At 41.3% G+C, this 144,179-nt stretch overlaps 4 protein-coding genes and 2 non-coding genes across 10 annotated transcripts; 3 read left to right on the top strand and 3 right to left on the bottom strand.

The window, feature by feature from the left end:
* Nucleotides 1–61,874: 61,874 nt before the first annotated feature.
* On the bottom strand, nt 61,875–72,250 carry armc1 (armadillo repeat containing 1). Of its 3 annotated transcripts, none has more exons than XM_036522443.1 (7): nt 72,078–72,250; nt 70,571–70,802; nt 69,061–69,152; nt 66,870–67,050; nt 66,356–66,472; nt 66,170–66,244; nt 61,875–64,963 (listed from the first exon to the last, which is right to left on the bottom strand). In XM_036522443.1, exons 2-7 carry the CDS (start codon nt 70,730–70,732, stop codon nt 64,772–64,774), a joined length of 819 nt encoding a protein of 272 aa, XP_036378336.1. In that variant the 5' UTR covers nt 70,733–70,802; nt 72,078–72,250; the 3' UTR covers nt 61,875–64,771. The 3 variants fall into 3 exon arrangements, with proteins under 3 accessions (XP_036378336.1, XP_036378334.1, XP_036378335.1); XM_036522441.1 differs by having other exon boundaries at nt 70,571–70,774; XM_036522442.1 differs by lacking the exon at nt 72,078–72,250 and having other exon boundaries at nt 70,571–72,061.
* A 965-nt stretch (nt 72,251–73,215) lies between these two features.
* Nucleotides 73,216–81,521, top strand: mtfr1 (mitochondrial fission regulator 1). The gene is made up of 8 exons (XM_036554252.1): nt 73,216–73,294; nt 74,632–74,777; nt 75,165–75,263; nt 77,297–77,421; nt 77,518–77,771; nt 78,351–78,609; nt 78,916–79,090; nt 79,230–81,521. Exons 2-8 carry the CDS (start codon nt 74,742–74,744, stop codon nt 79,275–79,277), a joined length of 996 nt encoding a protein of 331 aa, XP_036410145.1. The 5' UTR covers nt 73,216–73,294; nt 74,632–74,741; the 3' UTR covers nt 79,278–81,521.
* Nucleotides 81,522–82,276: 755 nt separating this feature from the next.
* On the bottom strand, nt 82,277–116,379 carry pde7a (phosphodiesterase 7A). Of its 3 annotated transcripts, none has more exons than XM_036521321.1 (13): nt 115,364–116,379; nt 93,941–94,001; nt 90,292–90,381; nt 87,970–88,121; nt 87,719–87,782; nt 86,742–86,837; nt 86,251–86,351; nt 85,886–86,017; nt 85,299–85,390; nt 84,983–85,127; nt 84,758–84,854; nt 84,466–84,546; nt 82,277–84,029 (listed from the first exon to the last, which is right to left on the bottom strand). In XM_036521321.1, exons 1-13 carry the CDS (start codon nt 115,499–115,501, stop codon nt 83,824–83,826), a joined length of 1,455 nt encoding a protein of 484 aa, XP_036377214.1. In that variant the 5' UTR covers nt 115,502–116,379; the 3' UTR covers nt 82,277–83,823. The 3 variants fall into 3 exon arrangements, with proteins under 3 accessions (XP_036377214.1, XP_036377215.1, XP_036377216.1); XM_036521322.1 differs by having other exon boundaries at nt 90,292–90,378; XM_036521323.1 differs by lacking the exon at nt 90,292–90,381.
* An 11,222-nt stretch (nt 116,380–127,601) lies between these two features.
* On the top strand, nt 127,602–133,923 carry dnajc5b (DnaJ (Hsp40) homolog, subfamily C, member 5 beta). The gene is made up of 4 exons (XM_036522463.1): nt 127,602–127,708; nt 130,141–130,354; nt 130,699–130,873; nt 133,838–133,923. The coding sequence occupies exons 1-4, from the start codon at nt 127,602–127,604 to the stop codon at nt 133,921–133,923; spliced, it is 582 nt and encodes a 193-aa protein (XP_036378356.1).
* A 1,281-nt stretch (nt 133,924–135,204) lies between these two features.
* trnay-gua lies at nt 135,205–135,290 on the bottom strand. Its single transcript is given in 2 exon segments — nt 135,205–135,240; nt 135,254–135,290. It is a non-coding gene; the product is annotated as a tRNA-Tyr (tRNA).
* A 269-nt stretch (nt 135,291–135,559) lies between these two features.
* On the top strand, nt 135,560–135,632 carry trnaa-agc. Its single transcript has one exon. It is a non-coding gene; the product is annotated as a tRNA-Ala (tRNA).
* Nucleotides 135,633–144,179: the final 8,547 nt, after the last annotated feature.

The following is a 144,179-nucleotide window of genomic DNA, read 5'->3' as shown; positions in this document are numbered from 1 at the left end:
ATGGGCCCAATGCACATTGTATGAAAACAATGTATGCAGAGGTGACATGAGACATTTTTTTCTATAATAAACCAAGACAAGGTGATATTATGCCAGAATTGTGACTTAAGATCTGGATGATGGCTCCATATGCCCAACTTGTAATATGAAGTCTTCTTAACATATCGAGAAAAGTTATAATGGTGTAGTATCATTATGTCAAATGCAATGAAACATTTTCTAGCACACACAGCATTTCATAAAACATTCATAACCACTTTGTAAGACCTAATCATTGACTTTACTTTATATTGCAAGCATTGTCACATGTGACATTACCACTTATGTTACATGACATAAGCAGACACCATTGACCCAAGCTGATACACAGATGATGCTTTTATGAACAATTCTTCAGCTATTCATAACCTCTTACCTTCACATGCCTGAGGCACCAGTCATGCCGGGAAGTGATGATGATAATTATAACTGTAACAACAAATAACAAATTCATCAATGGTCAAAGTAAGGTCAAAGTTGCCCTTTGTCATGTAACAATAATTTATCATTGTATAGTATTATTATAGTTGTGATTGCCATTATTGGTTTGATCTGTGACAAAGTAACAACAGTAGTGAAGGAATTATTGCTTCAGCATTATTTGCAAAATGCCTGCTGTGTTGTGTGTATTGTGAAGAGCATTGGAGTTTAACTGAGACTTTCTCCAGCTTCATCTATCTCAGTCATTTTTAAAGCTGGAATTATGGTGTGAGCTGACAGGTTTTTTTCTCCATACAGTTATATAAACCCTTCAAGCTGGAATGTGGCCTGTCAAACTCATCAGTAGTCATGGGGATTTGGGTGAGATTCAGCTCTGAGCATACTGTACCATGCATCAACACTTCCTCTTACTCATCTATTGCAAGTAACTGATACATAATATAACATGCATACATGTGTGCGTCTATGTGACAGAACTCACCACTGAATGCCAGAGGAATGCCTCATTTCTGCATTGGCATAATCACTAATTCTGAGCCACAAAGAACATTATTACAGCATATCACACATTTTTAAATGCCTTCTGACAAAAGCACATCACTGTTGTTAACATTTCCTTAATCTTATCCTACAGCTGTGCAGATATTCACTTTCTGACGATTTGCTGATTAATGAGGACCATTTAGCCTCAAGGAAACCACTGAGCAACGCAGATCAAGCCACGCAGAGGATGAAGACAATAATGTGCCTTGTCTGTACAGTCACCAAATGACTGCTGCTTGGTTAGCTGTAAGGCCCATTTTGGGACCTTTTGCTCCCATATTTAATTAAAACATCATTATCACCTTTCTCTGCGTACTGAGCTGTAATACTGCCGATTCAATCCAGATCTGTTTCTTAATTGGACTAAAATGGGTTAATTGCATGGCGTAGAACAAGGCATTTTCTGCATGCAGATAAAGAATGTGACTGTGACAATCCCATAGACTGAAGGTAAAATGATTATCTGAAGGTCTCACCTTCCTTAAAAGGTGGCAGTGCTCACTCACCAAAGGAAAAAATATCTGCTGCGATCCTGAACAAATAATAACAGTGCAGAACAAATTAGGCCTATGTATGTGGAGTAGCTGAAAACAAACAAAACATCTCTGATTTTAGGAGCTGTTTAATCTCTTGGTTCACTTGGTTTAATTCTCTTTCTTCGTTCAGCTAAAATTGTCTAATTATAACGAACAGGAAGCTTGTCAAGTTCTAATTTCACAACTTTTTTCTTTAGGTAAATGAGGAAAATACACATTACAAGGGGGTATTTTCAAAACTTACCGATATTTTTCTTCATATTCATGTTCAAAACCATTATAGATTCATCTCATAAAATGTATACTTCTGAGCATTAAGTCTACAATGTAGTTTGGAAGCTAATCAACATGTTACAAGCCCACTAGCTGTCATGTTTCACTTTTGTTTCAGTTCTAAACCACATTCAATTATATAGAGAAGTTAGGCAATTCCAAGCACCCATTAACTCCTAAATAATTTGGTGGCTGTGGGTTCTGATGGCTAACAAATCATGTTAATGGAGAATGTAGATTGAAATTAGTTTTTAGCTTGTGAATCAGTTAACAGTGATAACAATGATGATGATGATGATGATGAAGACTTTAGATACAGACCAGGAGATTAATCAGCATGAAGTTCGATAACAGTGATAAAAGGGCAGTAAATGTTTTAACCTACACACAGTGCCTGGCAATTATGCTGAATAGCAGAAGACCCACATCTCACTAACAGGTACATAGAGTCTAGTAAAAACTTGAAAGGGTTACATTCACATATAAAATTGTGTTGTGCCAGAAAAATTCCTAAAGAGCAATGTTGCCTTGCACAGACATTATGGAGGGAGTGGATGGTCTGATGATGAATTGAAGGCCGGAAGGAAATTTGCCCTTGACTGTCAAGTAGGTTAGCACCGGGGTCTTGAATATGATTCGAGCAGTGATCAGAGGCCGATGAAGGCAGACAGGGAAACACAAGACATTGGTATATTTTGGGAGGTGGAATCCCAATACAACCTAGCAACACCATTCTGAATGAACTGAAGAGGTCAGTTGATACAGGGAGGTGGGAGGGGTGGTGGCTAACCAGCAGAGAGTTTCTTCTGTAAGGCCTAGTAGGATATTAGATGTATCTAGAGTAGGAACAGGTCTAGAGTATGCGGTGAGAAACAACAAAAAAAATCTTCTTTTGTCATCACAAAATAACTTGCAGGACTGGGTCAGGTCCCGAAGGCAACATTTTCTTGCAGTCTGACTGGAGAATAGTGTAGATCCATTGAGAGTAATTTAGTGGTCTTAGGAGACTTGAGAATTTTGCCAGTTCGTAGATTGGGTCTGCCTTGGAGAGACTGAGTTATTGATGATCTCTGCTAGGCATACGTGTGCAACGACCTGTGAATCATCTGGAGGAAGAGTTTGGCATCATCAGCATAGCATCAGCATAGTATGAAAAATTATACACAGACATAACACATCCAAGTGATTTGGTGTTAAGGTGAAATACAGGGGGGCTGAGCATGGGCCCCTGGAGGACTCCTGGAGGGAGAGAAGTGAAGATAGAGTCTCTCCTAAACACAATCTCTGAGGTTGTAAGTTAGAGGTAGGTAGACACTTTTGAGCAATGGAAGGGTCAAATGTGACTTTTTTCATGTTGTGTAATTTATGCCTGTGAGACAGAAGATGCCAGGGGAGTTCAGAGTCTGCAGAAAAGTTGGTGAAGGAAAGAAGACCAGATAATATAGTGGGAGGCCAGTAGGAAATATAACTGATTGAAGAGCCACCTGTTAGCAAGAAAAACCCTGGTGTTCTGAGGACTGCAAAGTCATCAGCACGAATGGAGAGAGAAGGAGGAGGCTGAAAACAGAAGAAAGTCGACAACACCTTGTGTCGGTCAGTGGCTGTGGCTTGGAAGTTCACCGGGAGTAAGGTTATTATGCTAAAATTTTTAGCATAAGAAAGATAAGTTGGAGAGAAGAGGATAAAAGAGGGTCAGGTTAGCAACATTACTGGATTCCAGGATTACTTATCGGTTTGAATTTTCCAGGATTACTTATCGGTTTGAATTTTCCAGGATTACTTATCGGTTTGATACTTATATGTCTTACATTTCAAACATCTAGTAAACTGCATTGTCATTCTGCTCAAAAACAGGGCTCATCTTTAACCATTTACAAAATCTGCAAAGGTCTTTAAAGAACGAGCTTGAAAAACTTTAAGCTTGATTGCATTTTGAATATATCACTACTGAATTATATATATTTTTAATTACATATCATATTTTAGTTTGTGGCAATATTTGTGCTTACAGCATATAAGATATTGGTCAAAAGCCGTGACATGAGTACCCACAAAAAGAAAAACAAGCTGTTTAAATGCAACAGACCAACAAGCTCTGTGATTTATCTTTGGTGGTACATCCAGAATGATCAAACTTTTTCCAATGAAAAAGGTCACAGCAAGGGGAAAGAAAAGGTGACTGGTAATTTATTCAAAGTGGAAATCAATCATAATTTTGATCACATTGAATTTCCCCCCAGTATAATGAATATGATGAGGTACCTGATGAGGTACAGCACATCCTAATACGTAATGACTAATAAATAGCGGGCTTGCCGTGTAGAGAAACTGTTGTTTAGCGGCATTAATATTCAAAGGCCCTTGCAGCTCATTGCCCTCTACCTTGAGCAGATGTACTCTGGGGCAGCGCTGATGGTCTGGCTGAGCAGCACACTGTGTCATGTGAGGCTCCAGTCATATTTCGGCTCCCCTCTCTTTCATTGTTACATCAACTAGTGCGAATCTGGCTCCCAAGGCATAAACTAAGTGGCTTGCTGGCATATGGTGTAACCTCCATTTGAGTGCTAAAAGCTGGATATTGTTTTTGAGGAGCAGATGTTGATGAGCACAAAAATGCACAGCTGACTCCATGGAACAGCTGGGAACGGTGTGTGACCCAAATACAGGGAAGTAACAGTCTGCGTGTTCTTGCCAAATGGGGACACAGTTTTAAGTTTGCTCCTCTTTGTTTCTTATTATAGATAATTGCTCTCGCCATTTTTTTTTTCGCAAGCACGTCTCTGGTCTGAGGGCATGTTTAAAAAAGCAACATATTTTGTGTAGACAGTCAACAGGACATTCAGGTTTTCACAAAAAGAGGGGGAATAAACTGGCAACTCACAGTATGAAATAGCAATTGTCATTCTGCGCTGTGTTATGCACTGTTGTAACATGCTGTTTTTATGTCTGCTGCTGCTGCATGTCTTTTGTGTAAAAATGGAACTCTTTTCTCTCTTAAATGATTTCCCAGAGGTGATAGTGCCGCATGGCCAAAAATGGACAAATGAAGACTATTTGGAGATTTTAATAAGGATGCCAAAGCCATTATCCACTCCACTTTGACAAATGCTGTGGCATTCTCAAAGCAGATGGGACCTTGTGTTTGGATTGGGAATGTGGGAGGGCATCCATCACAGTTTCGGTGCGCATATGAGATGGTAGACAAAAAAATATTACAGTATTAGGTATTAAGATCAAGATTAGCTTATTTTACGATATTCGACAGAGAAACTTTATTGGGTTACATTGAAATGAAATTAAATAGAAAATACTTAACACTACACAATAAGTGAACGTTTCTCAGTTGTGACATTTCAAAACTTTTAGCGATCATTATTTTACAACTGAAGAAAGCTAGCAGCACATTTTCTATCTGGCAAAACATCAGTGGAGAAAAAATAAAAAAATAACCATTTCAACATTTTTATCAACCTAAGAACAGGCATGTCTCACAAAATAGCTATTCTGATTTCAGCTTTCATTGTTACATTTAAAGAAATTCAGTTCCTCCCTCTATCACCTGATTGGTTGAGTGGGACAATGATGACAGAGTGTGAAAGTGCTAGCCAAATTGTATGAGATATCATTTTTATTTATTAGTTTGGTTTCTGTTTAGTTGTTTTTCTTCTTGTATCCATCACATTGTTAGCTATCTGAGATTTTATGCTTTATTTTATCTGTAAAGCATGAAATAACTTATGTGGAGCTCAATAATTATATTAATTATATAAAAAAAAATATTTGATGAAATTGATGTTCACCATGTTCTTTATAAATCTTGATTTGTTTAACATTTTGTCCATGCAGGCAAAAACAGGCAACAACCTCAACTGAGACTTTACAATTTACTTATGGTGAAAATGTATGTGATCCATAAATCATTACGGTCATGATTTCTGGTCATTGTACACTGTATTGAATACAACAAAATAATGTAGAATTTTGGTTTCTGTTGTTTTGCATTAAGCTGAAATAGTTTTTTCTGAGTACTGGACTGACATGACAAGCTTTACAGTGAATATAAGATTACTGGTCATTTCAGAGGAAATGAAAATCTCTTCTTGCTTGTTTAAAAGCCAAGATTATCTTAGCACTAACTGTGGCAAAATTAGCTTATTTTTAAGAAAAGACATTGACTATAGGATAACTGAAATGTGAACCACAACCACAAGTGACTAGAGCAACCTGTCAGGGAGGAAAAGTTCTCCTGTCAAGCTACAGAGAAGGGAATCCCACCAATGGAGCACACCATGAAAGAACAGAGGAAGTGCAGGCAGCTACATGGCTCGAGCAAATTAATTTCCTTACAATGGACCTGTGCAGCACTGCCCTTCAGATTAACGCTGATCAAGCCATCAAACACATGAGCCCATGAACATGCTATTGAATTCCATCCCACACTGTGAAAGGATTCTCACAGCTACGGTGCTTAATAACCTCTGCTTAAGCAATCCACACGAGGATAAAGAAGGAGAACTGGGATCCTTCAAGTGTCAAAACAGGCCCCCTGATACAGTCTGAATCATTACCAGACTGTTGTATCACATTGTGTCCCCCGCCATCCGATAATCACTCACCAAACCTTTGATTCACAGTGTTGTTCAAATTAACATGCATTTAAAGAAAAATACTGGCATGTCTTGCTCCAAAAAAAAGAAGTTTTGTGAATAAAAGATTTTTTTTTTTTATTTAATGGTGATCATTGCCATAGAAAATAGTCTGGCTTAAAGTTGTATTTAATTATAATACATAGATGTGTCAGATACTTGTGTCTTTCTGCTACGTGACAAATTTCAATTTGCTCACTGATCCAAAGAGTTGTATTAAGAAACATGTTAAATCCCTTAACTTTGACTAGCAGACTCTTCAATTTCCACACAGCCATGGGGGATTTCAATACCTTGTAGACCTTCTCTTTTCATGTTGCCTGTCTATTCATACAAAATATTTAAATGGGAAAGAGTTCCGTAATTGTAAGAACTTAATTATAATAGTGTTAAATGTCATGCCACTGGCAGTAACAGAAAAACAGGGACAAACGCTCCCTTTTAAAAATATTCCTCCTGTGAATATGATTAGAAAAGACCTGCCTCTCAGCACGTTAGTGGCGTGAAGAAACAGTATTTAAAAAGTAATTTAGAAAATTAGGAGACTCCCAGCAGAGCGCAGGAGCAGGACAAACCGGCAGGAAAACAACCAGCGTGAGACAACCCTCAGAGTCGCCTCTCTCCAACCAGCAGTAACTTTTAGTGTTGCTGGTCTAGAGGCAAAAAAGCAGTCAGCATTGTTTAAAAGCGCTCCCTTATGGTGCGCTCATTAATTAACTGCAGTGTTTGTTGACTCTAGATTGATGCACGGAGATCTCCGGAGAGAGTCACGGGACGCCGGCGATGCCTTGATGCAAAATCTCATCAGCAGGTCCTCAATTCCCAAGACGGGGCTTTAGCATCGCACACAGAAGATGGAGCGGCGAGGTTTTGTCACATAAAAATGATAATCAAAATATTTAAAATGCAGATGTAATTTTTTTGAGGTTTCTCCCCAAAGAGCTGGAAGAGAAATCACCTGCAGCAATTTATGATCGACAGGCAGCCCATAGCAGCCGGAATGAAATAAAAGCAAATCACATGGAGGGCAATCGTTCAAAAGGTCCCCGCTAATTACTCAAGAATGCATGTTTTTATCCTTACAGTTAATGCCACAATGTACTCCTGATAGATCCCTAAGAAATGGCAAAAAAAAAAAATACCCCTCTTCAAATGAATCGTTTAAAAGAATACATGACGCTCTGGTGATAAAGGCCACAAAATCTCTAGTGTGTTATGTTATATTTTTCAAAAAAATCCCTCTGGAAAACAGACTTTCTGCATTTCATGTCTAAAACCAGATTATGTCTCATTCAGTTGGAATCTTAAAGAAACATTTACTTTTTTGTTGTGCATCAAATTTACGGCAACAAAATAAAATCTGTAATGTACACAGTTAATCTCATGTGTTATCCACTCTGTTGATCTTATTCAGGATGGCATACACATTTATATAATCTGTACACCTTCTATATAGGTTGACTCACACATTTAAGTTGAGTATGCCTTGATCAAGGCCACAATAGCAATGCACAACACAGAATACGAACACTAATTAATTTAGTATGCAAAGGACAAGTGCCCTAAGACTACTCCACCCTGGTAACATAAATTAAAAATAAAATAAAAACAGAAACGCAAAAGGGAAACAATTCTCACAGACATATTTCATAGCATTAATGCTCCCTGTGTATTAAACATTCAGAACATATAATTATGAGTGATGATACAGTTTCTGCATGAAAGCTCACAGAGCCAGACAATGCACTGGAGTCATGGTGGTAACTAAATACTCTATTAGCTTCACTTGGTTAAACTTAAGCAATGGGTCTAATGCAAGAAACTGAAATGGATTATTTCAGAGGGGATAAAAAATTACGAAAATAGTCTCATAAGTAGTTACAATAAGCTGCATTTTGCTTTAATTAATTGCCTTATATGCTTGTATGATATTATTATTAGTAGTAGGAGCAGTAGTAGTATTAGCAACAATAATAAAAATAACAGTAATATTCTTAAATGTTTTTATTACTCAGTCCCCCCACAAGATCACAAAGTTTGGAGCCAGCTGTGAGTAAGTTAACATGACGTACCCACAGAGGTACATGGTTTGAAGCAGCTCTTTGCAATTCAGCAACCTATATAAATGCATCACCCTTCGCCCACTGTCTCCGTTTATTCATCCCTCTAGTTCAAATATCTCTGTTGAAACTGGCCTCAGACCAATACACACAAATCTCAGGCCAAACCACACAGTACTCACACTGACCCACAGCCAGTCATACTGCAGATGCATGCCCCCACTCCACGGACAAGCACTTAGGCATCATGTAGGAGGTGATGGAGCATGCAGGTAATCTCCGGTGGCCTAAGCGCTGTAGTCTCCGTGGCACAAGACCCAACCCGTATATCAGCAGGAGAAACGGTACCCCAGTAAAAGTGCCTCATTTTCCCCTCATCCATGCCTGAGCTCCACTGAAGGCCCACCTTCAGCTAGAGGTCATTAGGATTGCACATGCTCTCGCTCTGACAAAGCCGAGAAGCAGTGGCAGATGCGCAGTGCCTCTGGAGCTGTGTCGTAACAGTAAGAGGCAGGGAAGGCTGAACTGTCACATGACACAGCGGAGGGCCCGGCCGCCCAGCTGTCAACATGACCAGGTGAGCATCAGCTGGCCTGGAATCCTCTGGTGAAGAGAAACCTGGTGGCATCATGTGCTCTTCCTCGCTCAGAAAAAGAAGAGTCAAAGGATGACATGATGAGCAATGACCTCGGACTGTCATTTTCATTTTCATTTTATTAAACCTTGTTTTTACACAGAAGGTCCCATTGAGACAAAGAATCTCTTTTGGCGGCGCAATTAAAGGCATGTACAACACAAAAACAATACAAATAAAACATCAGTATCATAACACCCCCAAACTATAGCATTGTGGTATAGCATCAGAAATGTAAAATGACAAAAGTATGCCCTAGGCTGGAGCAGCTTACAGAGAGAATGCCAATTAACTTTCATTTGAAATCAGCCAATGACTGGCTTGTAGCTCATTCCATGTCAAAAAACATAGTACACTCTTAGACAAGCACAACTTACAGTGCACTGTCTGATGAACCAAAAACATAAAATACAACCTACTACCTCCTTTATACCCTATGTATGTTGTACTGCCCTCAGTCGTGTCTGGAATGTCTCTACAAATTTAGTCGTAACCCACAAACCTGCATAAGGACATTCCCAATAGTAAGACAGCTGAGCAATAAGAGTAGAGATAGGACAGGACTACAGTAAGTCTTCAGACAACAGAGATTTGGTCTGAAAGATGCGTAAATAACAAGACAGGCTCTGTGCCGTGTTGCTGCTGCGGTTGTCTTTAATATGCTGTATCATATTTGTTCTAGTTTTGTTTCTTCAAGTTATTTACTGTTTCCTTAGGCGTATGTGTGTATAACACAGCAGAGATGTTGGGATTTCACCCTGTGTGTCACGTCAGTTTGAGCTCTGCGGTATGAGTCACTGGGGTTTACACCTTCCAGTCAGACCTCGTCCCCTTTGCTTGATATCACCCTGACTTTGATGGACACATGGCCCCCGAAACTTGTCAGGGCGTTCTTCTAAGGAAACAGAACAAAAACAGCATCAGAAGACACGGGGCGGGCGACGCGCCTCTTGCCTCATTCCGTGACGTCCCTCATGTTGCCATGATGAGCTTGGAGGAGATGTGTGCACCGAGAGTCTCTTGCTTTTCCCATCAATCCCAGGATTAATGTTCAGACAGTTGGACCCAACCGTCAAATCTGTTGGTGCCGTCTGGAAAAATAGGATCCAACATACTGAGTCAGACAGACTTCACTGCAGACTCAGGAGAAGTCCTGTTGTAGTTTGAGACGATGTGATATATTTAGTGGGTTACACTGACTTACCTTGAGATGAAAAGTAACTTGAGAATAATTATTTTTTTAATTGATTGAAAATATTATAGTCCTGTGATGCAAGCGATTAATTACAAAAGGGGTGTCATATCATCTTTAATATATATTTTACGATGTAAACAGCAGATGACAATTTACATAACAGTAAGATCCAGAGTAATTTTGTAAAATTTTACAAGCACAGGAATGAGAGAAAGCTTTGACTAAAACAATGTCTACTTTTCACCTAGACAAACAGAGTCATATTCCAAGCTGATGCCTAAACATTCTATTATATCCACTCTGCTGCCTCTTGTCTTCAAGATAGCAAAGCCCTCACCTGAAATGACAGGTGACTGCCTTCAAGCAGCCTAGACCCAACACGGCCACGTCAACCTGCCAAATATCTGTCGCTCACTCAGCTCCTGAGTACCAGCTCCATCCTGTCCCCTTGTCTTTGGTGAATCACTGTGACACATCCAGTCTATGTCAGAAAGCAGCACTAGGACAGAATCTAATAAAAAGTAGCTGTCAGCTATGGAAACTATGCAATTATTAGGGACACAAATTATAATCTAATGTTGTCACTGTTAATGTAAATAATTATAAATGATTTCTGCATAATTATTATACGCTCAACTAAATTAGGAGTGAATATGTTCCAGAGGCAAATGTTGAACAAAGCAATACTTCAGACATACTACAAGCAAGAATATATATATATATATATAGACCTCAATTACATCACCAATCTCTTTCTTTCTTCCAGTAACACAAATCATCAACACATCACCCTTATCATACAAAATGCAAAATATAGTCTCAGGCAAAATCAGCAATATCAGTTGTTGTGTCCATATTTTTCTCTTCCTGGATATGCTGTGATTCATGTGTATGGTGGTAAAGGTTGAGCTGACCTAGCCTTAGTAATCTCCACTTATTTGAATGTAAGGAGGGAAAAGCAGTTGGTGCCATATGGCTAACGATTACATTAATCAATCAAGTTCAAAGTATCCTATTATAATTTATATAGGAATTATGCATCATTTAATTCAAAGACGGAAGAGTTGTTATGACATTTCAGGACCTCATTTTCTACACACTCGGTAATCCGCACTAGCATTTTATGTCACTGCTGGGCTTTCATACATAGCTCACATGTTGCTGATTGATTGAAGGAAAGCAATTATTGGTTGTGCTTTTTCAGAATGTAAATGAATAACCTTTAGGAGGCCTGCGTACTGCAGCAGCAGCAGATGGGCACTAATGGTGATGGGGTTCAGATTGGCTAGAATAAATCTCACACGGTCTGGACCCTGGTTTACAGCACATAGCCAGGCCTAACATCAAAGCGTTCATAACAAAGAAGTCTGGGGACCAAAAAAGAGGGGCATTGATATTGGTTTAAGTATACCACGGAGCCAAAACCAAACAACGGTTTGTCTGATTGCTCAAACTGTGTATGTACTGTGAATATGTTAACTGTTGAGAAATAAAGAATAGGTTACATTTTGATGAAAATGTGCATTATTTCAAATGCAAAAAATAATGTAAAGATTAGCCAGAAAACTAATGTAATTTTCCTGGCTAACCCAAGTGTTTTTTTTTTAAATACAGTAAACATAAAGGTTTTTACATTTTTCAATACACTAAACACAAAATACTGTATGCTGACAGATCATAATAGTTAAACAGCCCTAGTGCCTCGATGCATTGAATGATATGAACACTTTTGGCTGCCATGATCTGTCAACTTGATCCAACTGATTAGATTTTAATACCATTCCCTGTAGTTCTACTCCTGTATGCCATCCAAAGGATTTAGATAGACAGATAGATAGATAGATAGACAGATAGATAGATAGATAGATAGATAATACTTTATTGATCCAAAAAGGAAATTCTACATTTCTGTAGGTTTATTTAAATGATTTTCTAAATCCATATGCTGACATTGGTTGTGTTAATAGTGCAATACATTTGCATAATGGTTCTATATTAAATTTGATTTTGGGATTCAGTGGCTCAGTCGGCAAGGTGCCCATCCTACAAACCATTGGCCTGGGTTCGAAATCCAACCGTTTTGTCTACTGATAACGACTAGGTGTCCATAACGGCAGAATCAGCTTTGCTCTGCCGGGGATGGGGGTGCTTAAGTTGGCCAGGATCTCCTCAGCTGCTCTGAGTCACCCTGCACCCTGCACATGCTTATTGCTCAGATGATGTCAGTGAAGCCTATCCTCCAGTTGCTGCCTGTTCCACTGTTGTGCACAATGGAACTGGTATGGAGAAAAACTGCTCTTGACCTGCATGGGAGTGCATCAGAAGACTACATCCATCCTGCTTCAGAGCTCTTGAGTGACGACAGAGGTTGTCTGGTCTATCTGGTGTTGGTCGCTGATGCGACCAACACCAGATAGACCAGACAAGTATATATATATACTTGTTTGGTTTTTCCTCTCCAACCACAGGGAGACTGCATCCGTTAACACATAGCTACAAAACTGCTCTATTTTGAGGAAAAGAACCCCCAAAAAACATCTACTTGAGGTGGCAGTATGCAAACCAACAAACAATGAACCAAATTACAAAGTTTAGGTTATTACAGAATTAAAAGCCCACTTTATTTTAGCAGTATAGTGTAATTTTGCTATAACCCAGAGAAATGGAGCAGTGTTATTCAAACCTTGGCGGAAGTGCATGTGGGATGTGATATGTAATGCATAATACAGATAAATTTACATTCCGCATGAATTTTAATACATTCAGAAAATAATGTCAAAGATATTAAACATCAAAGAATTTTCTATTGCTTTTTTTTCAGCACCTCTTGTTATGGGGATGGGTGGGTGTACAATGCTTGATTGTACGTCATAGATTTTCATGCCGAAATTATCGTATGTCTGGCCATGCTGTTTGTACCATGGCTAGCTAATATCTACTCCCAACAACCAGGAAAAGGCTAACGTAGTTACATTATAGCTAAAATAGCTTGAGAATGAAGACATTGTGCCTAGCAATTTCCTAACTGATGCCTTGCAAACATCGCATTTTTTGTTTGCTGAGTTCTCCTCAAAGCTTTCCTTCGCAAACTTCCCAGTGGCTGGCTCCAACATTTTCAGCTGGACAGCGAACTGAGACTTGGGCAGGCTAGTCAGATGTGAGTGATTTGCAGTATTCCCCTCAGCTTGCATATTAAGCAAGGAAGAAAAGGTTGCATATGTAGACTAGTAACACTTTACAATAGATATGTATAAATATTAGTATCCTACTAACATAGATGTTTCATCATTAGTCCTATTGCAATAATGACATTTCAAGTCCCAGACTCACAATGTTAGCAGCTTGTTAGCTTTGTTGACAAGAATTTTTAGTTGTAATTCTGAGTGTTGCTAGACTCTAATTCATGTAATTGTCTGCGGTTAAAGAGGACCAACAGGTAGAACCACTGCAGTGGATTGTTATCTTTGGCCACAATGAAGTAGAGCCACTTCGACAAACGAAACAAAAATGCAAATGCAAACAAAAACGGCGCTGACTAGCAGTGGAAGAAGGCTATGACCATACGCCATAATACAGACCAATCAAGATAAAGACCTATACAAGACGTTTCTAATCTTGACAGTAATACCACCAAAACTAGACTCCCCGTTTGCTGCTGACAGCAGATGTTTACTTGAACAGGCTATCGTATGGGAAGGCATGAGTGAAATTTGATGCAAAATGGGGTCCCCTTTTCTGTAGAATGACACAGTAATGGAGGAGAAGTAGGCAAGGACAAATAGGGGTTTCATTAACAACGTCCATGTTATATCCATGTTATACCTGCTGACCTGCTGAGTGGTAAACACATTTGGTCTCAAATTAAGCCACTTACAGCACAGTACAATTTTGAAAATCAGTGTGTGTTGGAGACCAATGTCACAAACTAGGTCGCGGCAATCTTGAAATTCCATTCCTTTCCAGCACTGTCGACTCTTGTTTGTTACTTTTTGTCTGGAAAGCTAATTGTCACAGTGAATTTGAAAGCAGTCGTGACATACAGAGATTGTGTTCAATTTGTATTTGGTAAAAAAAAACTCCAACACATTCTATTGTAATGATATAATGTAGTATTTTCTGACTAATTTGTGAAAATTCTATCTTGAGGAATGTTGGCGAAGTATTGTGGCGTGGACTCCTGCCACTGTGGTGAGACAGAAAGAGCCGAACCAGAACAATGTGATGATGAATACTTTTCCGAAAATTAAAAAAAAAAAGAAAACCTTACGTGAGCGCAAAGGGAAAGGTGGCCTCTTTGACAAGATAGTCAAGGTCTTTGCATTTTTTGTCCAACATTATGCCAACAAAGGCATTGTTATTAGAATTTGATATGTGGGCTGAAGTTCAGTAATGATTTACAGTGATATTCTCAGCCTAACCAACTGATAAGCTGGCAACTGACTTACCATGCTCAGTGATCACCACCAATTAAGTGGTCAGACTGCTTCATAATGCAAAGTTGACATAATACAAAATTGACACTGTTCTATTTTGCTTTAATTTTATTTAAACAACTTTATAATCACTTTAAATTGTGTAGGTTTTGACATATTGTGCTATACTAATTTTAATTAGGCTGGATAATTGTGCTACTAATTGAGAAGTGGTACTCTGCTACTGTAAATGCTGGAAAGTAATTTTCTTTATCTATAACTAATGTAAAAATAGATCAACTTATTCATCCTGAATCAGCATCACGTGTATAAAAGCATATACAGCAGCATAAGCAGCCTCTTATCTTTTTAATCACTGATTTATTTATTTTTAAATTATGAATTAACGTTATTTCATTTTGGTCATATAAATTATAAAAACAGTATACTGTACGTTTATAAGGTTATTTTCTTTTTTTATAAAAGTGAGATTTAAAATGTAGTTAACACTTTACTTTTGTTTGGTTCAGTCTCTCTCTTTGCTTAGAATATGAATATTACATCAAAACCCCACTTCCTTTTTTACTGATCCCAACTGATACATTTTGTACTGAAGAAATACACTTTGAAATGCTTAACACACATTACACATGAAACTTTACCAAATACACTGATGTATAATTTATCCACAGTCAAAAAATATATGCATTTTTAAATGGCCAACATCTGAAATGTTGATAGTGCCAAAATATATTCAGCTGAATCAGAGAGGGGTTTCAGAAGATCAGTGCGGAGGCTCTTTTTTTTTTGTCTCAAGACCTGAGCGTATGCCTTCAGGGACCGCAGAGAAACGGAGCTGTCGGCCATGGCTAATTGAAACCCGTGTGATAGACAATATCCCAGACAAATAAATACACTGCACACAGACACAAAGCCTGGTAGGAGGCAGGGCAGGAAGAGCCTGCGCTTCCCACTTGTGCTAAATCCACATGACAGCCAGTAGCTTCTCTGTACTGCAAAGTGAGTGATTAGTATTATCATTTAAATTGTAATAAGGCAGTTAATTAAAGTGACCTTGGTTGTTACTAGTGCATCTGAAAGCCCGACAGGAGCTCTCTCTACGAGCCTTCTGCGTGTCTGCTTCCAGTGGGCCCGTTACAGGATTAAGTCACCTCGGTGACAACAATAAATTAAGCAGCTGTCACCCTCTACCTGCGGTCCTCCGCATAGATCAATTTATGATCAGTTAGGGACGGGCTTTTTTTTTCATCATTATTATTGTGCGATTTATGATGAGTTTTAATGCTTTTTTGAGAGTGTCATTAAATGGGAGATGTAAAAAGCGGGGTGCATGAAATCATTGGAACTGTGCATTAATGTTTAATGAAAAGTCTGTGACAACATCTTTAAAACCCAATGGAGTGTGTTTAACAATTAGCCACACGAATTCAGGAAATGGAAATTCTCAGCCGCGTTTTCCGCAACTTATTTTGGAGCTCAGGTACACAATGAATTATTAAACGCAATAGCTAATGCTTTATCATTATATGTACATAATGCTGTCTACATACTCCTGCTCTGAAAAAATATCAAACCTGACAAACCAATTCTTGAAATAACCTTCTCAAGGCACAAGGAGAAATTGCATGGCCTCCATATACTTATGCTGGGTAGTGGCGTTATAATAATCACTGCAATGTGGGAATTTTTATGAGGGTATGACAAATAAAAAGAGAATAGATGCCTATATGAGGAACACATGAGTTACATATGAGAAACATGCATGTTTGGCCCCTGGGATTTGATAGAAAATAGAACGCATTCCCTCATGTCAGTGTTTTACATATGATCTACATCAAGAGAGAGATTTTATGATATCATCCCGGTAGAGTCCATGAAATCAACTAACAACTGCAGAGATTTCCTGAAACACTTAGGAACCACAGAGTTACTGACTTATAATTAAGCCCAAACATAGTTTGTTTCCCCTAACCTTGTGATACACAAAAACAATGAAAGCAAGTCACAGATGCAAACTCCTGCAGATTGTTAAGGACCCTCAAATTACAAATATGGTTTTATCTTTAAATAAGAGGTAAATGTTTACCCTCTAAAGAGGCATATACTTCTGACAGTTGTTTTTGCCCTACTCAAATTCTAGTTAATTGTAGTTTTGCCGAATTAAATAACGTTATTAGCAGGGTGCGAAATATGGGGGGTCTCGGGGGTCCGGCACCCATTACTCTTGTTTGTATTACCCATGAATTCGTCCTTGCATAGATATGGAACACATATCACAAGAAAGAGCGGAACCGGAGCTTAGTAATGATTCTAGTCACATATTTGTACATACCGAAGTAAACCAGTTATGAAGACAGATCAAACTTCTGCAAAATAATATCTTTACTTTGCAGAAGTTGTCTTATCTTTATCTTTTCTTCACCCATTCTCACACTCCTGCTTCTCGGTTGAATAAGTCACAACGTCCCTATTGCTTCACAATGTACCGCATATCAAAATAATCATCATACTCAGATCCATAAGTTTTGTATGTTTGTCTGACATTACCCAAGTTGCAAGATTGTCTATGAAACACAATCTATACACACAATCCACACACTACATACAATTATATATTTACTTATTTATGTACTACACAACCCCCCCCCCCCCCCACCCCGGGCAAAAAACCTCCCATATTTTGAAAGGTAAATGTTGGCAGGTATGGGTATGAGGGGGGCCCCCTGACTGCCACCAGGTATTTCGCACACTGGTTATTAGATAATATGCTTATTTGAAATGCATCAGCCATCAGCTGGCTAGCTAGCTCGATTATGTGGTTAGATCTAATTCTCTGAGTGTCCACTGTTACATTTTTAAATAATACTACTGATTAAGAAGAGAAACTTCCTTTCAACATGGGCATAAACATATATGATTACTTTCAAACATATATCATGACCAATCATATGCATTATTATTATATACAATTATGAAAAAAATAATATATGTTTGCCTACTTTGTTGGTCATGATTGCGCACATTGGTGACCACATGTACACCCCCTTACAGACCCTGGGCATGAGGAAGGCCTCCTAGTTTGGAAACCCTGCTTTAATAAATGACGTTTCCCTGACCAAATGCAAATGCACAGCACTTGGGCACGCTATTCAACCACACCAGTTCAGTTATCCACACATAGACCACCCGGCAGCATATTTGTAACTGCTTAAATAAGCAGGGCTGCCTGTGCAAGTACACGTAGTTAAGGAGTGCTGTGCGTTCTCACACAGTTTGGGAAACAACACTCATTACAAGTCTGGAACAACTGAGAAGCAGGTAATGATTGAATTTGTATATCCTACCTTTTTGTAATATTTCACACAATTATACAAAAAGTAAAGATCTCTTTGTTAGATTGATATTTCTCTATGGGATACCTAAATGAAATCATCCTAATTCTTCATTCCATGTTCAGTATCCCATCAGGAAATGAGACTTTTTTATTGCTTGAACTGAGGTATACTGTACCAGGAACTAATCTAAATATGAGCAAAAACCGAGCTGTGTATAGCTAAATACAGACTAGCGTAAATAAAGTAACAGACTAAACAGACTCTTGTGGTTATGCAGGTGCTGTGGTGTAAAACCTAAAGTCCACCCACTTCAGATGTATCGAATGATTTAACCAAATATATTCATTTATGGCTTGTCTTGATTTTGATGTAGGGCTCTTGGACAAAAGAGGTTTGGACAGGAATTCTTCCAAACGGGGAACAAAAATAAATTGAGTCTTTGGCTTGACAAGCAGCAATTGTTCAATCTCTGAATGGAGATGGGGGTGGGAGGGGTGAGCAGCAGAACATCTATAATAATTTCATGCATAATACACTTCCAGCCGTCACTTCGGTGTCAGCCCAGGCCTGCGGTCGGGCACTGTGTCGGGCATCAACGTGGACACCAGTGCTCTGTTACAATGACTGGCAACTGAGCCTCGCCAGAGGCCCCCAGAACCCACCTCCGTCGTCCCGCGGATGACAACGCGCTCCACGGTTAAGTGGCACTCGCCGTACCTGACACGCTTTTTTCTTCCCGTCTGGGATTGCCTTTAATCTCTCCTCCTAATCTGCGGTCATGTGTGCCTTTGAGAGGGGCGATCACAACAGGTACCCATAATGATGAGCACATGCGGAGTGACAGAAGGCAAATTGCTTGTCAGGAGGTCTGCATTTCAATTCTTGCATATTCGGAACGCATTTTGATACAAAGGCTCCCACAACAGAGCGACTCACCGCTAACTGTTTTTGAATCAAATGTCAATAAAGCTCTTGGCCCTTTCATTTTGGGAGGCCGGAGCTGTCCATCTTTTCTGGGATCAGCCTGCCATGCTAAGCACCATTTATCTACTCTGAGGAGCATGTCGTGTAATAATGATGCTCTCCGGAGACCATTTAGAGAGATAGAAATAGCTGATTGGGACAATAGGCTGCTGCATCTCATTTCAGCTGCGCAGTGACAGGTGACTGCTGCGGTAAACATGCATTTCTCATGGGACCAGAAGCTGTTTTTTTTATTTAAAATCTGCCTGACAGCTGCTGGTAAAGTTTTGTTCTATTTTAGAAGAAAAAAGCAATACCCTGAGGTACTGTTTGTAGCCATCATTACACCGCATTTGGAAAACTTTAATCTTCTACGTTCTTGGAGGAAGTGCAAATTCGGTGCCTCGGTGTTCCGCCTCCCGCAGTGCAAAGCACTTAGAAAGAGGCAAACGTAGCAGCATGTTCATCTTATGATGTCTGCACCAGCGCTGAAGTGCCCACAGTAACAGTTAGGAGAGGAGACGAGCAGAGGGCATTCTGGCGGAACTGCCCTGGTAACACTCTGGGTGTGCAGTGCAAAAGCACTTTTTTTAATTTCGTCAATAATATTTCATTGCAAAAAAACGAGTTGCATTTACAAAATAAATATACATTCTCTCTGTGCACCCTCACTGGGCTTCCATGGCAGCTGTTGAGGCTCTGCGCTCTTGGAGGCGAGCAAACACAAGCGGTGCGGCAGAATGGGTGGACCTCACGGCAGCTGTATCTGCAGATGCTCACATAAAAACATCCTTATTCACACATTTCTCCATGCTCGTCTGTTTGCCTGTAATTTAGCCCGCCAGCACTGGAAAAAAAAAAATACTGCTTTGTTTTCATACTAACAAGGCAATTAGCAATCATTATGAGGTTTTTTTTTCAGTTTAGATGGTTTGATGAACATAATGCTACAGGCAGCTACCGACGCTTGCTTAACCCTTTCATCCTCCATCTTGTTTGAGGGGAGGTTGTAGAATTGGAGCAATAGAACAGGACTCTTGCAGCTCAGGAGACTTTGCTATACTGTCGGCCTCAGCAAACTGAAGGGCAGCTGAAGAGCCCCCAGCAGGCTTACGGATATAAAATCACAGCAGGGTCTTAGATTAGGACGTACAGCATACAACCAAACAAGAATGCTAGAATTGTGGGTATTTTTTTTCAGTGGTGAATCTGGCAGATAAATCTGCTCGGCAGGAAATAGGAGCAGACAGCAGGCATTAACACCAAAAGAGCTGTAAACGGTGCTCAGGGCTCCCTGAAGACCGGCTGTCAGCTTCTGATCACCGGCAACACGGGCCTCGCACGAGCGGGATGGCATGTAGGAGAGGCTGAAAGATTACCGCGCTTTTAATCAAGCGTGTGCAACTTTCACCGTATATCTCAGGGGTACCATCCAGTACAGGGGCCTCTCAGAGGCAGGTGAACACGTGCGAGTGTGTTATATTACAATATTCTATTAAAATGTAAAATGCCACAGGCATGGATTCTCCCTTCAAGTTATTAATGCCTAAAACTTTACCATAGCGTAGAGCTCTCCGTATTTTTCTTTCTTTTTTTTTATGGTGTGGACATTAGATTGTTTTTGAAGCTGCTCACTTCACAGTGTTCAACACAGCAAACCTAATCCAATTATGCACAGCTTTCCTTTTGTGTCTCCTGTCTTCACGATATTTATTTTTCAGCATGGCCCATTACTGATGTTATAATATTACTTCATCAAGCTTAATCGAGCTTCACCATCGCTCGCAATTTTTAAAAAAAAAAACGTTTTATGCTGTTAATGAGGAAAAAAAAGAGGCAGCAGCGAAAAAGGCTTCAGGAGAGATAATTCAAGCTAATGTCCCTGACTGACTGTGTACACAAAGAAAATAGGAGTGAGAGGCAGAACAGTCGGCCAGGCCAACGAGGCAGAGTCGCAGCTTCTCACGACAACCAGAACAAAAGGGGGGCAGCCATCCACGAGCACTTTTTTTTTTTTTGTGGATGTGGAGCGTAGACACTGTGCCCTCATTTCCTATGCAGGTTCATCTGTCCTGGGCCAGAGTGGCCCTCAGAGCAGACCAGCCCAGCAGTCTCCCCTGAGTGCAACGCTCTGCTCGGGGACCCCATCGCATGGGCTACCTGCTTCAGCTCATCTGAGCAACAATGATAGCCATATGTGAAGCTGCAGGAAAACAGATGCTGTTTTTCCATTTGTGAAATCAAGTTGTTGGAAAAAAGTCAGGTTTACGGACAGCTACCAAAAAAAAAAAAAAAAAAACAAGGGGAAAAAAACTTTAAAGTGACAGTGTTATTTACATGCATATCCTCTATTAGTCTGTCAGCTTAACACAATTTATAAGTGAAACTGTTATATGGACTGAAACTGCTGTTGTAACACTGCATGCAGGGGGAAGTATACATGTGCATACCTCTTTAAAAGACTCAAATTAGGAATCATATTAGGACATATTTTGACTGCTGTTATTACCAAATGAGCATCTCCAGTCTGAAATTACTCTCTGGTGGTAAGTAATTTCCTAGTCATTAAAATGTAATGTTTACACATGAGTGTAATATTTCCTGTCTGAGGTAATAGTAAATGATGTATGTTCTGGCTAAGTTGTTTTAAACGATCAGGGAATTGACTCTGCTTACTACTGTACCGAGACAATAATGGCCACACTGAAGCACTGGCAACATGCAATGCTCACAGTGTGGATAAATAAAACCCGCAGTAGGATTTGCTGTCAAAATAAAGCACATAAGCTTCATAGAGTCTCCACACAGGATCTTAGAAACTGAATTACTGTTAGTGTTAAACTGACGTCTTGTTGCCTCTTTGGATTTCTATCAGTTTAGATCAGTGTTTCAGTGTGTACAGTAAGTGTTGGTATTTTCCCCCCCTTGACAACTTCAGACATTTGTGCAGAACTCTGTGCTTTTATGCATTTTTAGTGCTAGTTTTACCTATGTCACCTTGTAGCTGTAATAGTAATACAAACCTGCGTGTACTCACCTGTGTAAAAATACAATTAACTCACCTGAAGCTCTCATGAACCCAGTTTCCCCCTAATATCAACACAACAGGGTCAAACATTGGCACACATGCACGGCACAAGAGCTAGCTGTTGGCTATGCATCCGCTCACAGTTGCTGATTCAAGCTGTGCTCCTCGTATTGTTTGCAGCAAAGTAGCTCTTTTGTCTGTCAGTCACCAGTGCTGACTGACACAAAGGCATTGCGCTGTCGGGTGAAGCACGGCCAAAAGTGAGGGGAGAACTTCATCTTCCTCACTGTCTCCCGGAATGTTTCTCAGGGAGATGGAGGTTCGCGTCACGGGGCAGACACCTGTCACTCAGATAAAGTCAGGCGGAGGCAGTGACGAGACGGACAGCTGAAGACACTCCTCCGGTGAGGACTCACGTTTTTCATACGCCTGCTGCACTCGCACAACCGCGATTCAAGAGACTGCCTTTTCCTGTTCCGACAAGTTAGTTGCAACCCACAGTGTTTGTCTAATGTGTGAACATTCCATTAAATATGAGTGCAACTGAATAATTCAAAATAAAATGCCGCTTGTGAAACACTTTCTTGGACTCACGGTCTCACCTGGGCGGGGTGGGTTCAAACAACCAACAGAAAATCTGCTACATCTGTGATGTCACTGCACAGGGCATCTCAATCCAGAGGCCCAAGCAACCAACTGCCTCCTGGTGACAAATTTCATTAACAAACCTGATGTATACAGCACAGTGTTACCATTCTAATGATGGACATACACTTCAGATCATGTGTGCCTGTGGCCATATTACAACCAATTACTGGTCGTTTTTCCTTACTGTGTTTCCAGAACACTCTCCCCTATATAGGATGGGGTATAAAAGGAAAAAATATGATGCTTTATTTCTAATCAGCATAAATTACATGCATCAATCAGTGGAGGCTCAAATTAAAATCCTCATTTGACAAAGCAATACGAACAGTGTGATCTCATTCATGAATCAAAATGATTTAATACCATCTCTGACCCCCCAAAGCCAACATTACCAGTCAGGATAATCTGAATTCCCCTTCCTCTTTTTAATATCTATCATATCTCAGAAAAATAGTGTCTTTTCATTAAGATTTTGCACTAAATTCAGTTGTGTAATATCTTCTTCCAACTCCATATGTGTAGCAACTTACAGAATCTTAAATCACTGGCCTGCATACATTTTTATAACTTTCATTTACTTATATATTGCAGATACACATAATGCAAAATGAAGTGTTGAGAGGCATTTGATGTTATGTTTTCTGCATATTCCGCAGGAATTACCCTCAGAACATTTAACACCAGTTAGCAGCCCTGTTTGGAATGGTATAAATGAACTGCAGTCCTGAATATCTAATCAACAGCTTGTTTTTGCCTCAGGATACCTGTAAAATGCAACAAAAAATCAGTTATACTGAAGAATGTATTTTAGTCCAGAAGTGGTTGGCTATATACCACCATATGTATATTTCAAAACGCAATCCATTGACAGGAAGGTAAATTGTATAAGCATTTTTTTTCTTCGTCCTGACAAGTTTCAGCATTAGGCCTCCTGGCCTACTGGCATTCACCAACTTGATCTCCTACTTGAATGTCCATGACATGCCTCAAACTCCAGACACGACACCCACACATGTCACTCTGTGTTCACAAGAATGCCTAAAGTGAGCATTTAATTGGCGAAAGTATCTCCTTTTATAACATATACTTAACAAATTTTCTAATGTACAATTTGCAAACATAGCATTTTTTTAAGATTCTATGGTCTGTTCACAAACCTACAAAATACCCCTGTTTTCCATGTAATAATGAGACATGATGTTTATTCGTGAAGGAGCTATAAACCCCCTGACATCAAAATCTTATGTTGTCGATCAGTGGGACTTAATTAGCACGATGGTGAAACTCAGAGCAGGAACACTATGGCAGACAGATCACTGTTTATGTCATGTTCATAGGGAGGACCTACTGAAACTGATGGCGACATTGACACATAGACTCCTTGTGTGCAAATCTTAATAGTCCTCTCCTTTGAGTCTTTAACAGGAAAAAAGTCATGTTGTAGTTTCATGCAGTTTAGATAAAAGAAAAATATAGGACCTTTCCAAGGAAAGTAAAGCCCAAATTATGCCCAAATTCATAAAATACTGTGTTTTGACACTGTGTTGGCAAAGAAGCATGGAATTACTTAAAACCCGTGGTAAATGATAACATCTTGGCAGCATTATGTACAGTTAAGTAATAAGAATAAGCTACATAAAAGAGTAGCTCTTTGTTCGCTATTTAAAATGACCGACTGCTTGCATTGCTGTAATGCAGAGGATTATTGCAGCCCTACATTTTAACAAATGGCGAGGATAGCATTTTACGGCCAGAGTCACCACTATGACAAGGTTCTGGCCGTGCAAGGGCTGCTAAATAAGAGCCCTTGACAAAGGTCTTGTACTTTTCATTCCATCTGAAGATCTCAATTAGCTTAATTGAACTAATTATTAGCTCAAGTGCACATATTTAACATTTCTGAAAAAAAGGGTTTAAAAGTGGGGGATTTAGAAGTCAAATTGATTAAAGGTGCAACCATGATAAAACATTCAAGGTTTGGAGAGAACAATGACATTTGTCCAATTAATCAAACAAGTACAGCAATTAACTAAGTGAGATCTCTGAGCGACCCAGAAGCCAAAGGACATTGATTTTCCCCTTAAGCATGTAAAGTGCGGCACTTTATATTTCCAATATAAGATGTCAGTGCAGGTACAAAGGCTTAGATTAGAAGGGCAGGAGACAAAGTTAAGTGGATGTTTTAGGAAGCAACAAAATGTTAACAGACAAGAGCATTGTTTAAAGTATAGTCATGTACTACAGCTTAAATATTTAAATGTAGAAATGACTTGTTCTGGACAAGATACTCAGTTATGCACAAAAACGTTTATTTGTTTATGGACATAATAAATAGATTCTGTGAAGCCTCATACTATCTGATACTGTTTTATTCAAAAAGGATGGATGGAAAACATCTTACATGCCGCTGGATCTACCCTACTACATATATACACTAATTCAAGTATACCCTCATATATTTGTCATGACCAAAAAAATGTTTAAATGTGTTTGTTACCAAAATCCAAAACAAAGCACATGGCGGTTTGACTGACAGAGGCCTTAATATGAAAACTTGATCATACTTGCGTCCCATCATGAGTACGCATGTTCACAAATTTATATTCCATAAAAAAGTAATAATTATAATACCAAGCCTGCTACTCAGCTATATGCAGTCAGTTCCCAACAACATTGGATTTTTTTGCCTCATTTCCCTGTCATATTTAACAGATGGCATTGCCAATATAAACTTTTGCACTAGGGCAAAAAGCTCTGAAAGCTTGCTTGTTATGCTCACATCAGTGACACGAGTTCAGTCTCACGTGAAGAAAAAGTGTGAAATCTGAATCAACGGAAGCTACGCTGGCAAAGCTAGAGACAGAAATGATGCTCAGCCCATTGTCAAAAATATGTCCGGGGTGCTGTGCAACCAATGAGATTGGATCTTTGCAATGCAACATTCACTGCAGTCCTTGCAATGGATATTTATTTGTGGAATCATTAGACTGACATTTGTTTCCAGTGCATTTTTTTTTTTGTTTGCAAAACCTTAAAATTACGGAAACAAAAAAGGGAGGTATTCAACACATTTTGCAATCCCTCCCACTTCAAATGTGACCAGGTTTTGTGTGTGTGTGTGTGTGTGTGTGTGTGTGTGTGTGTGTGTGCATGTGTGTGCCCGTGTGCCTAAGAGAATGCAAAGGTTTCAGGGTTCTTCAGTATCCACTTGGGTGTCCCAGCCACCACCAGCTGTTTGTACCCTATATTAGCAACATCATGTTCCCAATTTTCTCCAATAATACAATGATTCTGGCAATTTGCTGGCCTGCAACAACAGGAACAGAAAGGACAACTGGAGAAAGATCACAGTTCAGGCTCAGTCAGATGGAAAATATTGAAAACAGAGAGCTGGCCGCTATGTTTCCCCCATGCAGCAAGCTGCCACAGTTTGACTGACAAACTGACTTTTTGAGGGGCTCGTGCCCATTCCAGTCAGAGTTTATTGAAGGTGATTTTGATCTTCTCCATGAGGCCACAGCAGTGGCCATGCCATCTGTCACCTTGATTGCATGGCGGACTCTCTGGAGAGAGCGCTATGGCTCCTGATCGTTTACAGATTGTGCTGCTTTCGCCTCCATAAGGACCACATGCACAGAGCCAGATGGTGAGCATACACGCTTATTATGAGTCTTTATCTCTGTGCAGGAAGGAGTGGAACCATTAGGTCTCCCTCAGGAACTCCGCTCCTCTCTACGACCATGCTGTTCTTTCACAAATACAGACTTCTTCAGCTGTCACTGTCCTGCTCGCAGGATTATTAAAAAACAAACAACATTCCGCTCAGATTATTTAAAATCGTACCAACATAAACACACACTTTGTTGTAAATGTAAATAACTATAAAAGGCACATCCTTCTACGATAGCAGTGCTTGTTAGGAACAACATTCTCATTTGAATGCTAAACAAAACCCGCTATGACATCAAAGGTCGACGTAGCCATGCATCAGTCCGTCTGTTGCCTGCATTAATACTTTAGCTATTCCAACACGCTGCATTGCAGGCTTTGGAGCTGTATAAGGTCACTCAGAATCATCTGGGTGCCTCTTTTGCATCAACAAATAGACAGAAAATAGTAGGTTTTTAGTGTATGAATTGGCTTATCTACTGACACACTAGGTAATGCCAGATCCCACTTTCTCAAGAGTGATTGTTAAAAATAGATGATTCATGAAGCAATGAAAAAAAAGATCAATATGCAATACATGCATACATAAATGACAATGCCAGCAAAATGGGCACCTGCAAAAAGAACAATAATTCAGCCAAGCAGGTAAACAATGAGTTTGCATGATGCGTAGCTGATGAATTTGAGATTTGAACATATGGCAAATAATCTTGTTTAAAATAATGTAAAAAGATGTATGCAAACAGTATGAATGCAGAGTTTACAAACAGACAAAAGGGGGCCTGAGGGGTTATTCTATCCATGACAAAGGTTTAAACTGTGGTTAGACCTAAAATTAAAATAAATAATGAACTGATTTATTGTTATTATTTCTGTCCCCAGCAATAGAATCATTTTTCCTAGACAAAAATGAAAAGAAAAAAGGCTGTGTATTATTGCCTCTATTCCAAGAACAAGTAATGTAACAAAATGTTTGTTCCACTGTTATTTTGGTTGTTATATTCAATAAAAATGAAACATGACAATGACTATGTTATTGATAAAGTTTGTGGTATTAATAAAGTCTATGTTATTACTGTTAATGACCATTTGTAATAATGAATTTTTTTCAGTTATTTTTTCATTAGTAGTTTGACCCCTCCCCAACACACACACACGCAAACACACACACACACATACACAACAGTCCTTCTCAACAGGTGTTCCACAAGGTTCAGTCCTTAAGCCACTGCTGTTTTCCCTCTACACCAGATCCCTGGGAACACCCTCATAGCCCCACACAGATTTTCATATTATTGTTGTGCCAATATTACGTTTACAGATAGCAGCTTGTTTTGCTAACATCATCTCCTTTGTGAACTCCAGCAGCTGTGAAAAGTGGTTCACAGATGCAAGATTATTGAGAGAAAAGGAGTATTTTTATTCAAAACCCATTGTTTTCTCATCCTTATACACACACAGGACAAAATATGACTGCTGGTGCATATTCTTTAACAACATTTATATGATAAAAGCTACACTTTCTGCTTTCAACTCCTGTCAGCATATTTTATAATTATTGCACCAAGAATATCATATTTACTCAAAATAATTTCTAATGTCATATTGTAAATGAAACATTATTTGGCATTAATTCATTATATCCCACAATGAGGAAGGGCTACTGTTGGCTATGAAGCGTGTATGCACACAGGTCAAATGAACCGTGATTGATTAGAAACAAGACAGATGAAATATGAAATATTGGCAGTCTGTGTTTTTTTATCATACTAGACATATGTAGACAATGACCAGAAGGTTAAAGAGTATGTTCAGAAAAACAAGACATGTGTACTGTCACTGAATATTTTCATGCTATTTTAGAACTTGCTGTTCATCTGCAAAACCCTCCATCGGGCCCAATTATAACATTTCAGTTGGCACAGTAAGCAATCCGCTGCTTCTCAGAACAACCTCTAAAGCCAACAGAGTGTGTACTCTCAGTAGAACTCTAGTGCAGTTTTCTATATGTTTAAAGATATGATATGTATTACTTTACACAGTATTTGGTTTCAAAATAAATGAGCCTTTCATGTTGTAACACCGTTGCGGAAAAAAAGAGAAAACTGGGGGCACAAGGCTCTGATATTATACATTTCCACATAATATTCCTTAATAATATTCCTTAATATTCTTTAATTAACTACGTAATCAATTAACTGATATATAATGGCAATCATAATGCTACTAATAATAATGCATACCAACATACATACTTACATACATATGCACTGTGTTTCTTATTTTGAGGTCACACTTTTTTAACACCTTTAACACTTAACAACAGCGAGGGTATTTGGAGTGCCAGGAATGTGCCTGTGGAGATGGAGGGGAAAAAAGAAATGTCATCTTCATTGGTGCGTGAGACAATCCTTCCTTGGTTCTACTCTAAAGCATGTTTCATGATTTCAGTCATCACTTTACTAGTTATATTTACTAGTTATGTGTTTAAACCATGTATTATTTGATTTTTTTTTTTTTTATGTCCAGCTTTATTTTTCATCATGTCTTAAATTCAAGTCTTGAATTAAAAGCTTTGTTTCCAGTCCAATTACATATGGAACCCTATCAGGATCTACACCTTCTTACTAGTCATTGTGGCACACTATTACATAGGACAAACCCAGATAACAAAAGAAGTGAATCTTTGGTCTTAAAATTGTCACAGATTTCATATTTGGAAACAGCAAATAACTACATAACAAGAAGAGTAAATTGTACTTGTCAGCCATAAATCCAACAAAAAAGGTAGGCAGACCACATCTAGCCTTGCTTGCTGGACCTGCATCTCTGAATTCATATCTGGTGACCCAACTAAGAGTAAAACAATGATGCGGAGTATTTGACAACTGGAAAAAAAACACCACCTAACCCAATCAGGCCATAGTGGGCTTTTCTCCAGAATTAAAAGATTTAAAATGATGATGAGGACACGAAAAACACCGCTATGTAAACTTCTCGCTTTGCTCCTGGGGGTCCCTCTTTATTTTTCACCAGCAGTTGTAAAATGGAGATGCTGACAGATTTGTTTAAGCCTATTCTACACATTTACTAGAATGCATTCCATTCCTCACATCTCTCTTAAATTTCCTATTAATAAAGTAAAAGATCTTTGCTGGCAGTTTGCTTATTTTGGGTAAAAATGCACAAAATGTGTGGCCTGAAAATTTTAGTAGCAACAATTATTTAGTTTCTACGCAACATGATAATTTAGTTTAGTAAATGAATTCAATAATTCAGTTACCGTACAGCATTAAAATGGAACTTACGCTATATACACAAGAGGAAAAAAGACAAAATACATGTAAAAATTGAGATTCAACTGGTGTTTATGGAATTCAAGAAACTTTCATCAACAACAACTGGATCAAGCCAGCTGTGTAGCCAAGGAAACTGTAAGTCTGTTGCTACCTTTTTAGATAAATAATCAATCATGATATCATTTTGATGTACAGTAGCATTTTTAGTTGCCATCTAACTAGCTAAATGTCATCGCTAGCTAAGTATCATAGCTGCTTAGCCAGCCACACTTTATAGCTGTACATCTCCAGCTCTGATTAGATGGAACACTGCCCTGACCTTCTGGGCTGAATTTGCACCTTGACTTGAAGCCACACCTTTATGTAATCCTATTAGTTAGGAACATAACTGACAAGTGGAAAATTAAATGGCAAATGGCTGCCATACCTGCCAATTACCTTTGTAATGAGCATGGATGTCACCAGTTGTATGAGCAGGCGTAACATACACCTGGTGACCAAACTTAGGTAGTATCAACACATGGTGCAGAACTGCAAAAGGCTTAAGTAAACACACATGCCATTTCCATTAGCTTAGTGTCCCAATCACTATTAACGGCTCCAGAGTCAAACTACAGGAGCCGCAACACATGTAATAAATAATGGTTATTATGTTTGATTGCTATCTGGAGGGAATTTAATTAGTTCAACATCCAGCTAATTTATTTGGAACACATCTACAGCCCGCAGAATCTTCTCACATGCTGTAGCTTCCAGCTATGAACACGGGAAGGTCTCAGAGTACCCAATGCCTAAGAGCCCCCCCCCCCCCCAATCCATCAGAGAAACCTCTCACCTATAGCCGCCTGAATGCAGTATATATGTTCATTGCAAGGAGCATAGACAATTGAATAGCCCATGAATGGTAACTGTAGTCTGTACTGCATTGGTGAAGAAATGGATGTTCACACATCATTTTATATCATGTATATTACAATATCATTTGTACCAAGTTTTCTGTGTTGCATTTGTTCAACACAGGAGGTGGAATACCACAAGGTCAGCAGCCATGCACCACATACAAGCAAAACAGAAAAAGTAAATGTGGTTCTTCTATCAAAGCTTTATAAGTAGTTCATAAGTCAGTAATAACTGCATTCAATCAATCTGACTTATCTCTATTCTGGAAATGTCACCACTTATGCTCCAGAGCATGTGTTTTGCCATCAGTTAAATCTGCCTGCATTTTAATAAACAAGCCTAATGATATTTATGGGGAAAATATGGGTATTCCTCTAGTAACCTTATCATTTTTTAAATGACCAGACAGTTATTGCTGTTGAAATACAATGTATTTATTCCCTAATTTACAGCCAAACCAATGTATAGATGAGCCAGTGCTTGCTTGCATGGTTGCTGCCTGCAGGTATTCAGAACATAGAGCCATGTTGACAAGAAATAACAAACATAATACACAGCATACACATTTAAAAATCTGTTGTTCTTAATTCTTCATCATGACCATGAGTTAAAAGGAGGGAGGCTGTGATTTTGGATCCCAGTTTAATGCAGCTGAAGGGGACTCAGGAGCTCAGCGGTGGGGGACCCTGCCTGTGCCATCGTCCTTTACCGCTCCTGATCCCCTGTCCTGAGGCGACGAGCTGCATTTTTAGGACAACAGCCGGCTATCTGCGAAGACGAGGCCTCTCCTCAGGCACTGCTGTGACGTGGACGCCGGCAAAAGAGAGCCCGTGGTCACAACTGTGCTTATGGCATGTGGAAAACCCATTACATCTCACTGCCACACAACTGTGCGACCGAACGGAGTGACCAGCCTGCCATTACGCACAGCCACAAGTCTGCCAGGCCATTTACGCCACACAGTAACCCAGCGTTGTTTTCCTTAATGGAGTGCATGCTACCTTTGGCAGGTTGACGTTGTCAGGAGCTGGAACCTGGGGCTAAGATTAAACGAATTAAACCTACCTGATTCCACTGCGTGTCTGTCGGTGTAATAATGCATCCATCTCTGCCTTTTTCCTCTCAACATGATTGCTTGGTTATCAGCTGCTTCTTCTTTGTGCTCTGTGGGCGTGTGTTATGCAACTCATTGCTGAAAAGTCCTTGGTGTCCTCAAACCACATGAATATTGTAGCAAAAACAAAATTTGCATATAACAGGAGGACAGAGTAAGTCCCTGAAAGCCAAGTACAGTATGAACAATTCTCTGCAATTCTTGTAAAGAATCGTAAACACATCACCCAGATATCTAGTTCAGATGGGTTCTTTTGGTTCCAACTGTAGAGCAGAGTAAGAATCGTTAACCAAACATAAATATATTACATCATGTCATTTATTTTATTATACCTGAATCTTTTGCTGAAGATGACATGTACTGTATACTTATTTATCAGATGAAATTTAAAATGCATTCATCTTAATAGTGGGAAGAGCAATTTCTAACACATGAGTTAAGACCAGTTATCATCATCACTAGCATCATCATTAATTTTCATTTTTACATTCTTTATCATTTTAATAACTATCATCCTCATCATCACAATTGGTAGTGCTTACAATTGAAATAGAGAAAAGAATGCAATGCCTCTTATATTGTTATAAACACATGCAGTGGTACCAATATTCAATGATGACATATCTATTTATACATTATTCATAAAACAGTTTTTACTGATATGAAAAATTGCATACAGTAACTGTCAAACTGTTAAATGGGTGCTACGGCATTAATGTATGTGTGTCGACCTTTGATAAAAAAATTGGTCCACTTATTTTTCTCAGTATGTAATGGTCAGTTGTTAATCATTACACACCATTTCCTTCACACACAAACCATTTTTCATAAAAGAAGGTCAACAGGCCCTTTAGGGTGTTTTACTCACCTGAACTTGGACCAACTGCAAATCTGTGGGATACCACAGAAAGCGCCACAAGCATACAGCACTCACAGAACCAGCACAGACTGAAAGTGTCACCTTACAGCGAGCAACTAAATGAACTTTACTTCCAAATGCACTTGGAAAAACAATTAGCAGACAATGACTGCTATGGTTTAACCCAATTATTATGATTTCCATCTATCTTTATGATGTCCTGACAATGGGAATAAGGGAGGTTCTCCAAAAAATTCTCTTTTTTTAATCAGTTGTTAACATAATCCTTTGTGCAAACAGTGAAATGATGCTCAAACCCAAACAAACAGTGCTGACGCTTAGAGTTGCACAAATGCAATAATCACCTGAGCATGTGTGATCCCAGTGATTTACTAGCCGAACCAAACCAAGCTGGTTCTGACTTATTAATGCCAAAAAGACCCAGAATTCCCCTCGGAGGCCTGACAGAAGTGAAACCATGAGGACAGCACTGTATAGAGGAGATGAGTTGCTTAACGAAGAGCTTTTCTCCATATCTGTTCTGGAATCAGCTTATAGAGCACAAATTCTGAGCTTTTTTCACCCTTCTGCAACAATCTGTTCCCAAGCTGTCCCCAGATTTTGGTGAATTTCCCAGGCTAATTCTTTGGCACAGGGAGAGCAGAGAGGCTGATTACTTTAGTATGAACCCCAGAAATCTCTCCAAGCCCGCTGAAATGTGCACCACGTACACAATCTTGTGTCCTCATTTTGGTCTGAGCCGTTCAAAAGAAATATATAGTATCATTTATTGTCAGAGCAGGGCCTATTATTTTTGGTTGTGGTCACATCTAATGTCATACAGTGCATCACACTGCTGTGAAATTAATTAATTAAAGGAAAAATTCTATATTTTCTGACATGTCATACAATACAACTGAAAATTCCCTCCTCCATGAACCATCATGTTCACTAAGACCATGGCTGCAATACTGTGCATAGCAAGAGGTAGCAACAGTGCATTGGAGTTTTGATAATTAAAAAAAAATCCCCAAAAAATTCTTCATGGACATTTACATACCCTACCCTATTGTTACATACAGAGATTCTTGCTAAGGACAAGCTGAAAAGTGCCCAGTAAGTTGATCCACCTGTGAGGGTTGCTTTACGTGAGAGGAATAAAACTATGGTTGAAGATTACGGTGGCCCTATAAAATGTGCACTTCCACACTAAACAGATGTGCCATCTGCTGGCTACAACATAGAGCTAAGAGCACATCCTCTTCCACCAGCATTGTCAATTTGTCACTATGGCAAAATATTTTAAAATATTTTTTAAGACTTATAAAAATGAGTGTCCATACTTTGATGCAACAGTATGTTCTCTTTATTGAAAAAAATGGCAGAGGTATATATATATATATATATATATATATACAGTACAGTATACAGTATACATATATATACTGTATATACTATTTTGTCCTTCACCTTGAGGGATACATTTTTTGAAGTGGTACTTTTGTATTTTCCCCAAAACAACTTTAGTTAATTTGTGTAACTGCGCACCCCGTAGCCCTTTGCAAAGGGAAAAAAAAAGCAACAGTTGCTCTCATTCATTAGTCAGAATAAGGACAAAGTGCATTATGGTTAGACTGAATGGAGGCCTTAATCTCTGCCTCTCATTCCAGGACTGGAAATCACAAAGGGCACTCCTGATTAGGCAGGGAGACAAACTATACCACCTCTTACATGAAAATAGAATGGTTGGCATTACTTTCTTTACGTGTAATGCAGGGTTACAAATAAATGCCAACCATTTTGAGATATTTACGAGTTCAAGAGCAGGCACATTAATCTTTTATAAAGAGAAACTGGCTATGCATCCAAACCTCATTAAAGTATATGAATCCTAAATCTACTCTGGCACGCAAGTCACTGCACATTTTTTTCTCTTTTTTATCATAAATTACAGTTCTGGTGCACTGTGCAAATATTACCAAGCTGTAAGACAGCTGTGCCCCATTAAAATGTGTTATGGTTGCTGATTTCTTACAGCACATGGTCATCAGGCCAAATCTACAGCCAGTAATTAGGAAGATGAAATGTTTAATTGTGCTTTAATTTTGATAAAATTTATCTGTCACACATCCTGTAATCAGGCATTTCACTCACAAATCAATGTCAGCATATTTAAACAGGGGGAGAAGCATCAGATCCACCGCCCCGACAGACACGTCTGAATGTCATCTCATTGCCAGCAAATAGCTTTGGCTTTGGAGTGAATGAGTCTCCCGCAATATTTTACTTCTGCTTTATGCCCCATGGCAAGCATTCTCTTTGGTTGGAAGCTTGCTGCCGCTTCTAATCTATAACGGCGGACATGTTGTAGAGTCAGGAATTTAATGCTCCCACTTAGGGCCAGGCTGAATATTAAGGCACAAACTCAGCGGACCATACATTTAGCCAGAAATGTTCATAATATTATCTCACAGCAGCTTCAGAGTGAGTACACGCCAGGGGAATTTGCAAGTTCACCTTGTCATGAATTTCAGGGTGAATTTGCAGTTTGCTATGTTGGGGGCATTAAATTTTACATTTAATACCTTTTCGTTTGTGGAGTCATGGTCTAAAGCACAGTGAGGTAGAGGCAAGGTTTCCAGCATTACATTTCCATTGACAAACACACCCAAAGCACCATTAGTCATTATTATAAATGGGGTCAGTGACACAGAGCGTGTTTTGAACTCTGTGGACGAAGATCTGCAAGTTGGATTAGGAGGCAAACACTTCTATCACGGGAGGGCGCTTTTCAAAAGGACAGGAAATGCCGCTCTCCATCCTTTCTGCTGCAGCGACAGATGGAGGCGGGAGACAGGCAAGTGCGAGAAGGTCAAGAAGAGAACAAAAAAGCTTTTTATGCGGCGTGATCGAGTGGCACATCTCCAGAGATGCAAGCAATGCTGACACAGCCCTGCCATGCTAGGTGGGGTTATCAAAGCCATGGTGCACATGGGGAGCAGACACCCACAGAGCAAAAGAAGAGCCCGTTACCTCGTCAACTTTGATCCGAAAATGAACGTGCAGTTTAAAGCAATGGGCCATTTTGTGTCGTCTGGGGAAAATAATTACTGTATCACATGAGGCATCAGCAAAAGTAATCATTTGAATCATCAGTTGATGTACAGCTCTTGTCTTCTTGCTGTCATGGCCAACGCTGTAACACGGCTGGTCATTTAATGACAGACTTTTCATTTATACAAACCTGAGTGGTAAACAAAAAAAAGTATATTTCAATATTTATTGTCGAAATTGATTTTTTTAAAAACCTATTGTGTTGCTGCATGGCTTTCAAATAAATAATAAGAGAAAGTTGCCATTACTGCTTCACACTTCTTGTTTACCTAGATCCACATCTGTAATCAGCACTAAACAAACATTTCTTGATTCATTTTTACCATACATTTGGGACATTAGTAACATGTAAGAAATGATGTGCAAACATTCACAGCACTTACACATATTCTGTGTTTGATGAAGGCCCAATTACTGATGACACTGGCCTAGAAGGACAGAGGTACTTTCTAAATGGAGTACAATCATTTTAATCAAACTAGCAAAGACATTTATTGCACAGACTCAGAAAGTTTTCCACATTAATGTAAACCCCCCTGTGGGAGAGGTGTCATCATCCCTTGTGCATTAGGGGTGATTATTGTCATTTCAGTCCTGCTGCTTACAAACAAACATGCACAGTAACACACAAATAATTACTATAGGTAATACAGAAAATCAGATTTGGGGCAGCGTTCCAACAGAAGGGGTTTATAGTCACCGTCTCCAACTGTTCCTCTCCGTAATTACTCTGGTGCAATCAGCTGCAAGAATTTAAAAAACTTTTAAGTAGATCTGCAATGGTAGAACATTCTGCTTAACATGTGGCACCCATTGTAATTAACGTAATATTAACACACGCACAATTTTATGGCCCTTCTGCCACTGAGCATCATGCCAAGTAAAGGCCCCTTGTTTGCACATCATACTGAGCTTCATTACACCTCCATTCTTTCACACTTCTTAAAGTAACAACTGTTAAGCCAATTGTCATTCAGATGTATCTTAACTATGTTGATTTTAGAGTATTGGGAAGTCAGTAAGAACAATGATCTCAGTCAGCCACTGCGGTAGGAATTCACAGTCATTGCCCAGGCTAGTGAACTAGACACAGCAAAGTAAATGACTCACCATTAAAGGGAATCCAGTTATTCCAGTGACTTATTTAAAGGTTCTCTGTTCCCTGTTTTGACTTTGTGGTCACTGCTGTGTTCATTAAGTTAACCCCGTGTCCACCCCTCTGAACTGCATGGATTGAGGTTCAATTGTATTGTTAGGTACACGCTAACAACGCCTGAAATGCTCATTGGCAAAGTTGTTACTATTGTGAAAATGTGTACAACAAGAAAGTGGGGCACAAAAATGGCAGGAATTTTTTCATTATATCTGAAGGACACATTTATGGTTACATTCAGCCATGCTGTGGTTTACTTTGTGTGAAAGTATCTTTTCAACAGATAGGTGTTTTGTGCAAACGTGTGTAATTATCCTCTTGCAAAATCATTTTACATGATGTAAACACTATGCAATCTCTGTAATCTAATTTCACACAATTGCTTCCACAGTCAGTGTACTATGAAATCCAACACAACATTGAAGCAAGCACACCACATTCATAGGTCCAATTTTACATACCCATCCTGTAAACCTCTCATTCAACAGGATGTAGGCTCGGATAAATAGCTGTTTAATCGGTGTTGTCTTTTTTGAAAATTTTCTGGAATGGTGCGTCAATCGTGCAAAAAACAACAATAGCTGCTGCAATGTAAAATCCAGCCAATTTAAAATCCTGCCCGTGATCCCTTGCATAATTAGCAGTGGGTAGCCTTTTTGTAGATCACAGAACGCAGGGGTGAGTGAACAATGATGGTTGGGCACGTCAAAGCGTTGTCTCATCTACGCGGGCACTCCTTAGACAGATGACACAAGTAGGGAGGGTAGTGGAATAAAGGAGCCACATATCCACCCTGTCCTTGATTTCTCTCACTTTGATTAAAGAAGAACATTTGTGATTTGCATTTTAAAACAGTGTGATCAAAAACCATTACCCTCCTCTCTGTGTTTCTTACAACAAATGAATTAGATTACAGGCCTTTATGAGAACTGGCTTCTTATATTCTTGTTGCACTGACAGTATTTGAAGTTTCCTGCGGTAACTTCATTACCCGTATTTTGTCCAGAATTAGTGGAGCGTGCTGAAAATTGCTAATGACAGATGTTTCTCCACTCTGTCACACTTCTTGTATCATTTGATTTGGAAAGCAACATACGGTGTTCTGCTCTATCAGTATGTCACAGACTGTCTGCAAACAGCTGGTCATAACTCAGTTCACTGAAAACCATTACTTTCCAATGAAGTGCTGGACGTACTCCAAATTTGGTTTTGGCATGGCCCAGGTCCCATAATGCAGTTTGCCTGATGTTTAAGGTAGAGAGGAGTGCAGATTCGAGAGCCAGCCTCTGCAGTCAAACAAAGCACACGGCTTGAAATAAGATGTATTTTGTGTTTTGTGGTCATGCACAAAAACATCTTGCAAAAGGAGTGCTTTCATAAGAACATTGTGAATAAATCGTGAGAGATTGCTGGGGATATTATTCTGTATTTAGGAATACGTGCACGGATTATATGAAAACCATTTTATTCTGAATTAAAAACAAGCAAAATATAGGCGATTATCATAACACAGGAAGATATGCAATAAGAAGGACTGACCCCTCCACAAATAAAAGAAATTCATTCACTATGGCCATACAAACAAGAATTCATTCATCTTCTACTAGGGTTCTCCATTCTTGTTCTTTGCTCAATGTGGGAAATAGTAGTACCTGATTGAACAATTATATTAAATTCATTGTATTTTAAAAAACATTTTAATGATGACTTTGTAACACCCTGTTTCCTAGTTGAAAGTATACTTGTATATGCTAGTATAGTTGTATATGTGGTTAGAATATTGGGGTCATTCACCATTTAACACATAACCTGTGTCTATGTTTTTTGTTTGTTTGTTTTTCCACAAAGAATGTTATTAATCACAATAATATTTCATGTATATTCAGGGTGGAGACTGGTTTTACAGTACTGTGCGATGAGAGAGGTCAGATTGTTTAGTTGTAGTATTTTCTCCATTGCCACCTCTCTTTTGTAAATCCACCTTAAATGGAAACAGGCAACTCTGTTCAAGTCTACAAAAGCCCACTGGCCTCCTGAGTACCAGACCTGGTTTTAAAATAGCCTCTGCATCTTTTCTCTTCGGCTTCATGCAACCCTGGCTCTCCACACATAACCCATTGTGAGTTACTGTGAAATCACGCCATTGTCGAAAGCCAATAATCTTTCACTGCATTTCACAGCGACCTTTCGAAATATGATTGGCGATTAATGTTCCCAGTTGTATAGTGACCCTGAAATGCAAAATGAGTTTAAAGAACCATTTCGTTAATGTAACTAGTGTTAAATAACAGTGAAGCCTGGACAGAGACGTTAAAAATGCAAGCTCAGAGGGAGCAGCTGAACAAAGAACGCTGTTCTCCAGATGGCAAATCTACACTGAATGGATTTAATTTCATCGCCACCCTCCCCTTTTCCTTTTCGTATTGTGCCTCATAACAATATTCAAAACCTTTGATGTAGGGTTTATTGAGATCATTGCTATGATTTCACTGATGATATCATTTACGTGAGTACAGTATTGAAAATGTTTGTGTACATCACTGCATTTTTGCTTTCACAATGAATCTGAGGTTGTTTACTCGTCAGTGTTGCTGAGGTGGCATGCGGGTGGCCTGACAAAGAGCAATTAATCAAAGAGCAAAGCAGCTTATCTGTACCTTTTAATAGGTTTATGGCAGGGTCACTGTTACCTTTTCCTATTACTTAGTTACTGCGTTATCTTAGTTACCACGTCTTTACTCACCACTGAACATGTATTGTAAAAGCTGGAAGCCAATGATCAGCTCCAACAGCCTGCTTATGACCCCTTAAGGTACAGGACTGAGTTAAATTAATGGACTTTGACCCATATTCCATATTTTTAATTAACGCAACACAGACAATGTGAGGTTTTAAGGAAGGAATTTGAGGGGATTTGTGCAATCACCATGTGTTTGTGTGTACAGTAAATGTGATAATGTTGTTTTTCTTTTTTTATTATTATTTCGGCCGCTAGTTTCCCCCAGTTACATGGTAGGTTAGAAAGCTGACAAAAGTAGATGTGAATTGAATTAACGAAGGGCCAGCCCTTTAAATGTGTTAATCCAGTTGTGTGCACGTTGACCCTTTTTTCCCTTTGGCTGCCATCGAGAGGAAGGAGTCAGCGCTCTCAATCACTGTAATAAGCATGCGTCCACTCAGCGCTGTGACAGCTCAACCTCCTGCTCTCAGAGCCCGGCCTGAGCGCTGAGCAGGCCTGCCACCACCAACAGCTACACCCACTTCAGAAATGAAGAACCTCAAGTGAGGACCATGACACGGCTATGCACTTTTTAATGTAAATACACATTTCTCCTCTTCTGCGTAACCCCAGAGACTGTTACATGCAAGCTCAACAGTTACGCTAGTTTAATTTTTTACAGTGGCATCTATCTTCAGGCTTTATGAGACCAAGACCATTCATTGACACGAACAGCAAAAATGCATGCAATAAATAAAGCTTCCTTTTATTAACCACTTGTTAAAGCTGTTTTATTTTTCACTCCTTTTCTTCGGCAAGAAATCCCTCAAACTAAAAAAATGTGCAAATAAATAACCAAACGGCAATACTTTTGTGAAGATTATTTCTAACAAAAATCTGCAAATCCAGATCCCTTTTGCATAAATACAATACACAATGTATTCACAATAATGAATACTTTGCCAATTATGAATTCATAATGCTGCATATGCAGAGGCAGTGGTGTCTCTTCTATTTTCTGCTTTCTGTTAGGGAACTGTGGTGTCCACTTACCCTGCCAATGTGGTTATAAATCTAAATACATTTTTATCTTTCATTAAGGGCAAATAAGTGTATTCTTTGTAATAATCAAAACAGAACAGAGCTGGAACTTCTGTGTTGAATTTAAATGATACTTTGCTATGCTTCTTACTATTAGAAATTCATTAGCATAAATAAATTCATGAAGAGTCTTGAAGATAAGAACACAAGTCTTTGTTGGTTCTATAGGGACAACAATATCTGAAGATCATAGTGAATATAAAGACAAACTTCTGATTGATACTCCCGATTATAACAGAATTTATCATTGGAATGCCTATGTGGTATCACTATGGCAATACAGTACTGTACCACATTGTAATGATTTAAGATTTCTTTATATGTTTGCTTTTTTAGATTTCTTTGATAGTTGATCCCAACATAACTCTCCAAATACATGTCAGGTTACCCCTGAAATCTGACAAAATTATTCAAATTTAAGTTTATAATTTGCTGTTGACATATATCCTCCAGATGTGATGAAGCTGAATGGTACAATCAATTATTTAGATAACATCGTAATAAAATCCTTTGATCAGCCATTACTTGCAATAGCTACAGCACTTGTACTTAGGTTGGGAGAAGCTGAGCACAGCTTATTATTTGTAGTTTATGTTGATGTTTGTTAGTTTATGATGATGATAATGAAGATTATTATTATTATGTTGTTATTTTTGTAAATGGATTTGCTAAGTAAGCAAGCTAGCTAGGTAAATTGTTAATGACTGGTAGTAAGGAATGACTGGTAGAAAATTTAGTGGTAGGGAATGTAGCCAGCAAGTTAATCCCAAAAAGGCCCAAAACACATTGTAGGAAAAGTATATTTTACATCTTAAAAAAATAATAATTCATGTTGTTGAGCACATAAAGATTCCAGAGTGATAAGCTATTGACACTAAGGGGGGTATTCAATCTAACCGCTTTGGTGCTTATCTTTAACTTACAGGGAAAATGTACACATTGAAACTGTAGTCACTGAAACTGACAGTAAAGCTTCTTTCAGCTTCACTTCTATTGCCATTGTATCCATCTTAGTAATATTTTATTCAGTGTTGTCACAGTGCTATATCCCAGCATTGAATGGCTTTTTGTGCTTTGTGTGTATGAAGCAAAGGTATGCATGTACGCATTTTCATAAAAGTTTCCAACATTTGTTCTCTGAGACGTTCTTCTCTGAGAAATTTGTGTCATTCAACAGGAGTTAATAAACAATTGTCATAATCTCTCTCAATATGAATTAAGACAATGTAGAAAGAAATGAGCCCGCCTGCCTGGCTAGTCTCAGAAAAGTGCAGCATGTTGAGGAGACCCAATAAGGACGGTCCAGGAGCATGTGCTACATCAGAGATTCATTTTGCACCAGCACTTGGGCGGCAGCTTTTGTTTTATTCATACATAGTTCTACATAACCCACAGTTTCTTTCTCCAGGGCAAATTCAGAGCCGCATCCAATTTAAGAAAGGCAATGATGATGGGTTCATATTGTTCCGTTATCTCTTTATCTGCTACCACAGTGTCATATTTGACCATAAGCAGTTCCAGAACAGCAAATCGTGATTACTAAACATAGCAGTGCAATGGTACGGCTTCTTGTTAATCCTCTTATTTTCTTCTCCACAGACAGATCCCCCTTATTAACATTAAAATATTTCCCTGGTTATATACTGAACGTCATATTAGGGTAAATAAGCCCGAGCACTGAAGTCAAGTGAAAAAAATGAAACATTGGTTGTATTTACATGGACGCATAAGCATGTGCACAATATTCATGAAGCATATCGTGAAATAGCTGTGGATGTAGTGGGTTTTTATTCACGGAAATGTGCGGTATCACTCATGGTTGAGTTGTCTGAGGCACGGCTTTTTGCCACATGAGGGCATGGAAAATATTTTGGGGTCCCACAGACATTTTATTTTTGAAGTACTGGATAATGTACTTTATTTTCTTTATTTTAAGCAATTGTGATTCCTATTTTAATCATTATGTTACAGCTCATTAAGAGAGAACAAAGATTTGCATGAGGCAGAACACATAAACATTTCAGAGAGTGTAAAATATCAAAATTACAATGCACACTGAAATGGTGTGTTTCAAAGATAATTTAAAAAGTTGAGCTCTTAACAAAATTCAGCATGACAAAATGTAAAATGTGCAGGCGATGCCTCCCATTTGAACTCTTGAGCTGAATTGAATCAGATATCAATTACATGTGATTAAGTATGTCCTTATGGTTGCTATATCACACTATTTCATAATTCTAAGATTCGTATATTTGTAAACCTCTGGAAAAATGCTCTTCATGTTCCACCTACATCATACACCAACATCCACTCCACGGTGGTAAAATGGTGGTGCTGATTACTGATACATACATTTGATTGATGAAGCTCAAGCCAGGTTGGAAAAGTCTAGGACAACATATTACACTATAGCATTTAAATACTGTTATACAGTAGTGCAAATTATTTCATGATGATGAAAAATACAAAGTTAGTTTGGATGTGTTAAATCTAGGAGTGTAACCTGTAGGCTTATTGTTGACAGAAGGCAGTATTGAGACAGTAGGCCCATTCACGAGCCTGATCTGTGTTTTTTTTCTGTACATGCACACTAATCCATAATTTTGCTCACTTGAAGCAGGCAGCACCATGACCCAAAACTGACTATTGCGTTAATTAAATTTGATGAGGTTAGTTAACGTAAATTTGTATTTAACTACATTAAAAGAAAGGGAGAAGCCTTGCTCCTCCAGCACATTAGCTCCATAAACATTAATGACACTTAAGTGTGCCTTAATATTTAACAGTGTTAAGAACCGGAGCTCCGCATTGATATGCGCGTCACATTGCAGAGCAGGGCGGTAGTTAAAGCACATTGTAGCATTGTGTCAGTTTGTTCTGTGGCGTAGTGTCGTAACGCAGCGTTTCCCTGTTTCTGTGTGACCTTCATAGTGTTGCCGCGCTTGATTCCTCGGCCTGCACAGATACGCAGGGCGCGCGGCTCTGAGAAGTGATCGGATTTTCACGCATTGCAGGGCCGCCTCCGTCTCGACGATCACCACCCCAGCATGCTCCGAGTGTTTCCCCTTATCCCTCCCCGCAAAAAAAAAAAAAGATCCTCCACAAAACAGAGTCGATAAGAAACAAAAGTCAAATTTATTTTCAGTAATTGCACTCAGCGGCAAAGTGGATAATGTGGTTATTACGTTCCTTTGGCTGGGGTTTTTTAGCAGTGCTCTGTGGGCTTTTTTTTCTGAAACTGTTGAGCTGGTAAGTTCAATGCAGAGGCACGTATGGGCTCTGGAAAGGTAATTTAAAAGCGAGTTGAGCCATGACAAACAGGGACAGCTGGCCTAATTGAATCATTTGAGCTAAGACAGCTCAACTTGGTTATCCTCAGCGCAGCCCACAGTGATATTAGTGTGGGAATCATTAGCCATGAAATCATGTCTGCGCTCTCTGACTGCATCCTTTATGACATGACAGCCAGCAAGGCCTGCCTTTCATTTTAACACCAATAAGTTCTTTTTTTTATCATAAACAGGTCACGTGGTCTTGGGGCAGACCCATTCTGCATCAGCACTGACGACCTTATTTCATTCAAGTGATTGCCAGTACTTCCTCATTCATTACCAACAGCAGTGTGGCTTGTTTAACTACTTTTACTTAATAGAGAATAATAGTGAATATATTTATGCTACGTGTAATACCATCCATGTTTTCTGGTAAAGCCTACAGGAATTATACATATGGTTCTTCAAGAGGCAAGGTGTTCAAAGTGATAGAGTTGAATTGATCTGAAAATATTAGAAAATATTAACAAATGCAAAGATGCTTTACAATAGTTTTAGCTCTTTAGTTCAATTACACTACAGCAAAAAAGCAAAAATGGCATCTATATGATCCAATCCATTTGCTTCCCTGATTTGTAAAACAGCCCCAGAAGAGCATTCAAAGGAGTCCACAAGTGGTGGTTATTTTCATCAGATTCAAATAGACACTGTTTAAGGAAGAAAAATAACCCAAATTTATAAAATGGTCATCGAAGTGTTACTCCCAGTCTACATATTGAACGTGTTTGTGGTTGGCAAATGCTGGAAATGATGCATGTCTTTTTGGCATGAGCCTGGAGGCACTGGAGACAAGGGTGTTGAGCCCGCCACGCGTGTCCGAAAGCCCTACCGGATGCCACCTTCCTGCCGGTCCACCTCAGCGTTGCGCCCCCCCGAAACCTCCCCCGGTCCTCCTCGACCGCGATGAGCCCCGATGGCGGTAATTCCTGAGGACCGCGTGCCAGCGATGCAATCAGGTGCGCTCACCGCACACGCCAGGGCCTCTCTGTTGCGCTGCGGTGGCTCAGCTGGGCGCAAGAGGGGTGCCACATGTTCAGAGACTCCTCGGGTCTCTGTGCCTGTTTCCCCCCGCTTCGTCTCGGCAGGCTCTCTGCCACGAGGAGCCCGTCGGTGGCGGCCTTCCCTGCGCCACCCTCTGTTCCGCATGCTGGAGTGTTTGGAGAGAAAATGGCGGGCGGGCACGCGCCTCAGCCGGTGGTAATCTAGGGACGTTTCGCGTTGCCCACCCCGTCTGCAGCGTCTGCCGCAGCGGGGTGATTTAATGCCACCCGGGCTGGAGTGCAGCGCAATCTTCGCTGAGGTCAGCTCCATTGGCGCCTGTTCTAAAGGGGTGTTTTGACCTCGGCGAGACCCCTGCCTTGCCTAAAGAGCAGTGAACAGGGTCCCCATAGATCACCATCCGCCACAGTCACTGATCGGGGAGCCATGGAGACCAGTCCTTCAGACTGCGCCGTCCCAAAAGGGAAAAAAAAAAAAAACGCACCCGGCTGATGCAAACACGCGCAGACCCTGAGGCTCCGGCCCGCTTTCAAGGAAAATTTGACATGAGCAATTATTTGTAGCTTAGAAATGACAGGTCTATTCCAGGTTCAAACGCACGCGGCGGAGAGAGGCAGGCTGACAATCGTCTGGAAAGATGGAATTACTGTCCTGACTAAGCATGGCGGTCCGAGCTGCCTCTGCCCCGGTCCCCTGGGGGGGTTTTCAGATGCGCGCGTCTAGGACGTTTACAGATCATTAATGGTCTTCCCCCATTCTATTCCTTAAAGAGTATGGATGTACATCTCGGAGAAAAATAGACAGTCCCTGCCAAGCATGAAGGAGCATGGAGCTAGTGCTGTAACATTTGATTATTTGAAAAGGATAAGCTCCCTGAGACAGCAAGACTACAGGGCATTCAATGTCACAGGTAGCTCGGTGCTGGAGTCACCACACCGTTTTAATGCCTGCTCGGAAGCCCACTTTTTAAAGAGCATTTGTCTTTACGGTCATATTAGGTCCAGGGTAATTTACTGATGAATTCACCCCACATGTAGTCAAAGCTGCATTTGTAACACAAAGATATATATTTGTGTTAAATCTGCTTTTGTGAATCTGTATCTTGCTTCTCTAACTGAGAGGATTCAAGGCATTTTTCCCTGTACTATTAATGATACTTATGAATTCACCCTGATCATCAGAGCATTTAGTTTTTCCTTTATTGACATATGTCAGAAGAACATTGTCATCCTGTTCACCCAATGACCAAGTCCAATGATATATAAACAATGAAAAAAAAATTACATTATTCCCAAGTGTTCCCATCGAGCAGCAGTATTCCAGAAACCTCGTTCATTTCTTTATCCCATTAAAATGTTTTACTCGCTTAAAAAAAAAAAAAGAGAGAGGAAGAGAAAGTCTGGTGTGCAGCAGACACGTTACACAACACTGGTAATGAAGCATTGGCAGAAAGTGATAATTATTTTAATTAATGATAATGGTTTTAATGATTCAACATTTCGGCTAATTGATTATGATTGATTGCACACTACTAAACAAGGAAAGTGAATCAGGGAGGTAATCAGGGAGATGACAGCACGGGTCAACACTGCAGCGTGGCTGAACGTACAGTACACATGCAAATCAAGCCCACGGAGACGGCCGGAGAGGAGCCACCATGTTTCCACCACCCCCCCCCGTCTGTCAGCTCGCGTGAGACGGGGGCCGGCCCACCGCCATGATGGCCACCTCGGGTGACCTTGTACTGGGGGTTGCATAAAAGTCTCGAGATCAAAGGTTGCCGGAAAGCAAGATTTGAGTTAAGGTGGGAAGTAAACATGATGAGAAAAGGCACAAGGCAAAAAATATAAAACAAAAAAGCGTAACCTTTTTTGTAAATTACACAGATGTATCCTCAAAGCCCTACCAGATGCCACCTTCCGGTATTTACATGTTTTTTTGTATTTTTTTATTATTTTTAATGGCTTGATATTACCGATAGCCCTCTCGGACAGATCAGTTTACACAAAGTATTTTTTGTATTATACGTTTATTCACATGCAATGTAAAATGACTGAATTCCCTCCTCTGTCAAGGAGCCACTCCAGTGCAAAGAGATGACCTGTGTGGATCTGTCACTCTAGAGCAAAGCTCCAATTGAGAAGTAGTATTGTACAGAGGTCTCTATTGATATATACACCCACTCGACTCCTTTCAGCAATTATGTAAATACCCTCTCTGCACATTGACCCTTTTGTGAGCAGCCTCGCGTTCCCTCTTTGTGGCATTCATTAACTTTGTCATTTTTTTATCATGCCCCCCTTCCCCCCCCACCAGCGTCTATCAGAAGCCTTGAATGCCCACCTGAAGTGTCATCCGTACATGATAATTACGGCTCTGCACTCTCAGGAGATTGCGACCCGGCGCCGCTGTACCCAATCCGGCGTGGAGGGGGCTTGCGGCACATAAGTGGAGCCATTAAGGGGGCTCCGCTCCCCACAGAAATGCACTTTTAAGATCCGTCGCGGCGGTGTCCGTGACATTCCCGGCTCCCGCGTGTGGGCGCCCCGTGCTTGCCCGCGTGGCGAGGGGTAAGCAGGCAAGTTGCCCCCATTGTTGTTGCCCCCCCTGACACACCTGACTAGTGGCGTAATTGCACCACCACCCCTTTTGGGAGGTTCAGGGATGTCGTCCCGGGGCCTTGCCACCACAAGAACCCTTGTCAAGACAGATATGCCTCTGAGCTAACCTGACAGCATCGCCTCGCCGAGCCCCAAAAGGCTCCTGACACGCAAATCGCTCCCTTCTATTTCACTTTTGAGAGACTGTCACTGGAGTGCTCCTGCCCTTTGTCCCCCACCCCCCCCCCCCCCCTTTCACATTTCTTCCCCTTTGGATGTGACGCTCCTCGGAGTAGATTGGCTGGGTTAGGCTTTAATTAATGAAATGTATGATAATGTGATTTCTTTAATAGAATGACATATAGTCTAATGGTGTTGTGTGATTATGATTAATATAGTGCTTTACAACATGAAAACCCCAGCCAAAGGGCTAGATTAAGCCCTCCACTCTTTGAAACCCAAGCCCTGATAAATTTCAGCCGGGCTCTGGATCGCAGCAGGCAGCCCTGACCTGCCCCTTTCTGCAGACTCGATCATGCAGCGTAGGGTGTGCACATCACCGCATTCTCCCCCCACACAACTCCGTGCCACATACCATCTTCACACACGCACCTTTCTACTAGTACCTTCTTTTCCTGAATTGAGGGTACCTCAAAAGTCTCCCACATCATAAAGAGGAGGTTTGACTGTTTGACTGTTAAATGAAATTGCAGAAAAACCTTTTCAAAGTCACAAAACATAAATTAATTTATCATTAAATTATCATAAGAAAGCCATTGTATACCAAAAAGTGATGTCCTTGTACAAGATTCCTGTGTGGCTTGTGCACTAGAGGTGGGAGCAAAATGTTAACCCAGCACTGCTGCAACATGAGACATGAATAGGCCTGACATTAAGAAACCATGGCGTAATACTGAATGCATTATAGTTACATGTGATGTCACTCTGAGGCATAGTGAGGCCATAGTGCAGTAGGTAACCCTAACCCTAACCCTAACCCTAACCCATACTTCTAGCACATGTTAAAAGGGTTTTCACTGACTACTAAGAAGTGAAGCAGAGTAGTTCTTGTTCTACAAGCCTTCACATTATTGTCCTGAATCCTCCTCTTCAGCAGCCCTAGTGTAGTTATCCCCTGCATCAGGCATTTTAAAGAATTACTTTAGTAATTCTTTAAAATTAATAAAGAATTTAATTACTCATTTGCCTAAAAGACTGTTTCCTGACAAAGTATCAGTTACAGAGGAGGATCAGAGGCGTTCAGCCCAGCTACAATATAATTGCAATGCACTCCGTCTTAAAATTGAGTGATACATGTTTTGTGCTTTGCAAATGCATTGTTCTTCCAAATGCGCTGTCAAATAGGACATTCAAGGAGTGTTCAATAGAGGACATGACCGAAGAATCGCATACAAAACCTTCCGAAATTCATCACTCAAAGTTGAGGAAGCATAGCATTATTGTTGGAACAAGTCGTGTGGGAAGCACGGCCAATCAGGCCTCGAGGAGCAGAATACACTAGAGAACATCTCAAGCCCCATGCTGGTTCATGTTCATGCTCTCATGATGAGCATGATAGCAATAGAATGTATTCCAGTCAGTTCATTTCTAGGTAAGATCCATTTTTCTCCTTCACACAGATCTGACAAGGCTTTAGCTCTGTCTTTGCTAATATGTGACTCAAACAGGTTTGGAGCTCCAAGCTTTCCAGCCCCACGAGATCTGAAGGTCATGTCAAGGACCAGAGTTAAGTATCCTCTGAAAGAACAGGAGGTTCAGGTATGGAGTTCCACAGAGCCGTTAGTCACTCTGATACCTTGTAAATTTGATAATTAATACCGTAATTTAACTAAATCCACTCTGCAAGAGCTGTAATGAAAACTGATGTACCTACTTAGTGCACTGAGCATCACAGGTGGGCCCAAATTAATGTGCAAATAGAGCTAAATTGCCTGCGCTTAGTGTTTTCGTCAACGTCATTCAGTTTGGGGGAAACATCAGTAATTAATTCTGATATTACAAAGTCATAAATTTTGGGCTGAACGCATACATTACACACAGACATTCTGACAAGGGGAGACCTCACCTGCCAGCAGTCCCAGCTGAGCCCCAAGTCTTTAAGAATCGTGGCTGAGCCCAGTCTGCAGGCCTTAGTAGGACACGAACTGCTTGCCACATTCATGGGAAGGAACACCACTGCAACAGTGTCATCCCCCAGAAAATAATGCATTATGCATAGCAAACAGTCTTACTATGTGCAAACGGTAACTGAAACATGGCACTTAGGATTTAGCGAGGGAAATGGGAGCGCTTCATGTTTACGGTGGGAAGCCCCTCTTCTTGATTTGACAGCAGTGATAAACACAGTGATAAACAGAGAATGACGGCGCAAGCTGAAAACACGTTTTTTAAAGGCGTGAGAAATGGCCCAAGTGTTTATTGTCCTGGAAAGCTGACCTCTGCACACGTTTCCCCTGTCCATCACTAAACTGTGGGCATGAATGGCAGCAAATGTCTGCTTTCAATGCGAAAATGATGCGTCCATATGGATAAGGTCAGGAGAGGCTAGCAACGGTTCTTTTTAATTATATCTCCTTTCAGTTTCAAAGTGAGTCAAGTGCTCTCAGCAAAATCACACCTCCATCGTTCTCTCTGAAACACATGAAGAATGAACTTCAATGGCCGTGAGTTGTTTTATTTTTTAATTCTTTCTGCCGTTAAGTGATTAAATCGAGTAAATTTCGATACACGTCTCATTCCAGATGAACAATGAGCCACGGATTATGGTATAAATCAAAATATTTTCTGTTCAGCGCTGGTTGCCTCTGTCTGTGTTTCGTTCTGTGCATAATTCTGCAGCTCTCCGCTCCTATTGAACAAAAATATTGTGTAAATCCACACCCCAGTCAAATCAAAGAAATAATCACACATTTATGAATATTTAATGTCATAGTCATGGCAAATAAGGCGAGTAATTAGTGGTTTCCATAAATTTGCAAATTGTTATTTTATGTTAATGAAAGTTCTTCAGTTTTTTTTCATGAATAATTCATAATTCAACAAAAACTTAAGGGAAACTAGTTGATACAAAGTGTATAAATCGGTTTCATGCGTGCAAACATGTGTGCACGCGTGAAAGCACACATAGAAACAAACAAACACGCACAAAGGCATCAACATAAACACAGGAAATTCAGACCTTTCAATTAAAAAAATTTCATACTTTTTTTTTTGTTGCAATACACTTCCGTCAGAATGATGTGACATGCCGTAACAATCCAATCCCTTGATTGCACCTGCTTCAGTTTCATATTACATCCGCTTTCATATTCTCAATGACATCACATTCTTTCTTTTACCCAAACAATGGGTTTTTTTGGGCGTTGAAACAATATATGTACATTTAATGTAGTAGATTATCAAAAGCTTGTTCGATGGCAGCAGGTTTCTGGCAGTGTTAGTACTTTAGCAGGAGTACTGCTCTCCCTTCAGTTGAGTGCTGCTAACAAAGGCACAGGACAAGGTGACTGACGCTGAGGTGAGGCCGTGACTCACGTTTATTCTCATTATACCCTGATCTGCCCTCACCTCCGCGGGAAAGCTAATTCATCTATAAATTCAGGATGTTACCAAAAAGACACTGTCTCGGAGTAGCTGGTGGTGGAGGGGGGGGTGGCACACGCAAGGCCTGGTGTAAGGGTTAATGTGATGGCGGGGAGAGGCAGTGAGTCAGAAAACAAGACAAAAACAAATCTGTGATCTGGAACTTTCTAAGCACCCACTCAGGAGGGATTAATGAGGAGTACACGACTGTGAAATTACGTGCCCTTTCAGTCAGGAAAATGGTCCTAGTGGTGCATGACCTTGAAATGAGGTGAAACAAACTTCACCTGATCCACAATTATCAGGCCCTTAATGACGGCAGCGTCTCAGGGGGGGTGGGGGGAGGGCGCGGGGGTGTCGAAAAAAATTCAGAATACTGGGGAGAAAAAGGAGACAAATGAATAGGAAACGAGCAACTGTTAGGAAGGGGAACCATCACAATATTTTGTTTAAGTTGCAGCAAACAAGAACCAAGTGAATAAAACTGATGCATTGGAGAGATACGCGTGACCTGGTCGTATTCTCGAGGGCCCCCCTCTCGTGATGACGCGTTGCGACGGCAGTCTTAGTGAGAATGCCTTGGCCATCTCGCAGCTGCCTTTATCTTTGTGTAATTCTCTGTCAGATGAAATGTTTTTAAAGAGATGAATTGGGATCGGAGCAGCCTTCCTGACATGATTATGAAGGATTCATCGGGAGCCATCTGCCATCACGAAAGGGGGCGAGGATGGGTTAGCAGAGAGGGAGTGAGCAGCAACGGCAGACCTTCTGTGCGTAAGCCTGCCACAAACACACACAATAGAGAGGCCTGCGATGCTTGGACATCCTCCTTCCTTTTGCCATATCTGGAAGTGAGAAAAAATTTCTGATACAACACGTGCTCATTTACATGTGCCGTTTTATGCGTGTGACAGAATCGATAGTCCAATGCGGTATTTTATAGCGGATCTCATCGTATCTTCCAGGTAGTATTGGGGCACAAATTGAATATCCCTCGTGTTCACACAACAGTTGGAGTAATGTGTATACCAGATGGGTTTCATTGCTCATCACAATGTCCGGTAGCTGTTTGAAAAGAAGGCAGACGCTGCAGCCAACATGCTTGCTCAGTTGTGTAACAGTCCTGTGTGAACAATATTAGTTCCTCCATTTACTGTATATTCTCACAGTACTTACATACACCATGTAGGTAATAAAAGCCTTGAATAACTTACATTGTCTATCTATCCAATTTTATCTATCTATCCACTGTGTACTTTGCCGTCAACTTTGAGCAAAGAATTTAAGCTTTAACTGTTAGCTAATTAAGCTGTGGAAGTATTATTAGATATTTCATGGAAAGTCAATCATTTGGTTACCAAATGATTTTCTGGAGGGCTTTACAATGTTACAATGTTAACACCTCTCTACCAGCATAAGTATGATGGTATGGTGTAATTTACCAGTTTACGTGTGCATGTCTAAAATATCTGTGTGCTCCTGGGATGAAAGTATTTGATGGGTGATTTGTAATTTATCTCTTGTCACATAAAATGAGAATAAATACAGTAGTTCCTAAAGGTTTTTTTCCATTAAAATTGTTCAATTAAGCACAAGGTCATAATTTTCCATTGTGGTCCATTTTTCCATTAACATTATGCTTGGGGCCTGGTTTTTTGACATTATCCTATTAATAAAATGAAAACTATATGCTGAAAAATAAAAGTGGATAACAGCATCCTCCAACATTCCACTCAACAAGACAAAATTCCACTTGACAGACATGTTGCATCAACATCTATAATGTAATCATGACTGTTGGGTCAGGATGAGTTGACTTGGGTTCAACTGTTTTAGGGTCTACTCTCTTCGCAGTAGTAGCTGAGTAGAGGACATTTAACACCCATTAATGGGGCTAAACAGCATTGCAATTTCCTTGGCATTTATTCTAACAAAAGAAAAAGAAATGATAAAGTCATTTGCAGCCAAATGTCAAAATGTAGTCCTTTCTTTGAGAAGATTTGCTATACTGGTTCATTATTTTTTACCATGAGCTCCAGTGTGTGCATATCATTCAGACAACTGCCTAACCATTTCCACCGTGCTAAAACGAAAAAAAAAGTCAGCACTAAAATCTCAATATCCAACTGACAAGCCATTACAAAGATAAACCCCGGAAATGTCACCATAAAATGGGCTCTTGTGATCTGAGAGTTCTCCTCGCCTCCCTGTGTTTTAACAGAGTGCCTTTCTTCACTCCTTCCATTACAATATTGCCATCACTTCACATTACAGGTCAAAGTTATGGTGCTTAATTATGTGCTGCCTGCTCTCCACTTCTAATAACCTGTCATTCGGGGGGAATTTGAATGTCACACCATATTGCTTAGCGGTAATAGTGTCCAGCAGATCCACTGATGGGACGTTTTGGAACGATAAGGACAGATATCCTGGTTTCAAACCGCAGGTGACCCGATTCCCTCACCACCTGCACACACACACACACACGCACACACGCACACATATACACAGACGCACACATACACACGTGCATACAGGCATACACACGTACAAACACGCACACACATATACACACGTGCATACAGGCATACACACATGCAAACATGCACACACACACACACACACACACACACACACAACCACATACGGCTCTTCATGTCCTGACCCTTTAATGCAGCGTGCCTGACGTTGATAAAACGAATGCCTCTGCTGCTGAAATAGTTTAACTGTAGCCTGATCACTTTTATTATCCAACTAATCCAGATATCAGCTATTTCATCAGGGCGGAAGATATGCATATCATGAATTATTTTGACATTGAGACCTTTTAATTTTCGCCGGCAATATTTCACCCCACCAATCAGTGCCTGAAGTCAGTGATGCTGCACGGCCGCGGCGGTGTCAGAGGACAGCGCTCCCCCGACAGCTCCAAATCATCTGGGAGCTGTAATGAGCTATCACCGCAATTATTATCATCTCCTGTGATCACGCATTTCATCAGGCCTCAACCTCCGCGGGCCCTGACACTGACACAGCCACGGCTGCAGGGTGCATTTTAAGTATCGGCCAGCGCCTCACACACATACACGCACACACACACACGCACACACACGCACGCATGCACGTACGTGCACATCACGCAACGCGCCAGCCCACGCATATACACAAAACACACGCGCGCACCGGCACAAGCACGAAAAGGCAAGGCGTGCACGGATGAGCACACGCACACACGTAACACGTGTGTACAGACACACATGCAGGTGCGCATGTACACATTCAATCATACACGTGCACTAACACACAAGCACATGCCACAGAGACATACAAATGCTCACATATACATAAACATGCAGATATGCCTACTGTACATACTGCACATACTCGCTAACATATACACATATACATACACATATAGTCACAAGCTTAAAAAAAGAAATAGATACTGATGCTCTTAAGTCTTGTTGTCTTGTTTTGTTTCTGTCTTGTCGCCAACAACCTCTCACTAGACATTAGACCCATCATCATTTTTGCAACCATTTCCTATCTAACCAGGAAAAATAGAGAACTTGGCAGAAGTGATAGGCAGTGTGTAATTGTACCATTAAAACTCCACTTTCACTTTATTCATTTGTACGTGTTTCAGGAAATAAATCACACTGATCTCGTTTGTCTTTTGGTTTTGAAATATTTGTAAATGCGCGACAGAATGCCATTCAAATACGTCATAATCCTCATGTTTTTGCTCTCTCTACCTTGAAGCACAGGGAACGAACATGAACACTATGTGTTCATCATTACAGGGGTTTATGACTGTGCTTTACCTAGCATAACCTTGGAACATGTGTGGCCTCTACTGCCAGAACACAGCAGCGGTACAGAATCAGAAGGTAATGGCTGTACAGTAAGCGCTTGCTATGCGCATCAAGGCCGCCTTCCTTTGGATTGGCTACTGTAAATTTACACGCAATCACAATTTGTTGTGATGGACGAGAGGCGAAAAGAAAATCATGCCATCAATGGGTAGGATTCACGCTTCTGCCACCCATGTGCTATCACGCTGTCTGAACCTACAATAGGATTAAATCCCATTAATCCTATAAGAAAATCAGCGCTCTGGCGTCGGAATTAAAACCTTGCTCAGATATGCATGCAGTGATGCTCACGATATCACAGAACACAGCGTCAAGTAAGTGCTGATACATTCAAAATCTCTGCAGCGATATCGTTTTGATTGAGCAGATAGAAATTTCAATTCAATTTCCCCCCCAAAAAAACCGACACTGCAGCATACCCAGTGGGAGAGCAAAGGGATGGGCCGTCTGTGGCCTGGTGCAGGCTCTGTTTGTTTTGGACACACACTAACATTGTCTGAATACATATTGCTCTGAATCAGCTACATCCTGACCAAGCCTGACACAGGCATTTGTACTTTGCACACAGAGGGAAATCCAAAAGCTCTGGAAACAGTAGGGGCAAGGAGGGACAGATCGGCGTCTCCTTTGAACCACCACATTTAGCCTCACAGTGAGCATGCCCCATCTGAGATGAGGGCTGTTTTCCTTAGAGAAACATACCAGGTGAGAGAAAGCCAGTTTGAAAACCATTAGCAAAGTTCTCAGGAAAAAAGGCCACTTTACTAAGGCTAATATAATCTATTTGTCACATCCTGAGTTGTAATAATCAACATTTCAGTCTAGTTCCCTCTATGTGGTCAGTCACAATAAAGTTACTTCAGGCCAGTCTTGAGGATATTTTAACTATATTTTGATCTGTTGGAAAATTGCTGTGTTTTATAAAATACTACAAAGGTATTATTTTGGGTGACTCAAGAATTACAGTCCATTTGGCATGTTGATTGTACATAGGGTCAATTTCATGGTGACACTGATTCAATGGGAATATCTGGAAAGAGAAAAAAGTGCAAAAAAAGTGTTTGTTCTGACGTTTTGCACGTTCTATGAATTAGGAATTCATGTGACTGAGGTTCTGTTTGCCCTCAGTATGTGCTGCCTACTTCTCACTGGAGGGCCAAGTAACTCACAGGCCAATTCCATATGGAGTCCATATTGAAGCCCTGTAATATTATAACCTGCAATGTTGACCTCCACGCTTGCAGTGGAACTTAACATCACATTTGCACAGCCCCATAGCACTACACACAGTACTATCCCATTCTGTCAATATTTAAGGTGAAAAATGTCTAAATTAAATCTCCAGCACCAGCCTTTACGGAAGACTTATCGCATCCACAGAGTGGCGGTCTCCACACTTGCATCGTCGGAAGTCATTTGACATAAATTACAGGTGTCATATTATTTTCCAGCACAGAGAAAGTAATTTACTGCTGATCCCATTGACTGGGAGTTGAACCTCAAATAAAATTGTCAGACTGTCTCAGCATGGAGATGTGCCCTTTTCCCTTATCACCGAGGAATCGTTTCTATTTCTGCGAGCTCAGATTAACAATGCAAATATTGCCAGTGACCGGCACATTTATACGCAAATATGCAACTATGCAGCTATCTCCAAGGAACAGAGCGGGTGTTAAAGGAACACTGATTAGTTTTTATCGGAGCAGATTATCACACTGTGATCTGGCTGGAAGTAAAGAGAGGATTTACCAGCCCTTAGATTAAAAGCTTCATTTAAATGGCATAAACTGAAAAGATATTTCTCAACTGCAAGGGAGGAAAACAATAACATTGTGATATCACTGGTATATTTCCTCGCACATTTAGAGCATTTATACTTCTGCAGGTAGTGTAATGGTGTACACGCAGTGTTTTCTGGCATAATGGAGTGCTAGCTGCTCAGTCTTGAGCTGATAAGTAAGACAAGTGTTTTAAGAGAGAGTCACATATATTTTGTCCTTATTGTAACCACATCTTCGTGTGCTGCGGGTGCTCTATGAAAGGGTGTAGATTGAACGTCTAACATTTCAAAGCTGACTAGCGCCCTCTAGTGGACCATGCTGAAAGGAAAAGAACGCTTCCCCTAGTGAGTAATTATTTCAGATGGAGGAAGAAGATGACTGTTTCATCTCTGTTCAAGCAAAAAGGAATTTCACCTCATGGGAATGGATAATGTAAGGTACTACTGCATGCTTCCACTATCTGCTAAGCCTCCTCAGGCTTTTCTTGTTTCCTCATTCTGAATGAATGACATAAAAATATCATCTTCTACTGTACACGTAAAGCTCTACACGTACTGTATGTGCATTTTGCAAAGACAACTACATTGCTGAACTTCATTTTACACCTTCTTGCGCTGACATTTCATTTTCTTTTCTGGAGGTCAAGAAACAATCTCAAGACGTGAAGACATGGGAGGCAACAGTGCCTTTTTTCACTGGACGGACTGCATAATTACAAAGTGCCAAGATTATATGATTAATTATTCATCTGGTACTCTTCATGAAAGTGACTCAGGGCTATCTACCTGAAGTTGAGTGATGTTTTTCCCATTAATATACTCACATGAAGTCCCCGTTCACAAAGATTACCGATGGGAGTCGATTGTAAGGAGGAAAGAGAGGTGACCCCTGGACTTATTTTGTGATTGCAATATGTATCGTGAAATTGTTTACTATAACTGTTAACTGTAGAGCACATGTGTATGTATTCCATTTTTTCCAAGTCATATGCCACATGTCAGCTAGAATACACATGTTACCGTGAGTAAAGACTATAGCATATAGTTCCACCACAATGTGAGGCTGGTGACCACAGAAGCTGGCAACCCCACCCATGGTGCAGCAACTTTGGACGTTGTCTCTGAAAAGGATCTTGATTTGCCCTGTCTGCATTTGCTTAAAACAAAAACCACTGCCACCAGTGGCAATACCCCAAACCCCCCTCCCCCGCCCACTCAATATGAACACGGTACTCCACACATTGGCACCTCTTTGTGTCTAGCTGAAGGCTATGACCTAGTTACCTGTCCAATGGTTGTTATGGCTCAGGTCCTCAGGCGTAAAGGAGCTCTATTTCCACCATGTAGATGTGTGCGTGCTATACTTCACTGCATCATGAAGATTGATGGTGTGGCCTGCAGCACTCACTTTCCCCCATAGTCTTCCAAAGCTGCGAGTGGACCCTGCTTCAGGAGGAGGAAAGTCCTTTCCTCTGGACACCTCTTCATATGTGCTACAGGGATGGAAACCTTCCAACAGAGATTAAGGACCCCATTCCTTTTAAAGGGCTACGAGCCCCAGAACCAGTTTGTGCATAATGAAGATTTACAGCTTTAACAAGAGGCTTTAAAATTAAACCATGATCATATAGAATGTGTTACTACTCCAATCTACATATTAATGTTTTACTGAACCATTCTGATGACCTCTGACCATTATGAATTATATCAAGATCCAAACACTGGTTGCGGGTAGGCTTTACTTAGCCCTGTTCTGACCAGCCAAAAACACATTTGGCCAAACACTGTCAGATACTCTCATTTGAGTCCCATATGAGTTGTAACACATAGTATTTGTGTCTTGTTGAGTTGTTTTTGCTGATGAAAAACACTTTAGGTCCCTTTCTGAGGGGACACAGTTTACGTTATGTGCATGCCTGAATGCTCTTTGATTGTTCCCGACAGCTTCAGAATCTGACTGGGTCTCAAATGTGTCAGGTCTCTTCTGCATTCACCCCAAACCAGGTGATGGACTGTCATCGCTCAACACTTTAACAGGAACGTTTTTAAGTTGCTCAGAAATAAATGTCATCATGACACTTCAGCAGGTCTCCTTCCCATGTGGATGTAGGACCACATTTACAGTAGGAGCTGTATCAGTAATCCTCCACCATTGCTAATATGTTTGTCATTTTTGCCAAGTCAATGTCTATTAACATGAGTGAGGGAATTGTTCATTTATTCTATTCTACCGTTTTAGCACTTACATGTCTTAAACACATCATATATTTTCATTATTCTGAGAGAAGCTGGCTGATCCACACTCATTTTGAAAGGAATTCTGCAACAAAACCAGATGAGCAACCAGATGAGCAGATGAGATTTTTGTTATATGCAATTCCCACTGGTTACATCAATACACAAACAATGTAGGAACAATAAATCAGGAACAATAACCTACAGAACTAATCATATCAATTTGCAAAATTACTACCTATCACATCTATGGAATACTCAGCTCAAACTAATATGGGTATTTATTTAATTTTACCACATTGCAGTCCTCAGCTGAAGAGCTGAATTCGGGCCCCCGTAGAAATTATGAAGGGAGGACACAGTATTACTTTTGCAGGGTTTTTTTCAGCAATGTGTTTATAGTTGATCACATGATAGCTAGCATTTAGATCACCTCTTGTGCTGGCATTTGTCTTGGTTTGTTTGTTTGTTTGTATGCTTGTATGCTTGGTTGTTTTGTCGGCACACAGACATGGAACTTGCAGTTCTAAAAATTCTGCTTGTTTTCAGATTTTAAATTAGGAAAGTGTTCAGACGAAAATGCAAACTTTTAACGCAGACCAGTTCACTCCATATAACACTGACATCACCTGGCCATTTGATATATTGCATTTTGATCAAAACCTTTGTAATGTTTCAACTAAAAAGCTTCAGATACTAGCACACCATTTGGTAGAGTGCATACTTCCGTGACTGTTGTCATAGCAGCCCTAAAATGACTAATTTCTCCCTTGATTAAAAGTAAGCTTCACCATTTCCATGCACAACTGTTTAAGCTATTCACTCAGACAAACAGAGACCAGCACACAAGTTCTGCTTGAGTAGGGCAGGTAGTTCCTGAAACTTACTTCAAAAAATGGAAAAAAAAAAAAAATACTATCTTCTAAGTCACATAAACGGTTTATGTATATGCATATTTGCAAGATGAGCACAACCGGACGTATCTAAAATTTGTGAGATTCATTTTTTCAAAGTATATTTAATGTAATTAACTAATTAAACTAAAATTGTCTCTGAATGAATGAGTCTGACAAATTCTAAAATGCTATGTTTATTAAAACCACGTTCAATGTCCAACTGTTCCAGCAGATAACCCCCAAAGAAAGACAATTACAAGGGCAGTCCGTCAGTGTCGATAGGGACGAAAATGAACAACGAGCTGCGACCGATGATAGCACGCTTGTTGAGGGTTTCCGCTGGCCGGGCAGCAGCAGTCACTGGGGGTGGGTGGGTGGGGGGGCGGGCCACGTGGTGGCCGCGCTGATCTAACCACTGCTGCCACATGGGGCCTGCGGCCAGGACGCGGCCGCTCCGCGCACGCGGCGAGACGGCAGAGGGTGACCCCGGGCTGTTTACGGACGCACTTGCAGGGGAAACAGATTTCCTCTCTCTCCGCGTGTACGGCTGCTGTCCTCAGCACTTTGATCTCCGTGGCAACGCGAGCTGCGCTGCGGCTCCCGGGCTCCCTGCAGCAGATGCCCGTGTCCCTGGGCCAGGCGCGCAGACCCTGACGTGACGGGCCAGGACTGGTGGGGCCTGTGGGCTGGCCCCCCAGCAGCCAGGGTCTGTCAGAACCAGGGATGGCGGGTCAACAGTGAGGGCTTGGGCGGGGTTGGCGTACCAGTCGTGCGCGCTCTCTGGATCTCCTCCACTGCACCCCAGAGGCAGCGGCGATTACTCTCATTAGCAAGAGGGTAGACTCCCTGCCTGATGGAATCAGGGTCCGCGAGCGCCGCTCATTTCAGCTCCGCCAAGCACGCTAAGCACTGTGGGAATCTAGTCTGAGAGGAGACGACACGCCCTCGTCCACGTAGGACACAAAGCCTCCCTCCATTACCGTCCATAAGCCGCTGCAGTAGCGATTTACACACACAACAGCAACAGGCCCTGGTGTATTGAACTGATGCTAACACTGTATGCATTTTATACTGTGCAAACATGTGCTACTCACAGCACCACTGTGACAGATATTTAAAACCCCTTCCATTAGCCATATATGGTAACTATTTCTAAAAGGGTTTCTCATGTCACTGGCAATTGCATGGATGGACAGTGATATTAATACACTGATAAGCTGTACCACAAGCTGACCTATTCACTTGCAGAATAGTATTCCTTCCTTGCTCTGGAGCCAGTCACATGATCATGTTTTGTTTATATCAGACCATAACCTTTTCCAATTACCCTGTTCACACTCAGACAGATGAACAGATACATTACATTAGTCATTTTGCAGATGCTCTTATCCAGAGCAACTAACAGGTGACTGGTTTTACATGTTATCCACTTAAGACGGCTGGATATTTGCTGAGGAAACTGTGGCTTAGGTGCCTTGCCCAAGGGTACAGCTGCAGTGCCCTAGCAGGGAATCAAACCGGCAACATTTCAGTTACCAGTCCTGCGCCCTACCACTATATTGCCCTGCCCTGCCCCCTCAGCACTCTCACAAGCTCTGCTCAACCAACAGGAGTAATAAGTAGTGCTAGGAAAAATGAGGGGAGAAACATTAACAAACACAAATCTCAATCCTTTTACAGTAGCGAAATAACAATGGGGAAAACTTCCAAATTTCTCACTAGCAGTAATCTAATACTAATATTTCCAGAACTGAAATGTAAATGCCCATCAAAATGAAGACAAAAAGAAAAATTCTTTTTGATTTAAGTCATTTAATTTTATTTAACACTTTTTACAGTTGTTGTACCTGGGAGCCATAGTTGTTTGAAACGATTAATACTGTACCTAAGAAGGCGCACACACATTGCAAATGTGAAGCTCTACAGGAAAATGCTGAAGAATTGCAACAGGGTTATTTATCCTTCTTTATGTACTGAGTATCACGTTGAGGTTTCAAATGTTAAAATGTGTTACACATTCATGACCTAATTGCATCTAGAGCATGATTATGTTACAAGGTAAGACATAGTTCTAACACTGCTTCACTGTTCTGTACCTATGATATGCAGTGGTTGATTCTACATTCCTTAAATCAAAATTTCAGAATGTTAATACTGAAAGCTTTGTGCATGGTAGACACTGAAAAGATATACAGAATAATGGTACATAATTGTATATCATGCTATAGAATACTTAATGCTGATGACATCCCAATCTTACCCTGTGCCAAGTAATTAGTTACGTTGGCATTATATTGCTGTTGAACAGCAAATGTGGCTAGTAACATATGAGTCTACTTGTGCAAATACTTTCACCTTACAAATGTATTGTTTTAAATACTGTCATGCTTAAAAAAAATGACAAGGTGAAGGGATTAATGAAAATGCGTCAATGCCACTAAATCAAAGACAATATCAGCCAAAGACAATTCTACAGAGGGACCTGTCAACATGCTACAGTGTAGACTGGTTTCTTCATGTTAGTCTTGGGAGGAAGACACACATCTTTACTCCGACAGGGAGGTTGTCCATACAGACTGGCCAAACGGAAAATACCAATTGCTCAGAAGTTCAGAGGAACTGTACATAAATGATCAGAGCCCCAGTGATCACTGGCTATGTGCAATTCAGCCTGAGTGTGCAACACAATCGTTTCAGAATTTAGGACTGAAATCTAAGCATTTAGTGCGGGAGCGAGAAAATCAGGCACCATATTACATATTAACAACCCTGATTTGAAAAGCGTCTGCTGCACTCATGAAACCTGCACAAATGTGCGGGGTCTCTTCATGGGCAGAGCTTCAAAGACACTGCTGGCTCCCTGAAAAAAAACAAAAAAAAACAAAAGGAAATAAAAAAAAAACAATGGAGGCTCTCCATCTCTACATCAGTTTCCACTTTAAGGGTGCTTAGCTGTGCAACGCACAAAAAGCACTTTTGGCAAGAGGGTGGATGACTTCCACCAATCAAGGGACAAACTGATATGTAAAGATACAAGACCTCCTGATTCAGAAAGTAAGAGCATGGTTCATTACAAAGAACATGGTCTACAACAGTAGGATACTACAACTGTCTCACTGAAGCATTGCTGGGTAGGTAGAGAAGTAATATGTGGTTGACATAGAATCACGTAGTGTAAGGAGCCTACAGTGCCATGGTGTGGCTGGTGGTGCCAGAAGCAAAGTGCTATAAATGACCATAATCTGTGCAATAATTATACTTGGGCTTGCCAGGATTTAATCTGATTTTTTTTCCAGTTTTTGAAAATAAAAATCAATATTTATACAGCATATACTTTCAGTGTTATCACTACTTATGTTCAGGACATTGTCTTATAGGCAGGTTCCAAAGAAGAATAATTTTAAAACGGACAAAGGAAACTACAACCCTCTGCCAAATGAACAACATAAAGCTATAATGAGGCAGCAAATATCCCAACCTTAAGCAAAAAGAAACACTACAGATCACCTAGAAAAGAAGAACTACGTGATACTTATACTCGTATGCAAGTATCTATAAATCATAAATCTCGAAGTGTTCCAAAATTGTTGCTTGAGCTGGCAGGGAAATCCCAACCTTCTGTTATACCACATTTTAGAAATTTAAGCAAATTTAAGCAAAAATTCATAGGTTATTAACTATTAATACTGTCAATATTTCTTAGTGTTGGTGTTCTGAGTTCAGTGATCTCAATATATATATCCAAGATGACCATTAAAACTGAATCCTGGCAAGCCCACTTGCACTCCTAGCAAGAAGCAACTGCTTGAAACATGTTTCCAATGTCTGCAGCTCTACTGACAGCAGCTCTACTGCAAGAGCTATGGTAGAAAAGATACAGATCTACTGCCATGGTTCCTGTTTTACTGTATATTAGTATCACTTAATGTAGCAGATGCTATGCGTTTTGAACTAGGTAGCAGCCATTGCACATTTAATCGAATTTCCTCACAAACAGGACTTTGCAGCTACCCGTGCAGAAGCCTGGGAGAGCTGGTGCAGTGTCATTACAGATTGGGCCAATGATAATAAAGATAGTGTGTTCAGATTTTTAGTGACATAGGTTTGAATGGAGGGGGGAGGAAAAAACAAACAGTGATTAAAAAGGCAAAGGCACACATGATAGAATAAGCACATACACAAATGAAGCAGGCAACTCGAACGGCACATGCGAAAAAGAAAAGAAAAAGCATCCTTTAAAAAGCACGGAAAGAAATCAGCATGAATAAATCTGCATTTATGAAACAAAAAAAAAAAAAACTTTCAGATGAGAGGGAAACATACTAAATGGAGCTACCAAACTCATGCGAAACAAAGATCCGTTCCTTCCCAGAGCTGCTTCATGAGGGACGAGGTCAGAGCTCTGCAGTGACTCCACTGAAACCCTATAAATGAAGCATCCTTCACAACACATTTCGGATTGTAGAAAGGTGGACCCATTGAGAACGAGAGAAGTTCCTTTTGAATGAAATCACAGAGAGTGAGGAGCGATGAGAGGCCTATCCTGAACCCAGTCCTCATCTTCCAGTGGCTCGGGGTCAGCTTAGAGCGGACAGGGCATGTGTGCGAATGTAGGTGCGTGCAGCGTTTGCTTGCTTTTACGCAGTTGCATTATTGCGATTGGCACTTGGCAGTACAGCGTCACGGGGGGACGGGGCCTGCAGCCCAATTCTGTGCAGTCACTGCAAAAAGCCCCGGGTGGCCACCGTGTCACCAGTAGAATGAGCGGGACAAAAAGTTTGCGGCGGCGCTGAGCCAGCCCATGCCGTCCTGCATGGAGCCCACGCGCGACACGGCCTTGTCCAGCTCCTTAGACGGGCTGTCCTCCTCGGGCAGGTAGTCCGGAAGATCCGTGTTCTGTTCCACCACCACCTGGGAGTCCTCCGGGAACGGGACCATCACCTGACCAGCACACACAGAGATTGCACAGCACCCATCAGTACTTCAAATTGCCTGAGAGACGAACGCTTCTTTTCTCTTTTCTCTCACCCCTGGGGCTATTCACTAAGTCTTCAACTGGACATTACTTTCAACTGGAAATAGCATTTTCAGACATGTGACTTGGAACAATTGGTACAATGGGAAAAAGTTTGCAAAACTGTGGTGAAACAAAGCTACATTAAACATTAGCTCAGCAGCTGAGGCCCACAACGCTCTCCTCTTTGGATTGCACAGTGATAACTCATACCACTCTGCCATCTGCTGGGCATACGTGGAACAGCAGGCAGGCCGAGAGATGCTTCAGCGTTTGGACATTTCAGGTCAAGACTGTGTACCTCCGGGTGGTGAACGCCCTTCCAATATTACATGTGGAGGGCTAATTTAATTATGGCAGAAACCCTGTTTAACCGCGTCCCTCTGCGGGTGAGCCAGAGGCTCGGGGCACTCTGACACACTGCTCTCAGGCCACGCGAGCCAGCCTGGGATTGATAGTGTTACAGGGCACTGAGTAACTCCTCTGCGGACAGCAGTGAGTGAGAGCACCCCGGGCAGACAGGCCTCATGAGCTCCACATGTCAGGCTGCATCTCTCTCATTTCGCACCATGGGGCTGGGGACAGTCAGACAAACCCACGGTTACCTTCGCAGGCATGTGGGGGCAGCCAGCATCATTAAGAGACCGGAGATGAGGGGGAAAAAAAAAAAAAAACACTCTTACTTCCCAGACTTCTCATAAAAACGTCTGTAAAGATCACAGACAAGGTCAACAAAGCTCTTGGCTGCCTGCTTTACTGTGTCTTTCTGTCAGTATGAGGGAAGGCAAATCCACTTGACAACTGTGAGGGGCCCAGTATTACACCAGAGACGGTTAATCGGGGAGACCACACACTCTGCCTTATTTGCTGGAGCAGCTACAGAGAACCGGTAAACACTGAGGTCATTCCAGAGTTCCTCTGTTAATGATTTCCAGTGATGGAATGTGTGGTGTGGTGGAGACAGATTTTTCAATGTAAAAGGGTTCAAAGTTCAACAAACTGTTCCCACAGACACATCTTCAGTGATGCCAAGCCGAACTAGGAACGTGTCAAATACTACCTAAAGTTCTGTTCACAGTCAGACTGGTTTACAGCACCCTTCATTAAGTGCGCATTAAGCCAGTTCTACTCACCTCATCTCCATCCTCACCCTTTACAACTTGCTGTGCCTTCATGACTTTGGTGGAAGCAATAGCTGTGCCCAGGGCCTGTAGGGTGGAGAGAGAGTCACTTTAACCTCATCCACCAGCTGTCCCCTCACAGATTTCCCCACGATGCCGTGCGGCACTCGGCAGGAGGCGCCACACGCCCCGACTCACCTCTGCCTTGAGGTCCGACCTGATCCTGACGACGCACCTCTTGACCGCCATCTGGAAGGTGAAGCTGATGACGCCTCGGATCTTAAGTAGCGCCTCCTCACACAGGCTCCTCCGGCTCTGGGAGGGGAGGGGGGGGGCCAAACAGAATGGCAGCATTACCTTTCCAGACGGAGAGGGACACACCGTTTCCTTTAACCATCTCGAGTCACGGGAGCGCTACTGTGCTGAGATCAGTTGCATGACTGAAGCTCTTTACTTCATTACGGGCTTGCCATGAAATCTGCTGACTATGGAAACATAATCAGGGCAGGTGCTGCAGACCTGGGGAAGGAACCTTGGGCATAAATGCCACGCTGTTAAATTCCTGACATTTAAGTAGTGACCCTCACGCTCTGCGGCGCATGTTAACAGAGAGGTCGGCGCTGCGGGAAATTTAGCTCAGAGGGGGGGGCCTTTATCTGTGGTGGCGGACAGTGTTGGGGGAGGTCCGGTTCGGAGCAGGGCGGCCACTCACAGGGTCGTCCAGCCCGTCTATGTGGAGCACCACGGTCTTGGCACGCTTGTTGTTGGTCCCGAGGAAGAACTGGGCCTTGCGCCTGCAGGAGGCCCCCTGCTCTGACTCGGCGTTGCTGGAAGCCTGCAGAATCTCGTAGATCTCGGAAGCCAGCAGCTTCGTCTCGCCGGGGGTCGTCGACCTGGGGGTGGAGATCAACGCTGCTTATGAACGAGCCTCAAACGTTCCTGTAACCTTTGCGCTAAAATGCAACATGCACTGCCGTTTGTATGCTTCTGCATGTATTTTTTTTTTGTTTTTTTGTGTTTGATTGAGTTCCTGCCGCACGTTAGACACATTAAAAGGAGGCGAGCCAGACTGGGTTGAGCGCCTCCTCAGCGTGCACGTATTCTGCAAAGCCCTTTCTAAAGGTCACATGTCCACCCGAAGGGAAAGAACAATACAGCTGCATGGGGGGTGGTCTGCCGGTCTGACCGGCTCCACAGAGCCGCTGTGACAGCGCCGTCGCCGGCTAACCTTTCCGCCGTAAAAATAGATGCCCTTCCAAGCTGGCACCCGTTCGACGCGCTCGGACCTCCCGGTCATGAGGTGTGATAACGGCGTGTCCGAGAGCGCTATGCTCTCAAATCAGATCACAGGCAAGGGGCGCCCATTTACGTGCGCTCCAAAGAGAGGCATCACTCTTGGCCCCTGTTTCACAGAACCCCTGGTCGATCTCTAAATGGATTTGGCTTCTTCTCCTGCGCCTCTCTCCAGGAATAGAGCAATGCAATGAGCCAGAGTCAATGCAGGACAGAAATAAAGCAGACCGCTCGGGTAGGGCATCAACAGTGTAACAATGCACGTAGGAAGCACATGGCCAGCATTGCTTTCTCCTTTTCAGTGGCAGTACTCCTAACTGCCGTTCTTTAACGCGTGTGTACATGAGCAACAATGCCACAAGAGACCTGAAATGCACCTACAGACTATAAACATTGGAAATGTCACCAGCCCATGATTCACGCATTGTGGCTTGGCTGGGCATCCGCTCGGCAGCACTCTCTTAGTGCCTCACGTAGACTCTGTGTCAGTTAGGCTTCCTGTTTTTCGCACTGGGTAGGATTTGAGGTGGGTATTCCCTTTGCATCTAAACACAAACCAAAAACCTATGTAGCTTAAATATTCACAATCCATTTACAAAGACAGCAGGGATCAAAATCATAATGCCCACAAAGACTCCTCTCTCAGAAGGGCAAGAATAGATGCTAGAAAAGGTTTCCCTAACTTTCTAGGAGCTGAAGAAGGGGCACATATGAAGTATCTGCCCATGAGAAATGCACAAAAAAAAAAAAAAAAAAAACTTGGCCGGAGACGTGGCCTATGTTTAGAGCCAAACTTCATGCAAGATCCCTTAGTCTCCATTCCACACAGACTCCAGCCATGAACGACCTCTACCAAAGTCACAATGCTTGGAATGATAAGACGGAGCTGCTGGAACTCCAGGGCAGTGTTTGACGGGCAGAATCCTAACCGAAGTGACTGGCCAGTTACAGGGCCTGCCGGGGATGCACTCCGAGAAAGGCAAATCAACAGCGTGCTGCCAACTGCTGGCACATTCGTCAGAGAGCATAATTATTAACAGCAGTCACATATCGCCACAGTCCTCTCTGAAACACTCACTCAAAACAACCCAAATGCCACTCCCCAAAATAACTGTATGCCGGTTGAGAGACACCCCTCTAGTGGACAGTCCAAACAGTAAACAGCTCCGTGTCATGCTTAGAATGAACAGTGAACCCATGTGCCCATATGCGCTATCAAAATGGCACTGTATCACAGAAAAACAATAGAACAAGAGGTCTGTACCCGGAAAATGCACAATACACCTCAGGATAATACCCATGTTGTCAGTCTCCCATAAAGAAAATGAAAATGGACTTTTTATTGCATTTGTGCAGAGAGGTGGACAAGTTGCAAATTTACACAAACAACAGGCCTATCATTACACTCTAACACTGATCCAGATGGAACTATGTTACTCATAACATGACACCCTGTGGAAAACATTCAGCTGTTCCCGCTACAGAAATCTGCAGATCTAGAAATATCTAGCAGCCACCGGAAGCAAAAGTTGCTGGCTTTGTATTTTCAGCGTAAGGTGCGGAGCAAGCGGGTGTCCCCGTTTCGAGGGCGTCCTGCGTGAGGGACTTACTTCTGCATGACAGTCTGCAGACTCAGCATCATCCCCAGCTCGCCCTTCATCTTCTCCCGGTTGGCACGGCATTCTGCCAGGTACCGCAAGGCCTGAGAAGGACACAAGTCACACGCTGGGGGTCACACTCGCGCTGACAGCAGCCGTCCACTGCAGTGACATCCGGCCCCACGCGCGCAGCCGAGCCAACGCGGAGCACGCAGGGGCCTGATCTCAGCGCACGTCCCCAGGGGGGACGAACAGCTGTCCTGTAAAGAGCGTGTGCAGACAACCTACGGCGAGGGGACATAATCGTCTGGTAGCCTGTGCAGGGTGCGTTTCTACGCTTTCATTTAATTACACTTCCTTCGAATTCCAATGTCCTGAACGTCTTTTAGAGCTCACTGAGAAATCGCCTGTCCAGACCAGCCTCGTAACCATGTGGCCAAGACCAGATGCCGCCGGCCTGATGCCTGCATTAGGATGTTGCTGGGTAAACACACAGTGTTGATGTTTGTGCTTAGGCATGCGTGCCGTCGTCTCAGCATGGGGCCGCTGCTGCGTGTCCAGTCCAATTGCTGCTCCAACAGCAGTCAGCAGCAGGGGGCGCCCCGTGACATATATGGAAGCCTTTAATCAGGCATGCTGCTTTACACAGTCTCTCTCTAGAGAACATGAGACTGCTTGTTTGCTCACACTTCGATGACCTTGATTTTGTAGTCAAAGCCATGCAAACAAACACAGCCAAATTACTCATGATTAAGCACAAGCATTCCACATGCTTTAATGGTCAACACATACCCTGTGTAACCTGTACTATTTATAGCTACTCACTTGAGAGGAAAGTTAAACATATAAAAAAACAAGGAAACTGCACATCTATACATAAACATATAAAGGAAATCTTCGCTTTGCAGTGCAACATGCTTCAACTGACAAGCCAGAACTTATTGTTCTCAGCAGATAGTTTTTTTTGTCACTGCTGTGTTGAAAGATTTGGAACATACAGGTTCCACACAGAATCAGCGCTTTTTCACCACTGCAAATGTAGACTCTTTTAAACATCACAGGTTAAAGAATTTAATCTCCAAAGTCAATGTTTGATTTAGAAGTAACAGACATGTTTACCATTTTCACTGCTGAACACTGTGACACAAACTGCAGATAAGTTTATGATATTACTGCACATGCACAATATGCCAACACAGCACAGTACACAAACAGATACAGGACATTTCATCACTGTCACACTTGGTTGAGCTGTTAAGCACTTATAAGCATCCGCTTAACCTAGCTAGTATGATGATGACTGATATTAATAACAGTACGGTGTTATGAGACACCTCTTATGAACTTGCTCTCTTGATTTATGGAACATCTAATTTAAGACAGATCCAAATGGTGATGCAAGTACAGTACTACTTGCCCCCTGATTCTCAGTGTAAATTCTGCTAAAGAAAAGACCCAGGGAATACAACAATGGCATTGCCATTTGAGAAAATATCACCTGATCTGCACAAAGTGCTCTTACCAAAAGTGCGGAGTAGACGACCTGTGGGTTGGGGTGGTCCAGGAAAAGGATGAGGCCTGGCAAGCAGCCTTGATCCTGGACGATGGCTCGCCTGTTGAGGGGGTCAGCAGCTAGGTCCCGCAGCTGGTTCACCACCGCCAGCGCGTCCGGCTGCCCGCTCATCGTGCGCCCGCTTAGCGTGCCATGCGCGTGGAACCTTGCCTCCTGCGCACTCGGCGGAACACAGTCAGTCCTGAATGAGGGAAACCTTAAGACTGTACAAACAAACTACGCACCACATTCTCACTCTTTTCCACATCATAGCAGGGGTTCTTTACTAGTTTCAATACTGCCAAACCAATATTCCACCAACAAACTTGCACTACTAACACACATGTACCTACTTCTCTGAAGTGATTTTTTTTTTCTAAATATTGCCAATCTTTTGTAGCATGTGGCGTAAGGTGCCTATTTTAACCTGTTTAAATGTAAACCAGGGGGGAAAAAACAGCTATTTGACATGTGCGTGTGTCCTTGTATTGTACTTTCTAACATGACAGTGTATGCACAAAAGGAATATATCTCAAGTCACCGGAGCGGTTTGGCCAGCGCAGTTCCGATCAACTGCATCAGCAAGGTATAAGATGACAAACTTCGTTGACAATTGACGGGACAACAGGAGTGACAGATTTCTCGTGTTAGAAGTCTGACGCCTGCTCTCCAGCAGTTCCTATTGCTAGGCCTTGCAACGTCTGACCCAGCTGTTTAATGGAATACGGCGAAGACCTGAAAAACTTCTATTTTGAAGCAGATAGCAAACTTGATCATACTTCTCAGCTCATAGATGTCGATGCTATATATGGAATAGGGATCGCAGAGGCCAGGGTCAGAGTAAATGCCTGCCAAAACAGCCTCAGTAGCGAGCTAATAAACTAGTTGGCTAGTTCGCTAGCTACCTACAACAGCTCTAACTGTAACTATTCATATAGACTTCACTCCAGCATTCAGTGCCATAAAGTCCCTGTCTAGATAGGTATACTAATCTTAGTTTACTGTACTTTGATCTAGTGTAGTTCTAGCCATCAACTAAAAAATGAAATTAGTTAGCTTGGTTGGTAGCATACAGGGCCTCACGTTGCTAAGCAAACTACTTACCTGGACGGGTAGCGCGTTAGTAAACTGTGAGATTCATGATAATGCACTTATCGAGCTAGTAAATTCGAACGATTAAAAACAAAAACTAGACAAATGTAAACTGACAAAGTCACTGGCACTGCGTCTAAAGTTAGTTACCCAGCGAGCTAGTTAGTTAGGTAGGTAATTTGGCTTTGAGCTGCAGTCAGACCCTAAATACTTCAAACAGATGCCTAGTCGGCTATGTATCCCTTCCGAGTGCCATCAAGGCCACAAAACATTCACTGGCAGGCTCTGCGCTCCTTGCATTTCTGTCCCTACTGGCATCTCCACACAGCTAGCAGCTAGCTAACCTTTAGCTTGAACACATACACATGAATGTCATGTGTCTTACCCCTGTAGATCCCTCTTCAAATGAGAATTGCACACGACGTCAAGGCCAGATTACAAGAAGATAACAAAAATGTTCCGATAAATGCCACAATTTACGTCGCTCAAATCGGATTTAAACACCGGTAAACGCACAACAGCAATGCGGTAACTTGCAATGTCTTGACCAATCTTTATTTTTTTTTCACCATGAATCCGTCACGTCGCTCTTTCGACGTTTTTAATTGGATGATAGAACTCGCTACTCCCACAAATAATAGCCAATCAGCAAAGCCTTTCTTGAAGCGAACTATCAAATAACTCGCTTGTAAACGTCGCTAGGTGGCTATTTTGATATACTGTATATGTGTATATCTGTTCGATATTTAAGTAATGTTTGTACATTTGTCTTCTTGTGAGACTAACAAAAATTTCAAATATATGCTGAAATTACAATTTATATGTGTTCAACTAATTCACCAATAATGCAAAAAATGGCCATCACCAAACGTCTACTTGAGCGTGTCAGACTGCGCCAAAGTGCGCAGTCGTTGATCTGTGATTCACTCTGGCAGCTTGCACTGTTACAATCCATTGGGTTGCCATAGTTTTAGCTATCCACAGAATATACCGATCTTGAACACTGGGTAATTTTACGCAGCACGATGCTGCCATAGGTCGGATTACCTACAGTCTCAGAATCCACCTGTTAAACTAAAAGGTACTCAAACACCTAAGATGTTGTGATGGGATAAGACGAGGTTCTGTGAATCCCCAAAACGGGAAATCGATGGGCTATCGTTATTCCGAGTTCACAAAGTGTTTTGATCAGTTCATATGAGTCCGCGAGTAACGGCACAAAGTAGTTGCAGTCATTACGAGATTCATTCTTTCTAGTCTGTCTTTCACATAACTACTTAAATGAAGACCCCAACTCTGCGTTTGCGTCCTTGGTCATACCTCAGCCATTTAGATTCTGATGCTGAATTTTTTAGAAGGACTAACTTATACAATAAAAGTGACTGTATAACCCGTGCATTTCCAATTGGTCGGCTCGTCCTGTCATTCACTTACATTAACCAATTAATATGGGCAATTTTTTTTTACGTCTGCTAGCTCACATGTCACCTGCACCAACCCTCATTGGTCTGTGAAACTACATGGTCATGTCCCACACCACCATAGTGGCGGTGAGAGTGTCTGAAGAATCTGGAATTATATGTCGACATTGAGAAACGTTTTGTAAGTGTTTAACTCGAGTCTTGTAGCTAGCTCACATTAATTCAACAAGCCTTTTGTTATGCTGGATTTCGCTTGCTACCTTACAAGTCTGTTCGGACAGAATGGTCAATTTAGTAGCCAGCTCGCTGCATAGCCGGTTCTTAAGTCCCCGTAGAAAATCGTTTTAATAACATTAACCGGCGAAATAACGTCGAGCGATATATCTCAACATATGGGTAGCTCGCTATAGCAAAGTTGGCTAGCTTTTGCGTGGTTATTGTCTAACTAGCTAGCTCTTCTGTTTGTCACTGTAAAAGTACTGAAAACAAGGAGGAGCACATTCAAGTAATCCATGTTGGTTTCTCTGCTTGCTATGTAGCTTCTTGGCTCAGACGCATGGAAAAAATGCATCTTATGCTGCTAACCTAGCTTGCTAGCTAATATTATCCAAGGCCGAAACGCGTCAGTTAGCTAGCTAGCTATTCGGGTTGCGTTGTCACTGACAGTTAGTTGGTTACATTAATCAGCAACACATACTTGCTCAGTGAAGTTGCCCAGGTAATAGAATGAATTAATTAGCTTGATGTGGCACTTCCACTGGCAACAAGAACAAGAACAGTTAGTTAGGTGAGTTAGCTGCGTAGCTAAATGTCGTCTGTGTCATCCGCTATAATTGGCTACCAGTTATGATTTTTGAGCATGCTTGGTAGCAGGCTAGATTGCCGGACAAGCTACCCCGTGTTACACGCTTGCTATTATGTTAAATGATACGCCATCTCAGCCCATTGTCCCTCAGCGAGGCAAATAACGTCCCTGACTAGCAGGCCAGCTAGCGACAGCCAGTGAGGCCTAGACTAGGTTTCCAAGTACGAAAACATAAACAATCCATAGGGAGGGTCCGCAACGAAATTATTACACAGTTAGCTGTAAATAAATAGCTACGGACAATCGCAGTGGTCTGCACGAATTGTTTTGGTTTTGAACCCCAGCTAACCGTATTTTTAAAACTTGTTGTTAACTAACCAACATACGTTTTCTGTAGTCGTGTTGCCGCATTCCAGCGTTGTGCACTATTTGCCGAGTTTTCACTGTTGCAAGCAAAGGTGCATAACAGGCTTGCTATATAGCTCGCCGGATACCCGGTGTGTTGTATATTTCTGGTCAGAAGTTGAGTTATCTTCCCCCTCCTACTCTTTGCGGCCACTGCTAAGCTGCTCTTAGCGCTTGACAGGAGACTGGGACCTTACCAAGAGTCTGGGATTGCCGCCTGCCGTTGTTTTCCCATGTATGTTTTACTCGATTTTGCAACATTTTGTGCTGTTCCGGCATGTTGTACAGAGTTTCTCCTGTAACCACAGCTCCGAGAAGACCTGCAGACAGCCAGCCCATTCACCACACTGTCACTGTAGGCTGAAGATGTTCTTGTGGACCTCTTTCTGAAACTGTCTGACAGGTTGACACCGATAGAATGACCCGGGAACATGCTGGGATTGAAATGGACTTGGTAATAAATTCTACATTCATTTGTGGTGTTATCCAACAAAAGTACTGAGTCATGGTTAGACCCTGCGGAAGTATATTCTGCAAAACAGTGCTAATCGTTTGTATTCACAAATGCATGATTTGTGTGTCTGAGAGCACCGTGCATCAGGCACATTGACGTGAAAGCACCTGAAGTGTTAATGCACCTGAAGGTGAAATTGATTCAGATTGATAGCTGTTTTAAGTGCCCGTCTTGAATAGTGATCTCGGGGACAACATGTGTCCCTCTTGCACTGGAAACTGAGATCTGTGGCGGCACATTCGCAAACTCAGGCTGTGAACTTTAAATCCAGGTTTTCACTAGAGAGAATGTTGTTTTACATTTGGACTTAATGGTATTTTTTTCCAGATCTTTGGATCAGTGAAGCCTTATGGGTCCTCTAGGAGTATTGTGAGAAGAATTGCTACAAACCTTCCTCTGAAGCCTTGTCCTCGTGTCCACTTTCAGGTATGGCAAGTAAATTCATGTATTAGAGGACATGTAAGCCTTAGAATATTGGTTATCACAGTACGGTGTGTGCCTTTAACCACAGTCAAAGCCAATGTTGAAAGTTTATTCCTACTGTTTTCCGAAACTACCAGTAAAGTATTCATCCTAAAGTCACATCATAAGATCAAATGGGTGAGCTCTTGAAACATCCTCTGAGACAAATCAGAGGAAAAGGTGGCAATTCCAGTTGGCTACCTGTTACCTCCTCCCCCATTTGTGGCCCTATAACTCCAAACTTCATTTCAGTTTTAAAAAAGGTTTCATTATTGATGCAGAATTTTTTAAATAAGCAAACAAGGGTTTCTCTCTCATACACACGTGTAATTTCATGACGTAGACTGTTGTGTTATTTTTCCATTCGTTACCCACTAGGTTAGTGGCGTATCGCAGCGGTATGCTGATTGCACAGTTTTTCCTTATTTTTTTATATTATTATTTTATGCCAGCAGTCTCTGTCCCTCTTCGCAATTCTTATTCTACTTGTTCACTGTTCTTTTTCAAAATCCTGAGAGTTTTGTAGTGTGTTGTATATGCGGCCATCCACTGAAGGTCTAGAGTGCATGATCTCCATTATTATTAAAATGGTGGGTGCAGTTGCACATCAGATTTGCCACACTCTTGCCTGCTGACCTTAAATGGAATGGACTGCTCATCTGTGAAGGCTTATGACACTAGTTAGTTACACTAGATGTGGGGGAAACTGCTTAAACTGTCTACTTTAGTCTGTTCATGTACAATGAACTTTCCTTTAAAGGTGGGGTGCAGTCGTTTTTAATTTCTTATTTATAGTCTTGGATGAGGAGTGTTTTTAGTTCCATGGAAACTTTCAGCACTCTCACTAAAATAAATTATCTAAAACCATAGTCTTGAGGAATTTTTTATTCTGATAATTCTAATTTATATAAATGTATTTGGAGATGGTCACCTATCTGTATGCAGTTTTGAATGTTCACGCTGTTCAGGGATGTTTACCCCTAATGTTTTTGGACTGCATTCCACCTTTAATATTCTTTTTTATTGTTGTAGTCAACAGTTCCTTTTCTCTCTTTCTCCCTCTGTCTCTCAGACCTTTCCCTTCCAGCTGTCCTTAACATGAGGAATGCAGTTTACCTGCCCTAGGTCAGTTCTCTGTGTTAACTGTTGAAGATAATGCAATGTGTTGACAATTTCTTCAGCAGCTATTCCCTTCATACCTAACTAGTAACACCAGAGTTTAAGAAAGCACAAAATCAGTGCTTTTCTTACTGAAATTAAAATAGAAGTGGGAAAGATACAACTGCCAAAATACATGATGTCTTCAACATTATGTTTCATTATCAAATAAATGAACTGATATAGGCTGCTGAAACTTTATCCTTTGGTATTGTTATTGTCAGCTGTGTGCTTGTCCATTCCTGTATTTAGCACAGTGCTGTCAATCTGTTGATGTGAAATGCATCTTGTTTTACTGTAAGAATGGATAAGGTTTGTATTTAGCATGTTTTGTTGTGTCAGAACTTTTTTGTGCCTGTACACAGAAGTGAACCTTATTGATCTTTTTTCTCTGATTATGAAAACCTTTTGTCATTTTACTTCATTTTATGTTCAAACTCAATGGTGTGCATTTAAATACTCGTAGCATTAACTGACAGCGCAAGCACAGCATAGCTGTACTGAATACTGAAGCCATGGTTCAAAGGTCTCATTGCCTTTACATGCTTGAAATAGTCAGGTGTAGCCAATTACAGGTTCCGAGATGTGGAGACAACAAAAGCAGGTATTGGAAAAACAGGCCTTTGGCACATTGTCAGTATGAAGCCAAATTATTTACTCTGTGTCTGTAATTTTGTCTTTCACATGCATGCTCTATGCAAATTATGTATTATTCATTTTCTAAATATCTATTTTTTTTTTTTTAAGATATAGAATTTTTATTGTGCTGTACATGTCCTGTATAATGACTCTGTCTAGATCTAACTGCTCTTCTTCACTACTTTAAATGTGTCCTGTAGCTTCAAGCATATGCTGACGGTGAAAACCGTCTCAACAGATCAGTTGAGCGAAATGGGTTCATCGCTTCCCTCGCCGATGTTGCCTGGATCGATGGAGAGGAAGGGGACTCCTTTGCAAGGCAGAGGTGACTTGAAGAACCCCATATCTGTTGAGGTTCCCTCAGTTCTGCTGCCCACAGGACAGGCAGTTGTTCTCTGACACGCTCTCTGTATGTGAACAGGTCAGAGCCACAGCCCGGGCTGATGTTCCGCTCCCAGCCACACCAATCCCACAGACCTCTGAAGAGACAGAGGTCTTTGCCCACCCTGCACCAGGAGGAGCTGGTTCACCAGCAGGAGCTGGTGCCCCAGACCCCCGTGTTTGCCAACCATGAGGCCATCCAGAAGATCAGCGCCCTGGAGAGCGAACTGGCTAAACTCAGGGCTCAGATCGCGCAGATCGTGATGGCCCAGGAGCAGAGTGCACAGCTAGCTGGTGGGTTATTTTTCGTGTGTTCAGAGGTTTTTTCTTTGCTTTTCCTTGCTTTGTTTTTCAATAATAATTAATAGTCTAGTCCTGTTGCATTTGGAATTAAGTTGAGACAGCAATGCTTTGACAGCAGCGCTCACTGGTCACCACGTACTGTTAATGTCTCATTGTAAGCAGCTAAGCTGGCTCAGAGTTGGTTAGATAAGCTTGTGTCATGGTAGCATTGCCACCAGCAGGACATATTTTGTTCCAGAACAGTTGTGTACTCTGAGCTAAAAGGTCAGGACAGTGACAATGGAATACAGTGCTTTTCATAACTGCAGTAACTTGTTTCTGCCTTTAGATGATGTTTTACTTTTTGTTTCACCTTTAGTGGTTAATGGTTTCAAGGAAGTGCTTTTAAAACAGCAATTATTGGCCTGCTCAGCCAAATAGTTAGACATATATTATAACTTGTCTAAGAAATGGCATATCATTTTTATGTTTTGAAAGATCCTGAATTCTGTGTCATAAGTGCCTGCCAATCATTATGAAATATGTGTGGTCAAAGGACAAGCCTGTAACCACGATTTTGTGACTTGTCAGCCACAGCCACTGTACCACCTGCTGCCCCCGCCCCACCTGGTGGGCTGGCCCCTCCACCACCTCCCCCACCCCCGCCCCCTCCCCCGCCACCTCCAGGCCTTCAGCGGAGCTACTCAGCCATCGACCTCATCAAAGAGCGCCGTGGGAAGAAGGCAGACCAGGAGACCGTGGTGGAGCCTGGGCCGAAGCAGCCAGAGCTCCCCAGCATGCTGGATGTGCTGAAAGACATGGGCAAAGTGAAGCTCCGCTCTGTTAAGAGGTGCGCAAAACAGCCACACCCACACCCACATCCACAGCTGTGATGTGGTTTTTATGAACTAACAGGGCCATGTCAGTTTGTGTAAAAGAAGACCTCAACAGCCATTTATTTGTGGAATATTTAAATGAACAAATGTGTACAGCGCACACATGAGAAGTGATATTATTAGATTATGATGGATGTTAATTATAATAAAAAAACTTCTGAATTATTAGCATGGAAGCAAGTAAGCAGCAGGAGCTGAGCGTAAGGTGATGTGGGCATTGAGGACTCTATGTATATACTCTATGTATCTATGCATTTTAGTCGACCAGAGGAAGGCCATGCCAAATCTAAGCCCGCTGACCCCACGGACGCAGCCTCTCTCATCGCAGAAGCTTTGAAGCGAAAATTTGCTCACCGGTTCCGCAGTGAAAGCCAGAGCGAAAATGACTTCAGTCTCCCCGCTCCCGAGGCAAAGACTCGCTCAGACCCTCCCATGGTAAGAGCTTTCCAGCTGCCTAAAATGCAGAAATGTCACATAATCTCATATATTGCAAGATAGCCAGCTTCTGTTGATTGTCCTCATGTACTTCAAACCATCCCAAAGTGATTGTCGTTCTCTGCTGTTTCTTTTACAGTTTGGGCAGCACATGTTGAAGTCAACTGGAAGGAGGAAGCTCTGCTGAACCATATAACCATATAGTTTGGGGTTTGACTGACACATTGAGGCCTTGCTGTACTGTCAGTGAATGCCTTGGCTATGAAACCAGCCAATTTAGTTATTTTTTTAATACAGTGAAGCCTCATTATGGGAGAAATGTGTGATGCTCCATTGCATTAGGAATCAAGGCATTTTTTGTCTGTACTGTCAATCAGTGTTCATATATCTTCAGCATATTGGGAAGGCTTGCACGTTGTAGAATATTTTCATATTCATATCCAACACTTAGATTTTAATTTATTTTTCTCCTTAAATTCTGTGTACTAATTGATGCTAATTTCATAGTTCTTATAATTCTGATTTAATTGAGGAATTCACAGAAGGAGTGCTCTTGAGCGTCTTCCTTTTCCAAAGTACCAACAACGAAAAGACGTTGTGCTCATATTCTGTTTAAATTATATTAAGAAGGGACCTGCATTGGCCAGGATTCATCTATCACCATTCAGTCATTTTAGGTTTTGTTTTTATAAGTTTCTTTTTGGAAAAGAAAGGACCTATTTGCAATACTGCAAGGCCAGTTTGGACTCTCAAACACTACAAGGAGTGGAAAGGCATAGAACTGAGAGTTTGTCGCAGTCAAACCAAGTAGCAGAACGCACATAATGAGTCATATAGAGGTCACTGTTCCATACCTGAGATGTGCCTTTGTGAAATCCAGCTTTCACTGTTTCAGCACATTTGCTGTTTAACACTAGCTGTGTTAAGTCTCAGTGCAAAAGATACTGCTCAGAGCACTTTCCTTGGGCTGCTCCATCTGTGGAGACTTGCATTACACTTGTAAAAATGTTATTTTTCAAATGGTTAATTTAAGATATCTGGGACTGTTTTTATTTATATTTGGTGTTAGGAAGTGTCATGTTAGAGCATCTGTGCTTTAAATTGTCAAGAAAGTTATGTTATATGCTTCCATTTGCTGATCAAATTGAAGCATTTATGCTAACAAGGTATATTCATACATATTAAATGTGTAGGAATGTTTTGATTTGCCTGCCTTCTCAGTCATATTTTATGTTGAATTTAGTAACGTGGAACCAGCTAATTCAATATAATACAAAGAACCTGTGCCACTGCTGGTTCAGCATCTAAACCGAAACACTGACATACGTTAATTTCATCACCTAATGGTCAGTAGACTGTTTGAATCTGTAACTGAATTAAGAATAACTTAATTTGTAGTAAATACTTGACATATTGAGGGATATTTACAGATACGTTTGATAGATTCTTACCTCTCCCACCTTTATACGGCAAGTATTTTCATTTTATAGAATTGAGTTTGTGTGTCACCACAAGAATTTGCCATCCCAATTGCCAACTGCATAGTCTTTCCGCTTGTCCTGCATACAGGCGTCAGTGTTAAAAAGCCAAAGATTATTTCAATGTTTCAGCTACAGGTGTACTGGTAATTTGGTGTGCTCCTCAGATTTGTGTCAAAATGCACTCAGGAGACACAGCACTCAGGAGTTTTTTGTTTTCTTTTGTTTTCAGTGACACTAAAACATTGAACAATGCACAAACCGTTAAGTGTTTGAGAGAGTTTGCTCCAGCTGTGGACTGACAGAATGATACTGCTGTGTCAGTGAACACAAGGAACATGCAGTTCCTTCTATTCCACAACTGTCGGAAGGTTGTTGTCTTGGGATGCATGTTGCGGAGGTCTGGATTTCCCCCTTCGATGGTTTCTGACTCAATTTAATGCACTAATCTCTGTTGTAATGTCGGATGAGGTCTTGTCCTCTGAATGACAACAGAGGGCATCATTAATTCATCTTCAAGCACCATGTATTTAATTATTGAAAGGTTCTTAAGTATTCATGAAATGATACAATAGTTGCTTTGGCAACTCAAGTTGGGGATAAAAAAGTTGGCAATATTATGCATTGAACTTTTTTAACTGAGTAATGTATGTCATATTGCAGATGGATGGTGTAAGTTTGGAATTTTTCATTTCCCTGTTTCAGTGCAAAAATGCAATTGCCTAGACTTTTTTCCAAATGATTATAATTCTTTTATACTTTAGGTGTATGTACCTCAGACAAGGGAATATTACATGAAAGGAATGCATTGTATGATCTAATCCCACTATACAAAAGTGTCAGGTGTCCACTAACTTTAAATGCCAAATAACATGGATATGCAAGATGCTGTTGAATGTCCAATTCATTGTTGGAGTTGGTAAAACTGGATTTAACTGCACAAATAAACAAGATGAAACCTCTTTGTGAGATGTTATAACATTCTTAAGGGACATGTGTGCTTTAAGTTTGTCAACTTCCTTCAAAATTCCAGTTCCCCTGTCAACCGCCACCAATTTTAATTCATTAGAACCTTCCATTCACTGCAGTTTAAAACACCAGGAATGGAAAGGCAGCCAACAGCAAACACCTCATTTATCACCCTTGTTTCATTTGAGTTAAATTAGCATTCATGTGACGAATTCTGTATGCCCACCATTCTCAAGTCTTTCGTTGGCTGTGGGACTACTTTCACTACACCTGCAATACTACAGCCAAAGGAGAATTTCAGCAATTGTGTGTGCCTGAGTGGTTGACACTGGACTGAAGTTACCCATGACAAATTAATTCAGTTTCAGTGGCAGTGCAGCAAAGTGATAAAGAGCAGCGATCATAACTGAAAGCTTGCTTCGATTCCCATTTGGGGCACTGCCGTGGTACCCCTGGGCTAGGTACTTGGTACCTAGTAAATGACTATATAGTTTTTTGCATTTGCCATGTTTTGTGTTGTTGGTAGAGCAAAACATAGTATTGCTTATACACTTGGCCAGTTATATTTTTTACATGATACCATACTCACATGACCACCAACTGATTCAAAATGCATTCAATCTTAAAACTCTTAGTAATAAAGATAAGATCCACATTTATTCAACTTGTTTTATTAATCAAAATGTAACTGCAACAGGCACGTATCAAAAGGTCAATACGGCAAAGCCTTTACAAAATGGCTTGACACGGACGTCTTCTCCCCAAAATGGCTGTTACAACAAATTGTAAACAGGTTTATCAACAGTCTTACAGCAATTACAAGAAAAATACAAATTAGCTAAAATAAGAAAAGCACCTGGCATCGTTTAAAATAAAATTAAAAACAAAAAAAACAGGACCACAACTGTGTCATCTGTACAGAATCAAAACAATACCAAAAATGAAAATATGGAATGTTTGATGTTAAAAATAATCATTCATCAATTTTTCCAATGTTAAAAAAAGTCTAATTTTCCACACCAAAGGCAAACAGTTGTACAGTGCATTAAGAGAACAAGACACGATGCACTTGATGAAATTAAGAGCTGGTTTGGTCACTTAGCTTTGTGCATAGTTTTAAGGCATCAGTAGCAGTCTTCCAGGTTGCATGTTCACATATGGTAATGAGACAGTCCAAGAGGGGGCTTCTGTGAATCTTACTTTCGTTTTGACTTTAAAAGGAGACGGGGCCTAACAAGAAAGGCGCCCCGCCTCCTCACAACTCCTTCCGGATAAATTTGGCAAAAACCCTGAGCGAGTTCTATGTTAATTCGGGTCAGCGCCATCCTCTGTGAAAAGAGTGGTTGTTCAAGTGTTGAAAAGGCAGTGACGTCTCCATGCTTCGCCATCACTGAAAGAGTAATGATTGGTCGTTCCTAAAATCCAGGGGGAAAGGGCACGCCCCTTTGTCCTTGCAAAACTGAAACCTGGGTGTGTCCAAATCGCGTTGTTTCACAGTGCAAGAAGAAAAAAACAATAATAAAATACAATGGAGAACAGGAGGCTTTATGGCATCTGGTGCGTTGGATTGAGCTGCAGTCTGAAGTTTGTTCTGGAGTTCATCAAGAGGAAATAATTCCCAAGTAAGTGGTTCTTCACATCTGTGCTTTAAAGGCAAATTACAGAACCAACATTTTTTTTCTTAACACACAACATAACACAAAGATACCTGTAAACAGTCTTCATAGAGGCAGCAAAAGGATTGGGCTCTTCACATTTTTTTTTCTTATAAGGAGGAAGATTTGTTGCGAATGCATTGTCACGCAAGGCTCCCTGTGCAGTCTTAAAGAGCCCCTTTTCTGAATACTCAAGGTTTTCCAAATCATGTTCAAAGCAATTAAAACTACATCAGTTGCAAATGGCACTTTTTACCAAGGAGAAGGTATCCTTACCATACTGTGTTCCCTTTAGGTCTCCATCAAAAGGGTGGTTTTCTCAATTAGTAATGCCAGAAAAAGTACAGAAAGAATAAAAATAAATAAAAACACAACAAAATTAAAATACAGCAGAAGCCAAATGAGGTATCTATGTATTGCTCTATGTGAAGGGAAAGGGAGGGTTTAAATTAAATAAATTAAATAAAATCAGTGGTTTTTTCGAAACGGGAGGCATGCGACTAAAATGTGGCGAAGGTGTTGCGCTGGGTGCGGAAGTAGCGGTTCAGTCCGACGCAGACTCCTCAGCCGGCCCACCCTCTCCCTCTGTGGGCGCGGTGGGGGGTGAATGGGGGGTTGCCTGCCTTGAGAGTCACGCCTCTTTGCTTCCCTGAGGTAATACTTTGGAGTTTGGGTCCTCCGCAGCCGGGTCCGGCTCCTCGGTGCCGCCAGCCTGCAGCATCCCGCTCCAGCCGGCCTTGTTCAGGCCCAGGTAGCCCAGCATGGTCTGGGACAGGCGCGTGTCGGAGAATCGGGCCCATTCGGCGAACAGCGGCTCCACCACGTACATCATGAAGCCTGCGCCAGGGAGGGAGGGAGGGAATGGAGAAGACCTCACTCACCAAACCAGCTGAGCTCAATAAAACGGGACAGTTCAGACCTTTCTTACACTAAGATGAGAAACGGCTATATCAATCACTGTAAAATAATTTTAAAGCAACTTAAATTCTCTAAAACCCCACACACGCACATTTTGAGGTGCAATATTTTTGTACTTCAGGTTATGAAGATATGGGTACTGTCCTTCATGCAAAATTTGCTCACCTTCATCAAATACAAAAATATCAAACATTTTTTGCACAACTAGTAACAGGAATAAAGTCTAGACAACCCAGTTATAAAGCAAATAAAAACACTTTGTGACAGAATGGCATTTTTCCGTGGATTTCACTTTGTAAGTAATGAAAACCAACTTCCTGCATACCATTTTCTCACACTGTTAAGAGGGTCTTACCGATCTGAATTTTCCCAACAGAGTTTGTTTGGCTGTCACATAGTGGGCTGACTTCAAGTTTGTGTTTCTTTTCAATGTCTCCTGTCGGAAGGGGGGAAAAAAAAAGTCACCTTAAGACAACTGCATTTGTGCCTCAGTGCATCTATCATGCTGACATTCATATTGTAAAGTAGTATAACATGCAACAAGAGAAACACTAGTCTCCACCAATTTGCAGGACTACCACTCCTAGTCCTGAGCACACAGCCCTGAGATGCAGGCTAGTGAAGGATGGACGATGAGGAAGGCAAACCTTGGTGGAAGAACTCCTCCGTCACCTTCTCACTCCACTGTTTGCTGAGCTCCCAGGGTCTGCAGGGGTTACAGATGTCTGCACACTTCAGAGCCATCTGTAGGCAAGCGGGAACAACAGGGACATTAAGGACAGGGCAGGTTTTAAAATGCCACACTGAGTTGCACAGCGGGGCAACACGTGTTTGACAAAGTGTCGCTTTCGAGGGCGAGCAGCTGCTCTCACCTGGAGAACGAAGTGTCGATGGCTGGCATTTGCTAGGCAGAGGTCCTCCTTGTCCAAATGTTCCCTGAACTTTGACAGGTATTCATTCTGTCTGCTGATGTCGGTGGCCAGAATCAGAGACCCCAGCTGCCTCTCCATATTCAGTCTGAAAGCCAGGGGCAGACAGGAACACAGTCACAATGGTTTGCTTAAGCGGTGCTGTATTTACATGAAGAGGCTGGATGTGATGCCGATGCCACAGTGCTTTGTGCATTGTGATTAAATGGGGGTGCTTGTGCAGTCTTTGTTTGCTCGTTTCGGTTGGGGAAAAACTGACCCGTCTTCAGCAGGAAGGTGAGAGAACAGCCCGGACTCTCGGAGCAGCCCAACCGCTGACCTCCAGTGGTGATTCTCCAGAACTGAGGTATTCTACAAAGAGCAACCAGCCAGGAATGATGGCTCAGTCCTCAGGTGACTTTTGAGAGATTAAGTGAGGGAGTCCTAACTAATTTCTAACAGCAAATTCAGATGTCCTCATTTTAATTATCCAAGATATCACATTGTGTTAGGACTTAAGCCCATGTCATACCAACCCTGTTAATGTACCACTGTCACATCAGATCCTACACTCTGAAGAGTGAACATGTTATGGCTGATATGCAATCATAGTTCATTTGCTGCTTATATCTGTTCACAGCAAATATGCATTCATAGTTGGTATGTTCATCATAGCTGTTCACAACTGATATACTGCTCATAGCTTCCCTGTCATCATTTTAAGGGTCAGAGAGCACTCTCCGCTAAATTTTAACTACATTGCATCCTTAAATTGGACATACCTTCATTTTCTCCCACTTCAGTTCTTTGGAAACAGTGGTGCAAGAAACTGTATGAACCCCTGTAAGCCGCATTAAGTGTTCTTACCCGGTACAACGCAGCTAGGTAATGGTTGGTTTTGATGAGGAAAGGCTGATTGACACCTGGGTGGTCCAGATCATGGGTTGCTGCTGCCAACAGCCCCAGGAGAATATCGCAGGAGGTCAGGGACTTGGACAGCTTAACAGAGCACAGCAATTATCAGAACTCTTTCAACAGCATATAGAAACAGATGCTCTTTACGCATGCACATACTGAATGAATGTCGTCTCCCCAAAGCACATGACAGACATTGACAAGTTGCTGTGCACACAAATGGCGGCAGCTTACTTGGTTCTGGCGGCGCAGTTCCTGAAACATTCAGTAAATTGTGCTAGCCTGCCTTGCAAGTCGACAGATGGGGATTCTCTCACCTTGGGCTCCCTTAAGTAACAGTACATGGCCTGAGTCACATCAGCGGCGTGGACAGCGTTGTGGTAAGGATTCTGCCTATGGTAGTCTTCTTGAACCATTACTACAAACACAGAGCGAACATGCGTGGCTGTGAACAGCATGCAGACCTGTACTGTACTCTGCGTTTTTTGCAGACTGTCGTGTCATTCAGCTAATGTTACTGATGAGACATTACAGAGCACCCATTATTGTTAAAAGCAAATGAATCCATAGCTGGTGATTAATGGGTGTTCAATGCAAACATATTGAAATGCAATTCTCAACTATTTCCAGTGATTTTTTTATTGCTACTCTCTAGAAGTGTTCAAAAGCCTGTTTAAATGTACCTTATCCCAAAATACAATCAGCATAATTATATCAAATGCACTGCTTTTTGACTAATAGTTGAAGAACTTACACAAAAGAGCATTGTTCATTTGAAAGCACTTCTTGAATATTAAAAAAAAATTACCTAAAAATCTACGGAGTTTTACCATGTCTAATTGGAAGAGCTCAATTAATCCATAATGATTAAACAAATGAAATGTCAGGCTGACGAGACTGTTTCCTGCAAAGAGACAGAGGGAGGAAGAGAGAGACATCAGTAAACACTGGGACACAAAACTACACTGAATTTGGTGTCATTCATGGTCCAGGTCTACTGCAAAGCATCTCAGCCATATAGTACGTACTTTTGGAAAAAGCTAAATTACCACTGTCTTCCTGGTGGTTGTAAAAATGTATCTGCCTTGAATAGGTTTGTTTCTGTGATTCACGGTTCAAATGGGAAAAAGTATTAGCATTCCGCCTGGGTAATATCAATTTCTACTAACCACATATGGCCAGCAGAGGGCGATGTTGACTACAAGTATTTATGTAGCAGTATGTCTGATTTCACAACAGGCTCACGTCATACAAAAAAATTGTACATTGTAAAATGATTGACATGTCTGCATTTTACAAGTAAAAAGGTTTCAATAAGGTTTCCAACACCTTCCAATACAATGTAAAAGGAAAGGGAAATATTTCAATTCAGGGACAAGAAACTTGGTCCTTAGCATCATGTTTAGGACCAAGTTTCTAATTCTCTAAAGGTAAACTACCAACACAACACAACACTGTAAGCTCTTAACATACGTTCATGATATGCCACCAGTAATACAGAACCTGATAACCTACACCAAAGGCAAGAATGGCACTTCTTAAAATCTTTTAAGCTGAATGCCTGTCACATGCTTAATGTCATTGTAAGAATGAAATTCGATTTACTACGTTACATAGAGATACTCATTTTCACTCAAAGTAAGAGACAATTCTCTGAATATTAGCTATACTTTTTCTCTTATGGTTTCTGAAGACTGTTAAATAATCAGGAAAGGCAACACCAAAATGGCAACTGGAATTCTCTTTGCAAATGTTACTTATTCTTTTACAGTGATTTTTACTTACCATTTGTTAATCTATCAAAGAGGAATATGTCAAAATTCCAGCTTCCAACTTTTTCCAGCATACACTACAAAAGGAAGAAATGTCACGAGTAAGCCAAAATACGCAAGTTAGGACGAGGCAGCTTCATGGTCACGAATCGTAGCACGGCAAAAAAGCATGGCGACATGCTTTAACGTGACTCAGACTCTCCGCTTGCTGCCGTTCGGATCTCGGCCTACGGCATGCGGGGCGGGCCCGGATCCGGGGCAGACCTTGGCTTGGCCGGTGTAGTCGTCATCCAGGATGTGGAGGGGGTTCTGGGGGGAGATGCCGCGGAGGAACCGGGAGGAGTGCAGGTACCTCTGGAAGCTGAGCAGCCTGCGGATCTTCCGAGTCGAAACGGGCCCTGCGGATTCGGGCCGGGCTGCGGAGACACAGGCCCGCAGACGAGTCAGCTCCGCACTCATGATTTAAAATCAGCAGTGGCACTGATCAGTTCGATGACACTACATCAGTCTATCGATTCCCTCTGTTCCCTCAGCACAGCTCAACCTCATTTCAACAAGTTGGCACCATCTCAGCGAAATGTATTTGGTTTCAACATCACACGAAGTTACATAAAGATGCATCTTGGTTTATTCATCCAAGTTCAGTTGGAGCTGACAAAATGAGTCATTTTGCCATTCTGTTCTCATTGCATTTATTCATCCAATACTGTCAATGCTACAGTAAATTTGTGGCGACTTTCATTATTCCATCGAGGGACTCATTAATGATCTAACACTGGCTGTAGTAATTCTTCAAACATGTTCATTTTAACAAGAAAGTTAAAATGAACATTACCAAAGCTAATTACATGTGCCTGCTTCACTGCCAACACAACTTGAATGAGTATAGTTTAGATTTGAAGGGTTTCTAGAGTTCAAAGAACACTGAAGTCACATTATTCTGAGAACAAAAGAGGCCTAAGGAAAGTATGTTAAGACTCAAGCTGAATTTTGATAGCAATGATGGAAAGTGTTGTCTATCATGACAAATAATAAACTGCTCAGAGTAAAATAATGTAAATCAATTCAACATAAATCAACTTCCTTTGAATTTAAGATTTCATTTTCCTAAGGAGTAGCCAAAACTGTCAAAGACAGTTTTCTCAGTAGACCTTACTAACCTTAATTTGACCCATCTGTCATTTGTTCCAACATTATCCTCATGTATTCATCACATATCAAACTAATCAGTTTCAATGGAATTATTACAATTAATTATTATAAAAAAATTTACAACAATTTTGCAGGTATTATCATCAATTTTGCAGGTCTAATCATACAATTTAGTTCATATAGAGGGGGGTAGCAATTCCTACAAAATTAATGTATTGTAAAAAGGAAAAGGGCCAAAAGATGTAAAATGGCTGCAATTATTTATTTACATTTATAGGATAGGTTTGATGCAAACATTCTGAATTTACCACTGATGCACGTTTGTAAACAAGAGGTAAATGTGGATTTTTTTTTAAAGAGCAAAAAAAAAAAAAAAATGAAGCAAACAGTTGACGCATTACTAAATCCCATGGGTCTAAAACAATGCCACACACAGCACAGAGGATTTTGGGCTACGCTGGCCACCACCTCCGCTGTGAGCGGTGCCAAGTGCCAGAGGGCGCCCAGACACTCTGCTGACACAGCCCCCTTCCCTCAAGCCCGCTGGCAGAGTGCGCCAGTCAAAGTCCTGCTTTGTCAGTGGCCACACACCATGACTGACTGGAAAAGCCACGGTCGACCTCCTGCAGCACTGCGCTGCTCTCTGGGAAAGGCACCTCCGTTAAAGTTTGCTCCCCAGCACCGGCCCTGCGTCCGCACTGAATGCATCTGCAGACGGCCGTGACAAAGACCCCACCAAAGAGAGCGTGATTTGCCCACTCACCTTTCAACCGACAGATCTGTAGCTTAATAAAACAGATGCAAAACAGTAGTTACAATGCCATACCATGTGCTGTACAGAGGACAGTTTCTAATGTTACAGTGGAGAAATGGGAGACCTCGGCTCACTAATTTGCAGCAGTTCCAAATTATAGAATGTTGCTCTATGAGGCAGCAGTGTTCTAAACATGGTAGTGTCCTAGAAGCCAGGATGATGCACAGTGCTCCAAACAAGATGAGGAAAATCTGGTGCCATCATCTCTCATATCCAGTAAACATCACACTGTACATTCACACATGTGAACAAGACAACCTATTGTATTTCCATCTGAAAAACACATCTAGAAGCAGGCATAAGCTTGGGAACCTCTGCCAGCTATTGTATGTAACAGTGCCTCTTTTGGCTTAGCAAGTGCCTTCAAGCTAAGTGTGAACTATAAATAAAAATGGAAAATAATGATTTATTCATATTGAGAAACATCCATTTCAGCCACATAAGCTCCAAATGTTAGAACAGAAAGATTAATCGATATGCACATTCTGCAAAGCAGGATTTAACCTCCTCACCAAATTGATGAGCGAGATATGACACGAATATGGACGATGCAAAAGAACACCACGTATTGTCTGTACTGTTTGCATCAGCAAGTGGAGCGAGAGGTCGTCTGTACTTACAGTGCAAAATTCGGAAATCGACAGACAGGTACGGATGAGAGCCTCTTCGTTCTGGTTCAAAGCCTACTCGGCTTCTCACTCTCACATCTCCTAGAAGGCACCAACAAGAATGTCCTCAAGAGATCGGCAACAAAGAGCGTTTTCATTTAAGGACAGCATTTGCCTGGCAATGAAGGACAGCACGCAGAGCTGAACTGGGAACAGATGAGCATGCAGTGCCGGGCCAAGAGTCACAATTAGTATTCAAGTTAACACTAGCAGGGGACGGGAAAACAAAGAAAAGCTTGTGCTTTGCATTCAGACAAAACCAAAAGAAAGTAAATCACAGACTCGTCAATGAAGCTGGTCAATGCGCCAACTACTCACAGTTGTTAATAGTCATTCAGTAACTCTCTCATAGGCGTTCAGAAGAATTGCAGAGACTAATACAAAAATAATGGCAGCTTCCAGCAAGTCAGTTACTGATGGTTGTGGGTGCATTAAAAGTTAGAAACTTTCCCACTAGCACATTACTTACTTGAAAACAGCTGTTTGAATATTACACAAGCTCCTATCAAAATACCAAAACTGTGAATTACAATTTAATACAACAATACAGTGTGTGTGTATGTATATATATATATATATATATATATATATATATATATATATATATATATACACACACACACACACACACACACACATATATATATACACACATATATATATATACATATATATATATACATATATACATATGGTCATTTTTTAACATGACAACACATACACTGAGTGTGCAGCATTTTAAGTAGTGGGTCAATACACTGATCAGAAACGTTTAGAGGAGTGCCACACATCTGTGGAAGCATGCAATGCAGGTGACATTCAACACAAAACCAAAGTTATTAAGACATGCATAAATAGATAAGGTGTGACATTTATGAGGCAAGAAGCGGTCTGAGCGCAGTTGTACCTTTTAGATAACATTGTTTTTTTTCCCCATCAGCAGCTATAAAAATTCACAACTGTAGTATGCTACTTCTCCACAAATAATTTGCCCAACAAAGGCACAATCCCATTATCTACAAATGTATATACATATCAGATACAACCTTGTTACCTGTTGAGTAAACCTACAGGAAGCATTGTATTACTATGTCTTTTGACGAGCTAAGAGTTGAAGGATAACAGCTGTTGAGTGTTGATGGAAACAAGGGAGAACACACACGCCTATCCCATGTTTTCAACAGTCGCACACATTACATTACTGTCATTTTACATGCACTGAATATAGCAGCACTTCAGCTGTCTTCATCCAATCAGGTATAGCTGCTTCATCAGACTTTTATATCATAGCCTACCAAGACATTTCATTGAATGCATGGAAGAAATGTTTTAAGTGAGGTGATATTTGCTTTGTAATGGCATTGTATTGGCATTGACAGGTAAGGATCCCAATATTTATTTTTTATTTTTTGATATTTGTTATACAATACTTAAAATGTATTTTAGTTTTTTTTATTTATTTTTTATTTTCTCAGAGGTCGACTTTTGGATTATTCAAGGCCCATACCAATATTTCAGCAGGAAGGCTGGTGTGATATCAATCAATATATTTTATTTATTTATTTCTTGATTTAAAATTTAAGTCGTGAACTATAATGAAATGGGCTTTGGATCAGATGAAATTAAAAATGAAAGGAAATGAAATAAAATTTGAACACATCAATTTCAAGTTTTCATAATCCAGATCATTTACAGTAATTTAGTATTCCTCAGCTCAGCATCTATTACAGTCGGTCATTAATGAAAGTATCAAAAGATTACTGACACTTCATCAAGCAATTTGCCTACAGATTGCTGCTGCTGTTGCTCACTTAGTCCCACCCTGTTCAGTCATCCATGTCATTTGCAGACAGAAAACTACATCAGAAAGCATTAAAAATTGAGGTAAAACCTTCCCCACACTTTACTGCTTTTATTAACATTTAATGATTTGGAGAGTCAAATTAGCTAGTCCATTAGCTTGGTACTAAGACGGCTGATTGTTGATTGTATCATTGTTGTCTGCAAACAGTTAGCCAAGTCCAGGGGTAAAGCATATGAGTATATAGTGAGGCGATTCTCCACAACCCTACATCTCTTGTAAAGTGCAGTTTACTAGAATAATGTGTCAGTGTAAGAGACCTTTGTCAGAGTCATCCATTTGTTTATTAATAAAATTGTTTGTATGAGATGCAGAATGAGAATTAGGATCTCTGAAATTTGTCATGCACATGGTTGCAACCAGTCCTGTTGCTTGGTTTGCCTTATTACGATATCTAGCTACAAAACAAAATTTTAAAAGCAGTGGTCTTCATATTAGTTATTATACCACTTTCATCACTTTAGACAGCTTGCTAGTGGCTAGTTTCAAAAACTTGCCGATGCAAACGTTTATTAAACTGATAGTCTTACAAAAAACAGACTGACTGTTTTATTAGAATGAGGAAATTCTCCACAACACCGCAGCTCCTGCAAAGGGCCATGGAACACTAAGGTCAAGTTTAATTTAATTAATTTAATTTGATCGACTCAGTGAATTTTTTCAATGTAGTTTATATTTGAAAAGAGAGTATTTTATTAATAAAATGTTAATTTAAGTGTCAATTATTTTATAATCAGCAGTCTTCCTGAAATGGAACTTAAAATTTGGGGCTATTACAAAAGGCATTTTGAAAACGGTCTCCCTTTACCTTTCTAATGCTGATAAATGCCCCCCCCCCCCCCCCCACTAATTTTTTCACTGCCCTCTAATTTTGAATTTATAAACATACTTTTGCCCAGCACAGCTCGTATACATACACTAGGCAGCAGGAGTGTGGGGTGGGGGTGTGGGGTGCTAAGGTGTGTGAGGTAAGTTACCAGAACCATGTTCTGGAGTTGGACAAATGGAAGTACAGATGAACTTATGGAAATAAGGCTGTTAGAACATAAGGCTGGGCAATAAAATGGAAATGCAGCATTCCCAGTGACATCAAATCTCTCTTTGTCTTCTCGAAATGCAGTGACCACTAACCAGCTGATCATTCACTTACACCTGTGCAAGCAAGCCCTAATATAACCGGGAGGCTTGCTCATGTTGTTACGACAGCATCGTCCTAAGGGCTTCATTACTGACATTCTTCATTTAGCCATTTAGTCGCTAATCATTTCCTGTGCTTTCTGGCATTTTCAAGCAAGCAAACAGTATCTGTGAAAGCAAATACTGCAAACGGAATCTTGGAACCCGTTCTGACTTGGGTGCAATAGTGTAATGTGGAATAAGCATTGCAGGGATGCGGCATGTAAAGAAAAAAACATGAAGGAAAATTTGTATCTGTAGATTCTTAAAGCAATTTCTGCATCACTTGCATAAGCCATCTGCAAGGCCCTGATTATCAAAGGATCTTAGATGACCTGCAAGACTGCATATTTCACTTCATTTTTGTGCCACTACATGTGACAGTTTTGTGACATGCTCCATAGCTGACTTATGAATGATTTGCATCTCTTAGCTTTAACTGAAACTATTCACAGACTTAGGGTTTCAGTATGCTCCAAGCCCCAGCCATTCTGAAATTTCTTAAGTCTGTACAGCAACACTTCTGTTCCTTCATGGCGACATGATTGACAGAGATGTACTTACCTAGCATACGAATGTAGAGAGCGGTTTGATCAGAACTGTCATAGGAGATTGCCCCACGTCTCTGAGGAGGAAGAAAATGAAATTGTACTTTTCTGTACAGCACTACATACAAGGCTAGGTTGTTTATGCAAATACACTACAAAAGGTGATCATAAGCAAATTTAAAATTGTAACTGTCAATATACTTACATGTACTCCTCAAACAGTATTAAATGTATGACAGTTATTCCAGTATTTTAAAGCAAAGTACAGGATAATCTTTAAAAGTCCATTTCAAAATCCAATAACACAGTTAATTAAGTCTTATTTCTCCCCATAATCTGTTTCCATGCAACAGTTAAGTTACAAAGCAGCTTGACAATTACACAAGAACAGAGAATCAAAGTATAGACTACTTGCAAAGCTTACAAAGCACGCAACAAATTAATTTTGAAAGTGATGGAACGTTCCCTTAAACTGAGATTAAACCAGACTGCGATGAACATGTCGATTGTTGCCTCAGTTTCCCTCTGTTCACAGGAGCATCACTGACTTGGCACTGGTGTCACTTCACAAACCAACAAAAAGGCCTATTTTATCATGTAATTTTAAATGGTCTGAACCCAGCAAAAAAATTTGCAGCAATATGAAGATGCAAAGACTGAGTTTCAGAACAGTGACACAGGATTAATTATTATCATAGAGGCTGGCAGAACTGATGTGGAAGTATGATTGTGTGTGTGTGTGTGTGTGTACATACATGTATTGTTAAGCTGGCTCCAATAAATTTGGTCCATTATCTCATCAGCGGAGAAATGTGCCGCTATACACCTCTCCCAGGGGAGCAGTTTTGTGTGCGCACACACATCTGCCTGCTCTGCACAGGTTCTGGCAGTTGGCGGCTGAGAACATGAAAGACCTGGCGAAAGCCCTCCTGCAGGGGCCCTGCCCTCCTCACCTCCTCTCCGGCACCCCTGGAGAGTTCACCGCAGAGAGCGGAGAAAAGGCCTTGCACTTTCACAGCTCGCCACGAACTGCAAACACTGGCCCCGCTCCAGGCCTGCATTCACAGAGCTGGCTGGGGTGTCCCCAGATGGCATCAAATTCAGACTATGACGTCAATTGGCTGAAACAATTTGCATACTTGATTTTTATCCATTACCAACCCTGCCCCCCCTCATCCCCCCCCGCCCCAAACCTCCCCTCCAGTGTCTTTAAGCTCTCGAAAATGAAAAACAACAACACTTTAAAACAACTTTTCAGCTTGCTTCATTTGTTCTGTAGTAGGTCTTTAAAACTCAATGCAACGCATGCAAGAAAGACTCTTCCCCAAATAAAAAATAAAAAACATCACACTTGGACTTTATTATTAAACGAGTAAAATTCAATTAAAATACTTCAAACAGGAGGACAACCACAGTTTGCTTCCAGCTGAAGCCTAAATAGAGGGTAACAAAAATAAAAATGAGTCATAAGATGTTCAATGCAAAACTGAAAAACAAAATGCTGGATTTAGACCTTATTTACACAACAGCTTGCACAGTCCACAAATCATTTAGGATGTTCATGCAATCATTGTGAAAATGTTTTCAAAATCGTTAAAATCACTGCTTCAAGGAGTTAAAATTTGCTCTAAAATGTGCACTGAAGAAATTCAGGTTTCAGCTTTCACTGGTGTCACTGTACATTCCACAAACAGTTGTTCACTGCTCTTCCATTGTCTACATTCATAACATTTCCCATGAAAAAAAAGAAAAACAGTAATTTGTCTCAGCACCACGAACCAGAGTCCGATGATATATGGCTTACAGCCTGCTATTGTGTGACTTCAGCCAGTAAATCAAGAGAAGTTAGAAGAACAAGCAATGCACATCATACCACAGAATGGGATAGGTGCCCTGAGGGTAGAGTGCTACACAAAAGTGTGATCAGGAGCCGAGATAAAATTGTCTGCCTGCTTTACATGAACACAGGGCAAAGTGCAAACAAAATCTGTGTCATCACAACGCTCCGCTCGCTTCAACAGGCAAAGACCATCCCCTCAGACACAGTGCCACTCAGATTGAGCGTGCAGTGTGGAATTAAGGCCTTTGTGAATTACTGCATGGTCTGACCGCTCCGTCTCGGCTGCACCTCTCTTTCAGGGCAGTCATTACCTCTGTATAAACAGCTCGTCGAAGCTTGCCAATAAGGTGTGTCCATTCTCAATGGAGTCAACATGAGGCTAGTTTCCTTGAAGTGTGCTCCCAGATAACCCCTGTGTGACTTCTTATATTGCCCAGCCTCACCACCCCCCCTTTCAATCCAAAGCCAATATTTAACCAATTGGTAAACTTGAGTCACCAGCCACAGACTCGGTAGTATTTTACCATCAACAATCGCGCTGTTTACAGACATCAGTTTTGTTTTGGTGTATGAGTAATTCGGGTTCCTACCAGGGACGGAGCGTAGCACGATGAGCCGCCTCGCCGTGCCCGTATGGGCTTGACGAAAACAACAGGCCTGTGCTGGCATCTCCCGCCGGCGCGAGCGCACAGCCATGAGGCACGGTGCAGCCTGCCAGCCTGCCAGCCTGCGTCACGAGCGGCTCATCGCGCCGCGCCCCCACACAGGCGGCCTGGCGTCTCTGGGGCTGGGACGGGCATATGCTGTCATTTCTCATATGGCGCTACAACATGTGGCACCCGAAGCACCTTTAAAAGGTGCTCGGAGGGGGAACTGAGACAGATGATAACAACTCAGGGAAGCCGTCTGACTGGACGCAGCCTGCCTTTATAAATTAGGGCGCTGACTTTTTGAGTGTGTGTGTGCTCTGGGTTGCCCTGCTAAATACCTTCACCGGGTTTGATTTCAGAATTGTTGTACTTTACCGCCTTTTATCACCAATGTGTCAACTGACAACTACCAGTGAAACTATCAATATCATAGCAAGGAGGAAACCTCAAAATCTTCATTCTAAATGCCAGCAAAATTTATAACAATCATATTAGGTTATATTCTAAATAACAGAAAATGGTGGGGATTCGCTGCAAATCAGATGAGACTCTAGTGGCACTGCTACATATCGTATGCTGGTTGAGAACATCACTTCCAGGGGCCCGACAGTACATTTTAGCCAGCCTAGCCATTATCATTATGCGTACACTTAAAACTGCATCAGACTCAACTGCTCAATTTAAAGGTCACAACTAACATCTGCCACAACACTTTGCTTTAGATCTGAGGTGTGGCACACACTTAAGACCCCACTTGTACTCATCGCACGAAGTAAATGTGTTAACCCTGGTGTCCTGGAAAAAATCCAAATCTTTCCCTTTTACTGTACCCTGGTCACAAAATCATCCTTAGTTAATATTCTTAATTAAGTATTTCTTCTCTGCTGTGCCCAGTGAATGGCAAGCTTTCTGGTGCTGGCAGGTGTACCTAACGCAGGTGCTACATGTTGGTGGTAAAAGCATTTAGCGCTCCTTGACATCCATAGGGGCAGTTCTCTATGTATATGTAAGGCAGCGGTATCATTTGGCACCACAACACTAGGGACATCGTACCATTTTAACATGGGCCATTTATCATTAGAGCAAAATGTACCAGCAACGCGAAAGCCAAAACACCCTTTTTTTTTTTGTCCATACCTGAGGGTGGTCCACTTCTGAAACGAGTCAGGCCCGATTTTGCTGTTGTGGGTAAATAGGAACGTTACAGCTGCATTTCAGATGAAGAAAAAAAACAAAACAAAAAAAAAACCGACAGGGTTCCAGGTAGCCCTGGCCAGACAGGTCCCCAGGCTCGGCTCCAAATGAAGCGAAACAGACCGGGCCTGTATAAAAGGCTGTCTGCAGGGACCCCTCTGATTAGCGGAGGATTGGGTTACAGCGTACACACCACAACAAGTCGGGCGGACCGGGCCAGCGGGACGCTTGCAGGGGAGCCGCTCTCTGGAGCTCGCACGACCCCCCCCCTCACAGCCCTGGCAAATTCTCCCTCTCACCATTTACTTATCCACCTATCAGGAGACCTCAGCCAACAACTTTATCCACAAAAAAGACCAATGCAGTCAGGGCATTTCTCTCTCCACCCTCCCACTCCTCTGTAATTCGGATGAACTAACTAGGACATACATAAACAATCGCAGCTCCAAAACGGCACAAACACTTTTACCGTGGAGCCAGCTAAAAAAGGTAGGAATTTTTGTCTCAAAGCTTTCATTGGTCCAGTTTGAAAACGCCCGTGAAACACAGGACAATAGTCACTGTACAGACTTGCTTTTTTTTTTTTTCTTTTTAAACTTAAGACTACCATGCAGAAGATCAAATTATACTTTGTTATCGTTAAATGCTTAGTAACTGCTAATTCAGTTAAAAACATAAAGCTTTCGCCATACTGTAGCCCACTCAACTAAAAAAATACAGGTGATGAACAAAGTCTCGCCAACTGACGGGTATTTCCAAGTACAGAAAATTCATATTCTTTGCCATGCAGCAACATGGTATCATACTAAACATTCAAAACACCGAATTACATTAACTACACATTTAGCTTAGTATAAATCAACTGCATCAGTCAGCACTGTGATCATATCTAATAAAGCATCACACAGGAGAGATGGATGGAAATATAGTAATCGGTGCTATAGTTTTGTAAACACAGTACTTTACAGTATTGAATTCAGAATGTATTAATTTCAACATACAATCTGAAATGTGAACATGAAGTCCATGTGTAACAGACTGCAAGCACTAGATTTCCATCCATAACTGTGAAAATGAGACCATACAGAGCAAGGCTCAATAGGATTCACATGAAATGGCAAACACCCTACCTTTGAGGAAATCCACCTGATAAGAACCACAATCAAGGACCAGATCAGAGCAATTCCCATTGGGCCGCCCCAGCACCAAGGACCATAGTCTCCGTTTCCCTGCGGGTAAGTGTTTGCGTGTGCGTGTGTATGTATGTGTGTGTATGTGTGTGTGTGTGTGTGTGTGTGTGTGTGCTCGTGTGTGTATGTGTGTGTGGCAGCTCAGGGCCTGATAAATCGCAGCAGGCAGGCAGAGGGCAGCCCAAGGCCCAGACATCAAGTGTGCAGAGCCTGGTGCAGCTGTCTTAGCCCAAGTGCTGTCACCTGACCGCGCACTCCTGGGACAGGCGGTGTGGGGGAATGCACTGGACAACCCTGTGCCAAACTCGATCCACAGCGAGCTCCCCCCCCCCTTCCTCACCCCAGCCCTGTGGCACCGTAGCAACGGCCAAACAACCCCACAAACACACTGACGCGGTGATACATGCGGAGGGAAGGGGAACAGCACACGTGTGCAAGCCTTCTTGCTATATTGAAAATGAACTGATACAATACTTTATGACACACAGCTTGTTTACAACCAGGCATCGGATCAAGAGACGGCCAATCCATACAAGATTTTTTATTTTTTTTTGTTATTATTTACACGAGTTACCCGGAGCCAACTAGACTTAGAAAGTGTTAAGAACTGAAATAATGGCCACAGATTGATTTGAGGTTCTAACAGGAATAGTGGGTCCAGTCACTGATTTTAAGAAGTTGTGATTTTCACAGCAATTGCCCAAATTCTAATTAGCTTGAAACTATGTGCTAGTGTGTGCCTGTGTAGGCGCACATGTGCATATGCGTATATTTACAACTCTCAGTTTACAACTTTCAAGCTCTTACTTAAATTGCATTATCCTCTCGATCCGCACCGAGTGTTAACTGCATGCCATGTCATCCAGGATAAGATTAGAGTAGCGAAGGTTTTAGACACACCTGTCAGTCTTGGCACTAGCCTTGGACAGGCTAGTTATAAAACAGGGCTGAGGCTTGCCCCCGCCTGAAGACACACAGACCAAATTAGGCCTCCCAACCTGCGCTGACATCACAGCTGATATCTGCCAAGGCCCGAAGCCAGAAATAGCCCCCATCACAAGGCCCGTTACATGAGTGCACCGTAGGAACCGCGTCCGCAATCTCGCAGTGCAGAAATTCAAAGCGCTGCAGTGGGAACTCTGCATTTGTGCTCCTCAAAGCGGCCAAATTCCTGGCAGGCCAGCTGCTCAAACACCGCATTGCATACCTGAGCAGACACAATCGCCTCTCCTCTCCTCCACCGGCACCCTACAAAGCCATGAGCAGTCCAGGCACCGCATTCAAAAATGCAAGACAAACGCTGCAAGCTTTCCACACAAGTCGAAACAACTTCTAGACCTGAAACCAAAGGACTGTGTCACTGCTGCCCATTGCTAAGTTACCGCTCCTGAAGGAAAGAGTTAACTGACAATACAGGGCTGAATTTCAAGAACCAAGAACGGGCACTGAGCACTGGCTTATGGGTAGATGGTTGGTGGCCATGTGTAAGAGACCACAAGCACTAGACGGCATAGGCCATAACCCCAGACGGACTGTGTGTGCCCATTAAACATGTAATAATAGTTTGTGCCGAAATACAGCGGTCCTCAGAGGAAAGGGAAAAAATAAATAAATAAAAAATCGCACACAGCCACTTCACCTTTACAGATTTACGCAGAGCAAATTCCGCTGAGGCTGCGCAGGGAACAGAATGTTCATGAAAGCCACAGTGCCACCAATTGTAGATCCAGGGCCTCACAGTCCCTCAAAAGGCTACCTTTCAGAAGGAATCCTGCCTAATGCCTGGAAGCCCTGCTTCCACATATTGCTATGTAAATTATTTCACTGGTGCAGTGGACTATCGCCGTGTCACAGAGGGCGTGAAGTCGGCACAGACAAGAAGCAGTCTAACTGTCCCAACAGGGAGATGGACATTGAGAACACACTGTCCTGACTAACTGTGGTGAAGGACAGCGAGTGCTGACGGGGAACGATTTTAAATTAAGGCAGTATTTGGGAATGGCCAGTTCAGACCTTCACTCTAGAGAGGGCTTAAGTTCCCCATTCTGGCTGACTGAAAACCCCAGCAACAGTAAACATGGTTGCATATACATGGGGACTTGATCATTGTTTTCGGAAACATATTTTACTCGAGAACATTTTGCACTCAGCAATCTGACATCAAGGTAGTACAGGGCTTAGTAACTCAGAACACAGCACTTGTACAGGCCGACAAGTACAAAAAGCAAATTAAAACAAAGCACTGAGGTTAAACTGGCTCAGGTGCATAGCCGCGCTTTGCAAGAACACAGAGCGCTTTTCTCCTTCTAAATCCACACTGCATACCACATATGCTTAAGCGGTACTGTGTGCTAGTCCCTGCTGCGGTCCATCTGAACGTCACAGAACAACTGCGCGGGGCTTCAAGTTCTTAACAAAGTGATATCGGACCGCATACTTCACCTCTTACCGTATGTCCTTCGACGAGGGAGAAATACCTTGCAGAACAAGCCTGTCCCACAGAGTGCCGTCGAGGATGAGCGAGGGGCAGCAGCTGACAGCGAGGGGACTCGCACCCCCCGCCCCCCTCCCCCCACCGCTGACGTACGTGTCAACATGACCCTGGCGCCTCAGCCGCGCTCAGTCACATATCTGCCACGTGCAGCAAGCACACTCTGCAAACTTGCTCTTCGCGGTCACACTCACAGCCCAGAACAAAAAAAAAAAAAAAACAGGACTAGCCTGCCTGCGGATGCGGTGATCATAATACGGCGTTACAGAGAGAAGATCTGGGGGAAAAAAAGGGCCTTGTCCACGCTTGTCCCATTTCCCCAAGCACACAATCCTCCCTGGGACTTCGGTCACACAGACCAGAACTGTCTTCTTCCTTATCCACAGGGAGTCACAGGGCAGTGCACAAATAGGGACAATGCTGCAATGCTTTTTTAGTGGGGAGCCATTTTCCAATGCCTCACTTGGTCTCCTGTAGGAAGGCACTTTTAAAAACTAAAAAAGTGAATGCAACCTTACTTTGAATTACATTTGTCACGTGTGCACAGACCATTCTGTAAACCTGTCTCCTCTTATTTGGCAAATAAACAGCCCCTCTCCTCAAGGTAGGACCTACAGAATACCACACTTGCACCTCACATTTCAAACACATAATTTTTGCTTTGAGTGTGGTGCATTTTAACTATAACAAAATCGGTTTCTGAGGGACAGTTTCAACGGAACACCTCCTTACATTCAAATGACTTTGACAAAAGGGAAATAAACCTAGTAGTGCTGTATTTCTGAATACAAATGAGATTCTACACTGCTGCAAGACTTCTAGACATGGCTTGGGTCCTGTATCAGTATTATTGTTGCAAATCATCGCTGTCGGGTGGAAACCTCGCATCTCCATAAATCAATGCTATAGGTAACCCTTTATGTCTGTCTGTGGGTTTTACAAATATTTAACCAATGAAAAGTTTTAAAAAGAGCTTGTGACTAAATCTAAACTCCATTGGATCCTCAAACTGTCGGAAAAACCTCATAGCTCCACCCCGCCTTCATCTTGAATGAAGTGCAAGTGCTGCACACAGCAGAGCTGTGATGAGGCAATTTCATCTGAGGCAAACAGCTCAATAAACTGCTTTCAAATTAGCCCTAAGATGCAAACTCAGTTAAAACGATGCCGTGTACCTGTTTATCAAATTTAGCTCTGATGTTAACATTGTGATTATAGGTGGAAGTGTTTGCTGAGGAGACTAGTGAAGCTAGCTAGTGATATGACAAGAAATTATCAGATTATTCACAGCCTTTATCTCGCTAGCTAGATCAATCCCTACTTCATCGAAAGTAATACTTATTAGAAAACTCAGTTATTAATGTCCATTATTGAAACGGCGATGATAAATGAAGTATAGAAGCTAGCTATACTGTAGAAGAATACACAGCAGTAGTAGGCAGTTGTTTGGAGACAGTCTCTGATTGTTTGCAATGCAAGAGCTGCAATGCATGGCTAAATAAAGAACTGGCTGTTTGAATAAGTACAGCGTTTTCTTTACGCAAGAAACACTAAGTCTATAAAGGTTAATGTTTTACGTATTTGAGGCCTGAAATGTGGGAGTGGAAAAGAGTACAGGCAAACCACGGTAGGTTGGAGTGCAGTTTAGTCTAGCATTTGCCATGTAGTCATAGCCAATGCTATCTTCAATAGCCTGTTCATAGCACTTAATCTTTTATAAAAAGAAATTTTGGCCAAATGTATTCAATGACAGGGAAAACCGAGCGCACACATAGCTACAATAAACTTTGTAACCTGTAAGTTGATGATAACGTAAAGCAATTCACTTACTGCCTCATATGCAGCTGTTCTAATGATAATAAATGACGGACAAAACGCGTATCTTGACATTCGCTGGTCAAAAACCCTCATTTGAGCTTGATTTTGGTAAAATATTAATAATATAATGACACATGCAAGTATCTGACACAACACCAACTTTGACGATGCGGTTGTTCAATTATTTTAAAAACACAGGGTTTTTTTCATTACTTGAAAAGTAATGGTTTTAGACATACAAGGTTTCTGTCCGACAGCGACAAAATATAACAAACATATCTCAAACAATTCCTCGCTTCCCACGAAAATTTGCAAATGGATTGCAAGCAATCCTGAACTAGCCAAACGACTCCAAGAACCAACCACAAAATAACTAAGTCTTCCAGGTTACTGCCATCATCTCAACATCATGTTAGCACACCCAGGACAAAGAGTGGATTTCTAGAGGTTTGTTCAGTACATTTTTTCATGCAGCATGTAGACATCAACATGGCTACATTACGGGACATGCAAACCAATGCAAACACTTGATAACCAACTATAAATAACACTGAATTCATCATGCCTACAGTACAGTCACACTTCAGAGAACTGTGAGAGTCAGCTTTTTAACTGACCAACATTCATTGTAGAAGCCACTCAATACACACCCCTAAACCCATCAAAAGGTCACCCTGCAGTTTATCACATTCAAGTCCTAAAACCCTCCCAAGGCGTAGTTAACAATCTAAAATTGAGTTCAGAATGCTTGAGAGAGAGCAAGTGTCCTGAGCAACCAAACAAGCACTATAAGTTTAACCTAAACTGATCTGTAATATCTGAAAAGGAAGGGATACTTTAAAATGTGTTAACATGGCACAAAGAACAAAAACAGCTCAACAAATATTCAAATCCTACGCAAACTCACACAGGCAGAGGAATAAGGGGTGAACACAATGAAACCTGCTATGAAATTTCAGTAAGCAAAAGTAGGCTGCTCGTAACGTGGCTGTGGTTGAAGGGGAGGGTGGCCCGCTTCATGTACCCTGTCATTTTAAACACAATGTGCAATGTGCGTCTTGTGCAGTGGCTTATGCTTGCGTGCCCATTCATTTAAGAAACGCCACCTACTTCAAGCCCGGACAGCTATCGGGAAGCACACTGGCAAGGAGAGTGGCGTCCCTTGTGTCAGTGTCTCACTCCACCACCGGGGGGAGTTTTTTTTTTTTTTTTTTTTTTAAACTGCGTCATACTTAATTATCCATTCTAATAATCTGTAAACTCTGTCTTCCTCCATCAGAGTATATTATCTTTAGAGCACATTTATGGCGTTCCATGTGTAGCCCTCTCCCTGAGGCCTTCCCTTTAATGCATCGTGACCAGGAAGCTTTAGAGTTTTTGGCCTTACTGCTAGCCTTTAGCTTTAGTTGTCTGAAACCTTAATATTTCTTTGCACTTGCACCTTTGTATTGTATTGAGGCATAAAAATGTTACAGCTTTACCTATGAAGGATGGAGGCAAATGCATTCATGGCACTTGATGCATTTCCCACTGCACAAAGCAAGTCTGCATACACACTGAACTGTCAAGGGAAAAAAACGAACCATAATTTAGAAGAAATCAAAGTCTTGTGTGACTTACTTTCATGATTAATCAGCTGTGTTGACCGCATTGAGTCATTCAGCAATTTCTGTTGCAACAATCAGAGAATTACAAGCATCAGAAGTTAACTTATCAAAAGCAGTCCTCTTGATAACAACTTGCGCAGACACTTGTTCAACGGATGTGGCTACACTTTTGGCCTTGTAGTGGCAAGACATTGTGGCTGCCATTCACTGCCATTGCAGTAACTTCTTCAGTGGGTCACTGAGGGACATGTCTCTTTCCAGGGCTGCTTCCTCCATTCACAGCAAAAGCAAGCACACATATGAACTAAAGTCAACATTACAAAAACCTGTCCCATGCCACATATACGATTGCATACATTAATGTGAGGTATTTGTAAGCACGCAAATTGTTACATGCGCAAGTCACTATGACTCTAAAGTCCACATTTTGGATTCACTCTGGCAATGAGGGAGCTCTGTCCTGTGAATCAGCACAAAATGACATGTGGCAGTTCAGCGCCTGGCCAAGCCTTCAGGGGGAGCAGGGGGAAGCAGGAACTGAAATGAACGTGCCACAAGTGGTATGGTCGGCCACCTCTGGTTTAAAATGTATTGGGAGGACTGAGCTCTGCTTCCATTCACTAGTTCTGAAAACATGCCATTCCTCAGACTTTACTGCTGAAGTTTAATTTGGAAATGAAATTGCTTTCAATGTGCTTTTATAAGGGTATAAAATGTCATTTTAATTGCTCTGTAACTGAATAAAATGCCCGAAGCTTGGCAAATAAAACACAATCAGTCAAATCACATCATAAAAACAGGGACTAGCTTAGTAACACTATGGTGAGGTGCGCTGCGGAGAATGTGGTGCAAGTATTTGTGGCAGCAGAAGAAAAAGTGTTTGTAATGTATGAAATGTGGAAAAATACTGCATTGCATAACCAGTTCAAGAAGTGCTGGTATTAGGAGAGAAACGATTAAATCAACAAGCTGTTCACACCCTGAACTTCCCCAAATTACACCAAGGCCTCGTGTGATGTCATTTCAACCTCAGAACCTCAAACGGGATTCTAGAAGTGACACGTGAATGCCACAGGCCTGCCTATGTGACCACCATCACCACCTTCCAGAGTGCAGGTGCCACTCGGTGTGTAAAGTCCCGACAGTCATCGCCCACAGCATTGCGATTAAATTCCAGATCAGTTCCAAGAAGGCTCGGGCGAAACTGCTCTGATCTTACTCAAGCTGAAATGCCGGTGGCTCAAGTGAAGTTTCTGTTCCCCAAGCACAGTCAGGGATGAGAAGAGACTCCAGAGAACAACCAGGGTAAACAGGAGAGGCCTGCAAACTCATTCTCCCCCGCAAACCCCTGCGTGCCCGCAATACGCATCTTGTTTCTAAACTCACAGAGATTAAAGTAAAACTGTTCACCACTGCTTCCTAAATTCAAAGGCTCGGCGCGAATTATGACACTTTGCTGTGAAATGTGGCACGCGGGGCTGCACATTCCTGAAAGTGCACTGCACAAAACTACCCATTTTACATATATGAGGCCTCCACTGCTAAACGTAAACCTGCAGATCAGGTCTGCTTGCAAACGCTCTCTTACAGACAGACACTAAACTGCAGGCCATTAAAGGCCCCATAAACCAATTCCACTCTTGAGATGGGGTATAGCTTCAACAGGCCGATAGGATGGACGCACTCGTCTCGGACCTTAAAAAAATCCAATGCAAAGCACCACCGCATTGTCAGAAATGACTTACAACACCTACTGGCGCCTTTTATGATCAAGAAGAGAGCCATAAAATTAAGTAATAAAAACATTTTAAAGGGTTTTTAGGAATAAATCTAAATGAAATCTTATCAAGACAAACAGACTCAGTAATATACTCATAAACCAGATTTGACAGTTTAATGACATCAGAATTTTGGTGGGCCGTCATCAAGGGCTGTAAGGCCTGGGTTTTCTTCAACAGCAAACCCAAGCCTTGGCTTATAAGGTGAGTTACCCCCCATAACCCGACATAAAGCAGGAGTTTGACAAAGTCTGTAGTGAAGTGCACCATAAGCAAGAATGTAAAGGCTGCACTTCTTAAAAATAATACACAGATACAAAATATTATGGAGGGTAGTGATAAACACTTACTGGTAGGCATTAATGAATCAACTAAAAACTTGTTTCAATACCACAATCACCTTCATCTACCATCAACTTGACTGACATCCAACTTTGAATAGAACTCAAACTCAGGTTTGTCTAAAAGCATTCACTGGTAGCCTTACTTTGTAATTTTGATATTAACAAAAACACAAAAAAAAAGGTTTGAAAGGGTACAAAATTTACAAACGTGCACACCAAAATGAAGCCCTGCGACATGCACGTCGCAGAACACTGGATGCGGCTTCGTGTCTGCACAGCTTACCCACGCTCACCATGCGTCGCTGCAGCCATTAGGGGGAGGGGGGGGGGGGGTCAACTCATCACTTTGACAACAAAACCGAACAACTGCACCAAAGAAGAAAAAAAATAATAAAAAAAAAAAAAAAAGACAAGGCATCCACGGTGAGAGGAGGTGGGGCGTGCTTATTGGGGCAGTTTTTCTGTTTTAGGCTGAAACATTATTTCTACACACCGGCGCTGCAGGGGTTACACAAGCAGGTTGTGAAACGTGAACCAGTGAACAGCTCCTTCAGCATTCTTACCACATCCTGCAACTACGTCAATCCAACAACACCCTGTATCAAAAGCAACCTTATCACAGCTCGGTAAAGATTCAGCTCTGTAAACAGACTCCCTGCACAAAGGGCCTACTGTTTTAACCGCCACAGCTCTCCTATAAACATAAACTAGCTACTCAGCTAACCCCAGCCTACCCGATGCACTTTAACACCTTTCACTTAAAGGTAACCTGGCCTAAAAGAAATACACTTAAAATTAACACCCCTCGAAAGGGCTAGGTAACCAGCATGCAGAAATGAGATGAAAGAGATCATGAAACATCGTCAGACTCAAGCAAGCAGTAAAGAAAGCTTTGCTCAGACATTGCTTAATGTTTGGGGACTGCATGTTTATGACAATGAGGTGCCCGTTCATATTAACAGATTGCACAAAGCCATTCAAAACTTAGCAGCACTCATATCATTTCAATATACAAAAAGTTCCACATTATGACAATCCCGTTTAATTCCCATTAATGGCATTTAGATATAAAATCAGAAGTTATGATGAGAGAGAGAGGCTGGGAAGTGAGAATGATGGGCAAGAAAGCAGTGAATAGAAAAAATTATGAAAATTTTTAAGAAATTGGGGATGTCCGTTTCATGGTGTTGTGTCATCTTTTATTAGTTTGTGTTTTACATTCAGTGAACCTGTGAGGGGGAGCTCAGGATTGATTTATTTTATCATTTGTGTGCACAGTCTCACTTGTCCTCTCAGGTGAAAGTCAGAAGACAGCAATTTGCATTTTGCAGTTCTCAGTGTCCTGTCATTACTGAACTATGACACAGTACAATTGTAAAAATACTGAAAATATATGTTCATACTTTGAGTGAGTATTCATACAAATACTTCTAAAGATATTTAAACAATATTAAATATTAAACACTCTTATGGTTTATTTGAATTCCATATTTGACTTTTTGTGAAAACTGGCTTTCTAGCCTATGCCCACAAGCGTAGCCCCGCTTAAAACACTGTGTCTATGTGAAAACAGGATTCAATTCCCGACTATGCATGTCTATGCCGGCTTTCCAGGAATGCAGGTCATTAAAGCAGGGACCGCCTGTATTTACCACAATGAATGCCCCTTGCATGCTGCCATGTTCTTCAGTAACATCATTTTAAATAAGAAAGAAAAGTGAGGAGGGGGAAAAAATTACTCTGATTGGATCACACCGAATCATGACTGTACACCCACGGTACATTGTATCCAGAATGGCAGGAATGCGAGCACTTAAAAGAATGACATCATTGGTGCTTTGTGCATCTTTAACATGCATGTCTGAATGAGGGAAAGTGCTCTCCTGGGAAGCATCTGTCACCATTAGATCTGTGAAATTGGAGAGCAGCGTGTCAAAGGAAGAATGGGTGCAGAATCCACAGACAGAAGGGTAAATTCCTTTGGTGTTGTGGTCTACCTTAGACCAGAAAAGCACCCCAACCCTCCATTGTGTGGGAATGTTAAAGAAGTCATAGGCACAATCAGAGTTAATCACACTGGCAATGTAGAGGTGCCTGGTGCTTTGGTTGCATATGGCACTTACTGGTCCCCAGACCATGTAATGAGAACAAAAAGAAAATGGCCACCAAATACGGAAATGCTGAAAGGCAATCTAATTTCCGTTCTGAATGCTCCAGCTTTAGTGCATGCCCGAACTCAGCGGGAAACTGTTGCAGTGCACCGTCCCTCATGCCCTGAGGCTTCTGCCACCCCACGGATAACTCCACACTGCAGCATTTGGGCTAAATAACAAACTGCATAGAGAAGGTCCTGCCGCTTTACCCTGATCATCAGGGGGCACGGCACAGGGGCCTACATGAGGCAGCTTCACCCTACAATGAGAGCTACCCTTGCACTACCCATTATCGAAACCCTTTCCAGACACTGCTGCTTTCCTGCTTTCCAGACCTGCAGAAAAAGCAGGAATGGTATTAGACCAATAAATTTTTATTTAAAAAGAACAAAAAATTTTTTTAAGTTAAAAAAGCACATACGTATACAAAATTCACCAGTTCCTGACAATTACGTATGGCAGCTTGAAATTTGCATCTTATGGGATTACTGGGGTACAGCAGTATTGAACATTTTTAATACAGTTGTACAGCACTGAAATGACGCATTTTAAATACGAGTGACATTATTTTATAAGTAACCTATGAACAGCAGCTCAGCTTGATGAGGGACTAATAACGGTTGAACACAAGTGAGTCAAAAGTATATTTTACCCTGTAGTTCATCTTCTCACTTACATTCCTCGTTTTGCTGCCTTTTTCTGAACTCACACTGCCTGTTTCTGAACTCACGCTCACATTTAGCCTTTAGCCCCAGAGTGGTCAAAGCAAAGGAGACGAGAAACATCAGCCCCTTTCTATAATCTACAATTATACTTAAGGTTGTCATTAGCATTGTTTAAAACTAATATTTTATCTTGTATGCACCACGTATGCATCTCTGATCAAACGCACAGCAGTGACCGTTCTTCTGTGTAATGCAGAAGATAAGCTCACATGTGATCCTGTAACAGGAAAGCCTCAGAAAATGCACCTGATGCACCTGCAGATAGAGCCTGAAAGTATTTTGAACAATTAACCATATCATTGTGGTAATCAGGTTTTGGTTTGAATTAAGTGTTCAAAAGTTCTGAGGTGCTAGTGCAGCACAAATAGGAAACCGGAAACCAGAAAGGTTACAGATTAGGGACTCAAAGGGTTTCCATTCACACTCTCATAAAAGTATGCACCACAAAAATGATCATCTAACTCTTTTATAAGATGTATCTCAAAATCAAAGTCTTTAGAAATATTTGATCTTGCATGTAGTTTAGCTGTTATTCTGCTTTAAGAAAACCATAATGCATTCAGGGAAGAACCTTCTGTGACTCCCATTTTCACTTGGTCTCCACCACTCCCAGTTTTCTCAGACACAGAAGATTGTTTTTGCACTTATTTTAAGAAAAAAATATCCTCAATACAAATAAAAAAAAATTTAAAAAACCTTGCGTTTGAGGAAAAAAATGGGAGAAAGAAACAGAGAGGGCCTGAAACTCTGACCATCTGTGATGTGGGCAACTCGCCAAACCACTGCCCCCGGAGCCAAAGCACATGTTCAACTGCCTCCCACCGCAACAGTAGCAAGTCTCAGCTCCCACAAACACAACAGCACTGTGGAGCCACATGGAAAATGGAAGGCGGCCATTCAGTTACAACGGCAATTTATGGCTGCGCGTGAGGCGGCGCTGTGTTAACGGGAAGTGTCGTTTTCTGCGGCGAAGTGTTTCTGTGAATGCGTGCAAGTGCGCGCGCGTGTGAGTTGGGACGAGGCCAGTCGTGGAGGTCTTCACGTCTCAAGAGTAGCACTCAGCCTGCTACGCGTCTTTGTCCTCAACCGTTCATTTGCATCTGATGATTTCTGAGCCTTTTTATCAATACTCATCTTACTATTTGAACACGGGGCAGCAGTGTAGCATGGTGGTAACGAGTTGGGCTTCTAACCAAAAGGTTGCTGGTTCATTTCCCCACTGGAGCAATGCTGTTGTACCCTTGGGCGAGGTACCTAACCTGACCCACAATCGCCTCAGTAAAAATCCAGTTGCATAAACGGATAACATATAGAAGAACTGTAGCCCATGTAATTCACCCTGGATAAGAGCGTCTGCTAAATGACAATAATGCAATGCAATGTAACATGGCCTTGTTTACTCAGGTGACTGAAAACAAACATCAACTATGAAGAACAGGCAATTATAATCAAAAAGAGTCAAGAAGAAGATTAAAATCTTTAACAGTCATTAATGTCAACCTAGATTCCATCATATTTTACTACCATTGTTTATACCATGATACTTGTAGAAAACAGAAAAGATTCAAATGTGCCTACTGACCCAGTGTTCCACAAGTCATGGCTGCACAACTGTACAAGTGAGGACAGCTACGTTGTGTGTAGAGACATGCCACATCACACCAGATAATGGCAGCTTCAATTAAAATCTGGTTCTCCATGGGGGAACAAAAGGCAAACAAGATCAGAACATGGAATACATGAACGCTTTTGTTTTTACAGCTTTCTGATCCAATGTCCTCACTGTCATGGCCCTCTTTATGAGGCTTCCTCCAAAGCAGCCGCTTTGTGAGGCCTCGTCACGGTGTGGTGCTCGAGAACAGCCCGCTCATCGAAAGTTCAATAACGACCTCCACCATCGCCATGACCTCTCCCAAGCAGTACTCCCCTATGGAAGGGGCAGGGAGGCCTGCTCGAACCCACCCTCTGCTGTGACAAAGAGCAGCTTCTGTTGCTTATGCAGCATTCAGTCTCCATAAGTGAATTTCATCTGAAACTCACGAGGCACCCCATGTGGCAACACTGTTGGCAGCTTTACATTTCAAGTGTTCAGAGAAAGCAAAAAATTCTCTAGATCAAAAAAAAAAAGAAAAGATGAGATCTCACACCAAAGTTGTCTTACAAAGCTGTGATTAGAGAAGGGTATACGTGAGCAACCAAATAGGGACACGACTACTTTACAGTACACCACTTGAAAAGGAAACACTGGTTGGCATGGAGCTCTCCAGTCAGAAAACAAGATCATACCTGCCCTCAAAGGTCAAAGTCTGAAGTCTCCACACATTCCGTCAACATTTTGGCTGTAGAGTAATAGGACCATGAGTGGAACGCTCTCGGCAAGAGGCGTTAGCTGTGGCCAATAGATTTTTCTTTACAGTGAAAAATATATAATCCCAAACTGGTAAATCAGGTGTTCAACTTCTGGGTACATTGCAATGTTCTGATGGTCCAAGTCTAAATGTTCACTGAAAGGCTGAATAAGGGTCATATGGCCTACTTCAGTTATACATTCTGAGACAGGGTAGGCAGAGAGGGTGTACGTCAAGTAACGTCAGGGATTTATTTGGTTTTCAGGTTTATGACACGACTACAGTGGATCCTTCACAGCACTTTAAAGTGATAAGCTCTCCTGGCCTATCTCCATTAGCTTAAACAGACGCAAGACGGCTATCTCTTACAGATTAGTGAAGATTTAAACCTTTGGGTAATTGATTCCACTGGAACGTCATTCGCCGAGTGCATCCCATGGATGCGGTTTCCAGCACAAGGTCCCTCTTTATCTACAATAAAGACAGCAGTATCTTTTGCATCCGAAAGAAAATATATCAACTTGTAACAGCAATTAGTTCATCCAGATTGCTTTTGCCACCAAATTAAGGCTGTCATTTATCAAGTCAAGCATGTGACTGCACCTTTCATGCACTTGGCTTAGACGCGCATGCAAATGAACGACTGAAAACACAGAGGACCTAATCTGCAACAGCCTTGACTGGCCGTTCACTGGTGCAGCTAAACTCTCTTGTGAAACCATCCAGATCATTTATATGTTCATTCTGAATATTCTGCATATATGCTGAACCTGCATATATTCTGACCTAGACAGAAGTCCCTGCAATCTGAGAGCTTTAGGTTTAAAAAAATATAAAGCATAAATACATACAGATCAATTTTTGTCATCATAAATATCCTATGTTTTTACACAATAGAGCTGAACCCTTTCACACAATGTGCCATGCTTTTACCTTTTTTCTTGGGGAAAACTGACATTTCCAGTACCAGTGAAAATAGACACATGCACCCATGAGTAGCTTTTGCACATTAAAGCCATAGTAATAGCCTTTACAGAACACAACTGTAGAGCTTCTAAAAAATCTATACTTAAGCAATGCTAAAATTGCAGAGCATTGCTTAACTGATTCTGTATACAGATAACAGACCTCGTAAACAAACTTAGCACTGTGAAAAAATTCAACTCAGAACAATTCAGGAATGCTTTTGGCACACATTTCTAAGGTTGTTCAACCTTTAGATTACCAGCTGGGTTTTTGGATCACTGAAATGGTACATGACAGAGTTCACAAAAACTGCTGACAGATTCAGTCCCTCCTATCCTTCTATACTAAATATTTACAACACACAGTCTGGCAAGAAATTGCAATTTATACCAAAACTAGCATCTGGCATGCACTGAAAGTAATATGCATGTTCAAAGTTGCATTACAGATAGTGAGTACATTGCCACTTAAGACTTTCTACACATACTTGACTACATCTACATTTTTCTCCAAGGAAAGCTGCAAATTAACATTTTCTCCACTAACTGTCTACGACCAGTGTGACTATACCAACCACACTAATGTGCTTTCTGTAAATGTAAGACAACAAAGTTATTAAACAATGGCGACATTTCAAAAAATACAAAGTAGTGTATTATGAAAAAGGTTGTGCCGTTAAAACAGAAATGTGTACCTAGCACAAAAATCAACCTTAAATTTGCATGTAAGCTTTTGTGAAAGGGCCAACAGAGGAAACTTGAATCACTTCCCCTCTAAAGGAACTTCTCATGACAAAAACTCCTACTAAGCTATAAAATAAAATTAAAAAAAAAAAAAAAAAAAAAAAAACTCATTAGCTTTACCTGCTTGGCTGTACCTTGCCTGGCCAACCTTTGGAACTTTGTCATGCAGTACTTCTAATATTGTTGACTCTGTATGGTTTTGCGCTTGTGTTGTACTGTAAAACAGAATATTTTCAATAGTATCCATCGCAAGTCTGCAAGCAGCAAAAGACTTAGCAGGTTACCATACCACTTGTTTTGGAGTAAATCCTCTCTGTAGGGCCTACTCTGAAATGTTTATGGTCTGAATAGTTGTATTTGTGTACTGCGCTGGATTCAGATATGGGCTGGGAGGAACATCGATGGCACCTTAACCAACAATGAATGGTGACCAAAGTTGTGTAAAGAACTGCTTCGTTTGAAGAACCTTTTTTTGTCTCAGAAAAAGGGAACACAAAGACCAGTAATGAACTGTGATTATGATGATGCTGGGATCCTTGTTGAATTATGGAGCAAAATTTGTAAAATGCAGCCTTTTTTGCAACACACACTGAGTTATTTGATGTTAATAATATGAATTCTGCCCACATTTGCCAAGTATCACATATGGGGATTTTTATGCATAACAAGACTCCAGACTGAATAAACACTCATAAAAGGTGCAAATTGTCCATTTAAAGTTCAAAGTTTACACACACCATTTCCACCATAACATTTTTACCTGAGAATATTTACTTGTCATCAAAGCACACAGAAAACCTTGATCCCAGACAATCGGCCTACCCCTTTCTTCCATATCGACGACTGCATTGTGCAAATAAACAAACATGACCATTGTTTCGACAAATGCTTGCTTAATGTCACATTAGGATAATGTTAAATTAGGATATGACGAATTATACTAATCACGCTATATTCCAATCACACAATCAACACGTGTTCTTTTTTAACAGTAAAAAATATATATATACACAAACAAAAGTGTGGAGCACGATCAGCTAAAAATGAACGATTTTGTCCTGACCATAGGAGATCTTCCTTACGTCAGATATTGCGTTGAACTACGTCGTACTACCACTTTGAACTTTGAGGATTTTTTTTTCCACAAATTCTAAACACGTGAAGGGATAATTAACCAGAACAAAGTGACCAAGTGATCGCTTTCTCGTGCTTGCAAGTTGCGTTTTGGAAACTCTGCGGCACCGAAAAGACAGCGGAACACAGTGTCTTTGCAGCGTTCTAGCCATCTACGTTTGTTCGTTCTTTGCCATTTGAACACTATGTGTAATTCGTACAGTACTGGACGCCGTGAACACGACTGCATTCAATGCTATGATTAGCAGTATAGCTACTAGCGGTAGACAACAGTATGGAAACATTTGCCCTAACACCACCTGCTTCTTCTCCACACTTAATGAAACCTATGATGTAGCACGAGCATCCTTCGAGGAGTGGGCAAAAACGGTTTGTTATTTCACCCCCAGAGATTAATGCCAGTTGTATCGTGTGTTTAGAATGCGAACAAATAGGCACAGACAGCAATTTCACTTTACCTGTGACAGCTGTCTCGGATCAGGGGCTCCGAAGAGAGAGGAGCTGGAGCTGAAGCTGATGGCTCCCCTCCGGCTGAGAACATGCTTGGGGACCGGCCTGTCCAGAGGCAAAACCGGCAACTGATAACATACTTCCATTGAACAATATCAACGCTGGATCCAGATCAAAATTCAATAAAATAAATCAAAAATAAAAAGAGAGATAACTAAACGGAGAACGAATCGCAGGGAATGGGAACGCAGTCAGCCAAGAACCCATCAATTGAAAATCTTCATTTATTTTAAAAATAATCAGTTTTAATGTTAAAGACAGAAAGTACTTCTTTTTGTTCGGAGAGGCAAACTTGAACAAACCGCCGTCATTAATAAAATGTCTACGCTTCTCTTCTCCTCGCGTGTCTCGTTGTATCCCATTTTATTCCGGTTTTTATTTATCGGGCTTCTGTGCCCCTTTCCCCCTTTTTCCCCCCAGATCCGGGCCTACAAAGGACGAGGCCTCTGTCTTTTTCGTATCTCTTTTAAAAATTGCTTCCTCATTTTTTTTAACTCCTTTCAGGCGTGCTTCATCGTGACTAGGCTCCACGGTATGAATCGAATTCAAAACAAATGGGCACAGTCACTTCAAAATCGTGTTTGAAAATAATAAAGTAAAATGCAGTCTTCTGGGAAAATATCAAAGAACTTGCCTCTCGAATGGTTCGATGGTTTTCATTCTGTGTCCAGCACTGCCAGAGAAAGTATCACATTTTATTCAGTCCTTTTTTCTCCTCATTGCAGGCATAGATTGCAGCCGTAATTCAACGCACAATTCACCCAATGCAGCACTGTATATCAAACAGAAAGTGGCTTGTGGAAAAAAAACAAGCAATACCCAGTTCGCTGCTGCAGAAATGCACCGCAGATATTGGCACTCCACACAAAATTAAAATAAAAATGAAAACAAAAACAAAAGGTAAACCAAGGTACGTTGATTTCCTATTACTACCTCTCTCTTCCTAAAGCCTTACGGGCTCCTTACGAACAAACACCACCTGCCAGAGATGGAGCTGTTGAAGCGAATATAAAGCGCCCTTGTTAATCTAGTCCAATGGCTGCGGTGTTTTTTATACTACGTCGTGTTTCATTGGGCAATTTGATAAGGCAGTTCTGTTACACACGCGCCTATTGGATATACTGGAAGGGTGATTCCGAGGCTGATTTATGCAGTGGTTCACCTACTGCACGGACCGGGTATTCCACCACAAAGGGGTTTGCCCTGCCGCCGGTCTGCATCATTGCTAGTGATTACCTTTCTTGCATGAGTCATCCAGATGTACTTGAGCAGTGATTGTCTGTTAACTGTTCTCAGTGCGTAGACGTGAAGGTATGTGACGGCGTGTGTGTAGCAATTACTTCTCTCAAGGCAATATTTTCCCTTTCTGAATAAAACAGACAGAGCAACTTGACTTACAAGCAAAATATAACAAGTTTATGCTGTATTATTTTGCTTATTGCCCTTCACTGGAAACCCTCTTTGATTTCAAGAAATTGTGAAAACCTGTCGGCTTTCTGGTGGGGAGCTGAAAACTACAAGGTGTTATTTGTTCTTATTGAAAGGAAACACACAGTGTAATGAACTAGTTACCTTTTTAGAGCTGCTGAAGGGTTAGTGAAGTATTCACAAAGAATCACTAACATTACTCTAGAATCTTCCTGTTCCAAATGTGGTGCAATATTAATTATTATTTTAAATAATATTGTACTTTGTGGTGCTAAGTGCTAGCAGAAAAAGAAGCTGTCTGCCTGTCTGTCTATGTCTATGTGTGTGTCTGTGTATATATATGAATATACTGTCTTATTGCAGAAGACCATTGGCATAGTTTTCATATTCTAATTTTTGTATTGATTGTCCATTTTGTCAGATCTTCTGTTGTACATAGTAACCCCCTATTTTAGTTTCACCACTTAGAACTGAATGAAATATGAGAGTCACCTTTTGCGCTTGGGTGGTTCTCCTAAAAGTGAAAGCATCATCCCCTGAATTTGCCTGAGGCTGTTTTGGAACGTTTTCTAATTTTGAAACGTTTTAGTCAGAGTTTTTGAGTCTTGTAGAGGAGAAGTGAGGGACAATACCAAACTGTGCCATGGCAACAGCCAGGCTGTATGCCAGAGGAGGGCATAATGACTGCTCCCCCTCATCACTCCAAATGCATTTCAGCTCCCGACTCAAAACCCCCTGCCTCGCTGCCCTGCCTCTTTTCCAGACAACCAGGCCAAATTGTGCCAAATTGCTCAGACAATCAAATTCATTCACTGTTCACTAGAGCCACATTCACCCTAATGAACCCAAAGGTGGACAGCACTGCAGTACCGCTCACTTCCCTCAACCAAAAGTGAACCTTTCCAAGTCAATCAATAGCTGGGACTTAACTAATGTTGACCTCAAGCCATTGCACTGGCCAAGTACCATCTCTAAAATGCTGCAGATGTTCATTTGTTTGTATGTTTGTTCATTTATATATGTAAGGAAATGAAAGCCATGTTTGCATAACGCATACATAACAACATCCACCAATATTCCACTGGCAACCACTATGTTCCAAGAAAATTGTGTTTGGGGGACTTTTTGTGGATAACTGCTTGGGATATGCTACATAAGTGAAAGTAAGTGATAAGACTTTTCGTTTTGTGGGTTGTGGGCTGGAAATTGTAGCGCGTACCATTGTCAGACAAACGTGTATGTAACATTTAATATTTCCTGAGGCTGTGAAACAATTGCTTTATGTTCCTCACAGAAGCGCTCAATGACTTTCAAAGCCATTTCAGATGTGTCAAACAACCCAACAACCTGTAGAGCAAAATTCTTGGGAAGATAAAGAACTGGTTGGAACTGGATAAAGCAACATTATTTGGGGTTTATTTATATATAAGCAACACTTACACTTGAATAATGGAGGAATGGAGTTAGGGCCTGTCACACTGCACACAGAGTAGGGTGAAACACCTCCTGTTAAGATACTGTACTACTGCGAACTGTTTACCTCTCTTACTTTGATGCCCTCTAGCTGACCTGAGCTTTTTGGAGTCCTGTCTCATTTTTCCTTGGAACACTGGTTCATTGTTCAGAGTCAGCCCTCTATGGGACCCTTCACGCAGATTTTCCTTACTGCATTTGAATAAGGTTTCCTTTACAACTGTGATTTGGCCTGGCTGTGTATGGCCCTTTGTTAGAGGCCGATATGGCTTCTCTCTCCCCTCATGAGCCGTTTCCTTTTCGTCATCTGCAGCTGAATCGAGCAGAGGGTCGGCAGCTCTGTGATCCCTTTCTTTCTTCTCACACCATCTCCATATCAATGCAGAAAAACTGGGGAAGAAAAGCAACAAGGAAAGATTCGTGTGCGTATGTTTTTGAACCAGCCCCTTCGGTCAGAGATCATTTTATAACTATCACACCTGCAGCTAAAATAATGACTAGTTAACAGTGTGCGCAAAGCATTCCATGAAAATGCTGACAGTCTTGATTATTTCACTCAAGATATGGCCACTTTAAGATGAACTACAACAATGTTCCAATGACATGAAGTCTACTGAATGATACAGTATGTGCCGAAATAGGAGACACTTAGGAGACACACCAAATAGTGTGTGTAAATACTGGGTGCTCTTGTTTCTGGGAGTATGATACCAAGATTAAAAGAGGTCTACTCAAGTATACCTCCAACCAGGTGTGACCTTGGAAGCCCAATCATTATTCAAACAATCCAAACTAAGAGTGCTTCAGATTCCTTGTTGGTGACCATGCCCTGAAAAGCAAGGCCATTTTCTCTAGGCTTGCCACACATATAGCTACAGAAATACTTATTATCTGTTTTGTGTCTGTGTTTTTCTCTAACACAATGTGCAAAAAGCTGCTGTAACCATTTTGCTTTTTTTACATTTTTACATTTATTCATTTAGCAGACACTTTTATCCAAAGCGACTCACATAGGTTACAGTTCTTGTTATCCATTTATACAGCTGGATATTATATGTATTATATTATATGTGCTTTTCAAACACAAGAAACAAAATCAGAGTATTTAAGTTTAGGATGATGTTGAATATCTTGTATTCCATTTACAGTAAGATGTTTACTCTGGCTAAATCTGTAATATTGGCCAAAAACCTAACATTTCTGCTCTTGTATTGCATTAGCAAGGTTTTTAAGTAATCCCACTTCACAGAGGCCTGCAGCTGAACCACTGCTCCCAGACAAGAGCAAGAGCTCCTAAACAAGAGGGGCAGGTAAAGTCCCACAACACCACCTCTCTATCTCTGTGTGTGTATGTGTGTGTGTGTGTGTGTGTGTGTGTGTGGAGGAGAGAGAGACATAGAGAATATGGCACAATATTTTTATTCCATATTTGTGGATGGTGTAGTGCCCACACAACAATATTTTTATTGCTGGATCTCATCCATTCTTGATTTATGTACTGCTAAATCAAAGCAAGTGTCTCATTTAACTAGGGGTAAAGGAAGAAGGCAAGAAATTGGTAATTTTTTAAATAAATATTGCCGTCCTTGTGAAAATCAGATTCTTCAGGGAGACCTACCTCGATGATTCGTTTTTCTAACGTTCTGCTCTTACCCCACACTGGTCCCTGGACAGACATCCTCGCTTCTCACTGTGTCCCCCCAAGGGGCCATTGAGGAAGCTGGTTACTCAGCGAGCAGGTGAGACTGGGACATCCGCCTCCACAAGCTTCCCTCCATGCGCTATCCCACTGAGATCCGCAGGGCCCAGGGAGGGAAAATCGTAATTAAATTTTTTTTGCTTCACATAAACAGCAACAAGCTGTGAGGTTTGTCTCAGATGATCATTTATGCTCACACGGCGGTGCAAGCAGTTCATGCAGTTGCTCTTCCGCAGGATTGTTGCACCTGATATTAACCTCTCTGTAAGCACACTCATTGTACGGCACTCTTTAAGAATGACACGGATATTCCAGCATACACACATACATGTTGGTCAATTAGTGATAGACAAACCATAGACAAACCATAGTAAAGTTACTATCTGAAGACATGCCCTGTCGTCTAAATCACAGGTTCCCAAACTGGTGAATATTTCCCTTTTATGTTCAACTCCCTTTCAGGTGATCCTTAATTCTACTGTCTGTGTGTTGTGTAGTGTCAATTTCTGAAATTTATATCATAGTTTTGTTACTATGATAGTACTGTGAGGAGTAATCCCAGTATAAGAGGACAGCCATCTCTGCATCATGCAACTCTATACAGAAGCTATTTGTGCCAAAGCATTCAGCACACATCAGCTGACATGGAGAAATAGGGATTTATACAACCATTTAAGTTGATGAATGCATGGCCATATAGAATTAAACCAAAGCCAGGCTGGGAATTTTGCCAGGACACTGGGCAACACTATACACTTCCCGAGAAATGCTGTGGGATCTAAACCACTGTTAGGAAGCATCCCAATTAGCATCTCATCCAAAAGACGGCATCTCCTACAGCACAGTGTCCTTCTCGCTTCCCTGTACTGTGGCATTGATTTTGTGTTTGGTCCAAATGGAAGAGTGCCCCCTGCTGGTACATGAACACCATGTTGACCAGCAACTTTGTTTTTCCACGGTTCTCTTCCAGATCCTAACCTCAGCACTAAGACCAGCAGTTTCCATCTGTAACTGACAGGCTGTATTCTGCATACTGAATTTGCTGTTTGTGGTTCTTCCATCAAAAAACTACTATATGTTTATTCATTTTGATACATAATCATAGTTCATTGGTACTATTAACACATTTGCATGTTTTGTTTGTCTAAGGAGAGGTGGAAAAAGTGTCATATGTTAGCAGGGAGCCTCAGGAAAGTGGAAAATAATTTTGAGGTGAAATCCAAAATCACGATGAATTTTCTCAACAGGGACAATACTTACCAAAAATTTTTTTCACAATGATATCAACAATCAACAATAACAATCAACAGATTGAAGTATCAAGAGAAGAACTTACATTCATACCGTTCCAGGTTTCATCTTTTAAGAATCTGTGCATGAAGCTGTCCTGTGAAATGTACCCATAATTAAAATATTCAGAAAAATATCTACCTTCCATTTTATTTCACGTTCTCTGTATCACAGACAATCAATGTCCTTGGCAGTGATATACAGACCCATAGAGTTTTGGAAGCACTGCGCTAAAAAGCCAGTTGAAGGTGGGGACAACATAACTGTCATTGTTCATCTACCTTATGTTGTTAACATGAAAGCTGTAATCACAGTGAAAGCAAAAATGAGCAATAATGTTATTTTACGGTAAAGCTACAGTTACTGTAAATCAGGCAGGGATGTTAGTGAATTAAATCTTTCCAGTGATTCATTTTTTTGCATTAGTTGATTAATCTATCAATCAATCAGGCCACTTTAAATAATTATTTTTGCATCCTGACATTTTTATACAGCATTCCTGATAAAGGCATGCTTGTGTTTCACACTCTGAGCCATAATTATCATTGAATCACCAATGCCACAGTGTACTGCAAAGTTAAATCCACAGAATTAAGCATCATCTCCCTGTCACACAATGCACTGGATTGACAGATTTTCATTAAGAGAATTGCATAATCAAATGTAAGAAAACCTGACTACACCCTTAGCAAAGCTTTAACATACAAATTCATCTGTTAGTTGATGGAGCCCACACGTCAGAGGTTTCAGGACTATCTGTAACAGTGAATTTAAAAGATGTGTACTTTCTTTGCCCCATTTTGGATGGTTATGTCTTTATTGCCACCTTGTGGTAAAATATGGTTAATACAGACATGCCATTATCACTCTAATAATGGCTTCAATACAGAGCATCTACAGCAGGTGAGAAAGTCATGAGTAGATTAAAGTAGATTAACATGTGTTATAAAACACTGCTGGCATTGCAATTGACCTTGACCTTTTCTTTCTTCCTTGGTAAAGACTTGGAAGACAACAGCAGGTGGGAGACTGATAGAGTTTTTGAGTTTTGCCAAAACTTCATTTAAAGCTCCACTGATGATGCAGTCACTCACATACTGCACACCACCTTATCCCACCTTGACATCGGCAGAGGGAAATATGTTAGAATGCTGTTCATTGACTACAGTTCAGCTTTTAACACTATAGTCCCCCCTTTACTGGTTAGTAAGCCTCTGGACCTTGGACTGCATAGCTGTCTGTGCAAATGGAACTTCCTGACTGGTGGACCACAGGTGGTTAGGGTGGGCAGCCTCACTTCCACTTCTCTCACCCTCAACACTGGTGTTCCTCAGGGTTGTGTCCTCAGTCCCCTGCTGTATTCTTTGTACACACATGACTGTGAAGCAAAGAGTAGCTCCAACACCATCATTAAGTTTGTGGATGATATTGTGGTGGTGGGCCTGATCACCAACGACAATGAGAAGGCCTACCTGGAGGAGGTGGAGAACCTGACAAAATGGTGCCAGGTCAACTACCTCTCCCTTAACGTCAGCAAAACAAAGGACCTGCTAGTCGACTTCTGCAAGACACGACAGAGGAGCTACACCCCACTCTCCATCAACGGTTCCCCAGTGGAGAGGGTGAGCAGCTTCCAATACCTCGGCGTACTCATCACCGAGGACCTGACATGGACCATTCACACTTCCACCCTGGTGAAAAAGGCACTGCACTGCCTCTATCATCTCTGCTAAAGAAATTCAGACTGCCAAAAACTGATTTCAAAAACCTTCTCCTCTGGTGCCATCGAGAGCATTCTGGCAGGATGCCTCACTGCCTGGTGTGGGAACAGCTCTTCACAGAATCATAAGGCCCTGCAGAAGGTGGTGCGACTAGCTGAGCGCACCACAGGGACTGTTCTAACTCCCCTCCAGGACTTGTATGCCAGGCGGTGCAGCACCAGAGCCGGTAAGATAATGAAGGACCCCCATCACCCAAACCATGGACTCTTTCAGTGGCTGCGGTCAGGCAGATGCCTCAAGGCCAACACTGAGAGGCTCCGAGGCTTCTTCCCCCAGGCCATCAGAACACTAAATGCAGCTCATACTGGAGTCTAACTCCGTTCTGCACATTTTTTTTTATGTCTTGCACATTTTTCTATTGTGTTTTATATCTCCCTTAAGTTATTTCTTCTTATATTTTTTATATTTTTTCCTTATATTTTTTTTTCTATTGTGAGTCGTGATTGTGAGAAAATTATATTTTTTCTATTGTGAGTTTTGCACACAGTCTGCCCCGCTGCCGACTATCATTTCACTGCACTGTACATAGTACCTTGGCATGTGACAAATAAAAAACTTTGACTGTGACTTTGAAAAGAGTGACAGCAGAAGTCACACACTGCACGGTAAAATGAAAACAGACTCAGACCAGATATTTAAAAAACATTTAAATAAATATTGAACATTTTCCCCTAGGGAGTAGATATATCGTTTACACACCACATTTCTTCAAATGCAGGTTTTATTAATCTGTGATACTGTAATTGTAATCATTCATAAACCTTGCTTTGACCAGCATTCTAGAGGTTCAGTCTGTCTCCTCTCTGGGACCATGATCATCTTTTTTCCCTTCCCTTTCCCTGTAAAAAATGTCCATTTTTCAGAAACTCAGCACAAAAGCAAAGAGTTGGACTTTTTTGTTGTTCTTTCTACATTTAAAACCCAGAATAAAAACAGCTGCATACTGACTAAAAGAGAGGACACATGTGAGCGGATGAGTTTTATTTGCCCTATATGATGATATTGTTTTAATCAAGATTACCCGATGAAGCTATGTCAGGATCGTAAATCCAACTGATGCCATTGAACCACGTGATTGTAGAAAAATCATCTCCCAGTGCAAAAAAAAAAACACTAGCTACAGTGACACAAACACGCAAGATCAAAGCAAACTTGAAAGGATGTGGCACAACATATCACAAGAAGAGCAGAGAAAAATTGTGAGAATTCACAGATTCAGTGAGCACCAGCTGTCAGCACTGACCAGCCAATACCAGCGCTCCTAAATGCCCCAATAACAATGAGCCCACTCTGTCCACAATTTCTTTTGTAGCAGGCTAGACCAAGAGTGGCAATTTGCTTTGTTTATGTAGATGAGGTTTGTATGTTGTCACAAGCACAAAGTAGTTTTTTTACCTTTCTAAATATAAGGTAAAAAAGAAAGGTGCCTAGTCTACTGGGACAGTGGAAAAAAGGGAACATATCTATATATTGCATCCACGTGAAAAAACATCACTGTACACTATAGTGATGTTTATTAGCAACAATGAGGGAGAGAGTTGGTATGTTTAATAATGTTGAATAATCACAGAGTTTACAGGAAAACTATTGCCCCTCTTCCTGGTCCTGTGTTATGCTTACACATGTCACAAAAGTAGCAATTCCACTTAGATATAGATGCTTATTTAAATTTTGACTGAATTGTCAAAATAAGGTTTTTCTCTTGTGTGTGTGTGTGTGTGTGTGTGTGTGTGTGTGTGTGTGTGTGTGTGTGTGTGTGTGTATTTGTGTGCTACAGAAATACTTATCTGTTTCATGTTTGTGTTTTTCTCTAACACAATGTGCAAAAAGCCCCTCTATCCATTTTACTTTTCATACACTAGAAACAAAATGAGAGCATTTAAGTTTAGGATGATGTTGAATATCTTGTATTCCACTTACAGTAAAATGTTTACCCTGGCTAAATCTGTAATATTGGCCAAAAACCTAACATTTCTGCACTTGTATTTTCAAGTAATCCCACTTCACAGAGGTCTGCATCTGAACCACTGCTCCCAGACAAAGGCAAGAGCTCCCAGATAAGAGGGACAGGTAATGTCCCACAACACCACCTCTCTATCTGTGTGTGCTGTGTGTGTGTGTGTGTGTGTGTGTGTGTGTGTGTGTGTGTGTGTGTGTGTGTGTGTGTGTGTGTGTGTGTGTGTGCGTGCGTGCGTGTGTGTGTGTGTGTGTGTGTGTGTGTGTGTGTATAAGAGAGGAGAGAGAGAGAGAGACATCAGGGATCTGACACAAGAGAGATGTAAATGTTTCATTACAAAAAAATCTTCCCTTAAAAAGTATTTGATTATTTAAATCAACAAGGGAACAAAAAGTGATTATCAAGTTTTCTAATTTGTTTACTAATTTGAGCTGCTATGTTGATCTGTTTCCTTGAAGGAGAAACTGATACACACCTGTACAAATTTCTTCGACTCACTGTACTTAGACTGTGTTTGAGTGTCAGCATTTTGGGGTTTCACCAGATTCATTTAGGGAGATTGAAAAATTCATGAAAGATTCATGAAAAATATAATATTGAGAACATAATTGTATGTGTAGATACAATACACTACAGTACACTACAGTCCAGGAATGACACAAAAACATTGTCTGGAGTCTTGTAGAATTAACTAGTGGTAAGATAACTAATAAAAAAATGATATTTTTCAGGTTGTATGTTTGCACAGATTATATCATATAGTGAAACATTGGATAAATATTTCACAGTTATGTTTAAAAGTGGCAGTATTTCTGTCATCCCTATACATCTGCCACCAGGGGAGCTGTGAAAAGCCTTGGACATGCTATTATACACTTTTAGATCCACGAGATGGAGCTCCTGAGCCAGATCATCCTGAGGCCTCCAGAAACGGTGCATCTACCCTACATGACACTACAAATACAACTACGTATCAGAAGCTTTTCTAACACTTCACTGATCTTGACACAGACATCTGAAACACTTGCTCCAGACCAATGATTAAGGCTCTCATTCAGGGCTTTACTCTCTTGAGGATCCAAACACACGTAGATGAGGTCTGAGTGTCTGACAGAAACAGACAAATAAGAGAAACGGATGTCATGTTAAGACCTCTTCCTAACTGAACCCCTTCTTTTATGTTAACCCATGCAAATAGGTGAGCTGTCTACCCAAACACTATCGACTTATCCAAAATGGTCCCCTGAACATGGGAGCTGAAACCTGATCGCACCTGCAGACACACAGCTCAGGGCCATTGGCCGTCTCCGACACTCGAACCCATGACTCGATGAATGTTTTATTCATTCCAGCCAGTAGACCGGCTCGCACAAAGATGAGCAACCTGACTCCATTGACCTGCCTGCCTTGGGTTGGAGAGGACTTGCAACGGTGGGCTCAACTGTGGAACAGGTAGGAAAAGGAACAAATTTAGGAGATGGAGACTGTGTTAATTTCTGAGTATTGCCCATGCAACCTTGCTTGAAGCCTTCAAAAAACATGACCAACTAATTCTTTACCCCTTTTGTTGGTATATCCTGTAAGGGCTGATTGGATGCTGGGATCCTTGAATGCAAACGCTCTTCTTTTGAAGGTCATTGTTCTTGACTTTAGTTCAATTACGCAATTTGGGCAGTTGAATCAAAGTGAACAGTATGAAGATAAGAATGCTGAGAGGATATTTGGCTAGAGCTGCCCAATAAAATGTAAGAGGGAAGAGGAAGTGAGCAGGATGAGTAAGCAAAATGTTAGAGAGGAAGGTATTAGGTAAATTTGCATACTCTGAAAACAAGTAGTGCATGAAAGTATTGCTTGTCATTCATTTCAAGATAGAAAACAACCCAATATAGAAATGAAGATGGGTAAACCATACAAATTAGGGTAATATTCTTCTACATAATATTATTTCATCGTCAATTAAAAAAAAGTTTCACAGTGATAGTTGTGCCAACATTTAGAAGATGGAAGTGTTTTATGTGTGCCAGAAAGGAGAGGATGTTAAATGTTCCTATAAAGCATCATATGTGAAGACAAAATGTGTTGTTATTCTTAGTCAGAGCCCTATCAATAATGAATTGAGACACTCCAGTGATAATGTTACTGATAGAGCGCTGGCACAATACAAGCACGCTGGAAAACCCGGAAGGGTTTGGCATCGTAGTTGCATAATATGTGTGTTCTTTGGATCACAAAGGTGATTGATTAGCCAGTCAGCTTTATGGTTAATGTCAGCCATGGCACTCAAACCTCAATGGTTTGATCCCCAACCACGTCACACCCATTCAGAAATGGAGACACTCCAAAACAGAGAGCATCAGGACTGTGAGACACATTCAACCACACATTGTTAAACTGTCCATTTTTGAATCAAAGCATTAGTTTTATCAAAAGTCACTCAATGAATGCATCAACTCAAATTGTCTCTACAAGGGCTTTGTCATCTACGTTTTCTGAATGGGTTTGTGTTTTTGTTCTTGTTTTTTTTTTATATTGTAACTTGGAGGTAATGGTCATACAACATGTCTGAGCAGAGGCAACGTACCCTGTCCACCTCAGGAGAGGCTCTCTACCAAGTCCTAGGCCTGGACAAAACCTGCACCCACGAAGACATTAAGAGGTCCTACAGGTGGGTACAATGGCACAGCTGGGAGATCTTTTGTGAATTTAAGCATCCAAGGAGGGGGGAGAAGGTATCCTTTTACTAGTGGACAGTAAGTTAACCAGTCGAAAACCTTCACAAATGAGGCATCAACAGATGCCCTCTGAGTATGTGGGATATTTCTGCTGATTGTGGCGTGGCGTATTGAACACTAACTGACAAACTCTGGAATGAAGGCATCCTTGCGCAACTGCCAGTAGCCTCCGAAGTTATGCCGAAGAAAGAGATCTTGTCAGAAGTTCTGCACCGGCCCCCTTCCCCAAGACAAAACGTCGCAGACTAGGCGAGATGCGGGGAAACTCGTGTCGGAGACCTTCTGTAATCACAGCATTTTGTCTTCATCCAGATGCATGAATATAATATGATTTCCACAGAGCTGAAATATTAATGCGGCAGAGCAGATGGCTGCTGGTTTTATTCACTCGGAGCTTCATGGAAGGCTGCAGTCGGCCGGCCGGGGCGTTGCAGCGGGAGAGCTCCGCCGCTCGGCAGGATGCGGGTGACCCCCGCACTCTCCGCTCATAACCTCACTGGGACACGGCACAGCAGCAGGGCTAGCCCGCGGATGACGGCGCCAACAGAAACAGCCTGTGACAACAGCATGGCTCTGAGGAGTCATGATTTTGTTCTTTTCATGCGGTTGTATTGTGTCTAGTAATAATACGGTCTTGGTTAAACATCCCTGTACATTCACAAGTCAGCTCAATTTAAAATATAAGAAAAATACAAAGAGTGAAGTTGGTTGATCCACTTGTTGGGCATAGGTTTTTGTTTAACCGTTCATGCATCAGATCAATGGTCCCAGTTCACTGAACTCAAAAGGACTAAACATATCCATAACTATGCATTACATTTTGGCCTAGGCTTGTGTTGATGGCTGACATGTGCATGGCTTTACAAAGCGCTATTCACTTTTTTTATACGCTGATGCGAAAAGGTTTTCACGAGGAATAGGGCCCTATTCCGGAACTGAATAAGTGAGACTACTCCATAACCATAATTAATTCCAGTCTCCTCTACATGCCACTACATCAATATTTCTTGATTTGTCTAATTCATGTTAATTTAAGAAGTCATCTAAATGGTTAGCATTTAAAAAAAACACTTGTTTGTGGCTAATGAATATGTAATCACAGCAGCCCTTTCAGAAGTCATTGGTTTAATTAAAAATGAATAAGCAAGCAAGCATGAATGCAGCATTATAAAATGTTGATGAGAGATTACAATTCACAGTGAAACGTGTTACAAAAAAGATTTGTAAAAAAATTATGTAAAGCCTGCTATGTTTATTTAATGATTTCTTTAGAAAGGGAGCTTTTGTAGGTCATAATTCCTGTGAATAGTCTTGAAATGAACCTTTGTGTGGTTCAAGCCAACGTGTAATTAGGTGTGACAATGTTGCCCTAAGATATCTACCTCTGCAATGCTGATGGTTTTCAAGTAACTGCGGTTCTGCCAGAGTAATTGAATTTGAATGCAATATTGAATTGCAATAGACACACCTTGGATGGTTTACCAGGGAGCACATTCTCCCCATGCCTAAAGGAGTAGGTACAATCTACGGTCTAGTCCTCCTTCTTTCTCTTTTTTTGCCTCTGCACATATCTAAATGAGATGCATATTGCTGGTTCTGTCCCTACTTTCAGCTTGATAAGATTTGTCACTAAGTTAAACACCAGCTTTTAAACAGTTCAGTAACATCCCACATGCCACACTCTCAGCCAAGTTAACCTGAATGTGAGTGTAAAAAAATATCGCACCCAAATCCCAAACTCCTGTTTAATGCTGCGTTAATATTATAGTCCCCCACCCCTTTTTAACTGTGCTGCGGTAGATCTGGAGCGATCAAAACCTAGCCTGTTTCTCGCCCCAGCTGCGTACCCTGACTGAGACTATGGCAGCACCTGCAGGTCTGAGAGTGGATAAGGTCCCAGTATGAAGAAAAGTGCAAATGGCGATGACAAACTGTGAACAAGCCAACAGCTGGGCAAAACCCCAGAAAGCCGAGGTTTCGGTATTCACACTCAAAATGCTAATTGCTGAAAAAGTCATATGTGCAGAAGGAAGCTATGTTTGCTGTTATTTTTAACACGTGTCAAGACACAGACAGATTTGACTCCTAAAATATTACCCTTAATTCGCTATTGCTACATGTGTTTAAGAAATGTGTGGTATCCTTAACGTGTTAAACAAAGAAAATAAATAAATTAAATGAATCAGTTTCATGAAACATAACATGATTGATGCATTATTTAGCCTTTTGCTCACAGGTGGAACTATTATCTACTATAAATTAACAGGATGTGAGAGCAGGGTCCAACAGCCTTTAGAATTGCCTAGGAAATCTTGTTTTGTTACAAGTCAGGAAAGTTGGTGAAAAGTTGTTTGATCTCTTTCAGAAAACTAGCTTTGCGTTATCACCCAGACAAGAATCCTGAAAACCCAGATGCCACCGACAAATTCAAAGAGATCAACAATGCGCACGCCATCCTATCAGACATCACCAAAAGGAACATTTACGACAAATATGGCTCCCTCGGGCTGTACGTCTCACAGCAGTTTGGCGAAGAGAACGTCAACACGTATTTCATGCTCTCCAGCTGGTGGGCAAAGGTAACTGTTTCTGTGCCAATCTCCCTTCAAGCTTAATTAGGATGCTGTTTGGGATCTGTTTCCACACAAACAGATCTTTAAGTTTTTAAAAGCTTCAGTAATTAAAACCATAAGTTTTACTTACAGTGCCCACATAACGTCTGCCATACTTTTAATGATTAATTTTTTAGTTTTTGCATTTCATTTCTCGCAAACAAATTCAATTTGGGTATGAAGGTTTTCATATGTCCAAATTAATAACCAATGCATATATTAGGATGGCATATACCCCTGTATTGCTCATCAGTTGTATACCAGGGTGTTTCTTAACTTATGTGTATGTGTGTGTGTGCGTGTGTGTCCAGGGCCTCTTTGTCATATGTGGCATACTGACGGGCTGCTACTTCTGCTGCTGCCTGTGTTGCTGCTGCAACTGCTGCTTCGGGAAGTGTAAGCCACGCCCCCCCGGGGAGGAGGACCCGGAGTGCTACATGTCCCCCGAGGACCTGGAGGAGCAGATCCGCACGGACATGGAGAGGGGTGAGTGCCTATCCCACGTCAGTGTTCACACCTGGGAACAAGGTTCAGTGGGAACCACAGAGCATGCTCTCTTTTCGCCAGTTGCCGTGACACACGTTCTTAATTATATTTAGGCCAGATGCTCCATTAATGTGCCAACTTTATTGAAGTATTAAAGACAAAGTTAGCAAAAGAGGGCCCATGGTGTCATCTTCACCGAGTAACAGCCACTTCCACTTTCTGTGAGGCTCGAAAATGGAGTGTGGACAGGGGTGACGTTTTTCACACCACAATATATAGCACCAAAAACCCTCAGGAATTTATTTCATGCTCTGAGATAGAGGGATTCACAGATAGCTGGCTGGAGAAGAGCTGTGTAAGTGTCAGATCGGTCAGGTGCCTTGCGCATAACGGGACATTTCAATTTATGTCTATCTTTTTGCAAAAAGAAAAATCAACAATCCCAAACAGCATGGGTAAAAAGAACAAAAAAAAACCCTGCTTATCATCACCTCTAAATTACACCACAACAGCAGCACAAGGGTTGTATTTGAAGAGTACACTGACTGTGGATGAGACTTTGATGTCATTAAAGCAAAAGCTTACTGACGTTGTACAATACACGCTCTTTTCCGATAAACAAAGTCACTCAGTTAATGAAAATAAATTGATGCGATGCATAACAGCCAAATGTTTGGACGTGATATGTTGTTCCGGTGCCAGTTACCAGCATGAGGTTTTTCATGTCTACTGCAGACCTCCACAAAAACAGATAATTACTGGCTGTGAGTCACTTCTCAAAATGTGTTTCCATGCCGGTTTATTTTCAGTAGCTGTGTAACAATGTGAAACAATGCCTTTTTAACGCATTCAGAAAAGATAACACTCGAAAGGATGAGCACACAGCTTCTTGTCTTTGCAATCCTTCTGACGAATTTGTACAACAGCTGTGAACAAAGACATTTTCCATTTTCCATAAAAAATGTATAAACAGCGCACAGGATAGGATGTCACCACAGAAAAAAAAAACTCTAAATTTAAACGCATTAATAATAGACCTGCTTATGAGGTATCACTTACTTACGCAGTTAAATAATATGACTAAATGGCTAGAAGTAACAAACACTAAACCATTCCTACTACTGTTTTACACTTAACTATACTGCACCCAAAGTAACAACTCATATCAGTTTATGCAGCATAACAAATATTTGTAGCCAGCAGTATAAAAATGCACAGTAGTTAAGCATGAATTACTGTACTGACACATTCATGTAATGCATAGGCCACATTGCACATTCACATTTTCTTTGCGATCACCACCAAACATATTTTCCTAAAAGCCACATTACTGAATGTCCTCACATGGAAGTTTAACTATTTTCAAAAATCAGCAAACCATTGCCCTGTTCTAGAGTTTAAAACGGAAAAAAATTCAAGCCCACAGAAACAGCCATTCAACAGCTGCAAAACACATCACGTCATGCCCCTTCCAGCATTACTCCAACCCTCGACTGGCCTCTGGAGAGTGCCACCTGGATCCTGAGGTGTCTGGATCATGCACTGGGGCTGGGAGCTGCTCTAGCGCTGGCCACACGCGGCCAGCACCCAGAACAGCGGCACGCTGTGGCACATTCATCAGCACCCCCGTCCCCCTCCCTCTGTAGCTCGCCCTCAGCAGATGCTGCGGCAGAATCAGTCAACCTCCTTGCTCGTGCATGGGGTGAGCGGGACTCCGGTGATGGACGATGGCCCCTCCCTCTCCTGCAGCGGGGCCGCGCTGAGCCAGGACAGTCACAGAGCAGCTGATGGTAGGGGCTGCCTTTAAGGTCTGTGACAGAGGGCCAGCTCTACGGTGTGGAAGGGACTGCTTAGAGGGGTGGAGTGATCGTAAATAGCTGTTATGTCCTTACAGTGTGCCGATGAAATGCGTCACCTGTTCTGTATCGCCTCTAGTTTCTGTACTGAAAGGCAGCACAGCACAGCAATGGTTCTGTCTGTCACTAAAGGAGAGGGTCTCAGAGCCATAACCATCAATTAATTAATTTTGTTTTGTTTGTTTTGTTTTGATTAGCTGTTTCATTTTTTGCTGTGTTGAGATAATATGCAGCTAGCAGCTATCTCCAGCTAGAACACGGTACCATGTAAAGTGGATTTAGCTGAATTTAGTGCAATGCCATTTTTAGCTTGATTTGAACGTAAATGAAAAAAGCAAGAGATATCTCTGATGTGCCAGCATGTTCCAGATGCAGGGAAGCATTTCTTAGGGCTTCTAGGTAGCACTCTCCCTCTCTGTGGGGTTAAATGTTCAGTACAGAATACGATTAATAGGGAACCACATTGGTGAGCTACTGTGCATCATATGATTAGGTTGACTGGGCCTTTTATCACACTGTCTCGTGCATTTTATGACAATATGTCTCGGCTTGTGCAATGCCTTCGATGATACTGTGTGTACATATGAAGCGTCAGACTAATCCAACTAATGCATGCCACCGGCTATCCACCAGTAAATTAGATTGGTTGGCTGGGTTGCCGTTGGAGACTGTCAACTTGATCTGCAACTGGTGTGTACTGTGTGGACATCTGGGATTGACATTTAGCAGATTTAAGGTGGAGTCTGACACACGGAGTCCTATCAAATAAGCGCAAGTGCAGCTCCATCTAATCAAGGCTGCTTGCAATACATTCCAAACTCTCTGACATATTGCAAGCCATTTCATACCTGATGCAGAGTAAATCATCTACAATGTAAATAAAAATGGCGGCCTGTATATTCAATAAAGCCTTTCCCCCTGCCACATGCATGGAATTGTGAGGAACAAAATGTTGCTGTTGAGGGAAACAGACTTGAATCTCCCACTGCAAGGGGACAACAGTCCATAATAACTTTCTCTCTGCACGAACCTGAATGGCTCAAGCCATTCCGAAGCACTTCAGAGAAACTCATCCACTTACTGCTCTGCAATGATTTTACCTTTCCAGAGGGTGACACGCCCATTGTGCTTCAGCCAACCAATGCCAGTGAGAAGACCCAGCTGATTGGAGACGGGCACCGAACCTACACTTAAGTGCGGATACACTACCACAGAGGTTTATCACACAGGGATCCCCACATCAAAAAACAGCCCTACCACGGTGGCTCCCACTGACAAGTCCCAAAACAGGACTCACTTTGGCCCTCTCACTTTGTAAATAGTGAATGTGTGTTTGGCTGTGTAATGGCACTGTAATTTGCTGTATTTTATTGTACCTCTACATGAATCGATGCACACTTTTCAAAATAGTTGTTGGTTATTCATATAGTTTTGATCTTGACTTTATGTACTAAGAGATTTCAAAATCACTAGATCCAAGAGTAAAAGTGTCTGATGAATTCAAATGAATACAATCCGTTTCATATTTTAAATGGAATATTAATAAATTTTAAGTGGATTTAAGATGACCAGTGAACATTTATTTCAGTGTTTGAAAATAATCTAGAAACAGTGCTGGGTTAATCAAAGTAAACAGTTGTGTTGATGCATTTGGGGCCTATATGGGAATTTTAATGAAAGTGGTACTTAGTGTAATTACTTCAGTGGTGTTGTATGACCAAAATGTAGCAATTATTGTAACAGTGTGCTACGATATCGCCATCATCGGGCAGTAAGTAAACTCTTAAGTATGCAATGAACATATCACAAACCACTGGTAATTATTTTGTATGCCCCAACTGTGGGCCTAATCTAGATTAAGCATTCTTAACGTTGTTGTGTTTTTGTTTTGTTTTCTTTTTCTAAAAGCAATCTCCACTGTTTTCTATTTACCATAAACGTATAGTGTTGAGAACAACTCATGCATATATTCTTCAGAAGAGGAATTCTTTTAACAAAAATACCAACTGTACAAAAAAAAAACTGGTAGTGACACATAGATTTAGAATGAGAAAAGCAAAGATGTTAAATTGCTAATTACATTAAACACGTTTCATTTCTAACAGGCCACCACTATTTTAGATTAAAAACATCGAAATTAAAAAAAAATGAAGAATATAAACATAAAACACACATCTCACATAAAAACATCTAAATTAACGTCACATCAAAAGCAACATTTGCAAAATGTTTTGTTGCTAACTACATTGTCACGTATGTGACGTGACGACGCAAGAAGGGTCATGGTTTGGTACATTTTTTTTTTTTTAACTTCGTCTAAAATGAGTTTAAATGTGTTAAATGTGTATGTTTGTTTTCTTACATACTGCATACATGGCATCGTGGTTCCTACATCGTTGATTTCGAATAATATTTGGGAAAAATCCGTCTTCCTGGAAATAAATTAAAAAAAAAAAAAAAAAAAAAAAACCAACCACCTTCGAGCCGGATTCGAACCAGCGACCTAAGGATTTCTCCATAGCCTCTACAGTCCTCCGCTCTACCAACTGAGCTATCGAAGGGGTCCGTCACCAGGGCGTCATATCTTGGAAAAAAACTAAAGATAATAGTAACCTGAACTGCGTAATAGTTTCATTTGTAGTTAAACTGTCTTGCTGATGAACTGTCTGTCTATCTAAACTACGTATCTAATTAGCTATCGAGTTAGCTAACGAATTTCCTTTCATTGGAAAGCTGAGTTGCCGTTCCAATAACATTCAGTATCCTTCCAAACTCACCGTGGGCCTATCTGTTGCGGCAAGAGCGCTGATTTTCGCTAAGTATAAGTGTAGGGGAATTAGCTCAAATGGTAGAGCGCTCGCTTAGCATGCGAGAGGTAGCGGGATCGATGCCCGCATTCTCCAAAGATCCTTTTTCAAACCGGGTTTACAAGCTACACTTACAGTGTTGAGGGCTGTAATCGATTTGATTATTCGATTAAGTAGACGCATAAGAGGAACGCGGTATAAATTCTTACGGTTAATTTTTTTAGAGATTTGTTGAGTCATCACTTGTTACTTCTAGCCATACACGTCACTGTTTCTCCAAGTTTTGGTAGGGACCCACATGGGGTCGCAAAACCAAATTGTAGAGAAACTGTAGTTGAAAACAGGGGCATGGCGCTTAATTCATGTGCATTTACGTGCATTTTCGAATTATTGTTCACATTGTCGTGTATGTGTAGTTAAATTTTACATGAGATTTGGACTAGATAGCGAGGTTGCGATTCTAATGAAAACCGATGTTAAACGTGGAGTCATATCGCTCCATCCGCCTAGCTAATATGTAGTTAGCTAGGTTGTGATAGAATTTAGGCAATGAAAAATCCTTGGAAAGACTGAGTTCCTCAAAGTACTACTTTCAGTTCTACTTTTTGTAGCGGTAAGGAGCAGGGCTCTAAAACCAAAAACGTTGTCGGTACCATTCCCATTCCCATGTGGGCCACTGTTGTTTTACCCTATGGCAAGGTACCAGATTGCAGCTGTATAAATGAATGACATGAAATATGTACGCTATGTAAGTCACTCTGGATAAAAGCGTCTTATAAGGACATTTACATTTACATTTGTGACATGTAATGTAATGGAACTGTTGGTCAATAAGGAAACGACATGTCTATGTGAGAAAACGGGTAGCATTTGACCAAGGTAAAACACAAATTTCTCATACACTTCATTTCCTTCCTGAGTGATACATCAGAAGGTGATAGGCTAGAATTTGTGATTGCCTTTTGTGATTTGTGATTGTCAAATATGTGATTGCCTCTGAAACACCTTTCATCTTAAAAAAAAAAGCATTCACAGCAACTTGTTGGGTTTCTGTTATTGTAGCTTGAGCGTGAAATACTGCTGGGAATTGCTTTGGGGCAAAGTTAACATGTTATTTTTTTAACTACTTTTATAAGTAGGCCAGTGAAGCGACTGTAAATTGATGTCTATTTTTAGTTTCCCTAAGCACCTAGAAGCTCCTGCCTACATCAATGCATTTTTATTCAACTGTCAGGAAGGAGACAGTATAATTCATCAGCTTTCCAGTGATTTAAGATAAAAAAAAATAGTCTAAAACTGATATGGTGATGTAAACATGTATCTGTCATGCAGTAGAGTGTTGATACATCAGCATGCCTCATCTAGCCAAAGTTCAATTTGATTCATTAAAATTTTACAGAATAAACATGTTCTCAAATGTGTTTTACTGTTGTGTCATTGTCAAGATGTCTTTTTCAGTTAAGTGACTCATTTCTTATTAATAGTTTTTTTAATCCTGCAACCACCAAAAGTAAAAATTTTCTTGACCATGTAAATAAAACAAAAACACTGATACAAATAACCTTCCATTATGACCAACTTGACATCATTTATTTGAAACAGGAGTGTTATTTTGGATTTGGCCCTCCATTTGGTGTTTCTATTAAAATGAATGTGCAGAGCCCTATATTTTAGGAACCGTAATCCCCTGACACACTGTAATTCAGCTCACTACTGCCCTGTCACTTGACATCTTTTCATTTTGCCTGACAGTTTAAAAACTGCTAGAGAAAGAGAGGATTTTGTTCCACAACCAGTTCCTTAGGTGACAGGGAATAGTGAGATAGCTACTGCACTGTGGTCACAGTGACTACGTGACCCCATGGTTGGTGAGTCAGGGAGGTGAGTCTGATGTCTGGAAGTTTCTGTTTGGAGTCCCAGCAGAGCTGTGCTCTCAGCTGAGGTCTGTGCCTCAGGCATTCTGGAACAAAAATGAGACCACACTTGAGACAGATGCTTTACTGTATGTTTTATCTGTTGAGACAGTTGAGCCAAACTATTATTCTGCTGATAAGCCGTCACACTTGGCTGTGTATCATAATTAACGTTCCAATTCTTTGCTTTTCTTCCTTCTTTCACACACACGTTGTGGACTGCAGTTTGACCTTGATCATGGCCCTGCCATCTGTCATTATTAGCAAGTCTGGAAAGAGAGAAAGCTTGGTCACCCAGTGTGTGGGGATCACCAGGATGAGAAGTTCAGCATCTACAGTGTGACGTGGGGCGTGGCCCACCTGCTCTGTGTGCAAGGTGCTCACAAAGATCGGGAGGTGGCAACCCTCAAATGTATGCACCAAACACATAAGCCCCCCTCTCACCCTCTCACGCACTCACATCTGAAGATACCATAACAATACAAGGACAAATGGAAACATGCCAGTTTACAGACATAAGGCACCAGTATATAGCCATGAAATAAAGAGAGGTATTGTACTTCCTACTCTTGTCTACACTGGATCTGTTTGAAAAGTCTTCCCTGTCTATGTGTACACATACCTTAGCATGAGAGCTTTCATAGAGAGCTACCCATTGGGACTGCCATGCTGGTGGGAAACAGTGACTAAATGCAGCACATCATCAGTCATCTGGAGAAAACTTGCATGACCGTAGAGGTCAGTCCCCCCAGCTAGGACCCCTCTCCCTTCACAAACAGAGATAAATGAGAAATATTATTGATGGAGAGAAACTAGACGCTCCCTGCTGTGTGCATTTTGAATGTGATGAGATGAGCATGCAGGAAGCTGGAGCTTTTCCAGTCCCTTCTATCATGTCCGCAGAGATAATGTCTGCCATGCAAGCAGTGGCCGCTGTCTGGATTGCACATATGGTAGCACAGAGGACTGAGAGACTGCTGGAGGGGGGTGTATGTGTGTGTTCATTTGTTGTGGAGAAAGCATTTTTTAAAAGTAAGTCACTGTATAATAAGACACAGACAAGTTGTACTGTGACATTGATCACCTTCAGATACATCCTGTCCTCAATTCCTGTCCAAATGTAAAAAAAAAAAAAAACAGTGCATGTCAATCTGCTGCTCACACGCCCTGCTCTTGAGCATGGTCTCTGCAGTCTTGATGAGGAAAATACATCTGTAGGTCCAGATGGATTGCATTTGTTTTTAATAAACAGAAACAGTGGATGTAGGTATAATCCAATTACCTGTAGCAGATTTTATTTCAGCCATCTTTGGGGTTTTTTATTTTTCCTTAAACTGACAATTCATAGAGGGGAATATTCTAACTACTTGTGTAGAAAGCAAAACAACTCTTGAAACTCTTGGACATGTGATTTAAAAAGTATTCCTCTTAATTGGTTGTTTATGCTCCTCAGCCTGCACAAACATCTTTGTGGCAGCTTTGAGGTTATTGCTGTCATTACACAATTTCAGCAAATATTTACTGTTAATCCTCTACTATAGGTTTTTAGCTCAATATGAAGACATTATATGTTCACCCAATAAGCATAAAAGCTTCTTCTGTTTCTGACTAGCTACAGAGTTGCTAGCTGTCAAAAAACTTTGGGGATCTGTTGTATGGCTCTGTTAATATGGCTTCTTGATGCCTAATGTTTGGAGTGAGTTAAGTACTGTGTCAGGGTTCTGGACAAGTTAAATGAATAGAACTGAGAATTCATGCATATTTTGTGCACTTCCTTAGGTACAATGGTAAAAAGTTTTAAAAATAATACTTTTTAGATTCCCTTTGTTTCAATGGTAAATAGGCATAAGATACAAAAAGTTCCTTTTGAAAAAAAAAAACTTTGAAAAAAGGTGTAATTACAGTGTGGAGTGTAGTTGATTGCACCCCACCTCAACCCTGTGGAGGTCACAGACTAGGCCCAGTCTTTGAGCTCCTCAGCACAGGTGAGAGCCTAATCCATCTGGTACATCACATGCCAAAATCACACACAGGCATCCATCATTGCGCTGGCAATAATGTATACACAACTTTTTCCCAGCAGCAGCGAGGACCAGTCATCAAGATATGCATATGCATTTGGCAGATTCCTCTCTGCCTGAAATCACACATTTCAATACTTTGATCTGTGCCTGGTGTGTGTTTGACCTGTTCTTAAAGTAAGCATTCACCTGTTGTGTGTCTGATCTTGTTTTAGCCCTCAATTTTAGTCTTCTCACGTTGTCTCTTGTATGACTTGTCTATAGGCAGTGCCTTTGTGACATTTTAATGAAGCTGATATGCCACCTTCAGAGCTATGTGATTAAAAAATATCTCAGCATGAAGACTTCCAGCAGGGCCTCCACCGGTATCCATCAGTTTTATTTTTCTTTCAACAGCATCTGGATGGTAAACATAACCTTCAAGTAGCACTTTGCTTCTAAGTTCAAAAGTTTCTTTTCTCCTGATGAAAAATAACATCTGTAAGTGGTGAAATATAATAGAACATTTATTTTGGGCAAGTGTCATTACATGCCTCATAAATTGCAAATAGATCAATTGCATGTTTTTAATACAAGCAATTACAAACATATATTGTAGTGTGTAAGCACGTATTATAGCAATATATAGGTATATATAGGTATATACTGGTGATATAGGTATATACATACCTTTATCATGCTATATCTTGATCATGTGAATTATGTAGTATGTATTTGAGCATTTGTTGAAAAATATATATTCCTTATTGTTCCCCAAAGTGCTGTGTGTGTTGGTAATAACAGGGATGTGGCTGTCGTCTCAGCGTGAGGATGTGTGGAGAGCCCCCTGCTGGCTCACCAACTGCTCCTTTTCCACATGCGGGGGATTGTTTTCATTGCAGCAATCACCAGCCATTCCGCTGCTTGTCATTAGTTTCACCTGCATGTGAAGCGCCAGCTCAAGTGATCGCTGGACTCAGGTCACCTCACTGGAACAGACCAGAGGTTGTATGGAACAGAGTGGAGTCACTATAGCAATGGGTTTAGTGTAATGCGTGCAGGCAGGTTAGCAGCTATCATCCTCTGTGAACTTGACAAAACTGAGTTCTGTCTGCTGTATTGCGCAGAACTTTCTGCTGGACTTCACATGCGAAGCTTGCATAGATGTTACTTTATATACAGAGCCGTTATCCGATTTATTTTAACTTCATTGCAAGCCCTATTGTTTCCACTTCCTGAGGACACTTCATGTTGCTAAATGAAGTACTCAGTAGGATTGAATTCCATTTACAGCAAAAATGCAACAGAGCAGATTGCCAGGTCTCTCACTCTGTACCAGGAGTGAAAACCCATAACTGACTTCATGAATGAACTTGTGGGCTCACTCTGTCCACGCAATGCTGATACAAAAAAAAATGTCTGGGGTGTGTTGATGAAACGCTGATACTGAAAATGGACATGGGCTTTCTGTTTCCTTGCACGAATGAGATACTGAGTCAAATATGGATCTTGAGGCCGTTACCAACCCTAGAGATCCATCACCGTACCCTAGAGTGTACAGAAAGTGGCATGGGTCAGGTGCAGCATTGGTGCTGAAAGATATAGGAATGTGTGGCAGTGTAGCATAGTGGTTGAGGAGCAGGACTTGTGACTGAAAGGTTGTCTCTTTGTTTCCCCTCTGGGACACTGACGCTGTACCCTTGGGCAAGGTACCTAACCTGCAATTGCCTCAGTAAATATCCAGCTATATAAATGGATAACAGTGTAAAAAAGAAAACTGTAACCGATGTAAGTCACTCTGGATAAGAGCATCTGCTAAAAGCCAGCAATGTAATGTAATGTGATGGTTCCAATGATTTTCTGCATAGCGGTACACGCAATCACACATGTGTGACTGCTAATTACTTCCGCACGCTATGTAAGTCTCTCTGGAAAGGAGCATCTGCTAAATGCCAATAATGTAAATGAAAGGCTGGAGCAGTAGCACAGGTGATGAAGAGTACAATTCTGAGCAATTCACCACTTCTCAGTGGTCCTGAAACATCAAAGGAAAAGCTTTCCTTTATTCCTTTATATGTTCCTTTATAGTTTAAACTAAACACACACATAAAAATGTGACTATAGTGCATGTGAAGATTTGTGCATATATTAAGTGTTAAATTAAAAACTTAAAAATATGTATATGCTTATACTTATGAAGTATGAAGTATGAATGAAATATTTATGAAGGTATGCAGACAAAAAAAACAAATATAGTTATTTCCAAGAGCCCTTGGCATTCTTTCCTCATGCCAGGATCTTCTTTTTTAACCTCTTGGGCTAACAGTAAACAAATGCTGTGCACACATCTCAATGCTCGAACTGAAATTACTATGTCAGGAACATTGCATAATCTATAGAGTCTGGACCACTGAAGTGTGAACATTGTAAGACACGGTGAAATGAATTGTTTCACACTTGGCTGCACGGAGACCAATCAAGTTCAAGGAAACAGCATTTGCTGAAGAGTCTTTCCAAGTCAAGTGGCAAACGAAATCTCTTCAAAGCTTGGATCCAGGAATAAAACATGTCACACACCATGTTGCAAATATACATGTTCATTATTCATAAATCTTGTTTTTTTTTATTCAACTATAAGCAACTATAAGCATTGTCATCAGTTAATAGTTCACAGACATATTGAAAAATTGTGAACAATTATAATAAATTGGTCATAAAAGTGTTGACCTTTCTGAATTTAAGCTTTGTCAGACATCCAATGTGTTAAATACATGCTTTCCCCACATCAGTGAGATAATACAGCAGGGAGTCAGAGTGCTGAAAATCGTTCCCTGGTTTTTACAGACATCTTGGAAGATGGTGACAGCAGTCTCCAAATGTGTTCATCTGAGCTGCTTATACCTGTAGGCTTGCAGAATACCCCCAGCCGGTCTGTCTCAGTACCACTGGTGGCTGGAGCAAGGGCACTGCTGGACTGCAGATAATGAGGTTCACTCAAGGCCGTGCCCAGCTCCAATCTGTCGGCAGAAAGCATGGTGCCTCTCGCAGGCTCACTGTGGCACGACATCACCTGCTGAGTAGGTGTGGCCCTGTTAAAATGGGTTGCGGATGGTAGCAGTTGGGGCTGAAAGCAGTGAGTGGCAGAGTGGCATGTTTTGAGCATGAGCCAGTCTTGTGCATGAGACACATAAAGTTTTGTAACTTTGTACCTGTGCACAAGATGGCTTCATTTTGTTAAATACCCTTCTCAGACACACGAAAATCACTATTCCTAGTCTATTCCCAGGGTACTGATGGCTTCAATGCTGGGAGAAAAGACATGCATGAGAACAGGCCTTAGGCATAGCCAAGATTCCTCACATAGATGTCTTGACAAAAAAAAAAACACTTCTCTTTCCTTTAATAAGTATATTCTGCAGCTTTAAGAGGTACCTATAAGCATGTCAGTCAATGTCTAAAAGGCTTGTGATTTCCCATGCGCTGGCAAGCACACAAATCCCTGCCTTCAGCCCTCCTGTGCCAAGAGCTGGCTGCCTATGATGGCCACCCATAGAGCTCCTCTGGGCTCCACAGTCAGAGGTTATTGGGGCAGAGGATAATAGATCCCTCTGGGTCTGCTGTGTAGCACATACAGTTACGTCCAAACATGGTTCGCTCTATCAACACAACATAGACTGGGCTGTGAATGGGTATTCGATTGCCATATAGACCGAACAAAAGGGATGAGTCAGACAGACCAGTGTTTAATTGATTATAGCCCAAGGGTCAAAGATCAAACCTTGTTCATCCTGTGCTTTAACAAAAGGGCTCAGTTGGCACAGATGAGACAGTGGTGGAGCAGTGGCCCCTTGAAACAAATAACAGTGATTGATTCCCCTTTGTAGGTGACCTGCTCTTCTAATGTGATCGATTCCTCTCTCTCTCTCTGACACAGGAAGCGTAGCAACAGGGGGGGACTTGTGTGATGAGAGCGCTGCATCTAAGAGAAAGCAACTGTTTCTGTGTCATATTTCTGCTTTTGTGGATTCTCTTTTCTCTGCCTGAGACATGCACCCGCTAAAGCTGTGCAACACCTGTGCAAAACTCTATAGCATGTCACTGGCTGAGATTTGTGTGCCCTATCATCTTAGCGTATGTATGGACATGACAGAGGCATCAATATCATCAATGAGATCAATGGGACTAAAGATGCATGGATCCATCAATTAAAATATCAAATAAACTCAAACTATGCCACCTGCAGCAAGAGTCTCTTTGTTGTAGTATAGTCAGTCATGTTACATATATCTCCTACCTTGCACCCTTTAAAATGTATGTTCTTGCAATGTTCTCCAATAACTATATGATCAACTTTAAAATGAACTGTATTCTATTGAATGATAATATTAAACCATTGACACCCTAAGAACTACTAATAGATAACAAATTTGAAAACACTAAAGCTTCCACAGCATTTTCAATGTGCAGATGAAAGATACTTGTTTTTGTGTTTATTTTCATATTTCTTCCACTGAAAAGTGGAAAGGGAAACATTACATATTAAAGTTCAATAAAGAGAACACGTTCTTCTGCCTGTAGACTCGTCATTTTGCCTACAGCCTAGACTCTACAGTGCATCTAGCACTGCGCCGGTTCTAGAAAGAAGATTTCAGACCAGGTGTACAGGTGAAAAAAATGTTCAAGAGGCAAGTACTCACCTCTTCGCAGTCTTGAAGTCAATTAATTGACAC

The sequence above is a fragment of the Megalops cyprinoides genome, chromosome 2 (assembly GCF_013368585.1).
Source record: "Megalops cyprinoides isolate fMegCyp1 chromosome 2, fMegCyp1.pri, whole genome shotgun sequence".
Lineage (NCBI taxonomy): Eukaryota > Metazoa > Chordata > Actinopteri > Elopiformes > Megalopidae > Megalops > Megalops cyprinoides.
Note: the sequence above shows the minus strand (reverse complement) of the source record. Positions and strands in the feature narration are given on the sequence as shown.

Coding starts and splice junctions, on each gene's coding strand:
- armc1 (XM_036522443.1), bottom strand. CDS start 70,732: ATGAGCGGGCAGCCGGACGCGCTGGCGGTGGTGAACCAGCTGCGGGAC. Junction 66,473..66,869: donor TAGACGGGCTGGACGACCCT/GTGAGTGGCCGC, acceptor CTCCCCTCCCAG/AGCCGGAGGAGCCTGTGTGA. Junction 64,964..66,169: donor AGGGTGAGGATGGAGATGAG/GTGAGTAGAACT, acceptor TGTGCTGGTCAG/GTGATGGTCCCGTTCCCGGA.
- mtfr1 (XM_036554252.1), top strand. CDS start 74,742: ATGACCCGGGAACATGCTGGGATTGAAATGGACTTG. Junction 77,422..77,517: donor GACTCCTTTGCAAGGCAGAG/GTGACTTGAAGA, acceptor GTATGTGAACAG/GTCAGAGCCACAGCCCGGGC. Junction 79,091..79,229: donor CTCGCTCAGACCCTCCCATG/GTAAGAGCTTTC, acceptor TTTCTTTTACAG/TTTGGGCAGCACATGTTGAA.
- pde7a (XM_036521321.1), bottom strand. CDS start 115,501: ATGGAAGTATGTTATCAGTTGCCGGTTTTGCCTCTGGACAGGCCGGTC. Junction 84,547..84,757: donor GGAGGAGTTCTTCCACCAAG/GTTTGCCTTCCT, acceptor CCCTTCCGACAG/GAGACATTGAAAAGAAACAC. Junction 84,030..84,465: donor TGTTGGGAAAATTCAGATCG/GTAAGACCCTCT, acceptor TCCCTGGCGCAG/GCTTCATGATGTACGTGGTG.
- dnajc5b (XM_036522463.1), top strand. CDS start 127,602: ATGTCTGAGCAGAGGCAACGTACCCTGTCCACCTCAGGAGAGGCTCTC. Junction 130,355..130,698: donor TCTCCAGCTGGTGGGCAAAG/GTAACTGTTTCT, acceptor GTGTGTGTCCAG/GGCCTCTTTGTCATATGTGG. Junction 130,874..133,837: donor CCGCACGGACATGGAGAGGG/GTGAGTGCCTAT, acceptor TTACCTTTCCAG/AGGGTGACACGCCCATTGTG.